This window comes from Onychostoma macrolepis, chromosome 04, assembly GCF_012432095.1.
Source record: "Onychostoma macrolepis isolate SWU-2019 chromosome 04, ASM1243209v1, whole genome shotgun sequence".
Taxonomy (NCBI): domain Eukaryota; kingdom Metazoa; phylum Chordata; class Actinopteri; order Cypriniformes; family Cyprinidae; genus Onychostoma; species Onychostoma macrolepis.
In genome coordinates this window covers 26,662,539-26,806,717 of record NC_081158.1, presented here as the reverse complement: position 1 = coordinate 26,806,717, position 144,179 = coordinate 26,662,539, and the positions used below count along the sequence as shown (strand labels likewise).

General features: G+C 38.3%; 4 protein-coding genes across 11 annotated transcripts in view; 3 read left to right on the top strand and 1 right to left on the bottom strand.

Annotated features, from left to right (window-relative positions):
* The window catches only part of grip1 (glutamate receptor interacting protein 1), a 281,122-nt gene extending 206,007 nt beyond the window's left edge, over nucleotides 1-75,115 (bottom strand). For all 4 annotated transcript variants that reach the window (XM_058773059.1, XM_058773060.1, XM_058773064.1 and 1 more), the window contains exon 1: nucleotides 74,661-75,115. Coding sequence is in view for 2 of the 4 variants with exons in the window: in XM_058773064.1 (XP_058629047.1) it covers nucleotides 74,661-74,715 (55 nt within the window). In the remaining 2 variants the exon portion in view is untranslated. The remainder of the gene's footprint in view (nucleotides 1-74,660) is intronic.
* A 13,401-nt stretch (nucleotides 75,116-88,516) lies between these two features.
* On the top strand, nucleotides 88,517-102,472 carry cand1 (cullin-associated and neddylation-dissociated 1). The gene is made up of 15 exons (XM_058772315.1): nucleotides 88,517-88,855; nucleotides 91,239-91,382; nucleotides 91,886-92,040; nucleotides 92,213-92,336; nucleotides 93,446-93,702; nucleotides 94,908-95,013; nucleotides 95,214-95,359; nucleotides 96,534-96,826; nucleotides 96,956-97,097; nucleotides 98,220-99,713; nucleotides 99,834-99,929; nucleotides 100,046-100,215; nucleotides 100,296-100,460; nucleotides 100,919-101,026; nucleotides 101,328-102,472. The coding sequence occupies exons 1-15, from the start codon at nucleotides 88,788-88,790 to the stop codon at nucleotides 101,550-101,552; spliced, it is 3,693 nt and encodes a 1,230-aa protein (XP_058628298.1). The 5' UTR covers nucleotides 88,517-88,787; the 3' UTR covers nucleotides 101,553-102,472.
* Nucleotides 102,473-102,620: 148 nt separating this feature from the next.
* Nucleotides 102,621-111,099, top strand: si:dkey-39a18.1 (uncharacterized protein LOC557637 homolog). Its single transcript, XM_058772321.1, has 7 exons — nucleotides 102,621-103,125; nucleotides 103,254-104,936; nucleotides 105,623-105,686; nucleotides 105,890-105,992; nucleotides 106,214-106,410; nucleotides 106,597-106,719; nucleotides 109,076-111,099. The coding sequence occupies exons 3-7, from the start codon at nucleotides 105,640-105,642 to the stop codon at nucleotides 109,671-109,673; spliced, it is 1,068 nt and encodes a 355-aa protein (XP_058628304.1). The 5' UTR covers nucleotides 102,621-103,125; nucleotides 103,254-104,936; nucleotides 105,623-105,639; the 3' UTR covers nucleotides 109,674-111,099.
* A 75-nt stretch (nucleotides 111,100-111,174) lies between these two features.
* dyrk2 (dual-specificity tyrosine-(Y)-phosphorylation regulated kinase 2) lies at nucleotides 111,175-139,233 on the top strand. 5 transcript variants are annotated; one of them, XM_058772320.1, is made up of 6 exons: nucleotides 111,175-111,305; nucleotides 120,300-120,432; nucleotides 120,933-121,078; nucleotides 130,690-130,820; nucleotides 131,247-131,300; nucleotides 134,582-139,233. In XM_058772320.1, exon 6 carries the CDS (start codon nucleotides 134,603-134,605, stop codon nucleotides 136,172-136,174), a length of 1,572 nt encoding a protein of 523 aa, XP_058628303.1. In that variant the 5' UTR covers nucleotides 111,175-111,305; nucleotides 120,300-120,432; nucleotides 120,933-121,078; nucleotides 130,690-130,820; nucleotides 131,247-131,300; nucleotides 134,582-134,602; the 3' UTR covers nucleotides 136,175-139,233. The 5 variants fall into 5 exon arrangements, with proteins under 5 accessions (XP_058628303.1, XP_058628301.1, XP_058628302.1 ...); XM_058772318.1 differs by lacking the exon at nucleotides 131,247-131,300; XM_058772319.1 differs by lacking the exons at nucleotides 111,175-111,305; nucleotides 131,247-131,300 and adding an exon at nucleotides 120,179-120,194.
* The last annotated feature ends 4,946 nt before the right edge of the window (nucleotides 139,234-144,179 follow it).

Sequence of the window (144,179 nt, the reverse complement as noted above, 5' to 3'; positions counted from 1 at the left end):
CACTTTCCAATATGCTCTTTCTGTTTCACTCAATGTGTCTGTTGTGCTTTATATTCACCTAATTGCTGTCTGTTGCTATGAGGGTCAGAACAAGAACATGTAGCTGCATGTCTGATTTAAAATCTCACTCAAAATAATTTCTCTTCCTGCCACTGTGTCCAACCCCCCACCCATCTGCTCTATTACACCGTGTGTTCTGATGCCTTTCCATGTCTTTGAGTCAGAGTCAGGGATATAGCAGGATGCAAAATTAATAGACACAGCTGCCAGTGGTAGGAAAACTGGGAATGTATTTGCTGTAAATGATGATGGCCATAAAAATGTAGAATTATTATTAGACGGACAGACAGATAGCTAGAAAGATGTTTTCATTGGACAATTTAGAATTGAGGAACATGCATTCCAAAATTCCTGGGGGGAAAAAAGGAAAAGAATTTTTTTTTATAAAAATACAACCAACAACCATTAAGCAATTTACTCAGCCTAGCCTTTCTACTAAGTATTTTTGAAAAATTTTACTTGCATGTGGTTCTTGTTAAATGTTAGTTTTAGTAATGTTGCTATGATGAAGTATATGATTATGATATGATGACTAGGACTAAAATATTAAAAACCTCCTTTAAATCACAGACAGCCTTTAAATCCTCCCAGAAGGAATCAAATTAAACCACATAACCTGCCTAACTCATACCTGAACCTAAAATGTCAACAGCCACTCCTGGAGTTCAACTAATTTATCCAGCTATACATGTTTGACAGTTAAGGATATCTTAAGAAACTCACTCCAAAACTACACGCCTATCTGCAGGTGGCAGTGTACCAGTCACACAGTAAACCTGTCTCTGGGGGATTCTGGAACATTCTCCCCACTCCAGGCTCTGGGGAGAAGCTACTGCATGCTCAAAATAGTCCTTTTTCAGCTTTGATCGACATTACTGGACTGTACGGCAGGGAAATTAAAATGGATGGAACCATTTTAATGCCAAAACTGGTTCCATCCTTTTCCAGTACCATCCCGCAGGTCCATTTTCCCAATAAAGAGCTTATAATCTTAAATGTTGCTATTTTTTAACAGAAATGTGCCTTAACTGGTGTGATACAACACCTGTCCAGGCTACCAGTTCATTGGGCTTGGTTGAAGCTAAAGAAAAAAAGTCTGCTTGCTTCAAACCAAATCTCATCTTCGCACACACACACGTGCTATCGCTTCCACACGAGCCTCACGTTATCTCTGGGCGTGGAAAGAGCTTAGTCTGCAAAGGAGCGAAGGCGGGAGAGAGAGAAAAATGACAGAAAAAGGTAGAGATGAAGGGGGGTGGATTTAAAGAAAGAAGCAATTTCCTTGCTTTTAATAGAAGGAATTATACCCATGCCCACCATGTGGCAGGAATCCTTGTATGCTTGCCAGCCTATACATACCTGTAGCCACTGCTTGATCCACAGCACCAAATCAAGCATCCTTGCATAAAGCTGATAGCATAGAAGAGCTCATTTTTAGCAGGGGAACAAATGAGCTTGAATATGAACTGAAAAACATGCCCTAACTTCATAGAATCAAGTGCGTGCTTTCCTTTTGTATCTTCAACCAAGCATATACCTGTTCACAAACTCTGCAGCATATGCTTTGATAAAGAAAATTGAACGGATGGTGAAAGCAATTTCAAGGTCACTACTGTTCTTGCCAGGAAAGATAGTATTTACAACTCATTGAATGGCATTCTATCATTTAGAAAACACATCCGTTTGCATATTGTCCACATGTTGTAATCCTGAAGAAAAAAAACATTCAAAGACGTCAGCAAGTGTTAATCTTTGTCATAGTTCTTTACACAGTATATTTAAAATTAAACACCTGACCTTGCCTGTATTAATGAAAACTATATAGATCTTTCATTGACACTAATTGCTTTACAACGTTTTTCTTTTTGCCTACAATGGTTGTCTGATTCATCAAGCATGTAATCTCAAGCATGTAATTGTATTCTTTATGTTGCAATCTGTTACTAGCATACAGTACAGCTGTTAAAAGAAAATTCAAGTAATGTAAACCACAAACTGTATTGTACTAATAAATAATAATAATAAAAACGCTCTCTAAAATCTAAAACGAATTCAGGAGGAATGAATTGGCTCAAACAGCAAGAAGCAGACCTTGGCCAGAGTAGAAACAATATTGAAATTTATATTGATGAAAAAAGCGGCTGTGAGGAATAGACATAAAAGTCCTAGATAATGTTATTTTTTTAAATATCAAAACTTTAAAAGCTGTTCATTGGAGTTAAGATGTTTCGTCAGTTTCAACAATTGTTACACAACAGTACACACTATACTTCTATCCCTTACAGCCTCATTTTCATTCCTGTAAGAAATTAAATATGATGACATTGACTGAAACTAAAAGGAAGAGTAGAGAGAAACCAGGAAATGTTTGAAAGTGAAACAGAACTGGAAATAAATCCAAGCTGTACCGCAGCATGAAATCTTCTACATCTTGCCCCCGAAATAACGAAATCAGCCGGCACCAAACCATAGAAGCTAATAAACACTTTCCTTCCAGAATATTGATGCTTAACACCCTGCAATTGTTGGATTGCTTGGGCAATTTAGCCAGGCTAACTCAAAGTGAGCTAATCAAGATGTGGGCTCAATGTCTGGAACTCCATCTACTAAAATTCCATCTGACGTCTCTCCTGTCTCGCACCTCCTGAAGTCGCAGGGTGACAAAGACAGATGCCCGACTGGACATGGGCTGCCAAGTCTACGCCAACCGCAGACACTTCCCTGGAGAGCTGGAAGGATGGAGGAGGACGAGGGAGATAGGAGAGGACAGGTGGTGCACCTTGGAGGGACAGAGTGGCAGGACGGGAGCAGCCAAGTAGAGAATACAGGATAGATGAGACCCGAACAGAAGCAGTCTGCTGTGACCAGCTCATAATAAACTCCGCCTCCAACAGGAAGCATTCACGTCTTGTAGCCTATTCTGATTTCCTGTCCTTCAACGTCTGATGAAATACCAGGCCGCTTCCATTCATGTTCCGTTCTATAGATTCCATATATTCTCATGTGAATATTATAAACTCTCTTTTTGAAGTCTCAAAGTTCTGCCCTGCAGGATACGGATGTTCTGGCATATATGGGATTGACCACATTTGGTCCACAGGGAGCATGAAACTGATGACATGACTAGCAAGTTAAATTTTAATTATGCACAGGTTTCCTACTCTTTTGACCAATTATTTCATAAGACTTTCTCAGCCACTTGTGATTACAGAACAGATTTTTTAAAAACAATTTATTAAGACCCCTAGAGGGCCAGCTAATTATTGCTTGATCTCATACAATTTTCTGTGAAAAAAATTGGGCCCTGGGCATTCCAACAAGTGCATTTATTAAAATTTAAATGAACTGCAAATACCAATAATGATAATTTTGACAGATTCACAAATGTAAAGGCTATTAATATGTGCATGTTTTTTCCAGGCTTGAAAAATGACCATTTTAAAATGATATTTCAAGATTTTCTGCTAACACCTGAGATTAGGGAACATAATTTTCCCCCAATAAGCTCAATAAGTTTACCCTCAATAAGCTCCTAATTTGATGTTTATTAATAGTTAGTAAGGTAGTTGTAAAGTTAGGCATTGGGTAGGGTTAAGAGATCTAAAATAGGGTCATGCAGAATAAGGCATTAATATGTGCTTTATAAGTACTAATAAACAGCCAATTTGCTAGTAATATGCACGCTAATAAGCAACTAATTAATAGTGAGAATTGGTCTTTAAAATAAAGTATTACTGATTTTCCAGGACACCTGGAACCCCTACATTTGACACAAAAAAGGTAAACAGCTCTAAAATCAAATAAAACACAGTACAATGGGGTATTAGTGATCTCATAATCTTAACTGTAGTATTTCTGTAAGAGACACAGAGTTGAGCGAATCAGTTAATTGTGTAATGCACTGGACCCGGTTGAGGGAGACAGAGCATTCAAGTTGACACAATAGGAAGCAGTCTTAATATTTTATCGCACATTTGCAGCTCCCTTAACTGGCAGCTCCACTCTGATCTCTTTCAGGGATTTAAATTTCTTTAAATCTCCAAATGCAGTAAGCACATGACTTTTCATGGTCAGGCATGAATTCTACTTTTGCCATGCAACCTTTCAGTCAGCTCCCTGAAGGCCTGAACCGTGGAACCATGGACAGAAATTTGAAGCTGAGGGTCCTTTTCTCATAGTGCAAGAATACACGTATACATAGCCTATATATGCACACACACCTGTGCTTTCAAAAGTCAAGTGTCTGTGTTCTGCATACAAAACACCAGAATCCATTTTACACCATGAAGAATATCACATTGTTTCGAGCCATGGATGGCCTAATTTCCAGTGAATGAATGAGGCGAACATGTTTATGATGGCTTGGAAATGACAGGAAGCTATTATCAGCCACAGTCTCAATCCCCTCCTTCTGCGAATCAACAGCCACAATTGCAGATCAGCAATGAACAGATCATTCGGAGCTCCTTTGTCCCGCTGTCTTTCAAAAATCATCATGATGTTCAATTTCTGACTCATCTGTCTTAATTTCCTCTTTCGCCCCAATGTTTTAAAAGGTGACAATAACACTACTTGATTATCCGCCGTATTCAGATTTCTATACATGTCAAGAAGGTAAAGCAAGTGCGTAGCATCATGGCGTGAGGGTGAATGTGAGGTGAAACAGAGAAGTAAGGTAGAGGTGACACTTGAAATGTAAGGAAGATGCTTTCTGGGCATAAATAAATCGCATCTTTTTATGCTACCTGTCAGCGTGTTTAACAGCTGTCGTCTTACAGAGCCACAGCGCATAAATTGCGGCTACAGACACCATCCGTCGCCCCAGGCCCGATAACATACTGTGTGTTCCACACAGCCTGCCAGACACAAGCTGAAGCCTTCTGCTCATCCTCGCACTGCCTCTGACATTAAAACAGACCAATGCAATATAACCCAACTTCACCAGATGTTTGTTGCAGGAACTTCCGAAAAACACAGATGAATCATCCAAGTGTAAAGTTGCAACTTTCCATCAAATTTTAATGCTTGACATTAAAACTTTGAAAACACTGTAAATCTACCTTGAATGTTTGACGATTCTCCTTGCTAACAAAGATTTGATCAAATTTGTCTACTATATCTGGCAGCATGTAAGGTGAATTACAGATGAATTTGGAATAAGAATATCTTTATTCAGCAGAAACAGTATGCTGGTATGCTATTTCCAAGTATGCCAATAATGTGCCAGAACTGTCATTTAAAATGTTCAAACATTTGATAATTGACAATGACAAAGCTGTATTTTACCGATTTAAATTGATTTTCTTATGCAATATCATTCTTAAGACCAACAACACCAGTGTTTACAACCCATTATGGCTCATCAAGAATGCTTTTCCATGTCAGAGCCATGATGTCAAAACAGCAAAGCAAAAAAAAAAAAAAAAAAAAACTCACCTGATTATGAATTCTCAATTTCGATTAACACCAGAAAATTTTACCAGAAACTGCTTTACATATCAAATAACCCACTTAGCTGATTGTATCATATTATAAGCCACAACATACTTAAGAGGGAGTAAATGAGCCCAGGCTGGGCGCCACGGACTAGACAGCCAGTAAATAACAAGGGGATCCTCTTCCCTGTTGACAAGGAAACGCCTCCAATAAGTGAGAGCTGTAGTGAGGTCACGCTGGCAGAATCCAGCCACGTCATGAAGAGGCTGTGCGCTCCGCTCTGCACTCACAAGCATTGAAACCCGATTCTCTGACCACTTCCAACATCTCGGGACTGCACGAAAATAACCCTCTGAGCGGAAATGATGGCAGTGTTGTAGTGCACCAGCCTGTGTTAAACCAGGACCTTACTGCTGAACTCAGTGAGCCATGTAAACAAGCTGCTTTCAGCCTTTTCACATTTACAGTTTGTGCAAACACTTTGAGAAGTATACAGAGTCTCTGACTTTAAAATCGAAATCATTTCAGAAAATCACTGAAAATCTTGTGGCATTGTACAAAATGCCACCAATACAGAAAAATGCAGGAGAAAAAGACTATCTGGGGACTCAATAGAGGTAAAGTCACAACAGATTTTTTCTTCTGATGCATATCTAAGGGAAACGACTCAATAATATAGAATAACAACATAGGGTGGGTCATAGTTCAGTCTGCTGGTTGTTGATTGAATGGAGGAAGATCTGATTGCAAGCTTGCAGTCAACTGTAAGATAGGGGCAGGGTTTATGTGGACTAAATGATCCACTAAATCTTCATAGGTCACCAGTAGGTTTGTCGTTTCACTGGAAGATAAAGTTATGAGACAGATTAAAAATGTATAGACTCAACAAGCAGCATTGGTTGCATGATATCACTTGACACACAAAATAATTGACTTGTTATTTATTCTGTGGCCCAACCAGATCCAAAGTTATCTGTTCCATGATAAACAGTTTTTGTCCTAACCACTTGCAACCACAACAGTGTTTGGTTTCTATTTCTATTGTACATTTCCTAACAACTCAATGGATGGAAGTACTGACCTTCATGTACTGTATTAAAACATCATACTGTACATGGACAGATTTAGCTTGGGACAGCTAACTGTGGACTCTTCTTGTCCTTTCCATAAAGCATTGCAGAGTTCATGTTTGCCTGATAAGAAATACTAAACAATTGCGTTTGTCATAAAAGCAATTATGATAAACACTTCCAAATTAATAAATGCAATAGTTATAACTTATGCCACTATCTATAAAAAAAAAAAAAAAACAACATCCCAGATGAGAAAACGCATTAGTGCAATTACAAAGTGGTACAAAGTTGCCATGAGGCAACTGCCATCAGTTTTCTGTAAAATAGTTAGATAAAGTTGACGAGTCAGTTCATCTTTACAACATCCAATTAATGTAAAGATGCAGCAAATACGTCATGATGTTGAAGTATATGTTAAAAGTCATTTGTGAACTACAGTCTTCCCTGTAACAGTCATTTATTTCTGAAAGGTGATAAAGTCAAGCAAACTGTTAGGTTGCCATATTTTCTGTGGTAATCAAACATGCTGCCACAAATACGGTCGAACCTAACATGCATTGAAGACTAAAAATTACTTGAAGCCTGACTCGGGACAATATCACTGAGGGGTGTCATTCAAAAGGATCAATGAACTGCAATCAAGACCTCCTTCACTTCCTGTGCCAGTTGCACTGAGTTTAGCATTTAATTGCTGCCCCGCTCTACACCAGCTTCCCGCTATCTGATTACTGCAGAGGGAACAGCTGCTCAGGGTATCCTGCAGAGCAACTAAGAGAAAGGGAGAGAAACAGAAAGCTTAGATGGAGAAGGCTGCAATGCTTACCCTGTAACAACCACAGGATCATCTCTCTTTACCAAAACAAGAAACCCTTTAGCTCCACATAAGAGAGCTGGATCAGATGTTCAGGTATCAAAAAGGGAAATAAACATTATGTTGACTGTGTTTAAATGAAAAGCTTGCTGTCATTTAAGTACAAGTGTTTTTCTGACCACACAACATGCCTTCGCCTAACCATAGCTAACCACAGGAGCAATTTCAGGGAGTAAATGATGATTTAAGGGGGTGCGATTAAGAAGATGAGCATTTTTTTCCTCCATTTTACACTCCGTTTTCAGTTTAGATGTGCCAGCTTCCTGTCTGCGCACATAAGATGCGTGAAATGAAATGTTGTGGCATGTGCTGTGATTCAATCTGGAAAAGGCGTCAATAACTCGCTGGGGTATTGTGGAGGCTCTTGGTTGAGCTTGGTTGAATGTGTTCAGTAGTGCATTTTGCTACCGTTCTCAGGGGTGCTACAACAGTCATTGAAGATTTGGTGCATAAACACATCGGTTTTCTCTCCATCTCTGTCTGTAGAAGAGCCATTCATCACCTCAACATGCCTTCCTCTATTTCGACACCGACACTCAACAGTAATGCGTGTTCATTACCCTTTGGTTTTCTGTGACATAGGTGTAAAAACATATTGACTAAGTAACAACGGAAAATGTCATTTCCGTGTGCAAGAGATGTCAAGTTGATCAATAATTTGTGTCGGGAAAAAATGTCAGTGTGATGGGAAAGTGTTGCGATATCTGCCAGTGTGGTCGTCCAAAGGCATTCATCAGTTGAGACAAAAAGCTGGCAAAAAAAGGCCATCCCACCTGATCCCTAGTGCAAATTTATCCTGACACAGGATGAATGCAAACGACCATTGTGGCTTGACAGGCAGTTAAATTTATGCTTGAAGAGTTATACATTTGCACTGGAGACTGCCTAATAGAAAAAATAAAACTGCAGACCTGTTACAAGCTAACGTTGTAAACAACCTCAAAGTTAGACTTTTATGTTGGATTCAATTTGGTTTACAGAGACAGGGAGGTAGAGTGAAAATAAGTCGAAGCTTCCCAGCATGCACAATTTTAACACAATTAGGAAATCAGCACTCTAAGACCTGCATTAGCATCCTGTGCGAGCAAGGCAGATGAAGGATGGTGGCAATAAACAGCATGTTCACATCACTGTTGCTTTCTCGTAATGGGCCAAGCAGTGCTGTATGAAATGATTTAAGCTGCTAAGAGAAGTTATGCTATTGAAAATGAATAGGAACTTGATTCAAACTGGGTGGGATCGTTTAAACCAGTGGCTCTCAACAGGTTTTCCTTCAGAAGTGGTGGTTTTTACATCCAATTCACACTGGATATCAACCTAACAGTAATAAAAGTGTTTGTTGTAAAAAAATTTAACAAAAAAAATACCGTTAAGTTTGATGTTAATGACCTTAAAACAATGGGAACAACAAAAATGGGCTAATACAAAAACACTCCTATATTTAAGAGGTAGACTACATACAGACTGACTCTGAAGTCTCTGGCATCCTCCATGGGTCACAGTTGTAGTATGCAATGGGGCGAGAAGAGTGCAGCAGAAGCCAGGACAGTGACAATCTTGGGGAGGCTTAGTTTAGACAGCTAACTGATAGAGCAATCATAGATTTTCCCAATAGTCAAACTCTCAGTCAAGGCACACAGAAGAAATAAAGTCTTGCTGGGAGGTGTAAATTAGTCTGAAGGATTTGCAGATGATCCAAACTAATTTTCTCTCTTTCACAAAAAAACAAATAATAATCATCTTGTTTCTTCGAAAGGCCAATGGGGCGGGAGAGGCTGAGAACAGCTGGCCAATGTGAAATAACTTTCAATAAGGGCTTAGTCACTCTGTCTCTGCACTCATGAAAAGATGCTGAATGGGAAGCTGATGATTTAGAAGGAGACAATGTGTGTGGGCATTAGCAGACAATCACAAAAAAAAAAAAAAAACAATAATACTTGGAAGAAAAAACAAGGCAGTTTATGGCTCAATGGTGCAACAATGATGGACAGAGAAAGGCCCATGCAAGAACACATGCATGGACCACTCACTTTTTTGTGCATTTCCATTGCTATAAAGAAGATTCCAACTTGAGAAATGGCTTCACACATGCATCTGAGACCAACTTTATTTTCCTTGTTATTCTAAAATATAATAATAAAATAACTTTACAAACATCATGTGAATTGATTGCTATGAATTCTATATAGATTTGATTTATAAAGCAGCTCACAACTGCGAAGAGGCATGGAATCAAATTATTTTCAAATGTGTAAACACAAAATACAAAGTCAAAATTTCCCATCTATCTAAAATATTTGTAATTATGTTAATTAATTGCTATAAATTTTATTTAACTTTTGACTGTTGCATCATGAGCAGATTATAACATCATGAACGCTGTAATAAATTATTTTAGATAGTGTCTTAACTTCTTTTTTTAAAGAAACCATGCAAGAGAAACATTTTGAAACAGTTTTGAATGTTCCAATTAGCTATGCTGTTTGGTTGATTCCTTTTCTCCCATATGGAGCAATTATTTTTACATTTTCTCATTTCATTCAGTTGATTTGAGTCCAGTACTGCAGTGTGTGGCTGTCATATCCTCATTATCTAGGTTTAAACACAATTGATGATATCATTTTGCAGGTGTCTAACAATAGTACAAATGCTTGTTGTAAATACATTTATGGTAATTGTCATGGTAAGTAAGGTACTTAAAATTGTAGTTGTGCCTAATGTTACAACATGACAGGTTCCACCTCATTAACGGGACCAAAAATCAATCCTAGACCAACAGTTCCCACCTCCAACATCATACATTCCAAGAAAATGACAATCCAATTCAGTTTTGTACAAAGCTGAATAGTCCTACAGTCAATAGGCCAGCAGACAAATGGCACTAACTCAATTTAATACAGTAATTCCTCTTCTGCCGGATTTCTAATGAAGCTCAAATGCAAAAATACACTGTGCAACATCATCAAGGCTGTCAAAAACTTATGTTGCATGTGCATTTGCATGCAAATCGACAGCACTTGAAGCAGAAAATTTGGTTTTGATGAAAATGCAAACAAGCCAACAACCACGTAACAAAACAAACACGACAACCTCCCCAGTGAAAAGCAGTCAGGAAGCCACAACCAAGTTGATTGACAAGTCCTGAAAAATAGAAGATTTGCCAGTATCTTTTAAATAGCTAACTTTTACAAATACACCCATGGAAAATATTAACGTAATTAATACAGCACAGCTGCCAGACAGTCCACAATGTTACGTCCCACTCCCCACTCCCCACTCCCCACTCTAGTCTGCTGTGCAAACAATTTATTAGCATTTATATGGACTTTGAAAAGCTGCTGAATCCACTCAGAAAATGTTTCAGTCACTCCTTTGAAGAACATTTATTTAACTTAACTTTCCGCACTCGGCCAGGACATTGTTCATACGGGAGCTGTGATGATGTCACTGACCTCCTGCGGCGATCAAACAGTCATATACCCACCTGAGCTCCTTTTGAAGTGTGAGCTGTGTTGGACTGTTTTCTCTGTGGAGCCCTGATAAGTGCATTAATGCTGATCTGGACTCGCCGCGATAACATGCCCACTGAGAAAGGCACCCATCCAGCAGCCTCTCCCTCCTCTTCTGTATCTGAAGAAAAGTGTCCGTCCCCCGTCTTCACCCACCCTGAGAGAACTGGCTATGTCTCTGTGCTAGTAAGGCCTTCTCATTAGCATTCAGCACTAACGGTCGCCGATGCCCCGCAGTGTAGCGCTCGGGTCTCCTGGTCTGAATTCTGAGTGTCAAATGGGTGTGTAGCGGCAGATGAGATGAATGTGGACCCGGGATGGGTAGACAGAGGTGAAGAGGGAACGTCTGCTCAAACCTGGTGGCGCAGGTTCAGCCACGGCGCTCCTGTCAATCAAGCTTAGAGCCACGTCAGACCAGGCGTCTGCAGTGATGTGACAGCATGCAAACGGAAGCAAGCAAATCAGCCTAGGAAGCAGGAAGGTTGGCACACAATGAGATAATTCTTGTTGTGCTGCGAGAGTGAGTTTTAAAAATGCGTTTAGAAGCCGGCCAAACAAAAGAGCCCTTGGGTTTTGCTCACTTTATCATTTATATGCATTCTGCAAAAATAAATTAGAGTGCCAATTATGGTAAACATGGAGGAATGAGCAAACAAGCAAGCAAACAATGTTGCAATGTCCTGATGATTAACCCTCATGTTCTGTTTGGGGTCAGAGAGATGCTAAAGAGATGCTTTTTCTGGCTGATTTTACTTTTACAGTATGTTCAACACAACATCAGAGTTAAGCATTGAAAAGAATGGCAATGAAAAGAATCATGATTCAGAATGTGTGTCTGCTATGTACATGATAATGGCATGAAGCTTGCTGCTCTACATACAGTCTAGTGTAAGCATAAGCATAATGTTGAGATTACCTTTTTCTCATAGAAGGCGATGAGCGAACTCTTTATCGCGATTTGACAGAGATGGCCTCCCACAAGTGCAGGGCATCAGGATATACGCAGGGCTTAGAGCGCACTCAATCCACAAGGAAGAAAAGTCATGCCGTGCATGGATCTCTCCCATCACAACTTCTTAGCTGGTTGTGTAACCTACTGTGTGGGCTATGCGTATCATCTCTCTCCCAAGTAGTGATTCGTCATGCCAAGTGTGTGAAGCAGAAAGCTAGTGCAAATCCGACAGTCAATGCAGGAGCTCAGAGGGACTGTGTTGACGGTGACATTTCAGTGTTGTGTAACTACATCTCAAAACCACCTTCAGATTGGTGCATTTGGTTTATGATCTCTGCTCTTCTGATATGCTCTTCAGATGTGAAGTATAGCGGCAAACACACTCTTAAAACATATTTGGGTTCTTTGACACACTTCTACACTTTTCTCACACACCAGGAGGAGCGGACAGAGATCAGATTGGCAGAGATCAGATTGGCCTCCAAAGGTTGCTGATTTAAAACCAGGCTCCACTAAAATCAGGAGCTGGGATAATGTCCTCAACAAAGTTTTAAAAACTCTTGAAGACAGCAACGTACTCTTAATAGGCAGGTTATGAAGTAAAAGTTATGCCATAACTCTGCTCTAAAGCAGTGTCAGAATTTTTTTGTACATTTAGGGGTACAATAGTTGTTACTGAGGCAGTACCTTCCAAAGGTTACACATATTCATACCTTCTTACTGCCCCAGTGATAAACTGTTGCACCCCTAAAGGTACTATTTGTTAGTTCCAGCACAAGCATCAGCACCATTCTGAATAAAAGTTCCTGAAAGAAACCAAAGGCTACATATTTAGAGTCACTGAACTTTACTTACAAGAACCTTGACATAAATGACAACATTACATCTCCACAACAAGCTCACAGAGCACTATTTTTCAAAGTGTACTCAAGACCCTACACTAAGGACACAGGCTTCCATCTGTCAGCAAGAATCGCCCTTGAACCACTTTTCTTTGACATCTCTGAGATCTCTGACACATAATAGGCAGGATCCCCATGGAGGGCAACTGGAACATGTACACTTTTGAACCCTCTCAGTGCCTTCTGTACAGGTTCCATACCTGCATAATCCTGCCAGGTGGAGGAACAGCTGATCTAGGCCCAGTGGCGTTGGCTTCACATACTTGGTAATTTTCACCTCTGATGAGCACAGCACTGGAGAGAAGCTATCTGTCCCACTGCAGACTAACATAGGTCATAGGGGCTCAGGACACGTCTTTCAAAGGCAACAAAACTCAGCCCTTATCTTTTTTGCACAAAAGCCTGGCAAGCTTGAAAACTCATTATTGCTGCCTTGTTGCAGAGTCAGGGTATGGTGGGGATAACAAACTTAATGGACAGTTTCCCAACAGATATGTTTAAGGTTTGTTAGGCACTGACACTGAGCCAAACAGAAGCGTCTTAAGGGTTTTCTTGTAACTAAGGCTGATTCGGCCTTGAATAGTATTGGCAGGACACAGTTGGGTGTCTTTTTTGTGGAAAGTGCCAGCACTGCAGTCCCCCACCCCCCTTCATTTATTTTTCTCTCTTTCAGTCTCACTTTTTTTGCCAACTTGTTCGTTCATTTCCTTCCTCATGGGTGCGGATGAGGATGAATTGGGTATTTCCTCACTGAAAAGCTTTGTGGATTCTCCACAGATCATAGGGCTCAATTAAAGGCTTGCTTTTACATGCAAACCACATTACGCTAATACTAGGTACTGTTGAGGATCCGGAACAACTTAATGAGAATTGTCACAAAAGTTACTAAACTACAACTAGTTAGTAAGTCAGCATACATACATTCCGTAAAGCTGAAATGCAGGCAAGAGAACAACAATTGCATGAAAAATCCCATATTCACCGCCATGACTTTTGAAATCGTACATAAAAGCTTTGCCTGGAAAACCCACAGGCTCTTTCAGCAACAATAATTCAGTAGAAGCTTTCCTAAAGCCAAAAGAGAGAGGCGTCCAAACTGAATGAATGGCTGAAGGAGGTGGCATGAATCCTCCTACCCAGCAGTGTGGGTAATTATTTCAAAAAGCTGTTTGTACTGCGGGCGACATCAGCTTAAGACATGGCACAGGAACATGGAACAACACTACCTTAAGGGAAGGCGCCAGAGAAGGGAAGAAAGACACAGGTACTGAACAGTGTACTGTAGGGAAGGATATAATACTTGGAAATTATAGTTATGTCAAAATCAAAAACACACTGTGTGACTTGTTTGATTTCAATACATTCACACTATTTGAAGGACAGTGACAACTATATGCAAAGAACCAAAAAGGGCCTCAATTTTACTTTTTGGGACCAGTTATGACAGATAAATCTTTCAAATCATGTGCACAATGCCGAGTCTGATTAATATGCAAGCTTTATGGACTGAGCCAATCACATTGCAATCACAAGATTCAGGTCTGTTCATCAACTACACAAAAACCATTTTAAAGACAACGAATTACTGCTTTAGTCCAGATGAAACAGAACATTTCACAATGTAAACACTTACTTTCAGTCTAGGGCAGCAACAGTGTTTAATCCTCGGCCATTCACACAAGACATATTCTCACTTGGGTTTTGGCAACTAGGGTACTGAGAAGTGTTTTAAAAAGGTGAACTATATTTAACTTGACACACTGTCTTAAAATATGTGAGTATGGCACTAGAGTAAACATGGCCAGTGACCACAACATCCATTCTTAGTATACAGGTCTGACATAGTGAATGTCCTAATGGAATGTCCTATTAAGGAGAGAGTCTAGTTAAATCGTGTCCCTGTGGACTAAACAAAAGTTCAAGTATTCAATATTTATGAAGTCCACTGTGACAGTTTAGTTCGGGAATAAAGTCAAAATGCCAAAGTTAAATGCTAAAAAAGTGAGAAGTTATTTCAAAAGGGTCAAGGACAACATTCTTTTGATTTTGACAACAACAACTCCCTACCTTTGGGTGCGTTGCACTGGCAAGCGAAGTCTCAGAACTGTTTTCCAAACATACCGAGGAGAGGGACTCTGCCAGACGGATTTGTGTGCACTTCATGGCCCCAATTTCCTTTCGTAACATTCTTCATTAACAGTATGTTAATCTCAAGTTTGTTGATATGACTTTGAGAATCCATTTTGCTCTCTGTCTCCTAGTGCATCTATCTCTCTCATCAACCTTCATTTGCGACCTTCTCATCGACTGCCTCTTGTATAGAGTGCGGCAGTTTCAAAAATGGAGCGTACGGAGGATTCGTTTGTGCCATTTACTCACTTGAAAATCTCATCCGTAGCCCAGAGCTGCACCATTAGCATATGCTACAAGCGCCAAAGGAAGTGTTAGCGCTAATTACTATATACACTCAGAAAAAAGTTCTGAAGAGCTAAATGACTCCAATGACTTCCAGCCACAAAAACAGCGTTGTGCTTCACGTTATAAGATTTTCTTATGTTGATGTTCAGTATTGATGCAATTCAGATGTCTTTCCCTCTTGTACTTCAACACAGCAGGTTCAGCTGACATCCGCAGCTAAAAATCAACAAAGATATGAGCACCAAAAAACACTTTATTCTATAAGAGCATATCATTCCCAAGCAGAACATTGAATGTACCCAAAGCGCTCGTCATGCACACACAAATGGCTTTTGACTAAAATATCTTTTTCTTCTAGAAAGTTCCGCTGTTTATGACTGTAAAAAAGCATTTTATGAAATGCAGAATTGATTACAGCTTTGCAATGATAAAATTGTCACTCAAAATAAGTTGAGAAGCAGACGAAAAAAATGGTATGAAAAGCAGCAGTGCATACAAATGTGACTGCAGCAAATAAAGTAAAGCTTGCCTTTCACTCAATACAGTGACAAGCACAAAAATCTTCAGGCCCAGCACATGAGCATATTAATCAAAATGGGCGGGCTAGAAAAAAAGAGAATTACTTTACATTGTACTTTCTATGGTTACAATTACAGTATTAACACAATGTCTGTGATTTTGTGTTCTCTGGATGTGTGCATCATTAAAATAAAATGCACATTTGATTTTTAGACAATTTAAAGATTAAAAAGAAATTATAAATACAACCCGCATTCCAGAAATGGTTGGACATGTTTTAAATTTGAATAAAATGACAATAGAACATAGATAACATAACAAATGTTTAAACTGAGAAATTTTCAAATTTGATGCCTGCTACAGGTCTCAAAATAGTTGGGACGGGGGCATGTTTACCATGGTGTAGCATCTCCTCTTCTTTTCAAAACAGTTTGAAGACGTCTGGGCATCAAGGTTATGAGTTTCTGGAGTTTTGGCATTGGAATTTGGTCCCTTTCTTACCTGATATGGGTTTCCAGCTGCTGAAGTGTTTACGTATTTTTCGTTTAATGATGTGCCCAATGCTCTATAGGTGAAAGATCTGGACTGCAGGCAGGCCAATTCAGCACCCGGACTCTTCTACTATGAAGCCATGCTGTTGTAATACCTGCAGTATGTGGTTTTGCATTGTCCTGCTGAAACACACAAGGCCTTCCCTGAAATAGACGTCGTCTGGAGAGGAGCATATGTTGTTCTAAAACCTTTATCTCTCTTTCAGCATTCATAGTGCCTTCCAAAACAAGCAAGCTGCCCATACCGTATGCACTTATGCACCCCCATACCATCAGAGATGCTGGCTTTTGAACTGAATGCTGATAACACGCTGGAAGGTCTCCCTCCTCTTCAGCCCGGAGGACACGGCGTCTGTGATTTCCAACAAGAATGTCAAATCTGGACTCGTCTGAAACGGAGAACACTTTTCCACTTTGAAACAGTCCATTTTAAATGAGCCTTGGCCCACAGGACACAACGGCGCTTCTGGACCATATTCACATATGGCTTCCTTTTTGCATGAAAGAGCTTTAGTTAGCATCTGCAGATGGCACGGCAGATTGTGTTTACTGACAGTGGTTTCTGGAAGTATTCCTGGGCCCATTTAGTAATGTCAATGACAGAATCATGACAATGAGTGATGCAGTGTCGTCTGAGGGACCGAAGACCATGGGCATCCAACAAAAGTCTTCGGCCTTGTCCCTTACGCACAGATTTCTCTCCAGTTTCTCCGAATCTTTTGATATTATGCACTGTAGATGATGAGATTCGCAAAGCCTTTCCAATTTGACGTTGAGGAACGTTATTTTTAAAGTATTCCACAATCTTTTTATGCACTCTTTCACAGATTGGAGAGCCTCTGCCCATCTTTACTTCTGAGAGACGCTGCCTCTCTAAAGCCCTATTCGGATGGTAATTGTTTCTCATGGGGATGCAAGTGATTTTCACAATTTACAGGGGGTAGTCTGTGATTTAATTGCCGTCCGAATCCAGGATGTCGGTGTTTATCTCTCACCACCCCCGTAAAAATCCCAGGCCAATTACCTACTGTTTTTTGACAAATACCAAGGTCGTGTGGTAATTTAATTGCTGTCCGAATCCACATCTCTGAGTTTACGAAAAGAAATCGATTCAAAATTCAGTGTTTAAACCCTTTTTGAGCACTCCCGAACACCATACGGTAACTGTTGTACTTTGCATACATATTTATTTCTGAAATGCTGGAAAGCATTTAAAAGAACAATACTTCATAATTGCTCCACCACAGCGGCTGGAAGCAGAAAGAAAGACACATCATCTAAAGACATATCTTTTTCGCCTGCACCTGACCAACTAATACTAATACTTACCTATTATGTCCATCTATATTTAAAAAAAAAAAAATAGCTACGTCTACTGTGCTGGACTAACTGAGACTTGGTCATGGCACTTGTATACTGCTGCACTCTCGATGGTCTGACTGCTTCTATTGTTCTCATTTGTACGTCGCTTTGGATAAAAGTGTCTGCTAAATGATTAAATGTAAATGTAAATGTAAAGAGAAGAAAGCACATAAACATTCGAAATGGGTTTTTATTAGGCAGCAGCAGGTATGCAATACAATTTTTAAAATGTGTATTATAAACAGATACAGTCATGGCCAAAAATATCGGCAGCCTTGGCAAATATGATCAAAGGCGGCTGTGAAAATTAATCTGCATTGTTAATCCTTTTGATCTTTTATTTTTTTTAAAAGTCACAAAAATCTAACCTTTCATTGGATAATAAGAATTTAAAATGGAGGGAAATATCATTATGAAACAAATGTTTTTCTCAAATACACGTTGGACAATTATTGGCACCCCTAGAAATTCTTATGAGTAAAATATCTCAGAAGTATATTCCCATTCATATTCACAATTTTGAGCACTCCAGGGTGATTATGAACATGAAATTATCCAGCCATGGCTTCCCATTTCACAGAAATATAAATAGGAGGGAAAACAAAGCCCAAATTCCCTTAATCATCCATCACAATGAGAAAAACCAAAGAATATATTTCTGATGTGCAGCAAAAAATAATTGAGCCTCACAAATTAGTGAAGTGGCTTTAAGAAAATTCTCATTTCCACCATCAGGGCAATAATTAAGAATTTCCAAATCAACATAAAATGTTACGAAACTGCCTGGAAGAGGACGTGTGTCTATATCGTCCTAATGCACGGTGAGAAGGAGAGTTTGAGTGGCTAAAGACTCTCCAAGGACCACAGCTGGAGAATTGCAGAAAATAGTCGAGTGTCGGGGTCACAGGGTTGCTGCAGGATTTTTAAGCTCAAATTTAAGACTTTAAGACCTTTTTTAAGACCTGCACAAATAAAATTAATACATATAAGCAGGGTAGGGCAATGTCTATGGTAAACTATTAAACTGTAAAATGACTGTAAAAAGCATGATTTACTGTTGAGATAGAAGTTGTCAAAAACAAAAAGTTTTATAAAATGACACACTTCACATTTCAGCCTTTAAACCATTTTTTAAGAAAATGGATGAGTCAAAAGTATTAATTATAATATTAATTTAAGCAATTATCATCAATAAATTATTAATTAAATAACGAACACATTTTACTGTTTAGATTTTTATAATGAATTATCTTCTTATCGATCCACCAGTTCACATTTACAGCTCTGCATGTTTGCAGAGTGAAAACATGGGTCGATTTTCACATTGGTCTGAACAAAAACAACCCAATGTGCCTGCAATACCGGAGGCTGTAGTTCTAGGACTGCATAGGACCCTATTTTTGGGGATAGTGCCATCTAGCCAATTCTGTTCCAACAAAGGAGACCTGATTCAAACATCAAACAAACAGATGCAAAGACTAGATCCATGGAAACTATTCATTTTTTTATCTTTCCATCTTATTTTTAATGTAAGAGCTAGCGTGAACTGTTTGAGGGGGAGTCAGCAATTTCCATTTAGCCTTTTTAGCTGTGCAAAACAGTTCATTGTGCTGTTGAATGTTGTAAATTAGTATTTGTATTTAAATTATTTTACATTTATTAAAGTACTAATAAATCACACTAATTTGAATCGCAATTGTTTTACTGTTTACTGCACTTTAAGTGGATAACACATCAGATGTGAAGCGCTGCGGCTAATGAACTGAAGTCTCGCACAGATACAAGTCTTTCCAAGAAAACTGAATTTAAAACCAGAATATATATAGAATATATTGAAATAAATTAGGTTAAATATTTCAAGAGGGTTACCAACGGGTATGTTTAGGGATAGGAGTTGGTTAGGACAATAATTAAGTATATACAATTAAATAACTACATAATTCCTTAAAAATAATAATATAAAGAACTGAATAGCAAGTGCTATAAAATAGTATGAGCCACTAATATTTAGTCATTTAACAGACGCTTTTATCCAAAGTGACTTATAAATGAGGACAATGGACGCAATCAAAACACAGAACACGTAACAAGATTTTTTTTAATTATATAATAAATAAAAAGAAAACAATAGAAAAAGAATAGAGCAAGCTAGTGTTAGAGGCCTTTTTTGCTTTTGTTAATTGTATAATAAATAAAAAGAAAACAGATAGAATACAAAAAGATTATAAAAGCTAGTGTTAGTTTTTGTTTTTAAAGAAATCAAGCAATAAAAAAATAGAGTGCAAGTCTAAAAAGGACAAGTTTGTTTGTTTGGTTTTTTAAGCATAGAATTAGAATAGAGTGCTGGAGTTAGAGGGTCAAATAAAGATGGAAGAGATGTGTTTTTTGGCCAATTCTTGAAGATGGCTAAGGACTCAGCTGCTCAGATTGAGTTGGGCAGGTCATTCCACCAGGAGGGAACATTTAATGTAAAAGTCCGTGAAAGTGATTTTGTGCCTCTTTAGGATGAATAATAAAGCGACGTTCACTTGCAGAACACAAGCTTCTAGAGGCACATAAATTTGAAGTACTGAATTTAGGTAAAGATGTGCAGAGCCAGTGGTGGTTTTGTAGGCAAACATTAATGCCTTGAATTTTATGCGACCAGCTATTGGTAGCCAGTGCAAATTGATAAAGAGAGGTGTGACGTTCTTCATTCTTTCTTACATTCTTTTTGGCTCATTAAAAATTAATCTTGCTGCCGGCGTTCTGGATTAATTGTAAAGGGTTGATAGAACTGGGTGGAAGACCTGACATAATACATACATACAAAAAAGTAATTAAAAAACAAACAAAAAAAAATATATAGTGTCCTAGAAACCCGGTTCTGAAACTACAGCAGTACAACAACAACTACAGTATTGCAGGAATACCCTGCTCACAACAACAGCCTTATTGAACATGCACATTCATTCTCTGCCAGCAGGAGGCGCTTTTGAAACGGTTTCCGCGGTAACGGCAGAACACAAAGCAGCGCAGCACCGGACTTTGAAACGTGCAGCGCTCATATTTTATTTATAGCCTTTTGAAGTTTAATCGTTACATTAAGCTGTATCGCGATTCTGGTCTGTACCCAAATGTAAGACCTCTTGAAATCATAATTAAGACTTTCTTGTACAATTTAAGACGTATGACCTTAAATTTGATAAAGTAAATTTAAGACTTTAAGGACCCGCGGGAACCCTGGGTCAGAAAACCTTAAAAAAACTTACTAACCTACATCACCTACATTGTTTGGGAGGGTTTCAAGAAAAATTCTCCTAGCTCATTCAAAAACAAACTCCAGCATATTCAGTTATCAGACACGACCGGAACTTCAAATGGGACTGGCTTCTATGGTCAGATGAAACAAAAAAAAAAAGCGCTTTTTAGCAGCAAACACTCAAGATGGGTTTGGTGAACACAGGGATAAAAGTACCCCATGTGTACAATGAAATATACTGCTGTATTTTTGATGATGTGGGCCTATATTTCTGTCCTGGACATCTTGTTTAGACACATGGCATCATGGATTCTATCAAATACCAACAGATAAAAAAAATCAATAAGTGACTGACTTAGAAATGGGCCATGTTTGGATCTTCCAAGCGTACAATAATCCAAACACAAACCTCAAAAACAACAATGGGCCATGGGCCATATTTGGATCTTCCAAGCGTACAATAATCCAAACACAAACCTCAAAAACAACACAAAAATAGGTCACTGAGCACAAAACCAAGCTTCTGCTATGGCCATTCCAGTCCTCTGACCTGAACCCTGTTGAAAATGAGTGGGGTGAACTGAAGAGAAGCACCAACATGGAGCTGAGAATCTAAAGGGTCTGGAGTGATTCTGGATGAAGGAATGGTCTCTGATCTCTTGTCAGGTGTTCTCTAACCTCATCAGGCATTATAGGAGAAAATTTAGAGCTGTTAAACTGGCAAATGAAGGTTTCAAAAAGTATTGAATAAAAGGGTGCCAATAATTGTGGCCAATGTGTATTAGAGAAAAACATTTATTTCATAATGATATTTCCCCCCATTTTAAATTCTTATTATCCAATGAAAGGTTAGATTTTTGTGAATTTTTTTAATAAAAGATCAAAAGGATTAACAATGCAGATTAATTTTCACAGCCGCCTTTGATCATATTTACCAAGAGTGGCGATATTTTTGGCCATGACTGTATATACATAACTATATCACGTATAATTATATACAACTATAGCACGTCTTTTCCTATTTTTGATTTAAATAATCAAATAATAAATAGGATTAGTCTATAGGCTATACTATAAAATATGCTTGGAATAATAAGAATATATTTTTCATAAGTATTTTTAAATACATTTTACACAATAAGAATAAAATTAATTTTATTTACAAATTTATTTACAGCAAACAATCATGTGACTGGCCATGTGAACAATCATGTTCCCGGGTTTGTAGGATCACAGAACTCGCTCCTCCACTGAGAATAAATCACCATCCGAATCCATAAGTTTTATCACTGAGGTGATATGTAAATTGATTTTTATAGACGTCCATATGAGAAACAATTACTGTCCAAATTGGGCTTAAGACATCCCTTTAATAGCTAATCATGTTACAGACCTGATGTCAATTAACTTAATTAGTTGCTAGATGTTCTCCCAGCTGAATCTTTTCAAAATGTCTTGCTTTTTCAGCCCTTTGTTGCCCCCGTGCCAACTTTTTTGAGACCTGTAGCAGGCATAAAATTTTAAATGAGCTCATTTAGTGGATAAAAGTGTAAAATTGATCTGTTTAAACATTTGTTATGTTATCTATGTTCTATTGTGAATAAAATATTGGATCATGTGATTTGAAAGTCTTTTAGTTTTCATTTTATTCAAATAAAAAACAAACGTCCCAACATTTCCAGAATTTGGGTTGTACAATGATTTAAGAGGAGAACCATACCTGATTCTGCTGCTAAAGTGGCTGTCCTGAGCATATTTTAATATATCAATGGGATGCCAGCAGTACTTAAACCACCAATTTTACCCAAAAAGTTGGTCAAAAATCATAATGAAGGCACACATGGCAGCACAACAAAAAGTTTGGCTTTAATTATGGTATTTAACTAAAGGTCAAAATAAATGAGAATAAGAGTTGTTCTATCTTGACAAGATTAGATTTCTCAGACTCTTAAGTAGTCATCAAATCAGACTGCGGAGACCTGCCACAGTCGAATCTGTCCCGCCACAGTTTAATAATAAACTGAAAATATTTTTACACTTCTCATATAAAAAGATCTCTTACATTTTGTTATGCGGTATTGCTTTGGCAAAGCATCAGTTGAACTAAAATAGCATAAATCGCAAAATGGCTTGGTGACGAGCTTAATTTAATAAGTATACAATCTGTCACGCTATGTGTTTCAAAGCAAAATGTGTTCATGAGAGCAGCTTGTGATCCATTGTGAATGTTATGTGGAGACTATCACAACTAAAAAGAGTTTGCTCTCAAAAAGCACCAGGTTGATGCATTTAATTTTAAAATGCACAAAAAAGTCCACTATAAGACCACGGTTCATCCCCATAGTTGCACAAAATCCTTTAGGGAACATTAACAGCTAATTTGGTCTTTTTAAAATCGATGTTTGAGAAAAACACAGCCATGTTTAGTTCTGACGGGTAACAAACTAACGCACCACTGGCTTCTAAACCCCATTAATTAAAGCCAATGCCAAAATACATTCTTTTTCAGACCCATAACACTCCTGATTCAACAGCTACACTCATCAGATACCTGATTTATTGAATCAGGTGTGTTAGTTTGGGCTTTGAATGAAAGCTTTCTGTTATGGAACCCAGCAATCTGGATGGAAAGCAGATTACTGCACCAAATACAAAGTGTACTGTTAAGGTCGAGTTCATCACTTGCAAACCACAAATGTGCATGGTTCTAGACACTACAAATGTCAAAGAACCATAATGACACTAGCTAGGACTAGCCTCAGACACAGTGGGAGACCTTGAGTGCACTTAGCAACAGACTTCTTCACACAGCCTGGGCATGCGCAGTTGGTGCTTTTGCAGCCTACTAACACAAAAAATGAGAGGCACGTGAATGTCCGCGCAGAGCCTCCGCGCACACCCTCCGAATTACGATTTTTACATCACGTGGACCACAGCGGACTTGCGCACACGGAAAGTATAACAGGCTTCAGGGTTACTTAAATTCAACCTTTTTTTCTCCTCAGATTTGTAAACTAAATAGAAACTTTACTGAAGGTAGGCTGTTCTTAAAAAAAAGTAAACAAAACCGCAAAAGGAACTCCAGAGTATATTGCACAAAAAAAAAAAAAACCCTTCAGATCTGATTGGCTGGTTTTGTGCAACTTCTGGGAGTTGTACATTTTTAATCGATCTGCCAAGAAACAAATTAAAGTTATAAAAATGGTTTTATTTGAGACACTTATCAAGTAGATATAAATAATTCATAATGACTTTGCTGTCAGGGTTACACCTAGGCTAGTTTTAGATTTTAAATAGAGGATAAAATAAAACTTAATCAAACAGCCTTTTCCTGTGTAAGAGAACAAGCTGCCATGCAAAACTTAGCATTGATGGAACTCCACACAATGTGATGATTCTGACCAGTGTGCTGAGGCTTTCAATTTTTATTTTTATTTTTTACCAAAATGCTCTTCTCAAGCCCTTCCATCTGAACTACAGTACATCAAAGAGGAAAAGCTTGCCGATTAATCCTCACAAGAATATTCACTCAGATTTTCCTTCGAACAACACATTATTCTCTACTAATTCTCATATGAACAAAGGTTTCATTGTGTAACTCCAGACTAAAATATCTTTTGATCTAGCTGACAGTCAGACAGACAAATACAAAACCAAAAAGGTCATAAAATGTATTATGTTTTCTAACATAGTACAGCAGAAACTGAGGGATGATTTTACATGTAAATGGAATGTTGATATTTTTTTTTCTCTTTGTTTTGTTACTTTTAATTATTAAATGCCATCCTTCAGCTAGAAAACTAGTCCTTGAAAGTGACAGTAAACTGTAAGAAAATGTGCAACAAAGACTACTGAGACTAGTAACTGTTTTTATGAGCTGTCATTTATTGTGTTACTACACAATAAATGGACTCACACACATACATCAGCTTATCTCTCAGCATGAGAGAATGTTCATTTCCACCTTTTAATTTACAACAGACCAGTTTGCAGCGCAGCATGAATCTGCCTGAAGTTCAAATATCTTCATTAAACAGTAACTTGATGAACATACACATGTATAAAGTTAATTATGCTGTAAAACATAATACATGGACAGAATATTGTTAATGTTGCTAAGGAAACTGCGTAGTGATACACAGATTTGTTCATAAAGCGGTCATAGCCATGCTTTATCATGATAAATAAAACAATACTGACCAATTAGCATAAAGGACTATAAAACTTGAGTCATGTGATATGCTGCTTTTATGATATTTAAAATGCTTATAATTTGTTTTTCTGAATTTGACAGACATTAATAGTATGGTAGAGGCTATAAAAATTTTCACTGGTATTTTAATGGAAGTTAAGCATGTCTAAACAGTGTGTTAATTACAGGAGCTTTATAGATATAATGCAATTAAACGTGTTGAACTAGGTGGTCCATCACACTGTGTGGAACATTCTGGAAGAACAACTTAAAAACCCAGTCGATGCATTCAACGGGAAGCGGCTGTAAGCTGTAGCTCAGGCCACAGCAGACTGAGTGATCACTCAGATTTCCTCCCAATTATCTAGTCATCACGTCGATGTGGTAATTGGCCAGAGACCCCACATCAGTCATGTTTCTTTAGCATTTACCCTTTGACTGCAGAAAAGACAACATTATGGCATTATATGCGTTCTACACATGACACAGCTTTAGAGATTGGTCTGCATACATAGTGACTATCCAGTGACTAAAGCACACACCATGCAAAGTGATCAGAGTGGCTAAGACAGCTGAAATGCTCACTCAGAAAAAGGTTTGCGTGATAAAACCCTCTTGGGGATGTTCGGAGTACCACTCTTACAGCCATACTACTGTGCTCCCTGTTGTCGTCTTAATGCAAGTACTGTGCTTTTTGAGTTAAACTAGAGAAACAGGTAATACACTGAGGCACATCAGTCACAAAAGCCTCTAAAACACTGATATATGCAGTACTTTGCAGTAAGTTTGAATGTGCTGGATTTGATAGAATTTAAAGAGATAGTTCACCCAAAAATGAAAATTATGTCATTAATTACTCACCCTCATGTCGTTCCAAACCCATAAGACCTTCATTCATCTTCAGAACACAAATTAAGATATTTTTGTTCAAATCCGACAGCTTTCTGACCCTCAATACACAGCAACCACATTCAAGGCCCAGAAAGGTAGTAAGGACATTGTTAAAATAGTTAATGTGATATCAGTGGTTCATGAATGTTATGAAGCTACGAGAATATTTCTGTTTTCTTTGTGCACAAAAAGTATCAAATTTATTCAAAAATTGCTTAAATTTCTACCTTTCTGGGTCTTGAACTTGGTAGTTGCGGAGGGTCAGAAAGCTCTCGGGTTTCATCAAAATATCTTCATTTGTGTCCCGAAGATTATCAAAAGTCTTACGGGTTTGGAATAACATGAGGGTGATAAATTAAATGACAGAATTTTTGATTAAACTAACCTTTTAACTTAATATATATACACGTACTGTACATATATGCATATACATGTTTTTGATTCTGTTGTGATGCAGTTTATAAATAAATCAGGTCATTTTAAAAGAAATGCATTTAAAATTTCAAAGCATGAATCTTTTCCTGTAAATAATCCTATAATCAGCATCGGTCTGTGCATTGGTCAGCACTTTTACTTTATAAATCACTACAAGGAAGCTGGCCAAAAACTAAACATTCTCCGAAATAAATGGCCCTAATAATAAACTCATTTTTACCACTCCACTCCAGCAAAGCAAATGGCACTGGTGTCACCTCTGCAATGACACCAGTAATGGACTGAGAAAGCTTCTTTCATCACCTGCAACGACACATCTGAACACTCATTGATCATTTGGTTCACTCTGCACCCAAAAAGTATCTGCAGCAATCAATTTGCACACCGTGCTAGCAGGCTTTAATTACAGCGCTTTGTCAAGTAATCACACACATAATTATGGCAGGAGCGCTCCTCGTGATGCTCAATGACAAACCAATTCAAGTCCCTTTGATGCTCTTTTCATTTCAGCAGCTACATCAGGGTGAGCTTTGTGCTGGAGATAAACACACATGCTCCACATGAGCGTAGACTGAGAAAGAGCAAGTCATTTTCAGCTAAAATTGGGATGAGATTGTCGGGCCGCACAAGTGTCCCGCGTCCCCAGCTGTGCTCAATAATCCCAATTGGCTGTTGACGCAGGGAGGCTTTGCTGTTCACGCTAGCGCTCTCCTTTCCTCACAAGCACTAAACTGCTATGATAAAAACACAGTTTTCCCCAAGCCAATTAGCAGTGTGCTTCTATTCCTTCATTGGAAAGGATTTGAAGGGAAGGGAATCTCTCACGCCTACAGCGTCAAAAGGGTATGCTAACAAGCCCCACGTGCCTGACATTAAGCAATGCAAAAAGAAAAACACCTGAGGCTTTGCTAGCATTGTCACTCATTGTGTCAGTACAGTAGCCCCTTTGAACGAACACAAATCATGACTTTCAATTACACAAAATGCATGAGTTTATAGGTTTTAGATTTATACAATATATTCTCACTGTTCAGTCTTCAAATATGAAGCTTTGAAGGGACTTTGAGGAATAAAGGTATCATGATGTGACCACTGAGAACTGCTGAAGCGGGCCGCTGAGACTCACTGAATCCTAGTTAATTGCTCCCTCAGAGCAAAAAAGGGGCACCTGGTGAGGAAAAGGTGGTGAAGGAGTGGTCGACCATGCAGGGTATTGTTGCGTTGGTTTGTCCTGCTTACAAACACCATATATATAACTGCTATTTTTAGATTATCTCAGTAAGATAAGGACTGGAGTCTGTTGTGGTGCTCTCCATCAAATACAAAACACTTTGAAGGGTTTGTTTCAACAAGTCCTTCAAGACTGGGACTTAAATGTGTGTGATATTTCAGTTTAAATAATCAAATTGATCCACTGTACTTTTCTTCAATATGAGGATGTTTACTTGACGATACTTGATACCTGATCATTTCTTTACACTACAACCGGAAATTTGTTGCCTTTTTTAAAAAACTGCTTACTTGAATAATCAAAAGAACTTGAACGCTTGCTTATACTAAAATCACACCACATTGTTTAATTTGAATGTTAATATGTTTATTAATTATGTACACTAAACGGGGTTTCTGCAGGTTTTATGAAGGTAAATTTAAGATTTTTAAAAGACCTTTTTAAGACCAAGTAGAGCTTCATTACATTTATTCATTTTACATTAAAAAAAAAAAAAAAAAGTGATGTTCTTCATTAGTATTTTTGTCTGGTTTTTCAGTACAAATTATTCATAAATCAAGATACATTTACTTGAGAAGCAAAATGACACAAGATAAGCCTTTTTCAGTGAAACTGCTCAAAATGAAGTGTTTATTATTATTATTATTAAAAAAAATATAAAAAAAATAAATAAATAAATAAAATCTGCCAATGGGTTCCAAGTTGTCATTTCCCACTGACAGATATTTGTTCTCATTTTAAACAAACTCAATTTTGTTCAATTTCTCACAAAACAAGATAACACTTAGCATCTCAAGTAAATGTATCTTGATTTAAGGATATGTGTGTTAGAAAACAAGACAAAAAAAAGCAGAGGAAAATATTTATTTTTTTCAGTGCATAAAGCATTTAAATGTCATGACTTTAAGAATTCTGCTCTGCTTTACGACCTTTTTAAGACCTTAATTTCTGGAAGGGCAAATTAAGACTTTTTAAGACCCACAGAGACCCTGTAAAAAATAATAAGTAGGCCTACTCAACAGCCCGTTTTGCCTGTGGTATCAGAATTGGTAACAAGAACCGTGATATCATACTAGCATTGACTTCAAAACGATGGTATCATGAAAGACAGATGACCTTACTCATAATTTTTTAATCACACAAGTTTTTTAAAATGTAATTTCCAGGCACAGTCTGTCAACCCATTGACAAGAAGTGGACAAAATCCTAAGACTCCCAAAGAGTCCTTCATGAATGCTCTGTATCGAGTACACTACCGCTACTGCTCAACATCACATTCAGGAATAAAAAATGTGCAAGGTGCCATTAGGAATGCCCTCACGGTCAGTCTGTCAAAGGGTTTGTGAGTTTCAATGACGGTAATTTAAACGGGCAGTGAAGGAATAAATTAACTCCGTCATTCACCAAGTGGGAATTCATAACTTGTCATGTATAATATTTCACTTTTCCTACAGTGAAGGTGCACCTTGGGTATTTTGTCACCTGTGAATTTGATCCTGAGCAATAATAGAAAGCAATAATAGCAGTTTAAAAACACACCTGACTAAAAAAAAAAAAAAAAAAGCATTAACACACACACGAACACTTAGATTAACAAAAACGTAAAAAGAAACCAGAGCCAGCTACTTAAAATTCAGTGAACAAGATACAGCAGTGAATTAAATCACAAAAACCTCAGAACAATGACTCCATCTGGAAACAAAAGCATACAAATCATACAGAAGTTTGGGAACACCACAGTCCACAAAAACTAACATAGCTGGGAATGTAAACTAAAACACATTTTCAAATGTTCAAAACTACATTGGTACATTATAAAGCTAAAACATTTAGGCTACAAGCCAGCTGCATGAAACACGAAAAATGTCACTAAACAGCAATAATAGTCTGAATTTAACGCAAACATTTTAAACTATATCAGTTGATGGAAACTTTAAATATATATATATATATAAACCTGAAGCTAGAAAACCACAAGTTAAAACAATATGATTAAAAATTAAAATTAAAAATTATAAATAATAATCCCTCCAGAAATCAATCATAGACAAATAAAACAAACACTGATTACCATATGGAATGAGGACAGACAAAGGTTTGCTGCCCAACATTAGAATAATCACAGAAATAAACATATTTAATTACACACTGGAATGGTAGATCAGCTTTATATCAGTTTTCCTGGGACATTTACAGCCTCTAGTGTAAAAGTAATGGCAAAACCCAATGGGACAGGAACCCGATCAATCAAGATGCAATCAACTAAGTGTAAAAAGGTCCTAAATGTTATTTGCAGAACTAGTACCTTGGTTTATACTGAAATCCCTTGTGAAGATCACAAATCTATCACACTTCAACATAAAAGCCATAAACAATCGTGAGTTATGGCATAGCTCCCTCAAAGTAAGGACATTATTCCTAGTCAAATCAAAAATAGACTTGCATTATAGGCACAGTGAGCAAGAGAAGCATGTGTGTGTTTGTGTGTTGTAGAGCGGAACAACCCCCTGTGCCGAGGAACATGAATTCAGTGGAAAGTCGCCAGCCAGGATCCAGCGGGAGAACACAGAGTGGCAGACTACTAGACAACACAGAGAGCATCCCTAGTGAGAGCACTTACACACGCTCACACACACACACACACACGCATTAATGCTAGTGCCATTTTCCCACTCATTCCTAATAGACACGCAGCAATATTTAAAAACACACTCTGAAGAGTACATGGCTCAGCCAATCTAACACTCAAAACCCTTGAAGATCTAACTAGGCCACTATCACTGTATGATACTTTGAGCAGAAAAAGTAAAGATAATATTTGCTTTCTGTATAAGACAAGAAAAAGAAAAATGTCAGCCTTAATGTATTTTGATGCACCCCGAGCTGGTTAAAAATCGATGCAAATATGTGATGATTCAAATCAGTGGAGATATTAAATGATTTGTGATATAACTGGGGGTGGGAGTTTTTATGATTGTATCTCTGAGGGGAATGGACTGTCTTTAGAAAAGTTTAGAGGGTATTTTCTTTTCATCTTGCCTCTGTATAATGCATATTAGAGTTCATAAGTGCAGCACTGATGTGTTTCCAGCGGCAACCAATGAAATGATATACATCTCTGCTGTTCCACAAGCGCCACCTGCTGGCAGAGAGTGAATCTGCATTTTCATTCAGCCCATCTGCTGTTTTTGTTTCATGCAATTGTTTTATGTATTAAACTTTCACAAAACTAAAGTCAGACCATTCTGTTTTTGCTTCAAATTTCGAAATTACACAATCTAATTTGGATTAAAAACTGTTCATGTTCGGATCGTGATTAAACTGCAGTTTTCCCCTCTAATTTTCAATGGAAAGAGCACAGGCAAAGCCTTAGTTTGTTTATATGAAGAGATTTCTTTTATTTGTGTTATTTATTTATTTGATTTGGGGTTTGTTTTAAAATTTCTATTTAGTTTTGTTATTTGGCATACATAAATTTCACAAAGAAATGTTCGGCATTTTGTCCAAGCAATCATAAAAGGACACCTTATTTAGAATTTGTCTTAAATCTCATTTTGTTAAAAAAATATATCTTAAGTAAATCGTATCATGAAATCAGTATCGTGAATCATATCGCTCTGTGAGTTTAATGAATCGTTACATTCAGGGCCTAAAATTAACACTCGCCAAGCACCAAATGAGAGTAAAAATCGACGTTGGTGAGTAAATGTAACAGTCATTCCCGAAATATAACAATGCAATGTAAAACAACAGCCAGGTTTAAAAGGGATTCGCTGTTTCTGATTTAAGCAAATAAAATAATCTTTAGCTGTTCTGTCATAAGCGACAAGAGCGAATCAAATAATAGGATACAAACGGGCTGATAAGGTCAGAGCAATGTGATGGCCAGCTTGTCCCTGGTTCTAATAACTTTTACCTGAGAAGATATTGCTGCTTCATTTCGGAAGATTAACTTTTCTCTTCTTTATTCTTCATAATCCGAGAATGTGGCGACACATACCTGGGGTTTTGCCGGCTAAACGGTGCAGTGAAGTAGTCTACGTTCGTCTGTACCATGGTCTGTACACATACACCGAGCCGCAGTACACAGTGCACCAGTAGTGCTTCAGCGGACGAAAACACACAATTATGTCAATTTACACGGTTTTGGCCAGTTACCTAGTAAACGTAGTCTTAAATGAGTTATAAAGTCTTAAATGACCATAAAGAGTTTGGAGAAAATAGGATGATTGTCAGATCCGCGTCATGTGCATCAGGTTTTAAAGAGAGAGCGCTGCTTTTAAAGTAAAACCTGCTGAAGTCTGTCATTGATGTAAATCAAGGAACAAAAAAAAGAAAAAGAGAAATCACTCGACTGCTCTAGTCGCTGATTAATAAAGATGAATCTGTATAGCTTAAGCATATGCAATTTATAGTTTATGTGAAGATTGTTTATCACTTAATATTTCAGAGCCTATTAAATGTAAAAAATAATGGCTTTCAATTATACTGTAATGTTGAATGGCTGTAATTAATAGGTAAAATTGAGGGAAAAGTATTGGTATCAATACTTCATTAATAATAAGCTACTTAGTAAAAAGATTCCATTAAAAACACATTTAAAATATACTATCTTTATGTTGTTTCTACATTAAATTGGAGGTTCAGTGTGAAATTATGACAATATAAATATGCAATTAATCATGATTAATGTCATTAAATTTTTAATCTATTGACAGACAGTACTAATGTTAACCTTTTATAGATTTTAATTTAATTTCAAATTTTATAGGTCACCCTAGAAAGAGATCGGGATGGCCCCTACCCCCTTGGCCCCCTTGGCCCCCTTTACATTTTCAGTTCAATATGACCCTCAAATGAAGCTAACTGAATAGCCCTGCTCTAATCCGTTAACATGGGTGTAGAAAAAAAAACACACACCGCATTCACACTGCAAACTGAGTATGTGTGAAACAGGCGTAACACGATGGCCTGCTCCGTTTGCCGAACAAGAATCTCAACGTTTTTGAGGGACAAAAAAAAAATAAAATAAAAATTCTGTTTGTTTTTTTCTTTTAAGTAAAGTAAAGGACAAATTGAAAACATTGTAAATATGTTTAGTCATTGTAGTAGTAATGACTGCCTGTTTTTACAAAAAGAGTTTCATGGCTGGTAAAAAAATCTTTTAGCCAGTAAATTTTAATCACGTCACCGGCCATTGGCAGGTGTGGCAAAAAGTTAGTTTTAGGCCCTGGTTACATCCCTATGTTTTTTAACATACCATATGAAGACTTTTCTAAATATTTTTGAAGGATGATACTAAAAAATAAAATCAGTTTTGGACAGTAAATTGACAGTTTAAACTGATTCGCAGAAATTAATGAATCTTTTTGTCTAAAAACAATTGTGATGCTCACAATGTTGCTTAATTTTGTCACCCACAAAAGGAAAGGACGTGATGTGTGGCCAAGTATGGTGACCCATAGTCGGAATTTGTGCTCTGCATTTAACCCATCCAAGTGCACACACACAGCAGTGAGTAGTGAACAAACACACACACACTGTGAACACACACCCGGAGCAGCGGGCAGCCATTTATCTTGCGGCACCCGGGGAGCAGTTAGGGGTTCGGTGCCTTGCTCAAGGGTCTCAACTCAGTCATGGTATTGAAGATGGAAGAAAGCGCTGGACATTTGCTCCCCCCACTTACAATTCCTGCCAGACCTGAGACTCGAACCTGCGACCTTTGGGTTACAAGACCGACTCTCTATCCATTAGGACGACTGCCCTATCATCACAAATATATTGTGAATAATCTACATATCAACCAGCCCTAGTCTACATCTGCCATTTCTATATCCTATCTAGGTCACAAGAAAAGGGGTGGGGGAGAAAAGGGATCGAAAAGAAGAGGTCTGTCACCAGTCATTCTTCATATATTATACTTCACATATAGCTCTACCACCACACTAGAGAGATTAACTCATGGTCTCTGTGCGGTTTTAACTTCCTGATCACTGCCATCACCAACACACAAGTGGAAGAGATACACTCTAGATGCTGATTGAACCTCATCACTGCACAGGAAGTGGAAAAGGAGAGGTGCCAGAGGGGCTGGACATAAATGATTGTGCTGTTTGTGAATCCAAAGTAGACCAACAGGGTTAATTACCAAGCAAGCATCTCAGAGGATGAAAATAAAGTGGATAGAGCGTTACTAAACACTGTCTGCGACACAGAAGTACCCATTAGCCGTATATATGTGGCCTGTGTCTCTGGCCAGAGGTTTAATGGAGATGGAGGGCACATTATGCAGTGTGTAGAGAGTGAATATTACTATTTTCTGTGAAATAGCACTCTGAGCAACCTCTCCACAATAACTGGACAACTTTCACAGCACCCAGAGATAGATGTTGGGTTACGGGGTGATGATGTGCCTGGGGTCGCATGTAGTCTTGCAGAATCATGTCGTGTCAATTTATGGCTATTCTATTTTAACATTCATCAGGACATTAAAATTGCTATACAACAGGTGTGGTGCAATGGCAGGTGATGGACTCAGTTTTTCAATTGCTTTCACATCCTGTGAAGAGGTGGGAAATCAAGGGGGCAGAAATCAATGTCTGCCGTACATTACTTTGAAATGATGCGTGTCTCCAGGCTGATTAGTGTCCCACCCTGGTAGATAAAGTGCCACCTCATGATCAATACTCTAATAAAGACAAGCCACGGCTGTCCTCTCAGGCAAGATTGCCTCCATGACCCGATGAACTCCTTGTGCGACGCATCCTGAACATAAACCGCCAGTTAAGTGTGAGATGAGTGATCAATTAGATGAACCAGGTTCAATTTAACATAGGACTAAACTAAACTCAGAATAAATGGTTAAATGACTGATATTAAATCGGGTTCAATTTAATTTGGGTTGCCTACACTAGCAGACTAATCAATCTAATCTGATCAGCATTCTAATCCGTTAAGAGTGGCCAATATAACAGATAGTTTACCCAAAAACGAAAATTCTGTCATTAATTACTCACCCTTATGTTATTCCAAACCTGTAAGACCTTTGTTCATCTTCGGTACACAAATTAAGATATTTTTAATGAAATCCGAGAGAGCTTTCTGACCCTGCATAGACAGCAACGCAACTGACATATTCAAGTCCCTGAAAGGTAGTAAGGACATCATTAAAATAATCTATGTGACATCAGTGATTCAACCTCAATTTTATGAAGCTAAGAGAATACTTTGTGCACAAAGAGAAAAAAAATAATTTTATTCAACAATTTCTTCTCTTCTGTGTAGGGCTTCGCTCTGCTCACTTTGTCAGAAATTGTATATATTCTGTCAGTAAATTTTGAACCACTCTTTATTCAGCTCACTATGAGTACCCCAGCAGTCAAGGACAGCTGGAAAAGAGAGAGTGGACAATCACCAATAAAGAAAAAATTAAAAGGTTCCACCATCTCCAGAGAGGATCTCGACGCTGCTATAGCTAACGGTATCAAGCTAGCGCTTAAAGAGCAACAAAGTATTCTCGATTCGGTAGTGGCTTCGACTGTAAGAGATGCGATAGAGTCTGTACTGACCCCAGCACTCCGTGATCTACATTTGGATATACAAACGACCAACGATTCTGTAAAAGAGCTAAAAGCAGAAGTTGAAAAGCTAGCCATCGCGGCGAAACAGACACGTGACGGGCCGATTCCGTTCAAGCAGCTACACGTGAGGATAGGAGGACAGTCACAAACTTAAGAAATCAGCTGGAGCAACTCACTGGAAAATTGACGAACATTGAAGATAGGAGCAGGAGAAATAACGTACGACTGGTGGGGTTGCCGGAGGGAGCGGAAGGCTCCGATGCAGCTGGTTTCCTCAGAGCTTGTAAAACCGCAGAGTTTCCCTGAAGGGCTGTGACATCGAAATTGACCGGGCCCATCGCGTGTATGACGGAAGGAAAAACTCCCGATCGGCCGTGTACTCTCATCTTCCGTGTACTAAGATGGCATGACAGATCTGTGATCCTGAAGGGTGCTCGGCAGGCATATCCGGTGAAATATACGCAGGACAATGTCACGCTACTATTTTTTCCCGACTTTAGTCCAGCCACCGGCATCGGCTACCATCTCCATCTTCTCAGCTTAACGAGGGAAAACTAATGAGGTCTGTGGTGATCCTAACTGCCCTGAAGAGGACAATAACAAGGTGGCCATGGACACTTGTTAATTTCTTTTTGGAATCTTGCCCTACCCTGTACGTTTGTCCGCTGATTGGTAAATAATAATGATTTATTTTCTTTATTATTATTATTCTTCTTCGGTCTGATGGAGAGCAGGTTCAATCACTACGCTTTTGGCTCAGTGGGCCTTTGGGGACATGTCTTGTGTTGAAGTGGACTGGTCACGCATCAACATTTGTTTCTGTTGTTTATGCAGACCTACACTCTCGGTAATGTGCGGTCTGCTTTGGTTTTTATACACAGTTGTTTGTCGTTCCTTGTTTTGGCTTTTTTTCTATGCCCTTCAACAGACATCAATACTTTTGTTTATTCTGCTTTTCTTTTAAAAGAACTATGCATCTAGGTGGATTGGTATCCAGGATACATACTAATGTTTACATGTCACTGGCAGTATGGCATTGCTTTTGTTTCTCTTCACTTAGACAGAATCTTGGCATTGCGAGAACACATCTTCTGAATATCTTATCATTGAATGTGAATGGCCTAAATTCTCCTATTAAGCGTACCCAGATATTAGAATATTCACACCGTAAATCGATTTCCTGTGCCCTGATACAAGAGTCTCAGTTAAAACAATGCGATGTGGCACGTTTTCCAAACAAGTATTACAAACTGGCAGTCTTCACTTGTGCTCTTAATAAAACAAAGGGGGTGCTTATCTTTATCTTACATTTAACTATTGAACATACTGATGAAGGTAGATTTGTTTTTATACGCTGTAAAATACATAATGACAGATTAGCACTGGTCTCCATTTATTGCCAAAATGAGGCAGACAGTGCATTTTTCATAAATATTTCCAATATATTACTTGAGCAGATGGATTTTCCTGTAGTGTTGGGTGGTGATTTTAATGCGGTTTTAAATCCTGCACTGGATAAATCTCACCCTGATACTACAGCTAACCCATCCTCTAAGTTACTGAATAAATTTACCACTGAACTTAATGTAATCGATCTTTGGAGAATCCAGAATACTACATCTAAGGAGGACTTTTTTAAGGGTGGAACGTCTGATGGGAGGACCTTTCAAATTTTGTAACAACACACCCTTATGGCACAACTTTAATTATTTATGTTGAAATTGGCCATTTGTCCTGCCCTTTTGGTCTACATTGGACAGAAACACATGCAGTGACTTATATGATAACCAGGGACTCTGCTCACTTGAAGAACTAAGAACTAAGTTTTGTTTACCAGCATCATCATATTTTGTCTTTTTTCAGTTATGTTCTGCTCTCAAGGCCTATGGAGTTCCCTGGGCATCCCTTATTTCCTTCTCATCCTGTATGGGATTGGATCGCACCACCCTCTGGTCGGCCATCTGATTCTTTAATATATAGTAAACTTAATGATCATACTGCAAAGTCTCTATTAAATCTATCTGGAATCGTGAACAGACTTTGATTTATCGGTCGGCTGGGAGAGGGTCAATATAGTCAAGCTATAACTTAGGCTATTTTACATTTATCATGTATGACTATAATCATGCAGGGGTTAAAAACAAATTCTGTGCAAAAATGTTTTTTTTCCTTTCTGGTAGTTCGGAGGTCTCTTTTGGCCCGTTTTTTAAAGAAATAAAAATAACTGCTTCATTTATTTAGAAGCAGGGCTCATTTAAATTTCATTTTTGTATTTAAATTTTTATAATTTTTATTTTATTGATCAAAATACAACGCCCACTATAAATGTTGGGCTGCTGAATCTCCGAACACTTGCATGTTGAGGGGTGAGCTGAGATAGTACAATAATGTCTTAATCCGTTTGCAACAAAACTTTATAGTTCTGTAGCAAATGAATTAAGAATTTATAGTGCTATATCTCAGCCTAATTTAACATAACTATACTGAATACACTGTTTAAAAAAATCTGTAAAAATAGGGTGCATTGTGTGAATTCTGTGAAGGAATTTGCGTAGCCTATTTTAATTATAACTGTCATGTTTGTGGTTTTTCATTATACAGTGTTTAAATAAATATTCAGAAACACATGCAGCGCTACTATTTGTCTTTTTTCTGTTTAACTTTCATTAAACTGCAGATCAAAATAGAATAGCTCTATACCCTAAATAAGGATAAATTATATTGGAATGCATCTCCAAAATAAATCGCATACACAAATGCATGTTGCCATTACAGTAGTCAGTGCAGAACAACAGGTAAATAAAATATAAACTGAGGTTACAAAAGTGATTCAGTCAAAATCAGTGAGGAATTTACTTTTCTTTTGTTCTTTGATTAATATTAATGACTGGAGGCACCAGCAGCTCTCAATGCACGGATCCAATACACCCTTGTTTTCTTTCTCAACACTTTATGTTCACTTAAGACATGACCGATTGTATTTATGTAATATTTTGATATAATTCTGTGTGCATTTGTCCATTCGAATGTGTAAGAATGCGAGAAAGAGGCGGCTAAAGTGTGTGCGCTTTGTGTATGTGAGTGCGCAGCACGGAAAACAGAACGCGAGTGCAGAAGTGAGTTCTATTTCGTCTTCTTGCAGTTGAATCTTTTGAAACCACGATAAATGCGCATAAAGGAATCGAGAAGCAAAATCGAAATTTAATTTTACAACAAGTAATTCGATTTCTGACCTTATGCATCTCATCTGATTTCCAAAATTGGAATAGCTTTTCGATTCCCAACCCTCCTACAAAATTATTTTATTCTTGCATGCAAAAAAGACCTGTATGGTGACTATGGGGCTATGTAAAATATTTTTGCAACTTACTAAGTTTATCATTTGTCTTCTTTTTTCCGATAATGTCGGTAATCGTCTGTTACCTGACTGTTGACATCGACATTGCGATACTTACGAGACATCGTTCATATACGATAATATCGTCATATCGCCCAGCCCTACTTCTGTGTCAGTCTTCGCCATTCATAGTCATTATGAATCATAGTATCATATCATAATTTTTTTGCACAGGAAAAGAAAAAAAAAAAACACAGTGCACATTCTAATCATAGACTGTAACAAAAGATGGACGATGCGTCTCCGCTTCCTTCCACTATAGAAAAGTGAAGCCAAAGGATCTCAATGTGGCAGTTGCCATCTTGAGAAAATTACGTCATTTGGAGCCCGAGTCTGCTTAGTAGAGATTCGTTTGGAGCCTGAGTTTGCGTAGTAGTGTCGTGAGGTGGAGCCGCGGAATCAAACTCCCGCAGACCCAATCAATCATAACGACACGCCCTGTTTTTATAGCATCAAATTACTAGCTAAAATGAAACTTATCACAAAAGTGAACAATTGAACATATATCAGCGTGATAACAACTACCTTAAATGACCAAAACCATATTTCGGAAAATTGTATTGGAAGTGTAATTAATTTTTTTATTTTGACTCAAGTCCCATTTGTTTACATGGAGAGGGCGGGGTTTATGATCTGTACTGCAGCCAGCCACCAGGGGGCGAGGAAAGAGCCCGCAGCTTCACTTTTCAGGACATGTGAGCCACACCCGATTCTAATGAATGGGGGGGTGGGGGAAATCGATGTTAAACTTATGCACAAAAAACCCTTTTTTGTATGTTTGAAACAATCTGTATTGCATAAAGTGCTAGGCTATATAAAATAAAGCTGACTGAGGATGATCAAACAAACAGTCACATTTTCTTGAATGGAAGTTTGCTTTACATTCAAAAACTAGCAGCAGTACCTTAAATACTTGATGAAATGGTATGTCAATCTGTCAGGCTGATTGCACATCACATGGTGAGTTCACAGCTTACATCATACTGCAGCAACCGATCCCACAATTCAATACCTTATTGTAGGTTCACATGGTGACAGTCATTAGCAGGTGCTGCCTTTATGTTTTGGCAGATTTACTGATGGTGAATTTCTTCCAACACCTGTGTTTTTGTCTCATTTTCACATGGAGTTATAAAGCTTAAGCCCTGACTGCAGTTTATAGCATACTATGTTATGTCCAACGAGGTGCACTGCATTATGGGCTGCAAAGACCTGTACTCATAAATAAAAGCAGGAAGCGCAGAATGGAATCCCATCACACTTGCTACATTGCAGCAACACTGCAGGTGCCCCTGTCCACTCAGACCAGCAAATGAAGCATGGAAAAGGTCACTGGGACTACCCATACCAGCAAAAAAGACTAATAAATAACCTTGGCTGAGCATTGGACTAGAATTTCCTCTAAGGGATCAGAGGGGTGGTTTTTATTTCTTCCTTAACCACTTAATGACTTACTACTCATGTAATTCATATACACATATACCTTATTGTTAAAAGTGTCTGAAATGAGTAGCTGCAAAATACTTATTTTGTAGTGTAGATACTGTAGTTATGTTTAAGCAGCACTGAGCATGACTAAGTGACTTTCTCTCCAGTGGGGCTCAATATCTCAAAAAAGATCTCTAAAAAATATGCTAACACACACACACACACACACATAAACACAGGTGGTTGCAGAGCAAAGCAAATTTGTGATTGAAAATTGGTCCAAGCCAGTAAAATCATTTCAAAAAGGTCAGTTCAAAAGCAAAACGGGAAATGAAATGGGTAGTTTTATGGTGTTTTGGGAAGCAAAGTTATGGGACAGCTATGGCTGTGATGGTGACTCTGCAGCACCCACAGGAGCCACTGAGATGGAGAAATATTATATCAGATCATTTTGTTCTAACGTGGCAAGATGGATGACGGCTACGGTCGGTACTAAACTACTGGTGCATGCAAAAGCTCAGAGCAAAGAGAAATTAGTCTAGATTCTCATTGTCTCTTAGGCAAGTCAGGATTAATTCAAAATGCTCTTGACTTTGATAACTAAAAAAAAAAAAAAAAAAAACACTGACCTCGTGGGCTAATGATTTCCCCTGTTGACAAACCAACCCTACTTCATGATGTATGGGCCTGTAATTTAAGACAGTCAATAAAAAAAATGTAAAAAAAGGGCATGTGTGTTCTGCTACAAGTGTCATCCACACTCACAGAAATTGGAAAAACATAAGGTTTTTTTTTTTACTTAAAAAGCAACTTAAATGTCTTGGGGTATTAAAGATGAACTGTTTAATTATTCTAATCTGTTGAGAGTCCTAATATTATTTACTAGAAGTAACAATTTCTGGTTTATAGCAAAGGAAATCTTTCCAAGTACCCTCTGGTTGGGCATTACTGTTCCAGCAGGCTACAGCTCGCCCAAGCAAGGACAATTATAAATGATAAGTCCCATCTGCACGTCAATCCATCATCCCTGAGGCGTTTTGTTCTCTGCTGCTGTAAATTAAAAACTCAGCTTACATTGGTTTATGAGATGTAGTTGGTGGCAAAGTGAGCCTGGAGAGGCACTCCTCGTCATTAAGCATAATTAAGCTGCCAACCTTGTCACCCGTGACTGCGGATGCATGGTCAAACTCCGCCGCAGCATCAATTCAAATCATGGCCCTCATTCGGTTCTGTCACCTGTGCTCGATCAGAACAAGATGCAAATAACCCCTCAATTCCACATCATGTTCATTAAGGTCAGAGGAGGTCTTTGATGCTTAATTACGCTTTTGCAGCTCATCTGTAGAGACGTGCTGTGTCTGCGCTATTTGAATGCAGAAGGAGACCATGTTGTGTGTGACTGTTTTAATAATAACACGATTTTTACATTCTGTCAAGACAAGAGATGGAATATGGAACCTTAATCTCACCACTCAACCCTGAAACAACATTTCAGTAGATGGAAGGTATGAGATGAAGAACTGAGTTTGAGCATGTGAGGTCAAAAAGGACTTGCTCTGTTATTCTGCAAGGTTATGTACCTTTCAGAATTCAGTTTAGCATGCCTTATAGATTCCAATTTAATTCCTGACTTTGAAATTAAAGGATTAGTTCATTTCCAGAAGAAAAAATTCCTGATAATTTACTCACCTCCATTTGTGTTTAAAAAGTATATAATTTTTTATTTTATTTTATTTTAGAAAAATGACCAATCGTTTTGCTAGATAAGACCCTTATTCCTTGGCTGGGATCATGTAGAGCCCTTTGAAGCTGCATTAAAACTGCAGTTCGGATCTTCAGCCTGTTGGTTCCCATTGAAGTCCACTATATGGAGAAAAATCCTGGAATGTTTTCCTCAAAAACCTTTTCTTTTCGACTAAAGAAAGAAAGACATGAACATCTCGGATGACATGGGGGTGAGTAAATTATTAGAAACATTTTATTCTGGAAGTGAAATAATCCTTTAAGTTTCAAACAGGATGCAGAACAACAAACAGAAGTATTTAAAACAAATTAAACGAACAACCAAATGAACAACATACTGACATCAAATAATACTGAGAATAATAGATGGACAATCAAACAAGTAAAAAAAAATAAAAAATAAAAATAAATAAATAAATAAAAATAAAGTGCAACCAAATGCCTTTGTTCCTGATATGCAATTACAGACACATGGTACCATTTTAAACATCCTGTTATTTCCCGATCTCGCTCCCTGTTGTTTGCCATCTCTTCTCTAACTGTGCCCTTTCTATAAAATAGAAAACGGGGTAAAATAAAAAATTTAATACATCCGTGAGGTCAAGGTATCAGTCTGACTAGAGTCTCTGCTAAATCAAGTCAGCCCTTCTGCTCCAGTGCACATTTGAGATTTTGTGCAAATCCAAGCAGAGACCAGTGGAGAGACAGAATAGTCTGACTGCAGTGACCGTCCCAAGACACTTTTCTAGACACGAGCCTGGAGCAGGGATGTCCTTCCCCCTCCCCATCTACCAAACTCTATTTCCGCATCAGTGGAGGAAAGCTTTGAAAATAAACAGATGGTGAGGAGAGAGAGTAAAATAAGAGACACGCCATTACGTTATTCACTCGCTTGCTTCTTCATCTAGAAGGCACCGCTGATTCAGAAAGTATTGGTATTCCCTTAGCAGGCGCCAGCCACCCAGCTGGAACAGGAAGAGTGGAAGGGTAGAAAGGGAACTTAACTTCTGCATGCGAAATTGATGCTGTGCCGGTCATGCAGCTGTTGGACGTGTCCATTCTGACAGTGGGAATGAGGAAAGATTCACTACCCACTGTATCACTGGGCCCGACAAACAACCCAAAATGCATTAGGGGGTCAGACTAAAGCGAGGACGAAAAACATTGGGTACATCGCAAACGAAGCTCGGGCTGACAAACACAAATTGCCTGGCAGCTCAAAGTGATGATGATGTCAGTCAATGAACGATAGAGAGCAATTTGTCGTCGACTGCAAAAATAGCCCCACATGCTGGACGCCATTTTGCCATGTTAACGGTCTAACAGGGAGCTTCTGAACTTGGCCTTCTCCAAAATAACACTCCAAATAAATAACCTTCAAGTTGACACGAGACGCTGCACGAGGAGAACAACAGAACGGCTTTAAATCGCTTAAGTCATGATCTGGCTGATCCCAGGCAAAGCAAATTGAAACGATTTAGCATTGCCTTTGCTGCATTTGCAGGCCGTCTTCTCCTTTTGTGCATAAATGCATAAAATAAAGTGGAAAGCAGGCCAATATGCAACTTTTCATATTTAAGAGACCATCTCTTCCACACATGTGAGGAATAGTGGAATATTAAAGCTAAAAATACTCCGGTTTACAAAGTTAAAAGTGGCACAAAGTCATTTTTTCCCATATTTTACACCTAAACAAATGAATAGTACACATCAAGGTCATAACTACGGTTGGGCAAAACACCAGGAACATCTTGTTTGCTGTGACAAGAGTCTCACTGTAGTGTAATCTTTGGTTCATAGAAATGAACAAGCTACTGAAAAAAACTGTTTTACTTTTAATGTCAACATACAGTCAAGGTTTGCACTTTGCAGTACAGAGGATCTCCATTAAGGTATATTGAGTGATGGCAGAATCCAAACACACATCTGTTCTTCTCTAAACAGTGTAATGTATAAATCTTTCACTTATAGAGACAACATCAGCTGCTAAAACAGCTACAATCTTTCTTGAGTAAAACACAACATTCAATCTTCCAGCTGGCTGTCGGGTTAGTGAAATATGGCCTTCAAGATGAAAAGGTGACAGTCTATTAAAACATCGCCACCAGATTCATCACGTCCAGGGGCATTGACTCGATTTATTCTCTGCTGCTTCATCTAAAACCAATCAGGGGAATTTACCTACAGAGAGTCAATTTACAATGGGATTTCCATGCCTCATCTCACCTTATTCAATGCAATGAAAACATCCAATCATTTCACACCTGACGAGCTGATGCTGGTTTGGCTTTTCCCTGAAGAACATGAATAACTACTGCATTCACACAGCCCATAGCATTCGTAACGATTTTTGTGGCTCAGATCTATAGAAGAAGAGCAAGGAGGTAGCAGTGCATCACATACATTTAGTCAATAAGGAATGATGCTGGTCACACATCCTCAGATCTCAGAACTATATTCAGTAATATACTACTATAGAACAGCAACAGGGAATCGAGCTTTAAAAAAAGCAAATACATATTAGCACCTTAACATAGAATCTGCTAACTTTTTTTCACACATTTACACTAACTGCAGAGGGGAAAAAATGTGTCTCATAAACAGATAAAAAAATAAAGGTAAAATACAGATGAGAGTACTACTTTCTTAGTGGAAAGCATTATTAATTTAGCCAAATACTTAGTCAAAATTGACATTTACTATATATATTCACTTTAAATGCCTGTTTCTGGTGTTATTGTGACTCCTTAAAAGGTATAATTCACCTAAAAACAACAAAAAGAACAAGACATTCTGAAAAAAAATCTTCAAAGAAAGTCAATGATGTCCAATTCATTCTCATTTAATTTAAGTTATTACCAAAAAAAACAAAAAAACATCTTCCTAATATTTCAAAATGTACTTGCTCTTCTTTACATGCTACAGTTGTCCCATGGCTAACCAATAAGCATATTCTAGTTCGATTTAGTATACAATGCAAACTTTTTTTTTCTTTTTTTTTACAATCCAACTGATTCCCGCCATCTTTCTTGTTAATATCCAGAAATGCATCATATTATAGAGTAAAATGAGGTATGAAATGACAATTGATAAATGTGTCATATACTGGTGTTTGAATTCTGTGGAAATCTGCAGAGTTTTCTGTTGAATTCTGGGAGTACAGATTCATGCAGGCCTACATACTGGTATTACAGCATAAGAGTGTGCCTATATTCAGTCCAACGTGCACACTGTCATTTCACAGGGAATTTAAATGTGTGGCTTAGCCAACTTTTCCACCTGAAATTCCTACTGCTCTCTCTTACTCCTTATGGAGGTTTAAACATAATCTGCTCATGATTTTTCTGGATGAGTCGCACTCAAACGAAAGGGAATCTGCAGAGATTTGCAGCTTTGACTCATGGTAGAAGCTGAAGGCTGATAGTTGGCGAGTCAGTGAAGTCAGGAAATGACACACCTCTCCTTTGCTTATGCATTTCCTGTCTGATTTTTCCCAAGCAATGCAATCTACCGACAGGTGTTGTGCTGAGCCTCTGAAATCGTAGTAAATCTCAATGGAGCCCTCAAATTGTAATTAACCACTAAGACACTGAGGCACTACTTGCTTCATAAATAACTGAAACTGCTTCAAAAATTCAGCCACAAATAAATGTATAGCGGGGTTAAAAAATTGGAGATCATTATTTCCAAGTTTATTTACATTAATATACTGTAAATATAAAACTACATTGTAAGAATTCATTAATTTACTTTAGATTTACTAATTTATCTCAGAATTTTTTAACCGATCAGCCAACCTGACAACTGCAGGTTCCAATTCATAGCATTGTATTGCTGAGGTTTATCATTTATGGCTCTGCTACATATTGCATAATATCCCTTTATCATCATAAATTAATGTAGAAATAATAACTGTTCTTCAGAAAAAAATAATTTAAAAAAAATCTGCATGTCTCTATTCTGCTGCAGTCATGTGACTCCTTATCAGCTTTCCCTCACTCACAGGAAGCTCTCGTTACTATTCCAACTCATTCTACTCTAATCTCCCTTTTAAAAAGGCACTAATTAATATGAATAGTAATTAGCAACCTCATTCTTCCACCTCAGTTTTGTCTCTCCTATTCAGCAGTAGAGTCCCACCAGTGGAAAGAGGGAAATAGCTATAAAAGAACTGCTACAAGAGCCATAAATGATAATATCTTCAAAAGTTGGCATTACATAAGCATATTGAGATTGCCTTGTTGCAACATGGCTGTGCCAAAATCTCAGGCACCGACAAACAAGAAAGACGCAAATAATTAGCATGAGTGACATTATCTGAGGTCGTGTGAGCTGCCTTTGTACGTGTGGATTTTTTAAAGTCGAGAGAGTCACTAGAGATTTGAGTATCTGATACTACACTCAGATTTCTGAATTGCCCCCCTAAAATATTTAAAAAATAATGAACACCTCAAAGATGCTATATCCAGCTCGATGGCAGAGAAAAGAGGGGGCTGCGGGATGAGAATAATTGGTGAGTGCTGGCACAATAATGTGAGAAGAGACATCATGATTATTATTGCAACCTGTCCGCAATGATGCAGATCGAAAATTACACGGGATGCCGAGCGCACTCAGAGTGCTGGATGAAGGTGCATCCTGAGGGCCAAAACTGTTCATTGTCGGTGTAGTTTAAGATCATTATTTTGTATCAAGACTGAAGTCAGAGCGGAGCGAATAGCCTAAACCTAACTTCAAAAAATACAAACTGAGCCAGAAGGGAAGACGGGCAGAGACTGGAGAAGTGAAGATGATGTCTGGGGGTTGACAAATATACATCTGTCAGTCATTCTTTCCAAACATTTCTGCGATACGGATGGATGGACAAATTCTTTATTAATCCCATATGGGAAATTTCTGTTTACAGAAAAATCGCAGGCCTTATTTTCAATCCCAAAACAAACATGCAAGATCGAGTCAAAGGGTGATCATGCTTTGGCTCACTACTTCCTATGCCTTAGGAAGCCCTATGCCCTAACAGAGGTGAAAGAAAACTTGCTGTTTTTTGCACAGCCAAAACTATTGGTTTCCTGCTGATCTGGCCCAACAGTTATGTGGCACACTTCTTCACTGGGCCAACTCGCAAAAACACCATACATCATCCATGACAGCAGCATACAACACACACACATACATATTTATGACTAGAAGAAATATCTCCACAGGTTGAAAATGATAATGATACCAGAGAACTGTGCAAAGGTGACTCATCATTCCAATGGTTCATGGAAAGCTTGATTTTTCTCTGGTGCCCTTCATTCTACACGAGCATCATCTTGAAACTAACCGGCAAGTGTCATTTTCCCAGCGTCTGTGGAGTAAGGCAGATCATCATACTATCACATTATCATTATATTCCTTATTATAAAAGCTCCAGCGGGGTCACTAACCTGACCGTTTTCTCATTATCTGGAAACATGCAACGGATGGAAAAGTAGCTAAGGGTCAGCCTCTAGAGACATTTATAAAAAGGAATGATTGCAGCTCACTCTTGTGCTCACAAGACATGAAATATAGACTGAAACGAGTGTATTTAATGCCAGTCAGTTTAGTCAGCAGCCATCTTGGCAATAAAATATGTAATGGCTTTCCTTAACCAATCTATGCTGAATTAAGAAAACAAAACATCCTATAACTGTTCACTAATCTTGAAATGTATTTTTAAAAATGTATCTATATAATGTATTCAAAATAATTTACACATGAATGAATGAATCATAATTTGATCATTTACACAAATGAATGACAGTTTGATCATTTACACGACTGACTGACAATTTGATCATTTACACATGAATGAATTTGATCATTTACACATGAATGACAGTTTGATCATTTACAAACAAATGAGTTTGATCATTTACAAACGAATGACAATCTGATCATTTACACACAAATGAATGAATGACAATTTGATCATTTACACACGAATGAATGACAATCTGATCATTTACACACAAATGAATGAATGACAATCTGATCATTTACACACAAATGAATGAATGACAATCTGATCATTTACACACAAATGAATGAATGACAATCTGATCATTTACACACAAATGAATGAATGAATGACAATCTGATCCTTTACACACAAATGAATGAATGAATGACAATCTGATCCTTTACACACAAATGAATGAATGAATGACAATCTGATCCTTTACACACAAATGAATGAATGAATGACAATCTGATCATTTACACACGAATGAATGAATGACAATCTGATCATTTACACGAATGAATGAATGACAATCTGATCATTTACACACGAATGAATGAATGACAATCTGATCATTTACACACGAATGAATGAATGACAATCTGATCATTTACACGAATGAATGAATGACAATCTGATCATTTACACACGAATGAATGAATGACAATCTGATCATTTACACACGAATGAATGAATGACAATCTGATCATTTACACACGAATGAATGAATGACAATCTGATCATTTACACACGAATGAATGACAATCTGATCATTTACACACAAATGAATGAATGACAATCTGATCACTTACACACAAATGAATGAATGAAATGAATGAAACGAAACTACACTAGTCAACACTTGAAGTGGATCAAATCCTTTCAAAGTTGTCCTAAAACCAAAATGCGTTCTTGTCTTAGGACAACTTTGATGAACTTTTTTTAACAACTTCAAATGCTGACTACTGTACTTCCATCTCCAGTCCTTTAGAATGGTTTAAATGAGTTTTTCATTGAATGGGTGCACATATAAAAAGTTTAGTAAGTTCTTCTGTTCAAAATAATATTTTAAAAACCATTTTTCACAACTACAGCAAAAAACAGCTGTACTGAAAGTCTAGTTTAAACCAACATGAAGTCTAAGGTTTTTATTCTGATTAGCTGGCTGCTGATGTAGCAGATCTACAGTAGCAATCTGCCAAACCGTTCTCCACAAACAGACTGCCCTCAGAAAGAAGAATGACTTCTCTTCTGAAATGACCCTCTGCATAATTCATTGCTCTAAGGCTGATGTACGCCCCTGGAAATGGAGGAAAACACAATGTTCTGCACTAGACTTGTTCTGACCCAGTTCAACACACAGATGACATCCAACTCAAGCTGTTGGTTTAGAGAGCTGCGAGTGCACAGATTGGGCTCTGTGACAGTCAGAAAGTGCTGTTATCCAGCAAGCAGGTATTCCCAGTCCTTCCCCTCTGCCGGAGAGATAGAGCTGTCAAGAGAGGACTGAGCCAGCATCTGCACTTCCTGTCTGAACTGTGCCACATTTAGACAGAACACAAAGCTGGCAATGTTTCAGTTTCCCAGTGTGTAGCACAATATTTAAAAACAGCAAAGGAACCCCTCTCACCCATTATACTGTGATCGGAGAATAAATTAATCTTTCTGTCCTCCACGTTCCTGAAAATATGTTCAGAGATTAATAATCTTCAAATGATTAATTTACACATGAATCATTTACACTTCAGGGACTTAAATGTGCAGATGGGAATCCTATTATGCAGTTACTTTCGAGGTCTGTAACTTTTAAAAAAAAAACTTAATTTGTGTTGTATTTAAAGTATTTGTATAAAGAATAAGCCAGACTTTCCAAAATATTCTCTGGCTGAGCTCACCCACTTAAACTATTCATTACAATTTGATCATTTACACAACAGCAAGAACATTAACAGGATGCCTAACAGGATGGAAGTTGCTTGGTGTGGGATTCAGAGTTAGCTTGCATGAGCGTTAATATGAATTTCATTGATATTTTTTGATAAATTTTTAGTGATAACAGAGATTTTCAGAATTTTAATAAAAAGAAGAGGGAGAAATCAACCATTACCACAAAGCCTTACACAAACTTGACCAAATCCACTTCTAAAATATTTTTTTTCCATTTTCTGATGTCACTTACTGGAAAATAAAGTCACATAAAATGCTAAACACTAAATGCTTTGTAACTTGCTATTAATTTCACCCAAAAAACGAACAGCGCAAATATTTACTCATCTTCAATGAAAATGGATAGGGATTCACAAAGAAAAATAAAATACATGTGATGTGCATGGCTAAAAGTAGCCACATCACAATCTATCTTACATATAAAGAGGAAATTAAAACTTAAAGCGCAATGGATGGAAATCAACTTAAAAAGCTCAAAACAGTCCTCTGTGGTTCATGCTAAAAATGGTGTATTGGGAAAGATTAAGACTATAGCCTCTGATGTGTCTGAACGCAAAAGATCAGAGACTTTAAAACAGGTCTTTGAAACCAACTAATTAAAACAGATAGAGACATGAGCAATCAGCTCTGTGAGGGCTGCAGTCAGACAGGCTATGACCCTCACTCGATATCCTCACATGAACTACCTTTGACAGGAACTTGTCATAACCCATAAGACTAAGAAAACATATTTCCATCCTGGCTGGTTCACGACAATGATTTTAACTCCACATAATCGCACTGCAGTGATCACACATCCATGCTAAATTATATTATAATTTATAATATCATAATAAAACAACAGAGTTGTTTTTTTTTAAAAGTGTAAATATAAACTGGAAGAAAAAGACAAATGCTTAAAGTTAACATTTGCATTCATATTTATATCACTCTGCACCTCTGCAATATAATTATTGATTTAAAAATAAAACTAAATAACTCCAAATTAAAAAAATAAAAAATAAATAAAAAAAACTAGTTACTTGCAAATATTTATGACAATTAATCATAAGCCAAAATTTCATGATCAAGACAGCTCTGTCATAGACAACGTTGTGCATATTTTCTTTGAGACTTCATGATGCGAGCACCTGAAATATAAATTTCATTTAATTTATCTCAAAGTCGTCGGCTGCCATCTACACATAACTGCTATTTCAAGGGCTCTCATCCATCACTTTAGAACCTGCAGGCTTGGAACAGTAAAGCACTCAATACATTTCCAATGCAGGGCACATCAAGATGTCGTCATTGCCAGAGAGAATTTTATGCACCAGTTGGACAGTCATGGGTGTGATTATTAGCCCTAATGAGAGCCATCCAGAGTGGTACATGTGCTCCAGATTGCAACACTGCATTGCGGGATGTAAATTATTCTCTGTGACAAAAAGAGCAAATTGGAATCCATTACCGAGGCCGCAGAATACTGAGCAAAGGAATTACAAATGGCATAGAAGCCTTCATTAATCCCAAGCCTCGTGCTCTATTGTGGAAGTGATTGATTGCTTTATCAACCTCCGTGACCTCCTGTCTGCATGATGATTTTGCTTTCTATATCTGTTACTATTAAACTGTAGAATATATTTCAAAGTTCACAAAGGGGACCACATTAGACATGGGGTGCATCGCAAAGTGGATTTCACAGAGTATTATGCCTTATTAAGTGAAAGTTCATATATAAGGTTAATAAATATATATATATATATATATATATATATATGAGCAAATTCACAGGAAGAGGACAGGGAAAAATCACCCACCAGTCACGGCACACCACCTCAGCACCAGAAAATGAATATTGTCATTTTTATTAATAACAAAATTTGCCTAAATGCAGTTTTTAAATGTGACAAGTGATGAAATCGGATCCATTTATACCATTAAGGCAATAGTGGATCTACATTGGCTGCTATAGTAATGATGTAAGAGTTAGTCGCATGACGGCAAGAAACTCTCAAAGAGTAGCTGTCAGTGTGGAAATTTTACTTCTGCTCACATCCATCATGACATCTGAATCGAATAAGACATGTGAGAGAATGTATGTGACAAAAATATTTAGCATTCATGCATACAGTGTATCCAAACTACATCACATTTTCACTCACTCTTTCCTCATACAGCAAAATAAATGTAGATAGACACATTCCAGGCAAAATTTCACACCCTGTATTTCGAATGACGAAATGCTTGTTGAAATCTAAAATTTATGACTAAGACGCTGACAACCAAATTTCAAACCTCACATGGATGTTTAGATCAGGGTTTGTGGACACTGGGTTTCATGGTGGTTTGTACCGTTCAGATTTAAAAAAAAACTAAATGGATTCGAGTTGGATATTTTTTGGAATGCATTCCTTTTTGACCTTTTTACCCCTTTTTATTGAAAGGAATAGAGTAGTAAGAGGACAGGTAATGACAGGAAAAAGATGAAAGGAGCAGAACCAAAAAAAAAAATAATTGCAAGCCAGACGCAAACTTGCATCACCCACATGAGGACTACATTTGTTGTAGTATGTGCAATAACTGCTAGGCTAGCTCCAACATGGAAGTTAAAGGTTAACTAATTTCTAAACATAGTAATATGTACTTATGATAATAAACACAACAGCTGGTTCGGACTAAAAAAAAAAAAAACGATGTTTGCAAACAAAAAGGCTTTTCCTGGGGTTTCCATCTTTAAAAAAAAAGCACTCTCTGGCATCTCAAAAAGCCCTTCTACACTCTTACAAATAAAAGTGCTTCAAAAGGTTCTTCAAGCGATGCCATAGAAGAACCATTTTTGGTTCCACAAAGAACCATTCAGTAAAAGGTTCTTTAAAAGAACCATCTCTTCCTTTCCCTTTTTATAATCTGAAGAACCTTCTTTCACCACAAAGAACCTTTTGTGAAACAGAAAGGTTCTTCAGATGTTAAAGGTTCTTTATGGAACCATTCAGACAAAAAGGTTCTTCTATGGCATCGTGAAGCACCTTTATTTTTAAGAGTGTAAGTGTCTTTGACAAAATATGAAACGAGTACAGTGATAACAGTGTAACTGTTATTTTGGGTTTGAGTTTCCTTTTTGACATTCGTGTGTCTCTTCACTGTGATTTCAATGAGATTTAAAAATAACTTGTTTTTATTCTAAAAAACAGGAAGATCATAATAGCAATTTAGTTATAATTCAACATCAATAATGTTACCACATAAAACATCTTATTTTTTATTTATATCTTTGCAAACAGTTCAATCACTACTAGTCATTTCTGCTCCATTTTATAAGTTTACATTTATATTTTACATTTTGTTAAAATGTTGTATATTAAATGCCTAATGGTTTAATGCAACAAGGCTGGCAGCAAAACCCAATACTGAGCACAACCCTAAAGCTCTGGATTCCTTCAGCATTGAAACTGCAAATAAAAAGCAAACTTTAAACATGATCTCCAGGGATTATAATTAAAATTCTTAAACAACAAAGTAAAACCACTGACAGAGAGAGTACATAGAACCCTCTCAAAAACTGCTCTTGATAGACCCTTAATATATAATTGTTCTGCCAATAATTCTCTGTAGAAGCACCTTTAAAGATTCCACCTGAGAGACAAATATTGAAATCCTTATTAGGTGCTACACAGAAACTCCTACACACCTGCATTGAAAAGATTAAGTTATGGGTATTTCATCATTATATCACTTTTCGAGCCACTGCTGTTTCATTAAATTACTATGTAATAGTAAAATCCAAACCATCCCTCCCACAAGTGAAAAAAAATTGCCAAATGACTCCCCATATTTCTGCTCACTCTCTGAAACATACTCAGCAAAGCACAGAAACCCATAATATTCAGATATGACAGATACAAAATTGAAGTGAAGTGCAAATCTGACTCAGAGATACATTTAGAGAGTGCCTACCTAGACGGAAATCACTTTAACCACGGCTGACAAACAGAGTTTATATGGTTGTCTTTGAAACGCAGCTAACATGAAGGTTGTTTAAAGGGATAGTTCACCTTAAATTCAAATTGGGTCTTTATTCATTCACTCCAGTTGCATTTTATTTCAATCAGCTTGGTTGCATCCACAAGCTCAAGCTCACGCAGCCGAGCCAGTCAACGTCGTCCATCCGCTCCCAACTGCACTGGTCCATAACTACATAAAATCAACCGGCATTGCATGGGGTCCGTAAACCCTCCATTAAAAACCACTGAGTCCATAATGAGTGCTTCATCTGCAACTCGCAGCCCATGAGGTGATGTTACACGCTTTGTAATGAAGTTAAATACTCTGTAAACTCCGAGAGGCTCCCTCTCTCTCATGGCCAGAAGGCAATCACGAATGGTTTAATGGTAGAAAATAAATCATCTGCGCATAATTCATCACCAGTATGAACAAAATTGAAAATTTTATTTGCTGCTAACTGATTGTATGCAGTGATTATTACTCGTTGGCTCAATGAATAATGAGCATAAGTATTTAATATTGCCCTATAATACAGTAACTGAGGACTTCAGGTCATTCGATTTTTCTTTTAGACAGAGGACTGACTAAAGCTAAACCAAAAGAATTAAAAGAGGCTACATCCACATAGGGAATGTTTGGGATTGACATCCATATTTAGTAACAGATGTGACTCTCAAATTGCCTGAACATCACAGCAGTCAGGTGCAACTCAGATATTGTCTCTGAACGATTAGCTGAAGTCTCACAATAGCCATGATTAATGCCTGTGATCATAATGACAGGGATTAAATATCAAAGATGATGCCTTTCATAACACCATAAAGTCTTGTCACAATTGGCATATTTTAATAAATGATCAAATCAATGTGAAATCTGTAAACTCAGTAAAGCATACTATTTTTTTAAAAATTAAAAAGCACTGCATTTAAGTTGTGCCTCAACCACAAAATTGATCGGAGCAGCTCTGGTGGGAAGACAGTGATTAGATGTAAAACCTTTAGATGAGATCCCTTGTATCCTGTATCTGAGAGTTACTGGAAGATCATAAAGAGGGGAAAAAAAGCACAGGTCACTCGTATTTACTCAAAAATGCAGATGCTACATATTCTGGCGTATAGAGAGTTTCATCTAGGGGTGGACGATATGACCAAAATCTTATCACGATATGAGTAATTTTATTTCATGGTAATGATATACATCTCAATATATTTTTGCTTTAAATAAGGTCTTTATGCTAGCCAAATTTTTGATACCATAAAAAATTAATAATTCTTGCCACCAGCAATTCAGTAAAAATAAGAAACTAATTACAAACAATAGGACGAAAAGAAAAGAAAAACTACAGTGGAACAAATAAATAAGAAATGCTACATACATTGCATAAAGTAATCCCATGTATAAAAACACTGAATATTCTTCACTGTTTAAATGAAATACATATTTCTTCTTAATAAAGTTACAGTGTTAAAGTGTTTTAATCAAGGGAAGGGAGAGATTTTCTCTTTTGTTGTTTGATTAACATGAAAGATAGACAACAGGATTATTAGACTGCTGTCACTTTAAGAGCTGCCAGGATCCAATATATTGCTACACAACATGTTTCTTTCTCAGCTGTTTGCTTACTCTTAAAACCTAAATAACTGTTTACGAGGACGCTTGCAAAGAAAGGCATTTTGACACATACAGGTATGTGTATTTAACCACTCAAGGCCTATAAAGTGGAAAAAATAACTCTTTTCAATACTTCCTCGCTATGAGCAGCATATTCACGTGCACCCGCCTCCCTGACAGTGCTCAGCACACGCATATCAAAATGAATTCTCTTTCGCTGCTGATTGCGTTTCAGCGGTTTAGAATCACTTGTTTTTAAACTGCAATGCTTAAAACGCATGCAAATGGTACATTTTCATGATCACGTAGCATCACATCAGCATGTAACCGCAATGGAGACGATAGTCCAAAATTTCTACTGGTTAATCATGACTACTTGTATTTCGCTCAACCCTTAGTTTCATCCATTTAATTTTAATATTTGTTTGTGTAAGTATTTAACATTATACAAATAGCAAAGGTTTTAGATTTAAACTAAAAAAAAAAAAAAAAAAAAACTTTGAAAACTAAAAAAAAAAGAAATTACATAACAGAGCACATTTAGCTTGTTCTCCGGAGGCTGACAAAAGACTCAACAAATAATTTTCAGGCATTCAGCACATACTATCATTGACCCTTTGAAAAAGAATTTAGTTTCAGCTCCTATCTCAATTGTGGAAAGCGCTATTAGAAATTCTAAAACAGGACTGAAAACCAGATTCTGCTGCTGTGAGAAAGCCAGATCTACCGGCTCTTTAATCATATCTGTGTACATTCTAAAGAGAGGAGGGAGGTGAAGAATGGAGAAAAAGGAGCTGTTCTCTTTCATTACTCCATGGCTCTGTCTGACCCACTGATTATAATGGCAGTGAATGAATGAATGGCCAAGGCTGCATCAAAAGTAACACTGATCCCTTTTGTAATTCCGCTAAAAGAAATTCTCCAACAAATAAACATAATTGCATCTTAGTAAAGCTTAATAAGGTGAAATCTCTTTAGTTTGAACCTACTAAGGGGATATCTGCCCACCAGCATCCTCCTGCTTGGGAATTGTACTGAAGGTACCGTTTCATGCAACATGTTCCTGCGCCCCACAGGTCTCGTTAATGAGCATTAGCAAGAAGTCTAGAATTTTCTGCACAAACATTTATTCAGTTCTGCCTGCTAAATGACCATCTTAATTATGCGGAATTAGAAATTGCATTTTTAAAACTGCCACTAATGATGTAAACACTAGCGGGTTGGAAAAAGTGCACACGGGCAGCTGATATTAGATTTAGTATTTCAATCTCCTCCGGCTCAGAAAAATTAATTGAACAAGCAAAATTATCAGTATAATGATCTCTGGCTGTCATTCTTGTCTATATGAGCTGGGATTAATGAAAAGATATTTGTATAATTCCTAAGTCTAGAAAAATATCTACCGTAACACAGTGAAACCATAACCACAATTGCACAAGTGGAATATTAGTAAAAAAACATTACTCATATTGACATTTCTCATATATAATTAATTGCTATCAGTTTAATTATTGAGCATATCAGAAAAAAAAGTATCAATTGACAGCCTTAGAAAAAAAAAAAACATTTTGCAGTTTAAAAAAAACCCTTATATTATTTTTGTCATCACAAATTATTCCACCTGAGCACCTTCAACCATACAAATCCAACCAAACATTACTTTGAGTTGCAATCCATTAAATGATGAGGGAGGGAATGAAGGTAGCCGGAGAAGTGTGAGCATAAGCATAAAAATTCATATCTAAAAGGAGTATTAAGTCATTTTATCCAGTGTCCTGCAGCTTTAAAGCTTTGATCTCACAAGCCTCTCCTATAATAGACCAAGTGACTTCAGCTGCTTTAAAAGCACACGATTACACCATTACTGTTCAAATCTACGTCAGTCTCTTAATTCCCAAATTGCCTCCACTATACCAGATGAGCCAAACAACTTCAGCGCAGTGTTTTCACATTTCACTATAACCTCGCAATAATTGCCTCAGTCTGCATTAACAACAAGTTACATTCTTGCTTTACTTTAGTCCGAACCTCTGGAATAGAAAGAGTTCGTTACAGGACTATAATTGCTGATTTTCCACCCAAAGCAACTTACCTGTATAACACTTACTTACTAGAGGGAAAGTTTGATGTATTGATAAGGTAACACCGCTATTGGGCTTTTTCCACTTCTATAAAGTCAATTAATTTCTTCTCATGCCATTCTACAGATTTCTTATAGATTTCACAGATAGAAACTAGTTTAATTTCATTCACCACTTTGTCATGCTTAGGAGTGATTCTTCAGTTCAGGGTACCTTTGACTACTTGCAATGTTGAAAAATGAAATTTCTTCTCTAGGTCTTACCTGTTAAAACATTTACCACAAGAGTAAGGATTCTCATTTTTAAACTGTCAAACTGTCACTCTACTCAAAACTATGCTTTCCTGTCATTTCTCAATTACATGGTACCAAATATTAACCTTTCACAAAATCAGTAGTAGTAGTAGTAGTAGATGAATAAATAGTAATAAATCAATTGAAAAAGAAAATAAAAAAGATTAAATGGCTTAAAGCTATTATAATCTATCTTTAAACTAAAATTGCTGATTTCATATTTCTTTTAATCATATTAGAAGACAGAAAATCTCCCCTAACTGAACAATACCTTCATATAAATCAACAAATACTAGAGTTATTTCAAATTATTTCACCTTGTGAACATTTGTGACATAACCGTGCCCTTTAAACCATTATCTTGAAGAGGGGAAGCCAATTCAAGGGGATTGTATTCCCTTCCAAGAGCCCTATGGATTTCAGTGCAAACACTGATCAGAATATGACTTCATCTATATGCCAGCTGTCGTCTGGCTGATGCATTCTTTCCTGTCAGAGACGGGCCTGAGTAGGTTTCTGTCAGCACACCAGAAAAAAAACAAAAAAAAAAAAACCTGTCAAAGCAATGTCTGGAAGAAAACAAAGTTTGGAATAAAAAGCCTGCTTACAGCTGACATTTGCCTCAAAGCTGATATCACACATCAGTGCCTGTACAGGAAAAATATACCCTTTGTTTTTACAAAAAGTGCAATAAAATGTCACTCTGACATACGCTTGGAAGAGCAATCTCCAAATGCTGGCTCAAAAGTGTTTATCTCCAAAGAGCGATATGAAGCCTAAATTCCACTCAGAGTAATCTGCTGTGATTTTTGTGTGGAGAGGCAAAGCCACTGAGGCCCAAATGAGGCTTTGCAGGGGCAAAAAAATTACTTCAAAAGATATAAACAATTTTAAAAGCCTGCATGGAATTTAAACTGATCTTTGAGGCGAACAACCTGCCCCTCACAACTACCAATCTATCAGCGTCTCTTTGACAGTGAATCCAAGGCGCCAACACGATTAGTGCATAATCCCCCCTGCATTCTGTAATGGTACCTCCCACTCAAATCATGATGGAACTACGTGGGTCGTTCCAAAGAACTATAAAAGGGGTCGCTGCACTCCTACAGTCACTGAAGACCCCTCCCAGGGTCAGACTACATTTCATCTTTCCCAGCTTTAATGCCCTCGGGCCAAGTCCTCTGTGGCTGCTTGAGACAGGATTTCACAAGCCACTGTTGGTTTGGGAGTAAAAGTTTCAATTAGGGTGATATTTGTGCAGTGCTGTGGAGGGGCAGAGGGACACTTATAACCTTGGTATTGTCTGCTTTCTTGTGCAAAGCTGCTGGAGGTGGTTGAGCATAAAAGGATCAGAAGGTTTTAGGATGGCCAGCAGCACTGAGAGAAAAACACACACGAGAGATCCAACTCGCTGCACAGTATATAAAGGGACGGAAGATGGAAAAAAACAGCCGTGCAAACAAAGTGGGAGGGATTTCTGTTGAGGAAATCATATATGGAATGAAAACAATTCACAGGCTTCACTTATGTGTTCCAACAAGCTCATGAAGCAGGAGGACATACATCTATTTCTCCAACAGGAAACTGACAGCGACTTACAACGACAAAAATACAATTCAATGAGATGGGGTTTAAAGGTGATAGAGGCTGTTGAGGATGCAACGGATTTACAGTTGCAATGTGATGCGATGAAGCTGTGAAATGACAGTGCAGACAGAGAAGTTCATGTACAGCAATCAAGCAACCAATACCAACAATACCAACCCTAATCTATTTTCTGTCAGAGTCAATGCAAGTATCCATATACTTTGTATTAAGGGTATTTTACAGGATCTCACAGGCTTAAATTGAGAAGTCAGAGGTAGAGGAACACTTGGTTATTCATAAAATAAAATAAATACATACAAAAAAAAAAAAGATACATATACATACAAACAAAAGCTGTACTAGATATATGCATTGAACAAACAAGATAAACAATTCATTTACCTCAACGGAAGCATTATACACCTTGAGGCAGACTGAGCTTCGAGCCAACAGTGTTTCAGCGTACTTCTATGGTTGAAGGAGCAGCAAACAGATTTCTCTGGGTAATTAATCTATGAGTCAGAGACCCGATTCAATCTGCTCCTTTTGCCCGTCCTGTCTTTCAAAGACAAAGTAATTGACACGCTTGCGAGCATCTGAAACAAGTGTGAAGCCTTGGAGGAGACTACACCACTATACCTACTTGTACAAACAGATGAAGGCTGTCGGTGGGTGTCTTGGCCCACACTGATGACAAACTGGCCCCCAGCGACTCCTACACCCTGTGCGACTATTGTCAGCTTCTGAACCTCTGTCAGGCTGCTGGATTTTCGACTTCTAGTAGCAACAGCTCTTATTAAGACTATGTCTCTGACAGTACTCATGTAAAGCATAACACAAGCATTTAATATAATTCAGCAGGATTAGCTAGTGGTATTGGTGACCAGGCTAGAGGAGAAGGTAAAAGAGAGAACAAAAAGAGGGGTAAAGAGAAATTGGGGGAGAAATACAATGAGAGAGTGTGAAAGGGAGAGGAAACGAAGGATTGGGGAAATGTGGGCGTTGAAATATATATTTTAGGCAGGCCCTACAGGCATTCTGACTCTTCCAGTTAGCTTCAAAAGGTTCAAAGGAGTATAAGAACCAGAAATGTAAGTAATCCTCACACTGTATTCCCCCTCAGGCACATTTAACCTCGGAAATGAGGGTGCAATTCCTTTAGACTTTAATCTAACAACCTATTAAATTAACAGGATTTTTTTTTTTTTTTTTTACAAGATGTTTAGTACAAACGTACAGCTGTGGAGACAGTAACCTGAGGTTGTCCACAGGATCCACACACACAGTGCACAATACAATTCTTAGCCTAGCATACTCATCATTTCTGGTGTTATGAACAGCCTACAGTACAATTCTCAAGACTTGTGAGATTCACAAAACACTTCCACTAAAAGACACTCAGTGCTGATTCAAGGGGGGAAAGAATCTGACTCTGCGTAGAAATGAATGTGGAGCAGTTAAGAGTTACACTGAAGATGAGAAAATCAAAAATTATGCAAATTATACAGATTACAATGTGCAATATTTTGTGGCACTTGTTTTACCTCACTATTATTGCTCATACTTAGGGAAGGGGGTTTTACACTTCAGTACTGTTTGTGATATGATCATGGGCACCTTAAACCATGTGGTTTGTTGAGAAGATGCTAAAAATGTGTGAAAATAAAATCTCCCATAGACAAAGTTGAAGACACCCAAGTCATTTCTGAAATTTTATCTTTAAATTACCATGTGTCCATTTTCTTAAGAATATTATATTATTCATTTTACATATGATTAAATATTACATACATACATACATGATGTTCCCGTGACAACGCAGACGGTCTTGGCGTCAGCTGATTCGCTGACGGACAACAGCATTAAAAAAATATATACATTTTTAAAAGTTATATATATATATATTTTTTTTTTATTATATAGCATATTTTAAAAACTTTTTAAAATATAAAATGTATGTTTATTTGCAACAGTTATGCTAACAACAATAAAAAGACTATTGACATTTAAACAGCGACATCTGCTGACGCACACTTTGCTGCGTTGTCACGGGAACACCCCAGCTGAAGATAATGAGGAAATTACGCTCCCTTCACCAAGTGCATTCCAAACGACTACATAATGACACGCACGTGCCCTGCTCACTCCAAAGACCCCACTATAAAAACCCTGTATTGCCACAACTGACACAGCAATATTACTACTGGCTCAAGTGTGGAGTCTGATCAATAAACTTCAATGGATATCGGTCACCTTGACAAATACAGAACATGGTACACCGCTTGGGTTGATGCATTGATCAATATTTCTAAATACTGGCATGTACCATTATTTTATTAGGCTTTTGCATCAGAGAGCTCAGATTTCATAGTGTATGCATATCTGCATACATTCAAAGAAACAAACAGGTCTTATGGGGTGAAGATTATGCTAGTGCCAATATATGTGTTACTGGGTCACTTTTCCATTCCAGCTTATCTGTAGGCTTATCCAACAAGTTTTACAGCGTATACATGTCTATGTTATGAAGTGAGGCATGGAATGGTCAATTAAAGAGGATTTAAATCTCTTAAATCTATTGAAAAAAAGGACTCAAAACTGATCCTGGTTCTATTGTGCCTTTGTGACCAATGAGCATAAGCCATACAAATGGAGTGACAATTCTCCAATCAGGAGTCGTCTCACTGGGAAGTGTGCGCATATTTAAATGATCCTTTTATCCCAGTCCCATCATACCACACAGGCCCTGATTTCACTACAGATGGTGGATTGCCTTTCCCACTTAGCCCAACCATAAATATTAGATATGATTATGAACTGAGATAGCCTATGATTTGCTTTCATGAGACAGAGTAAGCAGCACAAAGGTAACCTTTTAGCCTTTCTGGAGGGGAATTAATAATCCTGTTCTGAGATCTGCATTCGCTTTGCATTTTTTTTGTAAATTAAAAAATAAATAAAATCTCTTAAGCAATTTGCATTTAGGTCATAATATTCTTTTATGCAAAATATTTAGGCCATATATCATGACCCTTCCTTTATGCCTCTCTTGTCAGAGATAAAACAGAACGAGGAGGAAATCTGACAGACAGCACCATACTTTCCCTGAGGTGAAAAGATGGCTGACCAGACATCAGAGAGCCTGTCAACAGTAAACCCTGCCAAAGTCACCCTACATGAACAGTAAAAGACATTTAGACACTACAAATGCAGAGCACCCATCAACTATGAGATGTGAGTGTTAAAGGGATAGTTCACCCAAAAATGAAAATCTGTCATTAATAACTCACCCCCATGTCGTTCCAAACCCGTAAGACCTTTGTTGTTGATATTTCTGATGATATTAGAACGCTTTCTGACCCTGCATAGACAGCAACAATGTCCTTACTACATTTCTGGGCCTTGTTGCATTGCTGTCTATGTATTGTCAGAAAGCTCTTGGATTTCATAAAAAATAACTTAATATGAATTTTCATTTTTGGGTGAACCATCCCGTTAAAAACATTTCTAAAACTAAAATAATTTATCATTATTTGTGTCTTATATTGAACAACGAAACATCATCATCAAGAATTCAGGAAACAAAACTACATAAAATGTTTTTAGACTGCACTAAACTGCACTTCAGATTGCTGAGGAAACAAAATGCAAATAGACTAAGAAAATTAGTCAAGATATATTTTCCAAAACCCAAGTCTTAATATCTTACATTATTTTGTTTCAAGGCTGTTTAGTTATCGACTGCAAAACAAAGCAGAAATACTGACTAACAAATGTGTTGGAAAGAAAGTGATACGAAATGCATCTGGGGAGAGGAAAAAAAATTGTTTAAACAGGCACTTTATTTCCATTAGGCGTCTTTACAAGTTCCTTTTCTTGCTTGAGCATTTGTCAATTTGCGGCAGGGCAACAGAGGCTTCTGTCAGCGTTTTCTCTCCTGATGAATAATTAGACACAAAGTACTGTGGTCCTGAAATCCCCCGTCAGCTGTCAGACATCACTCATTCTCCCTGGGCAATAAGCAAGCCACCGTAAACAGTCTTTAGCAGGAGAATCTGTCATTTGCGGAGAAGGCATGGAGCGACGTAAATGTATGTGAATCCATGCAGCGAGTGCTGTAATTAAATATGGATGTATTCATGCATGCGGTCTTGAGTAACCACGAACACAGCCATATGATGGGGCAACAGTGTAATTATAAGCACAAAGGTCCACATATAATGGTGGATGCTCACACACAGATATACACACACACTCAAAAGGAGATGCGCAGAGCAAAGTCTGAGTCTTAGTAATCCGGTGGCAGGAACGTGCTAAATCCTGACATCAGCATATCTCAAAGGACTGCACGCTAGCGTACAGAACAGCGCAGGGGGAGGGGGTGGAAGAGCCCAGCGCAGAGAGTTAGCAGAGGTCAGCTGACATTGCAGTGTGCAGATGAGGAGGAGACGGCTTTGTTAACGTTCCAGAATACCGTGTGCATCTCATGCGGAAACGTAAAGTGTCGCCAGGCTCGAAAGCACGCAGCATGGTTTGGTTAATGAGCTATCAAAGCATCTGCCAGAGACCGCTAACTACTAAGCTAATTCCAAATGCAAAGCTACGCAAGACGTTTTTTTTTTCCCCAAAGTGTAGTATGAGGTTAGCATGCTACTTAAGCACCAATGCTAAAATATCAAAAACTAGTCAACACTTGACATGATGCATCGACCATTGCAGCACATCCCCAGTGTCTCTGTGCAACACGAATTGTCTATCGCCCACAGAAGACATAATGACTCATATTCTGAGGCCACAGGAACCTCAATGTCACATTAACACGGCAAATGCATACAGCCCCCTACAATCTCAGTGGACCATTACTGTTTCGACTTAGCCATGTAAACCTTGAGTCATCACCTGGGAGAGGCAACATTATTGCAAGCTGAGTTGCTTTTAGTGCTTCTGCGTGCATGACACACAGCTGGTGTACTATGCAAACTCTTTGTCCTGTAGCTGTATTTGCATACTTACAAAAGAAAACAGGTGAATGTTAGTAGGCTGAGTTTGAAATCTACCTAATAAAAATGGGTTAAAAGGTGGAATGTGCTACTGCACCGTACAGAATTACACAAATAATGACTTTTCAAACACAATCTTTCAATTGGAAAGACAAAGCTTTCCTATAGCTCAAACAGCACAGAAAATGCCAAGGTCATGGATTCAATTCCCAAGAAAAGCAAGAACTGATAAAATGTAAATGTGTAGCTTGAATGCAATGTAATTCAGTGTCTGCCAGATGCAAAAATGTAAATGAATAACCACACTGGGTGTCATTTTTGATGATGGTTTAAAATTTGACAGACAGATAAATACAGTGGTTAAGTCCTGCTTTTTTCAGCTTCGACTTCTAGTAAAAGTAAAACCTATACTGTCTAGTAAAAATTTTGAAAAATTAGTTCACGCCTTTATTACTTCTAGATTAGACTACTGCAACTCGCTGTATTTCGGGATTGGTCAGTCAGCCCTATCCCGTCTGCAGTTAGTTCAAAATGCAGCCGCTAGGCTTTTAACGAGTACCAAAAAATGGGATCATGTTACACCAGTTTTACGCTCTCTGCACTGGTTGCCTGTGCGCTATAGAGTCAATTTTAAAATTCTTCTTTTAGTGTTTAAATCACTAAACGGTTCGGCCCCTGCCTATCTATCAGAATTATTGATTGTACATCGGCCCCTTTTGTCTCTCCGGTCGTCCAACCAGAGATTATTATGCGTCCCAAAGTCGAAGTTGAAATGCAGGGGTGACCGCGCTTTCTCAGTTGCTGCACCTAGATTGTGGAATGCTCTGCCCCTCTGTATTAGATCTGCACCTTCACTATCTGTTTTTAAATCCATGTTAGCATTTTATCAATAAGTACTTTGAATTTCAATTTTTTTTTTAGAAATTGTTTTGTATTGTCTTATTTGAATTGCTTTTGTTGTGCAGCACATTGGTCAACCTATGCTTGTTTTTAATAGTGCTATATAAATAAAATTGACATTGACAATGTCACAAAACTGTTCTTTGCAACTTGATTATGATACATTTCAAAACATTTGAGCATTTAAAATTGTCCACGATTCCTCTGTCAGCTGCTGTCCACTGCAATTTTTAAAACTGAAGCAGTGCTGTTGCACTGGAAGAAAAACTAAGATCAGCTATCGCAGTACCAAGTGGATGTCCGCAATATCTGGTGATCAATATTGAGCAGTCTGTTCTTGGCAGGCCAGCAAGCGTCACAAGGCTCTTCATCTCTCTCATGCCCTGCTGACAGCATCTCCTGGCATCCTTACACTTCCAGCACCGGGGCCAGTGCGCACTAACACTACGATGCTCTGCGCCTCATAAGCATCCATCATAATAAATACAAGACTGATCCCACGAGTGTGGTTAATGCACGAGGAGGAGGGAAAAAACAGGAAGCTACAGCAGCAAAACAACAGGCCAATGCTGATTGACCCCAACCTTACAACGTGATGTCAAATCTATTATATGGTTGTTATAAGGGCAGTGACCACCAATCAAAAGCCATCATAATTATGCTGCTTATCAAACTGCACCAAGCGCAACATGCATGTTACTAGCAGACACAAGAGTGGATGCACTGATTTATTTTGAAAAACTGGGTAATTCAGTAGCCATGGGGCTTGTTTAAGTGCAAAGTGATTTGGGTACATTTGCATGCAAGGTGTGTGCTTATGAAATGGAAGTGATTTTGTTAAATGCATGCATATGGGAAAGCCTGCGAGAAAAACAAATATGCACACATTTTTTAATGCTCGAAATGCTTTAAAATGGGATACAACTTGAGGATATTTAAATCTTCACACCAAAAACCATCAATGCATGAAAATGCACAAACTGGACTCGTCCTCCTCTCCTTTCTGATCTACATTTGTTTCCTCTAAAAGACAGCTGCAACCTCTGGGTCACAAGCTGTCCCCTCATGTTACCATCTCGGTTGGCTTCAAGAGACAACTGCCTGTGTTCAGCTGCGTGCAGAGTCACCTTCTAGACATAAAAAGATGCAGGTTGAAAAGCCATTATACTCTGGAATAAATGAGAATTCATGACAATTGAGAACAAAAACTAGTTGTACATGTATAAGGGAAATAAAATGAGATGAAGAGTGACTGATATATTAGGTGCATTTGACACAGACTGCTATCAGTGTGCAAACACAGATTTTTTTCTTCAAGAGTAGGTATTCCAAAGGCTTGTTAAGAGTTAAGACCTTCAGTCACTTATCACTTCTTCCTTTCCCACAGTAATTTCCTTCCCTTCTAGTTAGCGGACATGTCAATATGTATTACTACTTAGAAGTACATGACAGCTTTATCTGCTTCACTTAGCAAGGACCTTCCACACTCTGACTCTGAATGTAGAGAAAAAGGGAAAAAAAGGAGAGGGAAGAAACCAAATACCAGAGACAAAGCCAACACGAAACACATTACCTGGGATTTGCTTTGCCATCAAGGAAAATTCTAGGACATGCGTTGTGATTTCAATGGAACGGAGAGTGTTCGGATGAGAAATGGAGGGCGGAGTGAGAGGAACAGCTTCCATGCCAAACACTACCACCCTATGTAGTTTGTGTCGTATCCTGCTAGAGAGGAGGGTAATAGTTTATATAACAAGGTCGGTAAGGATAGGATTCAGAATGAACCTCAGACAGCTAATGCAGCCACTGTTTTCAGCAAACTTGAAGAGATGTCAATTACCAACTTTTAAGAGGGCTTATACCCCTCAGTCCAGCTGAGATTTTGAGGGGGACTAAGATGAAAGTCTAGCAATAGCTGTGTGCACCATTCAGGGGATGAAAATGCATACTTGTATTTCAAATGTTTGGTTCAACAACTACCACTGATAATAATAAACTCTTGAAAAGGGACATAATTTTTTTCCATTCTCCCGGGCAAGTGTGAAAATGAATCTCAGTCTGGAGGACTCCAAATCACCCTTCATTTTGTCACACTCTCCTGACGGTTCAAAGAGCCCCCGGTTTCTAAGATGCCACTTCTGTATTGTCAAAAATGAAAGCCCCTTCCATCTGGAGAAAATCATTCAGATTTGATGACAATACACATAACAGCGACCGTCACATTTGAGTTCAACCTGTAATTAGCAGTACCCACGCAAGGATCTATGTGTGTCTCCGTGCTCCGGCTGAATCATCACCGTCTGATAACCTCAAAAGCTCAGGATGTAATTCTACCACATCCGACATGCTGTAGAGGTGCGGTTGCCAAAGGCGGAGAAAATAACAGAGCTGCTCGATATGAACTACGCAGTGGGGCGCAGCGGTATGATTTGAGCCTCCTGTTGGGCCTTCGCTCTCCTTCGGTTTTCTATTGTCTCACAAGTCAGCGTGGTAAAAATGGATTGAAGAGAAAGGATGGTGACATGAGAGAATAGAGCTAGTAACGAGTGATGGACAAGCAGCATCCTGCTTCAGTGCACTTTGATGCAGAACGCTCTTTCAGAAATCGGCAGTCTGCGTAGAAAACTAGTCCTTGAGTGGGAACAGGTCAGATTCTCTTTTTGCACTCGAATGAATGAATTGACTCAGGGGAGCTTGACTTCATAAGTATAATTCAGGTTCCTTGGAGGCATGCAAATGCACAATATTAAAGCGAGAAATCCAATGAGATTTCAGAATATTAGCACATATAATCGTATGTATTTTTTCATCCATATTTAAAATTCTGCCTTTATAAATCAAATTAAGGGATACGCTTGTGGAAACCCATCTAGCCTTCCAGATTTGGAAAAACTTGCAAATTTGGTAGGGATTTCTCTTTTTGACCCATCTCAAGACAATGATTGATCTCCATCCATTTGTTCTGGGTGGTAAGGCACCACATGTGAAAGGCTTTTCACTGCAAGCAATTACTTGCGTCTCCTCAGTACTTGAGAGCGATGGACTTGGTACACACAGAAAAGGACAAGACGACAAACCCCTCCCATCGCAACACTCAGAAGTCCAGTACGAAATCAATAGCCGTTTGAACTGACAATTGTGACAGTACAAAAGAGCTTCTACTCGCTGTTCTGACACTGAGGGAAGTAAAAGAGGAGAGAGACTCTACCTTTGTGCGCCACTCCTCCCACCTACATACAGGGTCAGATTAGTAAAATTAAACCACTTCTGAGGAGTAAAGCAGAGTTGCATGTAGTTACAAGAGGCTGATGTGAGGGCATAAAACTCCCAGTGAGCTCTCAACCCAAAGTGCGGGATTCATTTGAAGGTGAAGTGTGTAATTTTTTCTATGTTAAAATACTTCTATGCCAACGCATAGTGCACTGGGTGGGATATTCAAGAAGTAGATAGTTCACCCAAAAATGAAAATTCTGTCATTAATTACTCACCCCTCATGTAGTTTCAAACCCACAAGACCTTCATTCATCTTCGGAACACAAAAGATATTTTGGATGAAATTCGAGAGCTTTCTGACCCTGCAATGTTCAATGTTGACATGTTCAAGGCCCAGAAAGATAGTAAGGACATTGTTAAAATAGTCCATGTGACATCAACGTCAATGACAGAATTTTCAATTTTGGGTTAACTAACCCTTTAAGGATACAAAATAAAAAATAAAAGCTTGCACATGATTGGGTTTAAGTGGACTAATTGACCGGAGAAGTCATTTCACCGGAAGTTATGATATCTCCATTAATAATTATTGCAAGAAAAAAACAAAAAAAAAATGGGATGAACCATTCCCAGTAAGATAACATGCATTTAAAAAATAGGGTGAATTTTCCTTTTTATGCCAACTTCACAGTAAGTGACCCTTTGTTCCAGCTCTCTCTGACAAGACAAATTATTATTTATGCTTATTTATTAGCGATTTGTGCAAAGGCCACCAAGGTTTCATTGCATTTTAACAAGCTTTACCCAGTCAAACACACAAGAACTCAGGTTGAGTTCATCTTTAATAAGACGGTGAAGAAGAAAACAATCAGCCAGTCACCTTCCTTTGCCTCTTCCTCTCTTGATGATTTGATATTGAGATAAATAGCTTACCCTGGGGTGCAACACCTGATTGCAGCATCCAGCTCTGTCATTCTGTACGCTCACAATCACAACGAAGGGAACAACTCATTATCTCACCTACACTGATAAATCAAATCGGTTATCTAATGCTGCAAAAGTGTGCCGAACAACATTTCATGCTAATCAAATCAAAAGGTCATCAGAAAAACTTGCTCATCCATGCTGCAAGACTTAAGACTAATGCTAGAATAAATCACACAATCAAAGGCTATTTTTATTATATATTTATAAAAGGGCAGTATTTTCTGTACAAATTTATACAAAAAAGACAAGAAATCATTGATATAAAAGTAAGTAACACATTTATCCAAGTAGACTGGATCACGAAAGGTGTTTTCAATGTTATTACATTGCATAATGAGAATAAAATCCCACCAATGTTCCTCATCGATATGATTAGAAAGGAAAAAAATTTAAAATCAAGTCTGTGTGTTGATCTATTCACTGCAGCCTCTTTTTGCAGTGCTGTAGAGTTTACAGGATCCTTCTGTTTATTCCATGTTGCATGCTGACACATCACACCATTAATCTCCAACTATTGATCCAACATTGGGGAGGAAAGCTGGGGTCCAATTAGTATCGGTTGATTGTGCTTTTGCATATTCCTCATGATGGCAACCTTTTCAAACTACCTTAATGAATAGAGGGGAGAGTTTGTTTTAAAGGGTAGTGGTCAATGAAAAATTGACAGTTGCCATATTGATGGCTAGACCCTTTCAGTGTAAAGCCAAACACCTGAAAACCAAGACGTCTCACACACAAATAAAATGTACACATAAAACTTGACCTCATATTGTCACAGAAATACAATCCCCACAGGAACAATGTTAGCACCATCCTAATCAGGAAACTCGCCATGACCTCAACAGGATCAGAGGTCGAGTGCATGTTCCACAGCCTCCAGTTGAATCACGCTCCAGCTGATCACTGCTGAATGTCGAAGCACAGTTATGTGCAGTTATGTTCTCAAGGTTACTTGGTCTCATGTTTCTGGACACAGCTAGACAGAGATAGTAGCTAAATGAACTGAGAATAATCAGGGCTTAATAAAAACAATTTGTTCTGCTGTCACAGCTGGGCCAGTAGTTCAGATTTTATTTGCCTTCCAATATTAGCACTGATCTCAAACACACACAAAACATGTATTTGAATGCAGCACTGATCCAATGCAGCTAGTGCGCCCTTAAAGCTCTTACACTGGCTTGGGGCCATCCTTACTGTCGAGCCCTAAAAATGTTTGCAGTGGCCTCTGTGAGTGAAAAATCCACTTGACATTGTTTCAATAGAATCTCCAAGTTTTATAGAGTCTGCAGCAGTTTTTCCAACTAAGTCTATATGAAACTCGCACACCTTTTTCGCCCAGAGCCATAGGGATCTTACAACCCACACGCCATATTATCTTTGTGAATTGAGACATGTTTGTACTTGCTGCTACCAGAAATGACACCTGAGTTGAACGGCAGTTCTAGAGGAAAAAATAAAAACAAAAAGCAATTTCATTTTTTCTGAAAGCAATCATTCAAAAACTTGACTTGGCCATGTTATGTTTCCATCATGACCTGAGAGGCTATTACCCCATACTGCTGACACTGACAAACCTCTGGGAAACTTCTGCTTTTGAAAAAATACAATAAGCACAAAAGGAATGGGCCGCCTTAGCTGTATTAGCCTGAAGCTGTATTTTTTATGCAAGTAAACAGAAATAAGGAGAGGTTATCTAAAAGTTGTGGGTAATATCTCCACTAGTGTTGCCAATTATTAAAATTATCACTATTTTATTTAGGTTTCCCGAATGTTCACCGCACCTGCCGTTGGATAGACCCGCCCTAAACTCAAACCATTGGTCAATGTTGCCATATTAGGCTGGTCAGGAAGGCAAGGCAAAAAACAGAGCAACAGAGCAAAACAGAGTCAGTATTTACACTTTTCAAAAGGCATCCAACCTATAATTATTAACTTACAGTTGTCTCTAGATATGAAGCTGGAACGGTATTATTTTAATATCAAAACAAATGACAAAAATCATATTTAAAGCAATTTAAAGTCTATAAAACCTCAAAAACAAATACTTAAGTTTCTGTCAAAGTACTACCTGAATATAATAGTAAAACGTCCATATCAAAGCTCATTTCGGTTGACCAGCATACATCTGATTGCAGCAAGATGTGGGCACTGAATCACCCCATTTCAATTCCAATTCCACTCTCTCATTTTGCTTTCTCATTCTAGCCAGAGGAAATCACAAGTACGGAATAATGGTGAGGCAGCGATAAGCACGTATGAATGCACAAATGTGATGCCTCCACTCCTCCCCACACACTTCTATAAAAATCCACAATTACCGATTTCAAGAGGCAAATATCATCATTCGGCTTTAGGTGCGGAACTGACATTAATCTGTTGTTCTAGCGGTTCAGCTGCTTCAAAACAGATCAGATAGCAAAACAAGTCTGTGCTTTTGCGAATGACTACAGGTCATTCCCCATTCATAACTAAGAGAGATACCGAGACGATGTAACACGTCACCATCCTGGTTTTGCTTTGTGTTTGTGCGATCTTGATTACTGACTCATTGTTTAATGCAACACATATGGACATTCAGCTCCAATAGCTAAAAGGCAAGCAGAATTTTATCATGGCATATTGCAAATAACGGCCCTGAAGTCTTTCAAGTGGTAGCAAAAAAATAAAAGCACAGAAGCATTTTCCAAATAACAAAAACACAATACGAGATAAATAAATGAATAAATAAATCAGGTGCAAAAGAGACAAATCAAATGGTCTAATTATGAAACCAATCTTCAGAGAGAATATCTTTTCTACACTGACAAAGACACAGTGCTGATGTTCAATTCAAATATGCAATAAATGGTTACATAAATATATATGACAGAATTTGCTAAAGCTAACAAGGTAATTACATTTTGAAACACGATCAATTATGAAGTCTTCCTGTGAATCAAAATTATCTCTCGAGTTTGCAACAAGTAGACACCTTTAGCAAAATCTTGATAACCTGAATGTAGTATAAAATGCTTAATAAATGTCCTCCTTTATGTAAACTACAGTATCTCTGTAAAACGATAAGCATATAATCAATATGTTGAGGCAGACACTGCAAGAAGATCTGACTCGTGTCGCATCATTCAAACCTGCTCATACATCATATTTTAGGTACTTCTTGACTGCTATTATAAATTGAATACTCTCATTCTATCCATCACCAAGTCCTAAAATCTTATTACATGATCTTATTAGTTCAGATGATGAATTGCATCTTTACCTAATGTTAGAATGGATGCATTGCCTAGGTACACGGACAAGCACACCTGTATGCTCAAGAACCAAGCATTAAATACAACCAGATATCCTTAAATTCAATTACAAAAAGAATGATAAAAACGTAAACCTATTTGTTCCAACAACTGCAGTCCTGCAGCGCACAAGAGAAGCAGCATCTAGACATACAAAGCTTTACCCTCCATGCCCTAGATCTCTCTACCCGTTCAATACAAAGACACAGAGGAGGAGGTGGAGGAGGCTTGCAAGCCACAGCAATTCTGCAATGATCCAAGGACACAGCATCATCCACAGCTTCCTGCAATATCCCCGTTTTGTATGAGGGGGCTCATTCGGCCCCCACTAGTTCCCCTCAAACCCAATTATATGCCACATTGCCAGGCAGCAGGGCACCAGATCACAAGCGCCAGCATGCCGAAGATGGCACTAATGCCACGCAAAATTTCCTTTTGCATGTGGACCAGCAGCATTCAACAGCATTCCAATAAAGTATACATACTTGGCATTAAAAGTGAATATACACCATATACTGACTCACACTGTGGCAGCTACATGCATGTCTCGTTGTTTGACTGCGAGTGGCTTAAAATAACCTTGTCTAATAAAATAAGCCTTTAAGTTTGCATTCTAAACAGACTCTATAAAAAGGATGTAAATGCTTTTACAGAGTCTCAAGGAAGCATAGCTCATGCACTAGCAACTGCGCTGAAATCATCCGTGACACAATGGTGAAATGCAATCAGTCCTAAGTCATGATGACAATGGCCAAACGTTCACATTCAACACCTGAGAGAGATGTTTAAGCCATCTAAGAAACGCAGATGTGATCTTAAACACTTTTCTCCACACAAGGTTTATTTATAGGTCTCCAAGAACCACATGTGTGTAGTATGTGTCAATGCAAATGTACAGAATATGAATATCGGTTAATCAGCCCATTCACAATGACACAAAGAGACAACCCATCCAGAACTCATGGATTTTCTGATTAATGTGCATATTCTGGCTAAGCCTGTAATTTGCTTTTTTTTTTTTTTTTTAAACATCCATGGCTTGCCAGGCTTGTCATTTCCATTTATATATTCATTTTTCCAAGTTAATTTACTCAACCCATTACTGTTGCAACTATTGCGATGAACTGCAATTTCTTTTCATGTTTGGAGGAAATTCTCCTTGCTCCAAAACAGGTTTCTTAGACTTTTTAGAGAACTCAACCCTTTCCAAAGATCTACCTATGATCTAAAAAAAAAAAAAAAAAAAAAAAAAAAACAAACACACACACAACACTACATCAATACTTTCCATAAGTATGAAACATGATGATTCCACGCTGTTTTGATTTGATTCATTATAAGCTCATACTCTGTGTAGGCTACTATGCGTGTTTGCTGTGGGCAAGTGCATCTGACTTCTTCCCCCGACCATTCAGACCCGTTTCACTCGACATGCATGGCTGTGATGGATAAGATTTCATTAGGTGCTGAATAGTGAAATCCTGTCGCCGAATTCTAAAGCAAAATCACCTGGGCGTGAGGAAACGTAGCGAACGTTACTATATACACACCTTGAACGTTGAATAACAACGACTACAGGCAGCTACAATTCATGTCCTACGGCTATAGAGACTTTTAAAGCGAAAGGATAAGCCCATATGATAGACATACATTTACAGCAATAGTACAAATCACACGATTGCATTGGAGTGTATTATACATTCGGTTTACGAATAGAAAAAGAACTGTCACATACTGCATACACATGGTTATCAGCCAAGCCAAGTGGAAGCGACAGAAATGTCATGACTGTAGGCAACATTTTTAACACTGAGTACTATGAACATCAAATATACTATCTATACTATCAATATGGGCGGTGCATTGGCAACAACAGAGGTCCAAATTCATTCTACCAAAATTAAGGGAGCAATAAAAGAGTAAAGTAAACGTAAACACCCTTTAAAATGTCGATTTACGGAAAGCAACCGGCCGAACAAGTGCATTACTACGGAATTCCTCGCGGCGGGCGCGGTATTATCTCTCAATTCACTGATCACCGGGAAAAAGTTGATACAACGTAGCGCCGAACGTTCCAAACATTTCGCGCCAAACATCAACAGTTATAGTGTAACAAACAAACCGCGAGACCATAACAATAAAGAGAACGCGCCCCTGAAACAACGCTCGTGCAAAAGCAAAACTATTAAAGCACTGCTTTTCATACCTCCTTCTTGGTCGGCTTGCAGGCAAGCGGGGATATTTTTCTTCCAGCCCGGCATTTCGGTGGCGTCGTGTGCATTCAGGGGCTAAATCTCAGGCGCATTTCACTGACGGCACAGGCGTGCATTTCCCCGCGCCTCGTTCCTTCTATTCACTGGCAGCCGGTGTAATTGAACGCCGTGTCTCCCTCAGCCTCGTTGTGGAGCTGAGCTGGGGGTGTGAGCAGACACACGAACGTGAAGGTGCCCACTACAATAAAGTCTTTCCCTTACCTTCCCCAAGCCTCGAATTTTCTCATTATTTTGTCACGTTGAAGCTTCACACTGCAGCCCTAGTAGGGTACAAATGTAAACGTCTCCCCGCGACACGTTTCTGTTGGTCTGTAGTCTAAGTGTAATTGTGTACACTGGGGCTGATGGTCTATTCCAGTCTTGAAAGTGTGTTCGTTTGTGTGTGTGTGTGGTAGCACTCATTCACATCTTAATGGGGTGGGTTGCTTGTGTGTGTGTGTGTGTGGCAGTCAGAAATTAACTTTTTTATATTTAGAGGCAATATTTGCCCCCTGGAATTAATTTTCTTTGCCTTCTTTAAGATTTATTACTTTTCTAGCCATGTAAAACATAGAGTGCTGTTCATTTAGCTCAAATACTTCAACAGAATCAATTTTATGCAATACATTTTCCGTCTGGACCATAATGGCTGTTAATTATAAAATCAAATCAACAACAAATGGGTCAATAACATTAAATTAACTTTTTGTCTGGATGTATAAGGCAATGTAATTTTATTATTTTTTTTAAATGCATTAAAATGCAATTCATAAAATGACTTGATCTACTATGATGAAGTCATTTTAATATGTAGGCTAATGTAACTTAAAAAGAAAAAAATGTCATTGGATACTCTTTTTTGAAATTCTTGAAAAAAAAATGTTGGTTTGAAAAAGAAATTGTATAATATTTTATTATTACGAAAAACATAAATTTTGTTTTAAAATATGATTAATATTTGAAAAACATCTGTCAGCCATTTCAGTCTAAATATCCCTTTTTGACACTTAAGTATTCAGGATTCAAAGAAAAGTATAGTACTTCTGTACTTGATGGTTACACCATTGATATTTAAATCAAAGTGTTTGTAGAAAATGGCACAACAGTTATTAAAAAGTGCTTTCCTATATCCCTCTGTAACTGTAAATTGTTCTGAAGGACTGTTCGTTATTACAAAGCATTACATTCTCTTGCAGAAGTGTAATACCTTTAATGGACTGCTTGATTTTCAATGCATGTTTACTTTAACCTTACTTAAGTGTGTTTCATTCTAGACCCATGGCCAGATAGGTGAATACCACCACTAACATATTAATTCTATAATTATAGCACTTGGCCTTTTTACACATTTTGAATATCTTTTTCCACCACTCTTTTTCCACCTGTATAAATTAAAAAAGGGAACATGATCCATATCTTCCAGCCTCAATTTGTAATTTATGAAAGCTGCATTAATCTTTTTACCTAACTGTTGTCCGCTGCATGCAGTAAGCATCAGCCCACCTACAGTAATTGTGCAGCAGTTTACCGTTTCAACCTTTAACTATCTCCTGGTGAGTGGGTTTCGAGGGCCTAGTGTGCTGAACTCAAACTTTAATTAACCGTTTATTTCAGCAAGCTGGTAATTTAATTATATCTGCTTATGTAACATTTTCAGTCTCATAGAAGTTTTCCATAGTTGTTACTAGATTAGAGACCAAATATATGCGCAATAAAAAGAAAAAGAAATACTTCAGCAATGTAATCAGATACATGTTTAGTATTACATTAATAAATATTCACATCTGATCCCAATCACATCTGCTGTTATATTTAATTAAGTTCAACAGCACTAGAGAAGCAAACACTGAAAAAACAATTATTAGATTTTTACACAAAAACAGTTGTATATGAAAAACAATTTCTGGCATATTGTGCTTTTTTTTAGTTCTCTATAGGGAGCACTCCTTGTATTTAACCCTACTGCCCTAAACAGCTGGTTGCTGTCTATGTTGGTGGTCTCCATTACCGCTGGCATAAAGCAACATGGCACTCCATGCTTCTTCCAGTATGTACAGACAGACACTGAGAAAAAAGCATCCAGATAAATGTAGGTTAGGTGACGCAGCTTCTTAGTAGGCATTGTGACACACCATCACCGGCCTACTTTTTTCGACCCCTGCTGTTTTTTTATTCCTTATGTGTTCCCTCCCCCTTCTCATTCCCTGTCCATCCATCCACTGGGGTGCCCTGGCGGCTTCACGCTCGCTGGAGCGTAGACTACGGGGCAAGGCCAGTCTGTAATGAGTCGGGTCGGGCAGAGCTCATCCTCATTCTGATGCCTTTCTTCCATCCTTCCATTTTGCCATCCATCCATCCATTCGTCCCTCGGGCTGCATACCGAGTAGCACATCATCCTCTGAGATGATACAGCAGACAGGAAGTGGAAAGGGGAAGGGGGGTTAGCATGAGGGAATGCAATGCCCTTACTTAGTGGCTCCCAAGGCCTAATGGTTTTTACTGGTCGGTGTAGAGGTGAGGATGTTGAGAGGCAGAAGTGTGGATGGTATTATATTACACTTGGGAGGGATTCTACTTGGAGATTCAGGTGCAGGCCAAGCTTCCTTATAGCTCCTAATACGTGTAAGTTTCTATTGTTGTTAAGCATATTGCGCCAGAGATTGTTGACTTAAGGCTGCATACACTCTAAAAAATGCTGGGTTAAATACAACCCGGCACTGGGTAAAATATGGACAAACCCAGCGATTGGGTTGTTTTCAACCAACAGTTTGGTTAAATGTTTAACCCTGCCATCTGGGCAGTAACCCAACTGATGGGTCAAAACAACACAATCGCTGGGTTTGTCCATATTTTTCCCAGCACTGGGTTGTATTTAAGCCAGCATTTTTTAGAGTGTATTAAATGCTGTTTTGTGACCTCAATCTTTAAGGGGTGGTGAGGGGAGTCCACAAAATTACATTTAGAGGTCTCCTCAAGGCCATTCTTGTTTTCAGCACCTGTTTTTGCACTATATTTTCCAATACAGGACTTGTGCAAAAATGTAAGATTTTTTTAGACTACACTATAGGTTGCTGTTTGAACAAATGCCTCCTTATGACAATATAGAGAGTTAAGAAATGTCTGGATAAAATGGATGGTTTGTTTCCATGTGCATCCAATGTTTAGATTGGTCAGTGACTCCAAATCTGTTCTGTTAATGAAGCATGATGCTAAAATGGCACTTTGTGGGCCTTCATATGGTGGCTATATAAAATTGCTGAGGCGTAGCAGTTATTTGTCCCATCTTATATCTCTCATTACAAACCAGTTTTCATTATAGTATTGTATTGGACAAAACCCCAAAATTATTATCAAGGAATAGCAGTTCAATAACACAGCAGTTCATAACAAGATACAGTTTTATGCACTGAATCTTAAAAGTCTTTCAATTGCCATTTTATATTAGAATAGTAATAATGAGAAAGTTATGACTGCAAAGGGAATAGATGTTGTCGTTAGAAATAGCTTCATAATTGAACAGCATTTCACAGTGCTGATGACACGTCCTGAAAAATGATTTCCAAAAAGTTGCAAACATTTCACAGTTTTTCCATCATGGTCCAAACATTCAAGCTTTTACCTTCCAGGCAATTGAACTTTTCATCTACCTTGTCCATAATACACTTTCATTTAACAGCAAAGGAAGACGTTTGATGCTGAAGGAAGCTTGATGCTTCTGCAAGTGTGTATTTTAAATAAACTTTCTACATTCAACCTGTCCACTGTGGTTGTACATAATTGACCATAATTGAACACTCTGTAATTACCATGCAGTTGTTATGAAATAACAATCAGCAGGCATTGATCTTGATGTCTCGTCTAAGTATTGGCATGCTTGCATGCCGAATGATGGACTGCCTCATATGAAGGTGTAATCAAAAGACAAGCAAGCCGCTATTACTGCTCTTAACTGTCAATGCTAATAACAGTCATTCACCCAACTGTGATTCATGAGATGACCTTTCAGGCAGGACACACGGTTATACCCAACTCTAAATACACACCCAGCATGCATTGAGCTGAATTCCCATTCACTCTCAGCAGTGCTGGAGATAGCAGTTGGCACCACCTGGGTGCAAGGCCAGTGAAGCTCTCTGTACTGTACGTCTGTAGAGTTGAGCAGATGGAGTCTAAAGAGAGGGAGCATAAATAAAGAATACAGGAGAGATGGTGAATGTACAGTTGGAAAAAAGTGAATTTCTTTGCTCCGTAGGAGCTACCCGAGGGTCTGTCGAGGGAGCTAAAATCACAAATTTGCATGCAGGTCTTGCAGTAGAGACCGGCTCCCACTGCTGCTGAGAAAGGCCAGGCTTCGCACCACGTCTGCCTGAGCACAATGTAATTCACGGCCCTGTGGCAGCGCTTCAAGTCTCACAGGGCAATCAAAGGCAATATGATTTCTGCTTCAATCAGAGAGCTTTAGTGCCCATTACACTTCTTGTATGCATGGCCAAATAAAAATCTAGTGGCGGGGTACTTCCTCTTAGCAGCCAATAAGCTGCTGAGGGACAGATACTGAAAAGCCAAAGAGAAAATCAAGAGAAAGTGAAAAACAACAAAAGGGATATGTGTGCAACTACTCAGGGAGAAATGAAGAACAAAATATTCAAAAGAATTTCAGGATCACCATGACTAGAAGAGGCTATTGGCTTTGTGTGACAGTCCTTGGAGTTTTTTATGAACAATATTGCAGCTCCTGGAAGACATCCCTGCCTCTTACGCCATTTCTGCCTTAGTAGGAACAAAAGCAAAGACGCTCAAGGACGTCCTCTGTCCTACAAACAGATTAATTCCTGTGGTTTCTGAAGCACTTTCCAACAAGGTGAAGGTTTATTTACTGTATGTTGGGATTGTATAGCGTAGACCCTTTCTAGTGGGAAAGCAAGAAGCTGATAATTGTAAATTATGACATGATACTTTTTTCTTTCTTATAAGGCATTCAAATACTGTCCGATTTTGTAATGAAAGGAGTTCTCTCAACAGTGACATGTTCACAAAATATAAATAAAATAGTCAGTACTATTTTCACTCTTGTTTGGCACTGCTGGAGTGTAGAGAACAGTCCCTGTGAGACCCACCGCTCTAGACAGTGTAGTCACGCATCCTCTGCTGTGTCAGAAATGGCCGGCAATAATTTTGTCTTTATTTGGCTTCCCTGTCTAAGGCTTGTCAAGTACCCTGATGTTCAATGAATCAAAATGACAACTAGCGGCAACTGTGAAACGTGGAGGCACAGCAGGGTTTTGTGCTGTGTTCCGCTGTTAGGCCTAGAAACATCCACTGCAGAGTCAGCCACTAACCCAAATGCATCATGACAACTCATGACATCACTGTGCTTCTCTGTACCTTTTAACCTCTGAAAGTTTTAAATGTACTGTGTGCGATGACTCAAAGTAATCTCCCCAAGGCCTTAAATCCATTAATGAACGCTCCATTATGAATCATGTTTGGATGAAATCACCTGAAAATGAAATTCTGTCATCATTTACTCACCCTATTTTCTTTCCAAACCTGTATGGCTTCTTTTGTAAAACACAAAAGGAGAAATTTGAGGTCTTTTCCATGCAATTGTTGTGAAATGGGACTAAAGTTTTGAAAACCTTAAAATGGGATGTAAAGACCCATAAAAGTATAATAATATTCATATGACTCATTAGTCTTGTGATAGTAGCTTTGTGTGAAGAACAGATCAAAATCACAGAGTCACTGAGTTGAGAATGAAAAGTGGATCAGTTCTGAAAAAAAATTAAAAATATCTGAAATAATCTAATGATTCATACATTATTCTCATGAATTTGGGTTTGAAATGCAAGAATGGATTTTCAGATTTTTAGTTAATGACTGAAACTTAAGTCTGAAACTTTAATAACACTGATGTGATGGGAGTTTTTTTCTGTTTTTGAAAGCCCCAGTCCACATACACTTATTTTAAAAAAAGAGAGACCAGGATGTTCAATAACTCACCTCAAGTTATCATAAGAATCATAAGTTCAGAAACAGGACTCCTTGCGATGTTTGCTTCTGTGCTGAAATGGACAATGAAGTAAAGAACACAAAGGCCCCAAGCATCTGAATCACTAGACTGGGAGATCAATAAATGTACCAGCGCAACCTCTGAAAGAGACAAGACAAAGGCCTGATGTTACGCAAGAACAGTGCAGCATTTCGTTCACTGAATAAGCAATTGTTGAGAAACAAAATTATAATTTAGAAAGTTAAAAATACAAAAAACAAACATACTACCTGTCCTCAGAAAATCACTTTCATACATGGTCTTAAATTATACTTTATATTAATTAACCCGTTGGCTTTTGATTTTCGTGGCTTCTTGTTGCAAAAAAATATAAAAATCTGATCTTTCAAATAAACTCATTTATAAATACCAGAGAATTCAATAGCCTTCATTTTGCTCACACAAAAACCCACATCTCTCTTTGATATTCTTTACAGATGAATCCTTTGTGGATCCTTTACATGCTCTGTGTGACTTTGTCTGAGTATGTGATTGTTTTAGCAAACAAGTGATGCAGAGAGAGCACTTTTTAATAAGACACAGTTGTTATGCAAGCACCACAAACATCAATTCTCAGAAGACCACCTGAATACAAAATGGTTGTTTGTGCCCCTGTGACAAACAGAGAACAGTATTGTTCTTTAAAATAAGAAAAGTGTTAAACAGTAAGTCTCATATTGCTTTGATTCTTACATATTTTATTGATAATTTGTCTGCATTTCCATGTTCATCTTTCTACAGAGAGTCTTTCTGCCTCACATACAGAATAAATATCCACTTCAACATATATTTCCAACTCAAATAGCTGTTAGCCAACAGAGACATCGCTATCGGTTTTGGAGACATTGAAGACCAAATTATGAAATAAAATATGATCACACATGGCCTGCGGTCCTTAAATTTCAAACCCAATTAAATCACCAGCTTTGGAAAACAGCTTTCTCCGAGGTCTTGCTGTCAAAATTAAGGCTTCATTGGGTGCTTGGTTAATCAAATGTGAATTAAATTAAGCTCTTTAATTAGCTAAATGTGTTGAGAATAAGAGTGGGTTGGCCAAGAATGAGTCTAATTAGGCAAGGCCAAAATCTACTAGAAAGGACATGACAATGTCAAGTGATGAATTAGAGAGAAAATGATTTTCTACCACCTCTGTTTATTGCGTGACACTAAATTTGTGGCGGTATCTTAAATCTGGAAACATAAATTATTAAATGAGATGTTTTGTTCACTTCTCAATTATGATTAAATTAGTGGTCTCTATTTAGCCACAGACCATTCAATTGCCTCTTAGGTTATTGTAGACTCTAATGTATTACTTCCTGTTACAATATCCCTTAATATAAAGTTGCTGTGAAACAATGTGCAACACAAATACATTAAATATGACTTGATGTATTAGAGCTGCATTAGGTAAAAATAAACAACTTCCTAATAAATATCACCTTCATATGTTAAAGCGATATCACATGGGCAAGTTGTGGCCGTATATATAATCATGATACTGCTTTTATTCTACAGTTCAACAGACAAGGAACCGTTCAGGATTTGCCTTTGATGGTTCAAGACATGTGTCCAAGCCTTCGTTATAAATTGAAACAGTCACGTTAGATCTAACAACAACAGCTTGCACTGCACTGTTTCAGATAAGTTTTTGGAGTAAATGAGGCAGATTCTTTTCAGCAGTTCAATAAACAAGTTAATACTGAGGAACATTTTAAACACAGTATTGCGAGTTGCTTGTGCTGCCATTTTGCTGCAGTTTTGTGCTGCCAACTAAACTAGTTCCAAACAAAGCCACAAAGAAGAAATTGGTTGAGTGAATGATACAATGACTCCATCATAAGGACAATCACTTGACTTGTTCCTGAATGAATTAACGTTTTTGGACAAATAGTTTGAATGAATGACTCAATGTCTCACTCATAAAAACAGTCACTTGCTGTCACCTATTAGCATAGCGATGTAACCTGCAGAAACCTGCAAAAACAAGAAAGTCCTAATGCTGTTGATCTGTTATATGACCACTCTAGGAACTCTGCTTGACCAATCATATCCAAGGACAAGAAATAGCTGTTGCATGATTGTATTTATCACACATAATAAATTGAGGAAGGCCAATAAATCAGTATCATTATTATTTTTAGCCTTGGCTTATTTTTGGCCCTGTTTCTTCCACACATGTCTATGTCCATATCCATGTCTGTGGTGGTCTTGTCCCTGCACTGACCACTAAGCCACTGCTCCAAGGAAAGTCACGTAACTGATATATCATATGTTAAATCCTTTCAGAATAATTGTTAATCAGTGACATGTATATGTTCTCCATCAACTTGAGGTCTCGGAGCAGGTGGTGAGGTCAAAGAGGTTGTGCTGGAAGGTGCTTTATACCTTGCATTACATACCCTTTGGGAGCCTTTGGGCTATTCCGCTGTGCTCTGTGTTTACGGCATTGATTAATCAGAGAGCACGCCTGCAATGAGGCCACACACTCATACACCTATACACTCGCACTCGCTCCTCTGGGCAACATCCCTTGAGGGCTCTGAGCTATTTCTCACTGTGAATCAGGAGGCAGAGAGAGATGCCCTAAAGAGAGCACTGGTGATGAAGAGCTAGATCAGACATTGTGATAGACAGACTCAAGGAGGATGATGGAGGAGTGAAGAGACACTGTTTAAGAATACATGACCTTGTATAAATGCCCTTTGCATTTAATTTAGCAGCTGTTGACCAATCAGAAACTGAGAGGCTCTTGACAAGTACGTGGTGATGGGTCAAACATTGAGGACATACGGCACATGTAGCGTCTGTAAAGGCCTTGTAAATACTTTCAAATGAACATTTTAGGTCAGTGCCATGTATCAGTTTGATTAATGCTGCTGTAACAATGGCTCTAATAATGATAGTAATTCAGATGTGGATATAAAATACTTTGACTAAGCAGCTGTCAGAAGCAACATGGTGTCCATATTAAAAAGCAGAATTTGAAGCTGTGGGTATAATTTGACTTGAAAATGTGGAGGAAATATGAAGACAAACACTTCTGTTGAGTCTATGTCTGTCTGTCTGTCTATCCTTCATAAAAAAGTTCTAAAACAGTTTGATAAAGGTGAAGTGTGTAGTAATGTGGATGTTATGTATTCTCTTTAGTCCAGCTTAAAGGAATAGTTAAACAAAAATGATGAAAATGAAATCTTACATTTCAGTTTCTTTCTCAGTGTGAAATCACACACTTTGCATTTAATAAAACAGAATAAGGGTGATGAAATGAGCCATGTTGCTATTTCACAGTCATCTGTGTGCTTGTTAAGTAGACGTTAATGTCTATAGGAGCCTGTAGTAATGAAGTGCTCTCTTGAGACTTTGCCTTGAGGCTCTTTGTATTGAGTAAAGAACATCTTTACTATTGCAATGTATTCACGGCTGACATCCAACGTGGCCCATAAATTCCAATGTTTTTTTTTTTTGTTTTGTTTTTTTCAGGTAATGCATCTGTTACTTGACTACCAATTGATGTTGAGTGTTGGGCCAGGAAATTACATTTAATTTTAATGTTAAGTGCAACAAGAGGTGGCCACTGCTTGAATAGAATGCAATTACCTCAATTCAATAAGTCATTAATGGTCCATAGATTGCAGCCCTTTCAAAACAAGAGGTCATTTGTAATTTCCTGATTGCATGTAGCAGAAAATTGGGGGAAAAGTTTGAGAAAGCAATTGAGAGCAGAAAAGGGGAGAGAGTTTATGTTGTAGGACAGAATGCTGGCTGACGTTTTAATGCTGAAAATAAAAAGCAAGGACAATTACAATTTGATAATCGATTATGGCTCCCAGGGGTTCATTGTAAACAGAAGGTTCGTCATTAAATTCCATTTATGCCTATTCAACCTTGTTGTCATTCAACTCCACAGAGTCATTGCTGTCTGTGTAATTAAATGATTTTTGAGCCTCAAATTGCAATTAACCCAATTTTAGGGCCATATTTATCTAACCTTCAATTTTATTTAAATTCACATTAAATCATACTAGGAGTTTTTGTGGTTTTTATGTGTTAGCTTTGATTACATTTATTTTGTGGACACAAAAGCATTGCTAGCAAATACAATTTTTTACAATGTACAGTTTTTATTATATGAGAAATCAGATTAAAAAAAATATTGATGACTCTTCTGTTCTCAGACTAACCACCAGTGTTGAGGAAAGTTACTTTTAAAAGTAATGTATTACAATATTGAAACATTCATTTTGCGTTGCTTTTTTTCACCTGGACTGGGCTTCCTTATTTGTTTTTTAATTAAAAAAAGTTATGTTTTTGGTAACTGCAAAGGCCCTTTTTACACCAAAAGTGAAATGAAGGTTGAAGCAAATGCCTCTTCCTCTGCACCTCACTCCCAATTTCTCTCAACACAGGGACAGGAGAGGAGTCGGAGAATAACTGGAAAAAAGCATTATTTATTTGGAAAAGTAACTATTTTTATAACTTTATAAGTCAAGTCACCTTTATTTATATAGCGCTCGCTTTATACAATAGAGATTGTTTCAAAGCAACTTTACAGTGAAAAATAGTGTGTCAATAACGTGAACAAAATTCAATTCTGCTGTACAGCAACTCTAAAAACAGACAATAGCAAACAGTCAGTATTTCAAGTTAAAGTCAGTTCATTGTTGATTCAGTGATGTCTTCATCCAGCTCAGTTCAGTTCTCTTCCAAAGTGTCTGTGCAATCAAGTTGATAGTATTGCCAAAAATTAAGTTTAATGCGTTAAGTGAAATCTGCTAGCAACAGAAAATATCATGGTGGCTGTGCCTTGGCTATTTATCAAAAAAAAAAAAAAAAAATTTGCTGACTTGCTATCTAGTGCCTACATAAGCAGCTGCATTCACAGACAGAATCACAGACAGAGTGGATATTCCCTGTCCCAACTTCCTGTTTGAATAGCAAATATATCAACACATATCTTGCTTGTCAAGATATTTTATACAGTGTTTAGCATGCATGAAAAAGTCAACCTATTTGCTTTATGTAATCCATTATATGCCACAATAGAAACTTTTTACCCACAGACTGGAAAATGAGGCCACAACAGTCTTTTCTTCCCTTTGCCCCTATTTTGCTTTAGGCATCTGAACGTTAATGCCTACAGAAGGAGGCATGCCATTATGGGATGGCTATGGGCATGCTTTTCTGCTTCCATCACACATCAATGCCTCCATGAGGTAACATAATTGGGACATCATTTCCTGAAAAAGCCTTGGATAATCTTAGGCAATAGCATCAAGATTTATTTCAGTGCAAGGAGATGTTTCTCCACAATGACAGGGGGTCTCTCTGTATCATTTCAGTTCAATGTCTTTCCAAAACACACACAAACATACATGCTCATGCTCCCGCTCTCATGACACCTACTGGAGCCTTGTCCCACTGCAACAAGTGACAGTCTGAACCCTATACATACTCCAAAAAATTATATCTAACAATTCTTAAAGAAAACTAACATCAAATTCAACTTCTCGACATGACAGTTTTCTCATAGAATTTAGTTTTCTGCATAGCAATCACTGACATGTTTAAAATCCCAATCTAGTGGGCTATTTAAAAGAAATGAAAAAGAAATTCACTCACTTAATGAGTCTTGAATGAAATTGCTTTATTTGTCCTCTCATCTCTGATTTTGCATGCAGACACACACTCGCTATCTTCTTTTTATTTCCTTTCTATGCCTCTGCCACCTGGTGCCCATCCAAGAGCCATTTTCCACACAGCTGTTGAGGGTATTCTGAGAAATCATAACTGATTTCATAGTGAATTGATTTGTTGTTGTGCTTCAAAATAAACTGACAGATTGACAAGCATGAAATCGAAGCCAGATATTTATATATAATTTACCATTATTCAGTGAAAATGTAAACATATTTTATTTATACAATTACACTTACATTACGCACAGTGACTATTTCTGCTGCTTTTTATCTTCAGTTATTCTGTGATTCATATATTTGCATGTTTGTAGAGGCGCAAAGGTGCATTTCACTGCATGACCCTGCTCTGCACCGCCAACAGTGCGATGATTGTAATCCTAATTATATTTGACCTCCTGTCTACTACTGAGTCAAAAACAATGTGCAGTGCATCTAACCATAACATACTCGATCTCAGAGAAAAAGACAAGAGACACTGCAATGCTGAATGCAGATTTTGGGGTTGTGAGAGTGGGTCAGACAATGCTGGAAGGCAGTCTTCTGCAAAGACGTCATCCAAATACGTCTAAGGCAAAAGTCATTTTGGCATAACAAAATATACTGCATTAGTCTGCATATACTGCATGGGACAAAATGATGACAATTGCATAAATCTCTCTTTCTATTCATTCCTATTTCATGGTCTTACTAAGAGCATATCAGAGCAGAAAATGAGAGAGGTATGCTGCACTCCTCTTTGGGAACATGGCAGGCTTTAAATGTAGACACACTGAAGGACAGGATGAATGTATCATAGAGGGTTCATCTAACTGAGGGCCCAGAAGTCAAACCTGTCTTATAGGGAGTACAGAGTAAGGTATAATTGCTAGTGTTTTCTCTCTATTTCTCTTTCTCTCACTCATTTATGTACCAGGTCATTTCAGTGATTTAAATGAAATAATAGACACCCATATATTTAATGTGTCACTAGAGGTTCTAGACAATATATCATTTGCAATATATCATTGCTTTTTGGAGTACATAGTCATCAGGCGACCTCTCATTACTGATTCAGATAGCCAGGATGGATCTGATCTCAATTGTTTCTGTGAAGAAGAAAAAAAAGATTGCTTAATAAAAAGATACCGTAAAGTTAGAAAAAACTACTGTATAGGTAATATATCACACATCTACAAGTAGTCTGGTTATATTACCTAAAATAAGTAATATAATGGATCACGTTACTGACTACAATTTTCATCATGTAATTTGGAATCTCTCTCTCTGTGTGTGTGTGTGTGTGTGTGTGTGTGTGTGTACTTGTTTATGCTAGATTGAGGAGACCAAATGTCCCCACAAGGATAATAAAACCTGAACAGGGAAAAAAAAAATTATAAAAAATTGTAAATGGTGTTTATCTGAAAGTGTAACAATGCAAACAGGTTTTCTGTAAAGGGTAGGTTTAGGGGATAGAAAAGTTTGGTCAGTATAAAAACAATAGAAGTCTATGGAAAGTCCCCACAATTCACAGAAACAAATGTGTGTGTGTGTGTCTGTGCACTTGTACAGCTATCTTTGTGAGGGCCGGTTTGAGTTTTAGACCATCGGAGTGAGGACAATCTTGTAAAGTGAGGACATTTTGGCCGGTCCTCACTTTCTGGGACCCATTTAAAGGCCTGTTTGAGGGTCAAGACTTGGTTTTAGGGGTCAGGTTATAATTGGGTAAAGGTTAGGTTTAGGGTAAGGGTTTGGGTGAGACACTTAGTTCTGATGGGTAGGGTTAGGGTAAGGAGCTAGAGATTGCTCATTGTGTCAATGTCCTCACAAAGATAGCTATACAGAGTTGGGGTGTGTGTGTGTGTGTGTGTGTTCAGAGAGAGAGAGAGACACACAGAAAGATAGCAGCACATGTGATTAAATTTGAGCACAAAACAATAAAGAATCATGCTAAATTATTTGAGTACAATCAAATAATATTCATGAGAACACCTTTACCACACCACAAAAAATGATGGCCAAAAGATGGGAGTTCTCATGCAGTCCAAGTAAGCAGCTCACTATGTTTTGCAACAGAGCCCCACTCTCACTCTGTCTTCTCTCATAGACAGCAGTGTCTGTTTAGTCTGAGCTCCTCCCTCCTGCAGAAGCGAGCAGCACCTCCATTCAAACCCATCCAAACTCAAGGCATGAGCGTCTGCTCTTCCCCGCACAACTGCTGCTGATCACCTACCTGCACAACAAACTCTGGATATTCGTCTTGTACTTTACAACCCCTTCAGACCTCCAGAAAGAGGCGAACTGAATCATTCTGGCCCTAAACGTACACACAAGTGGTTTTCCAGACTGCAAACATGGCGAGTGCCTCGTACCACATCTCTAATCTTTTGGAGAAAATGACATCCAGCGACAAGGATTTCAGGTCAGTCATAGTGCAGATATCTTGAATGGGTGTTTAACAGTATGCATGTGTATTTCTAGCGGTTGTGATGGCGTTTACGTGTCTTAATGGATAACGAAACGATCGCAGAAAGTTTTAGGCCGCGAATAGCGCGACTGTTGTTGTTTAGGGAGCTGCTTAGCTTAGCATGTCAAACTCACATTGCATGGGCCTTCATTTTGATTTTTGCTGTTTAAAATTGTGTATGGGTCATATATTCAAGGCTGTAATTAACAAATTGAATTGTATATTTGACATCGCTTGCTGGAATTGAAGCTGTCAAAAAGTGTTGGTTTTAGTATGGATGTTAGCTAGCTAGCCGCTAGAATTAGCGGATTAGCTTTAGCATATCTTTTTGGTGGCACTGCACGCGAACTGTCATATCATTTGCAAGGACTACAATCATTTTGAACAAAACATGGGCGGAATGTGCAGAAAGTTGATGAGTCAGTGCAATATCTCGTATTTGAGAGAATTTATTCCCCTAGGGTTCATATAAGTTGGCTAATGTTAGCATAAGTGCACGTCTATGATATGTGCATAGATTTAGAGAAGTTTGTATAATGTAAAGTGCATCTTGAATTCAAGATTTATCTCTGCATTTAACGTTTCAGAAAACCTCTTGTCATTTTTAAATGTGCGTACTGACAGGTTTGACAGGTCATGCATTTATTATTTTCTTCTTTTATTCACTTGCTAACGTGCAGATTGACACTTATTTATAAAGGCAGTGGTTGATTCTTGTAATTTATAAGTTACAGGCCGTGTTAAATTACTTAAAATGATTACAACATTTGAATAATAAAAAAAAAATATATATATATATTTTAAATAATAGTAGTGATAGATATTTACATCAGTGTTATACCTGTAAGCAAAGATTGTATGATAGTTCCTTATCGACTTTGGTCTGAGAATACTTGCCTGATCAGAACCCAGATAGCACACTTATGTCTGCAAGATGTCTGTTAAAGATCTCTTGATCTGGAAAGCATCTGCTGTCTACAAACATCTGACAGACGTCTTTCAGATGTCAGTTTTACATACATTCAAAATTATAGACATCTAATAGACGTCTGTTTGATTTCTAAAAGGAGACGTCCTATAGACGTATTGCAGATGAGCAAGCACTTGCAGATGTAAATGCAGATGTCAAATAGACGTCTCTGAGATGTACGTGCGCTGTCAGCGAAATGCTGTCAAGGCCAGAAACCTGTAAATTTAGTGATAATAACAGTTGAAAAGCATAATCATGAAGTAGTAGCTAGTCTATATATTTATTCCAATCTGTATTTTGGGCTGTCATGCTGTTCGGGGATTCCCTTTTAATGATGTCACTATATTCAGCAGTGACCACCAGGCGGTTAATGGTTTGTGAGTTTTATACATATCCGACAGGAGTTCTCAAATGAATGCTAATGCAGTCATCGGATCATATTCCCAGAGTCTTTCCTGCCTGTCATCTCCGTCAATGCGTTTGCTGTTCTCATTCCAGCTCTTTTTGAATTTCACAAGATTTCACCCCCTGGGAACATTTTGCTTACACACCATTCTAGGTCTCCTCTGTTGGCGTGTGCTGGCGTTCCCTCTCTCGCCCTGCTGTTGGAGCATGTGCGTCTCATGCATTATTCATTCTTACTTAGGCTCTCGCTGGAATAAGAGATTCCTTGCCTTCAAATATATGCCAAAGCAGATGCACTTAGGTCTGTGTGTGTGTGTGTGTGTGTGTGAGAGAGAGAGAAAGAGAGATGGCACATAATAGGGTTATGCAGAAGGTTTTCGCTCATATCACATATGAGGTTCTGTGCTGAGGCTTTGATGTTGGCACCCAAAGACAAGATTTCATTTTAATCCACTCCAGTTTCAGCTCAGAAGTGGATTATGAATTATCAAACCATGACAAGTGAGAGGAAAAGGTGAAAATGCTTCCTTCAGCCCATTTGCTTTGACATAATGCCAGCAGCCTCGCCATACAGGTGACTCTCACGTTACATGTGGGTGACTTTACATTAACCATTCTGTTAGTGCTGAAGTCATATGAAACCCTCTTTAAGTGTGTCGGTGTGTCTGGACCATTGGGAGCACCTCTGGAAAAAAAAAACCTTGCAACTGGTAGTCATTGCTTATGTAAAATGTTGGATTTTATGAGTGAAACAGGAAATGCAATGGAAGAAAATGTGGTTGGTTTTTTATTCATTGGGAATTGGTTGGATAGTGAAAAGTGGTCTTTATATGACGACATTGGATGGTAGGGCATTACTAACGTGGGCTGCACGAGTTATTAAATTTTGGTGGAAGAAACATCTTTTTCTTGAGAATAAAGTGAATGAAGTCATTCATAATAAGTTCTTGTTTATTCCCTCAGATTCATGGCCACCAATGATTTGATGTCCGAACTGCAGAAGGATTCGATAAAGCTGGATGACGATAGTGAACGGAAGGTAGTTAAAATGATCTTAAAGCTCCTGGAGGACAAGAACGGAGAAGTTCAGAATCTGGCTGTAAAATGGTAAGAATTTTGCCATTATTCATTTGTTCCAGTCCTTCTGCGCTTGCATGAACTTGAAAGCTTCTCTTAGTTGGGTATTTTCAGTGTGTCCTTCATGAATTGGCTTCGGTTTATCCTCTGAAAATGTTTTACTGTGAAATTGATTTGTGCCAGAGTGATTTAGTAAGAGGTATTGCTGTTTTTCACGTTGATTTTTCTCGGTTATTAGCCTCTTAAGATTCGCCTTTATTTTTTTTTTCCCCTAGATATTTTTGAAGTTATTGCATGAATAAGTCAGTAATCTCTCTTCATTTTATTTTGGTCTTGGTGTTGTTAAATACAAGTTTGCTTACAGAGATGTTTTTTAAACCTTATGAAAGATAAAGCCATCTTGCGAATGGATTAACACTTGATTTGAATGTTAAACAGAAATATGTACCATTTTGCAGCATGGACATTTTTGCATGCAGTAGACAAATAGGAAGCATTTCAGAGGTTGCACTAAAAGTCCTTCTTTCTTGCAGTTTGGGCCCACTTGTCAGCAAAGTGAAGGAGTACCAGGTCGAAACCATTGTTGATACATTGTGTACAAACATGTTATCAGATAAGGAGCAGCTTCGAGATATTTCCAGCATCGGCCTCAAGACGGTGATTGGAGAGCTCCCGCCAGCATCCAGTGGTAAAACAACGTGCTTTCCCTGTGTAACGTTATTAATGCAAGTGTTTCCAGAGTATTCGACAATTGTATTTTTTTCCCTTTATCGTGCTAAAAGGACAGAGAATGTATTCAGCTATATTTAGTTGTTTTCCTGCACTGTCTTTCCTGCTAAGTCCGTTTCTCTTTGCTTTAGGCTCTGCTCTTGCTGCTAGCGTTTGCAAAAAGATTACAGGCCGCCTCACAAGTGCCATTGCCAAGCAGGAGGACGTCTCAGTTCAGCTGGAAGCGTTGGACATCATGGCAGACATGCTGTGCAGGTATGTCAGATGAACCATGTGATGACTGCTGCTTTTGTTTAGACCACTTGCGCTTTTGAGTGCACATGGGTTCCTGCCAGGTAATTTCTGGAAGTGTTTGTGCACATGCATCTCCCCTCTGTGGCAGTTCTCCGTTATCTTTTTCCTCAGTTCACTGAGCTGAATATACTTTTAGATCTTTCAGTTTAGAGGCTGACTCTCAGCTCTGTGTGGTAACTAATGGCAGACTTTGAATTTGTCTTGGGTGATTGCATTTTGCATTTATATTTACATTCATGCATTAGGCAGAAGCTTTTATCCTGCTTGTGTGATTCTTGGGAATTTGAATCCACAAGCGTGCTATTGCTAAGATCATGCACTACCAGTTGAGGTGCATGGAATTATTTATACGCAAAACATGTATTTTCCCACGATTAGGATTTAAAGCCTGTTCACACTAAAATGCAAACTGTAATAACTATATTAATATCAACATCAATGGACAGTAACATTGGTTTGACCTTACAGTTATCATTTTTGATGTGAATAGGTCTTAAACGTTAGATTTAATCCACAGTAAAACATGCTGTTTTCAGAGAAATGGAGCAGCAGTTAGCCGACACACTTCACACACAAAAAGCCATGGTTCTCATGTGGCTGACACAGGTTTGAATTCGGTCTGCAACATATTCTGATCCTCCTTATTTCCTGGTAATTTTCTGTTATTGTCCATTATCTGACTATTTTAGAATAGAGTACTAACATGGAATACCACTATGCAGCACAGTATATGTTCAGTGCACTATTTTTTTTAAACAGGAAATTTTTGTAACATTTATCAATTACAGGTTTAATTCAGTAAGTGCTCTTCAGTTATCTTGAACATAAAAATTATTTGGAATTTTTAATCCCGTTATGGTTAAACTGCATAGTGGGATACAGTATGCCCTTTTTTATAGTGCACATTTTGGTAAATTAAAGGAATTGGCTATATAGTTTAGAAATAAAGTATTATGTTAGTATTCGGTATTTCCTATCGAATAAAGCAGCAATCTTATGTGGTCGTTATGTGGCCTTTGCAACAAATTCTTATTTTGAATGTCTTACATTTTTTGTGTTCATTCATCCAGACAAGGAGGCCTCTTAGTGAATTTCCATCCTTCCATTCTGAGCTGTCTGCTGCCTCAATTGACAAGCCCTCGCCTGGCAGTGAGAAAGAGGACCATCATCGCCCTGGGACATCTGGTTATGAGCTGTGGAAACCTGGTCTTTGTGGATCTCATCGAGCACTTATTATCCGAGCTCTCACGCAACGAGTCCATGTCAACCACACGCACTTACATCCAGTGTATTGCTGCCATCAGCAGACAAGCTGGCCACAGAATCGGTGAGGCTTCCCCGTTGTTACAGACCTCAGTTAACTTAATGTCTTCGGGGTTCAAGACCTCATCTCAGTTACTCTTTAAGTGCTGAAAGCAATTTTGTGTGCACTTATTGAAGCCATCATCTGTGATCTTCTCATACAACTATTAGTTTCACCACTGATGCCGTAATTTAGCCTTCGCTGGAATGAGCTAAAGCAAACCAAAGCTGTCCTCAAAGATCTTTAAATGGTCTAATTATTGCAATAGCTGTTTTTTTGCAGAAAGCATGGTGTAAATACATTTGTGTAATGATATCCTCCCCTCCTAGGTATTGCCTTTTTTACCGCAGTTCTCCATGGCTTGATCTTTAAGTCCAGAGTCCTTTCTTATGATAGAAAATGTTTCACTGAAGATTGAGGTCACCAGCGTTGACACTGAATCCTGATTACATTTCACTTTATGATTGCTCAGGTTGATGAGCAGTAGAAGTCATTCAGGCCGATGTGCGCCATCTTTCCTCTATCAGTTTTGCATTGACAAGGATTTTGACGTCATTCAAAGATAATTTGCTAATTTTTCTATTCCACAATTTTTAAAAATGATACAATAATGGAACACGTTAAAGTTCTCCTTAATTATTCAGAACTTTGACACTTTTGTACAATTCACCCCCAAAGCACAATTATAAATAGAGGGTATGAGCTTGAAGGCAACTCTCCTTGGAATTTGACCGAACAAATTGCCAGAATGTTATTTTGTGACAAGAGGTGGAACAATCTCCAGTACGGTCGTTATTACCCGTCACCTTGTCATCAACATTGTTCCATTGGTGTGCTGTTAAGGCAGTCCATTTGCCACAAATGAAATGAAGTGAAAAGTCATTTAGGTTTGCTGCTGTGGTGCGCCATTCCCCCATCAGCCAATTACCGCCTACGTTTGATGAAACAAAGACAGCTGCGATTAAGATGTGCAAGATTACTTCAGTGGAAAGAACCGAGTTGTTTTGTAGCTATCTCTTGCGCTACTGTTTTAATTAAGTCTTTTTGTCATCTTGAGATTGTTTCTTTGATTGTGCTGAACACAGCAAGCCTTTATCTTGCAGCTCTCCAAACTCATTTATATTTCTCAATGAATTATTGCAGTGTGATGTTAAGTTTTGTAACCCAACCAATCTGTCTGATGTGTGTGTAATGATGGTAAATGACAACATGTTGGTTTTATCTTGAAGGTGAGTACTTAGAGAAGATCATCCCGTTGGTGGTGAAGTTCTGCAATGTTGATGATGATGAACTGAGGGAATATTGCATACAAGCTTTTGAGTCTTTCGTAAGGAGGTTAGTCTAACCGCTGATGGATTTATTTTTTATTTTTTTGTGACTATGCTATTCTGTTACTTCTTGTGAGAAGTAGTAATTTAGATTATAAGATTTCAAAAAAAAAAAAAAAAAAGCTAATGATAAAACAAGCTTCACTTCTGCATTAATGTGAACTGATTATTTGTGTAATTAAAAAACTTAATGTCTTTGATTCCCAGGTGTCCGAAGGAAGTCTACCCACATGTCCCAACAGTCATTAGCATCTGTCTTAAGTATCTGACTTATGACCCCAACTACAACTATGACGACGAGGATGAAGATGAGAATGCAATGGATGCCGACGGTGTAGATGAAGATTATCAAGGTACGAGGCGGGTCTCATTTCTCCTCTCTGTCTGAGGGAAGAAGGATTTATTCTCTCTCCTGAACCAAAAGTCTGTTTAGCTGTAAGTTACCAGCTCAGTTTGTTAGTTCTGGTGTGTGTTAGCCTCTGCTAGTCGCATAACAATAATAAAAACCCTAGGAATTATTTTTCCACTTTTTTTAGGCGTCTTTGAAAGCAGTGTCTTGATAATACAGCAGTCGGAGAAGCAGTCTGTCCATGTATGGGACTGAAAAGTTGGCCATCTGCAGAGACTGTTTGCCAGACCAACAGAAATTAGCTTGTTATTGGAATGAATGGACGATGGAGACTTGTCCGGTCTAGCAGCTTTGAATAATGCTTAAGCCTTTACAGCTGAAGAAATTGGCTCTGAGATTGGTTTAGGGGTACTGATTGTCCTGTAATGTCCAGACAGGCTTAAACGTTTGCCACCATTCCTCGTGTTACCTTAGAGATTGTCGAGCAGGCTCCTTTTTACTCTACTAAATGCATGTGCTGAGAATGTCATGCCACTTTCTCTGACAGAGGATGTGCATTCTGCTTTTTTAACCATTAGTGCTCTGAAGCACAACTGAGTTTGGATGTGCTCAGCGTTGCATGTTGGAATGAAGTGTTTCATGTGGATGTACGGTGGTTGAAATGTGGTTTGCTGCACTTCAGAATTTGACAGGAGTAGCCCCTGTCCAAAAGCTTGATTTAGACATTCATAAATGCCTTTGGTCTACTTGATCTTTTCTGGCATCAAGTATTTTTTATTCTCAGCCCCTACTGGAGTGTTGTTTTCATCCATAAATCATATTCCTAACTATTTGTTGTTTTCTTTTCAATAATTGATTGTGCTGACTGCGCACTAGCTTGTAAGCAGCCTTAGGAGGCTTGTACACTTTGGCAGTAGATTTGAGGGTGCTTTTGTTTTCCTCTCAGAAGCCCATGCTTCAGAAGTCCACACTCTTTGTGTTGCTGAAGCAGAGGGTACAGGGGACAAGCTTGTCTGAGTATTAAAGAAATTCTTTTTGGGGCTGCTAGCTTGGAACTAAAGTACCCAGGCACATCTACATGCATCATATTCAGTTGTTGTGAACAGTATGGATTGTAGCCTGGGATTATTCAAAGAAGAGACTCTGATTATATTATCTAATTCATGTGATCCAAACAGGAAGTGATGATGAGTACAGTGATGACGACGACATGAGTTGGAAAGTGAGGAGAGCGGCAGCAAAGTGCTTGGATGCCGTGGTGAGCACACGACATGAGATGTTACCAGAGTTCTACCGCACGGTTTCTCCAGCACTCATTGCCCGTTTTAAAGAGCGGGAAGAAAACGTCAAGGCAGATGTGTTCCATGCCTACCTGTCCTTACTCAAGCAAACACGCCCTGCCCAGAGCTGGCTCTGTGACCCGGATGCCATGGAACAGGGAGAAACTCCTCTTACAATGCTTCAAAGTCAGGTAGGGAAAGTTTTTTTTTAATCTAGTACATTACAGTATACTGTGAAGAGTACAATATTACTTCATACTCTTGGGCTTTCTAATTATGTAAGTTTATTTCTAAGAGTGATATATTGTGTGCTTTTACAGGTGTCCATGATAGTAAAAGCACTGCACAAACAGATGAAGGAGAAAAGTGTTAAGACCCGGCAGTGCTGCTTCAACATGCTGACAGAACTAGTAAACGTGCTGCCAGGGGCCCTGACGCAGCATATTCCTGTTCTCATCCCAGGTATGTGCCGCTGGCAAGCTACGACACGTTAAAGAGAGAAAAGTCATTCCTTCCATGATCATATGCTTAATTCTTGAGAAGTCTGATCAGCATTTATAAAAGCTCTATAATGCCGAGTTCACACTGCACGATTTTCAAAGTCATCAGATCACCGTTGTTTTCACACTGCACGATTATCTGGGGTAGCATTCAGTCGCTGCTGTGTTCACATTGCACGATGGATTGTCGACAGGAGGTTACACACTGCATGACTTTACAATAGGAAGAATCACGGCAGCTTTGTCTGGTCCGCAAACTACAGCCAAACGTACACGAGAAGTGACAAGGTAATAACGCAAGATCACGCTGATATTACGGTCTATAAGTCCTCCCCGAACACACAATAATTAACAAAGATGACTTCTTAACAAACATACTTCTGCTGGGAAATTGTTATATACACACATCTAAGTAGCCTACTTGAAAATGAAACCAACGTGTTGTGCATTTTATAATGAGTGTATTTCTTATAGCCTATAAAAGCCCTCAAAGTGATAAAAGAAAAATTGCAATAAATCTCTTGTCCTTTATAGAAGAATATTATTTACAGGAAAAACCCTAGCCCCTTCTTCATCTTCATATAGCTTACCTGTTCTGTATATTCTAATGCAAAAATGTAGGCACGTTGTTTGTAAATGGCTGGCTTTGTTAAAAAAAAAAAGAAGAAAAAAAAGTCCTCCCCGAACCAAACTTCCCGCTGCCCTGTATCTTGCTCTCTCATTGGCTGTAGGTCATCGCCGATGTATTTTTGAGTCAGAACTCATTCACACAGCAGGATTGTGAATCGCCGACAGCTCCAGATACTTAGCATGCCAAATATTTCACGGGCGTCGGCGACGCATCGGCGATTCCCTCAGATCGCGTCTTTGATAATTCACACTACGCGATTGTCACTCGTGAACGAGCACCGATTTGCCTCAGATTTCGGCCATTTGTCGGCGATTTATCAAAACCTGTCGGCGAGTGAAAAATCGGGCTGAAATCGTGGATTGTGAACTTGGCATAAGGTAAACCTTGAAATGTTTCTCAGCAATTCCTTTATTTAGTATTTGGAGTGACGTTTATTAATTTTGTTCCTTGTAGGTATCATATTTTCTCTCAACGATAAGTCGAGCTCTTCAAATCTGAAGATAGATGCCCTGTCTTGCTTGTATGTGATCCTGTGCAACCATCAGCCTCAAGTCTTCCACCCCCATGTTCAGGCGATAGTGCCTCCTGTAGTTGCTTGTGTGGGTGATCCCTTTTATAAGATCACATCTGAAGCACTGCTGGTCACCCAGCAGTTGGTCAAAGTCATTAGGCCCCTCGATCAAACCGATGCTTTTGATGCTTCGCCCTACATCGCTGACCTTTTTGCTTGCACCATTAAAAGGCTGAAGGCAGCAGATATCGACCAGGAAGTCAAAGAGCGAGCTATTTCTTGTATGGGGCAAATTATCTGCAACCTTGGTGATAGCCTTGGTGCGGACCTACCAGGCACTCTCCATATCTTCCTAGAGCGACTGAAGAATGAGATAACAAGGCTGACCACTGTCAAAGCTCTCACACTCATCGCCGGTTCGCCGCTAAAGATCAACCTGAGGCCCATCTTGGGTGAGGCTGTTCCCATTCTTGCCTCCTTCCTACGTAAGAACCAGCGAGCGTTGAAACTAAGCACACTGGCTGCATTGGACATTCTGGTTAAGAACTACAACGATAGTGTAACACCGGCCATGATTGATGCTGTACTGGCTGAGCTGCCACCTCTTATCAATGAAAGCGATATGCATGTCTCCCAGATGGCTATCAGTTTCCTCACCACCCTTGCACGAGTCCACCCTGACTCGCTGTCTAAGATAAGTGGCTCCATTTTGGCTGAACTCATAGCTTTGGTTCGTTCGCCGTTGCTGCAAGGTGGTGCTCTTAGCGCCATGCTGGAATTCTTCCAGGCTCTTGTAGCTACGGGAACTGCCAGCTTGGGCTACATGGATCTGCTACGTATGCTAACAGGTCCTGTGTATGCCCAGAGTGCAGCGCTCACCCATAAGCAATCCTACTACTCCATTGCGAAGTGTGTGGCCGCTCTCACCCGAGCTTGTCCTAAAGAGGGCCCTGCAGTGGTGGGACAGTTCATTCAAGATGTGAAGAACTCGCGCTCCACTGACTCCATCCGATTGCTGGCTCTGCTGTCCCTTGGAGAGGTCGGCCATCATGTTGATCTGAGCGGTCAGCCTGAGCTGAAAACGGTCATTCTGGATGCCTTCTCCTCAGCCAGTGAAGAGGTCAAATCGGCAGCTTCATACGCGTTAGGCAGCATCAGCGTGGGGAATCTCCCAGAGTACCTGCCCTTTGTCCTTCAAGAGATCTCTGGCCAACCCAAGCGACAGTACCTGCTGTTGCACTCTCTCAAGGAAATCATCAGCTCTGCCTCGGTGGCAGGGCTTAAACCGTATGTTGAAAATGTGTGGGCTCTGTTGCTCAAACACTGCGAGTGTACAGAAGAGGGCACAAGGAACGTGGTAGCTGAATGTCTGGGAAAGTTAACACTCATCGACCCAGAGACTCTTCTGCCCAGGCTAAAAGGCTATCTCTTATCAGGTGATTGTCAGACTCTGCCTGATAAAAAATGTATCAAAATACTTTAAATTAAGTTTTATACTATGTCAATGTTTTTATGTCATAAATTGTTGATAAAAGTGTTCTTCTCTTTCTCCGCAGGATCATCTTATGCCAGGAGCTCTGTAGTCACAGCTGTTAAATTTACGATTTCTGATCACCCACAGACAATTGACCCCCTTCTTAAAAACTGCATAGGCAAGTGCTATTATCAGTTGGTTTTCTCCATGGGAAATACATATTTTTTAATTTTACTCTTTAAGTACAAACTTGCACCATTTTGAATTTTTTGAATTTATTTTTTTAATGTCTAGGTGATTTCTTGAAAACATTGGAAGATCCAGACCTCAATGTACGAAGAGTGGCTCTAGTTACCTTCAACTCTGCAGCTCATAACAAACCTTCTCTAATTCGAGACCTGTTGGACACAGTTCTCCCTCATTTGTACAATGAGACCAAAGTGCGCAAGGATTTAATCAGAGAGGTAATCTCCCCATTGTCCACAGTCTTTTACATTAGTGTCTTTTAAAACTTCAAAGCTCAATGACACCTGGCTCTTTCTAGGTTGAGATGGGTCCGTTCAAGCACACAGTGGACGATGGTCTGGACATCCGGAAGGCTGCATTTGAATGCATGTACACTCTATTAGACAGTTGCCTTGATAGACTTGACATCTTTGAATTCTTAAACCATGTTGAAGACGGACTTAAGGACCATTACGATATCAAGGTAAGCCATCAGACTCAACTCCATGAATCTTTCATGAGAGACCGGCTTTTTGCCATGCGGATCATTTAGCGACCACAGAAGATGAAAGAGTGAATTGATTAACAAAGATTCAGTGTGCAGTCATCAAAGGCCTAAATGCATAATGCATTCACAACAGACGTGTTCCAACTTTTTTTTTTTAACTACTTATTGCCAGGTGTACTTGCATCATAATGAAGCAGGAACATTAACTACTGTTTTAATATAATTGAGTGCTTTGTACTAGAAAATATGTGGATTTAAATGTTTCAGTTGTTTACCTACACACTTTTAACAGGAATTATCATATATAGTATTTTTCTAGCAAGCCCATGGGTATTTTATAGTTACAAGGAACTTCATTGGGACCAAAAGTATGTGCATAGACTCATGAATCACAAAGGCTTATAGTTCTTTTTGCTCTATTAATGTGTTTACAGATGCTGACGTTCCTCATGCTGGCCAGGTTATCTAGTCTGTGTCCCAGTGCAGTGTTACAGAGGTTGGACAGACTTGTAGAGCCGCTTAGGGCAACATGCACCACAAAGGTAAGCAAAATATTCAGCAAACACCAAAATCAGACACATCGCAATTTCTTTGTATATTGAGTAGTGGAAATCTTAAGATTTGAGAATCTTGAGCTGCATATAGCAGTTAACACATAAGATCAGACATTTGTGTTTTCCATAGGGGGCGAAAGTTTGAATGTAGTTTGCAATATTTACCAGTCCTGTTCCCCCCCTTTTCTCACCAGTTCCTCTCTTTCCGAGTAATCGCAAACTACTGGAAAGGTCATGAAATGGTCAAAAATTGAAAGTCCTTTGATTTCTAATTATGTTCTTTACTCAGGTAAAAGCCAACTCTGTGAAGCAGGAGTTTGAGAAGCAGGACGAGCTCAAACGATCTGCCATGCGGGCCGTAGTGGCCTTGCTAACCATCCCAGAGGCCGAGAAGAGCCCCCTAATGAGCGAGTTCCAATCTCAGATCAGCTCCAACCCTGAGCTGGCCGCCATATTTGACAGCATCCAGAGGGACTCCTCCAGCGCCAATATGGAATCCATGGACACCAGTTAAACGTCTAATAAAGCATACCCGTTACCATCGCTCCCAAGAAAATCCACAAAGAAAACCATCCCTGGGGGACCCTTGTATTGTTCCATGCATTGCACTGAATCAAAAAATAGGAGGAAAACAAAATCTAAAGTTAAGAAAAGAAAAAAAAAAAACTAATGAAAAGACAGACATTCGTTCTCGTAAGCTTCAAAGCTTATTACCACATTCTTTGTTTTTCTATAAACAACAGGAAATCGCTTCAGTTGTTCATTGTTCTCCATTCTTCTTCATTTTTATTTTTTCTTGTTCATTTTCATAATTCCTGAGGTTCTGTAGGTTCCTCCACTTACAGAGGTGCAGAGGGACTTACTAGGTTACCTGAAAATGAATTGACCACAGTATTTGTGTTATCATGGGAGAGTCGTTCTTTACATTCTAGGCTGCTGATGACTTAAATCGGGATCTACAGGGGTAAACGATAGCACTCAGTGAGTTTGAATCATTTCAGGACCATGTTTTTTTTTTCTGTCATGTTTCTTATCAAACAGGTTTTATTAGGTTTTTGTACGATTTGAATGTCATGTCTCCTCTTTTTACTTTTGACAACTTAAGTACAGAGCGAGATAAGTCTTAGAACTATTATCCTGAAGAGGTGTGGCATAGTTAGGGTATTTCATTGGATGAGTGACTGCTTAATTTTCCTTCACTGCATTTCATTACATTCCCACTGTCCGCAGAATTGCGAGTCATCAGCATGTGTCACACATCCAGAGAAATGAGCATTCGGCTGCACACGTTTTGCATAATATTTTTCTTTTTCTATTTGATGACAGTTTTGTTTGGCTCCAGCATATAGAGGTGAAATATGACATCAAACATTGTTATGAGAAAATATTGCCCTGTATGGAACGCACATATGTGAATAAAATGAGTGGAGAATATTCTCTCAGGTGCTCGACTGTATTATAAAATCATAAGGGTGTTGTTCTTGCTGTTTAGATCCACTATTATGCTGCTTCGTCTGCTCACCTGTAAAATTGGTTGGGAATATGATTTTTTTTTTTTCTTCAACAGAGCTAGTTTAATTTACATTAATTACATTAATAATGTGCTTAGTGTACAGATCTCTTTTTAGGGATAACTGTATTTTGGGGAAAGGTACACCATCATAGATCTCACCATATATCTGACCAATGGGTGACTGAAGTTTAATCTGATGCCCTGCAATCCACAGTGCGTAGAATATACCATCTAGGTTTATTTGTGTAGTCATGTATGCACCGCATTCGACATCCGTTGAAGTATGACAGTATGGCAATGTTCGTCCGTAAGAAATCAATAAAAGGTCCATTGCAGCCTGCATCCACATGTCATTTTATGGTCCTTTAAGTTCAGTTAGAACCATCATAATGGCTGATGCATATTGTGCAGAAAAATGACAAGAGCTGCCTGAAATTGCCAGTTCCAATTTGCTTTGCTGACTTTATATCTCTTCTGCAAGTGAGGCTGTACTGGTTCTTCTATCAGTCCACCTGGAACCAAAGGTTATTACAGTGAACACCTTTGAAGAAGATCTACTCTGAATTTGACAAAGGTTAGTACCACTGTTTTGTTTGAGGCTCTTTGTACCTCATCTGTGTTTCGTTTAAGTTGTCTCTGAGATAATACATTTGGACACAGATTCTGATACATAGTCCATACACGTTTCCCATTATCTTTCAGTGTTTTCTATACAGCTGTTCTTGTAGACTGCTGCACCGTTATCTGAATTCATTGGCAAGAATAATCTGCAGTATGGAGCAGATTGTTCTGCAAGACTGTCTGCACTGCAACACCATCAAATTGAGCGCATCTTGGAAACGGTTCTGCACGACTCACAGAGTTTATCTTACATCAATCAGCTAAGAATTTTTGTTTTGTTTTCAGGAACGAATAGTTGTAAAGTTAACATGACATTTATTTAGTTTAATGTGTTCCTGGTTGTGGTTGATTCATCAGCACTAGTTAGGGTAACTTTGTTTTCATTACTTGAGGCATTCAAAGCATAACTTAGAAATTATTTTATGATTAACGACAATGTGAGGACCTGGTCAGCTCTGACATCTGTCCATGCTCAGTCCGTATTGTTCATTAGAAAAAACAAAGCAGCAATGCAAAGTTCATCGACTCTACCCATGCATGTTGAACAATTAGTTTTTATAAGCTCACAAAAACTTTTAAATATCAGCATTTCAACATGCCATGGTGGACAAACAGGCTAATTGAGAGTAGAAGAGATTTGAACAGGGTTTTGATTTGCTTCTAGGCTGCTGGAAGCATGAAAGTACATTAGCAGTTTGTCGGCACTTAAGTGAACCCACTCCCAATTTGCACGCTAATGAGTCACGCAAATGCTATTAAAGGCCAATTTACAGTGGCCCGATTTGCATCAGAGGTGTGATGGCTAGCCGTGATCATTCGTTCAGTAGGACAGATGTAGGCCATAATTGTCACTTCACAATATGTCCTCCATATTAATGCTAATTTTAGATATTTCCACAAGTATCCCATGAAATTCTACTACAAAGTTAAGCTTTCTTTCTAAAAAAGACTATAAGAAGCCTATGGCAGGCAGCCTCCTTCTTCCAAACTGTGATGATATTATTGTGAGCAAGCCAAAAAAAAAAAAAAAAGGCTAATCAACATTATAGATGAAATGTGTTTTGTAATGATGACGAAGTGTTTGACTGCACTGCCCTATGGGAGATCGCAGCAGGAGGCCGTAAAAAGCACACTGCAGATTAATGCTTCCCTACTGCTGACAGATCCTCCATGGCCTGCTGAGCAGCTGCTTGTAGCTGCTTTAAAGCCTGAAGCTTAATGTTTCACCTCTAAGCCGGATTTAAACAATGCAAGGAGACCTCACCCCCAAAAGGGGAATATAACTCATATTATCTCACTAATGACACTTACACTAGCTACGTGCCAGAGTAAAGTCTCTGCACTGACAAATGTCTGTATTTTGAGGCAGTTTTTCAGAACTGGAGTGCTTGTTGATTTTAAGGTGGATGAAAGGTTTTTAGGGCATGTCATGAGCTCATTCTGTTGCCAGGTAACCAACTGTGTAGTATAATATTATGCAAATAACATCTGTTTTATTTTGAGTCAAGGTTTGTTTTGCTTCTGTTCTGATATTAATAACCCTTTGCAAATCATTTCACAAAAAAGGGTTGTTCTCAACTCTCTGTGGGGTCCCGGGACACAACTACCCAATCAGCAGCTGAGAGCTTTGTTGTCTTGGATTTTGACTGGTCTGTTAAGGTGGTCATGGTAATGTCCTGATTTCAGTAGTTTGGATTGTCCTCAGTATGAAGCGGCAGCTAGCCTTTCCACTGAGAGGTCTTGTTGATATTCTGCATGCCGGTGGTAAGTTTTACAAGGTTTATCTTTATCAGATATTTTTCCAAATTATCCTGACATCAAAACAGGATATTTGGCTTACTCTAAAGTTCTTTTGTTGCATTTCAAGAACTTATGTTCAATTGAGAACTGAAAGGTGTGCAGTAAACAGTGTGCATTTTATTACAATATTATATTGTTTTTTTATGTTGTTGGCTGCAAGGCCAGAATACACTAATTTCTTTAGTTTCCATGCTAAATCTTCTTTAATCTGGCACTGACAAATTTCAAATGGAGAAAAAGGAAATTTGAGGTTTATGTGGAGGGAAACGGGCAGGCAACACGCTTTATATTTCATGGTAGATTGTGTGTCTGATTAATATCTGAAAGCATGAGATTGATTTAAAACAATCCTGATGTATCAGTAGATGAATTATCTCCACTGTGGCTGAAAATATATTTTCAGTGCTCATGCATTGGATTTATGCAACGAAACACCTATTTATATGTTAATGGACTTCTTGAAGACTAATGGAATTCTTGGAATCCTGTTGGTAAAGATAAGAGCGGAATTATTGCTCAAGAATATCTTTAATTAAACTCTTATTTATAGGAGCGAGAGGTTTAATGATATTAATTTGATAATTATGAACCTTTTTTGGATCTTTATTTTTTTTTTGTGTTCGGGGTTCTAACATTTTGTCCTCTTTAAGGATGAATAAGAATCAAGATGGGCTTTTCTGGCAAAGGCTTTCCAATGGATGGGAATGGAGACTGGTAATATTTTCTGTGCTGTTAATATGAAACAGTAATGCAAATATTCTAAAATAATATTTATGTTGGGATACATTCCGTATTTGGTTATAGAAGCCTTTAGTATGGCAAGAACAAACAATAAAATAAACAATTATAGCTAACATCACAGTTGAGGATACTTGCAATGCAAATGTATCAAATCTTATCACTTGCTCTGTCAACAGGCCCTCCAAAAAAATCAGGAAACACAGAAGTCAGTCCCCTTTTCGTGATGTTTCACCTGTACCATCGCATTTCTCAGAACCGGCCTCATTCCTGCAACACAGGGTAAATCTGCAGAATCAACAAGACTATTGACCATTAAACTGTATATAACTAGTTATATAATAGGTGGGATAATGTCGCAAAATAACTGCCTTGGTACATAATGAACCTATTCACCCTGTCATGATTTATTTTGCAGTAATGACTGGCTAACAACATTATCACACATGTGGCAGCTAGAACATCCCATGGATGCATGTGCCAACTCTGCTTGTTTTGCACAGGATGTAATTGCCAGCCTTCCGTGTCTCCCTGGCGTAAAGGGGCCACTCAGGGATGAAGATGATGACGATGATGTTCGGAGTCATAAGAGCTTGCCAGCGGTAATGACTGGACTAACCCTCCAACCCAGAGACAAGAGGTCATACAGACATTCTAAGAATCACAACATATCCGGTTTACCCCCTCTCATAAGTGCCAGGTACTAAATACAAATTTATAACTGGTTCCCTTCATAAGCAATGTTTTATCGGAATAATTCACCCAATATATTGTCATTTAATCATCCTCAAGTTCTAAATCTGAACTATTCCTGTAATGCAAACACCACTAATTGATTCAATGATATAATATGCTCAGTGCTGGTATAAACATATATGATTACCAGGTGCAGTTTGATTGTAAAAGGCACTGGATTCAAAACTGTCCCCAAACTCCCACCAATCACCAAATCCAGGAGTACTTGGAAGGAAACAGACCCCCCAAGACCACCTTGTAGGTCTGGATGCAGGTAATGCCACCTTTGTTCCTTAAAAAGTTAGCCTATGCAAGTACATTTTATAAAAATTAAAGTCACACCACTGTGGACTTAAAACCGTGAGCTCATAGATCAAATCAACCATCTACTGACTGGCCAGGCAGAATTCAGTGCCCTTAGCTTTTTGGCTGAAGGAATGTTAAGTTCTTTCATACTTGTCACTGAGTAGGCAGGAGGCTCTTTTTTTTTGCATGGTTTGACTTCGTTCTGCATTTAGGGCGCTGTTAAATTCACAGAACAAAAATGAAAAGGCTCAGTCGATATCTTGCCCGGCAGATATGTGCAGAGTCATTTTCTGCTTATTAATGATTTAAAGCCTGGTTAGTCTCGGCGTCACATGGGCAAGTATTTTTCTGCTTTCCTCATTTATTTGAGGCTGTGAGGTGTGAGGGAGAGAGAACAGAGTTCAGCGCTGAGAACTGAGAGGGAGAGAGAGGGCATGTAGATTTCTATTCACTTACTATCAGCCCCCACAGCTGGGCTAATAAACAGAAATTAAAGTGTCACAATAAAGTGGAATTACGCAGTGCAACCAACAGCACAGTCAGGTCTGCTTGTAAAGTGCAGAGAGCATGTTTAAATGCCTGACTTTGGTAGATACATAACTTTAAGAGCAATGAGGTTCAGATGTCTCCGCTTGCCAGGACCATCGCTATTGAATACAGTTTGTAACAGAAATGGTAATTGGATCTTAATGTGATTGAAAACCTGATAACCTTTGCTGTACTGGAACATTCTGTGGCCAACTATGCAGACAAGGCTTTGAAAAAAAGAAAGTAAGAAAGAAAGTTTTAGCTAAATAAATTTGTAATGAATAATTCTGGACCATTTTTATTGATTTCCTTTTGAAGCTATAGACTTGTTTGTTTGGACTTGTTTGTGTTTATAGATTTGTGTTGCATGCATCTGACCCAAGTTTCTCACATTCATACTAAAAAGGCAAACTCTGCCGCTAAACCTTTCTCTCTTTAATCTGTAAATCTTCCAGTTTTTAGAGCATTACGATGATGTTGCTAAAGTGTTCTGGTTAGTTAACTAACAACAATTGTTAGAGTGTTTCTACACAGCTAATAGGGAACGTTCCCATAACTTTCACTAATGTTCTTTATAAGTTGTTATTAAAATAATAGGACAAAAACATCCTTAAGATAATGTTTGTCAAATCTTCTTATGTTACTGATGTTCCTGTAATGTTGTGAGAAAATGTTTTTAGAGCAACATCCTTGGAACATCCTTATGACGTTATTTGTACTTAATGAATGTTCTCATAATGTTGAGAGAAAACATTCTTAAAATGTTATTTTTATTTGCTGCAACCTTGCGACCATAGAGAGCATAGGTGGCGTGGAGGATAGATGGATGAGTAGAAGCAATGTTCCCAGGAGAATATTTAAAGGATTTTTGCATAACCAAGAAAAAGTTCTTAAAACATTTAGAAAACTGGACATTTTGAACGTCAAGAAAACATTCAGAAATAACGTTTTCATTACATTTTCAAAATGACAGAATGGAATGTTCCTCTAACATTTGCATAAACCTAGAAAAAAAGGCTCTTAATACATTAAAAAACTGGACATGTTAAAAAAACATGAAGAAACAACATTTAAATAGCTTAATGGGAAATTTAGCAAAACATTCACTGGGTAAGCACTTACTAGAGTCTTCTGAATCATTATCAGGCACTTTTAGGTGGTCTGTCATTAGATATAAGACATTAGATGACATTATAAGACATTAGTCTCTTTGCTTACAAAAGTAATAGCACAACTGAGCCACTCAATTTGACGTATCATTCTTTTTTTGTAGAACAACGTAAACAATGAACACATGAAACATACTTAAAGTTTTGCAAGAAACTAAGTAAGCATCACTAATTACATCAAAGTGCGCCTGCTTGTTAGTTTGGTCCCACTTTATATTAGGTGGCCTTAACTACAATGTACTTACATTTAAATTAATCATTTGATACAATGCATTTATTGTGTACATGTTTTTACATTGTGCTTATATTTTTAAAAATACCTGTATGTAGTTACATCTGTAATTAATTTCTGTAATTACATTTATAATTACTCTGTTGACCCATCCCTTAGATCTTAACCCACCCTTAAACCTACCCATACCACCAAACCTGTCCCTAACCTTACCCATATCCCACCTCAATAGCAGTAAAAGTGTTTTGCAATACAATAAGTACATTGTACTTATTTTTTTGATGTAAGTACATAGTAGTTAAGGCCCCCTAATATAAAGTGTGACCGTTAGTTTTAAGCAAATAAAAGATTGTGGTATTTAAATGCCTAATGATTCTTATTCTCTTATGAAAAAGGCCGGACAAAATGGAATTCAGTTCAGCTAAACCTGTTCATGCATTGATGCATCCAAAAATTGTACCTGTCGGGCAGACGTCTCTCTCTTTCAAGGTGCATAGCGTTCAAGGAAATGGGCCCTGCTTGCTTCCTGCCAAAGCCTCTGGAGTGTCCCCGAGATCTCGACTCACTTTCCAAAGTCCTGTAGTGCAGGCAGTGTACCCTATCAGTCCTGACACCATGCAACAGATGAGGCAGACTGACAGAGCGTGCCAGCCCCTGAGGTCTGTGCTGAAAAAAGCACCAAACGGAGGAGTATTTGACTGCCCACTGGCAGCCCACCTGCTGGAGCCATTTTCTGGGTTCCAGGAGCATCTGTGCCGCCAGATCCTACACTCTCCACTGCCTTATCGTGCAGCTCTGCCACAGGTCCACTTTCCTTGTCTCCAGGACCAGGTTGTTCTGTTGCCTGCACACAGGGCCTTGTACGATTCCCTGATGGAACGCACCGTGGAGCTGTGCAACTCCCAAGGACAGAAGCTTCCCAAAATCACCATGACTTGCCCGACGCCTTCTCCAAAACACCTGTGCCGCACAGAATTTCGGCATGCGGCTTAAAGGAACAACCAAGATGGCTGCCGAGTAATCTAACATGATTAATTGGACTTTAGTGCTGCGCGGTGCAGTTCAAAGTTAATATTGATCTGTGCACAAAGGATTACAAAACGATCACCAAGACCACCAATTCATTTTGTTCAGAGAAAATAAAGCCAAAACAGACATTTGTGCAATCACTTGGCACTTTTCCTGATTGCTCCGCGATTATTGGACTCACGGTCATAATGTTCTCCTGTGCACGACTCAAGTTATTGCTGTATAACCATTCATCTTTCATCTGGTTGCCATGGAAGCCCTAAGGATCATTAAACTGTCAGAATTGGACCCTGGGGGCTGCACTGTTCCACAGGTACAGGAAGTGCCTCTGAGGAGCATTATAAAGTCATGCCGTACAATTTCCTGGGTGTTAAGCTCCCGGGGTAGGAATCATAAGTCTGTCTTACTGAGGAGGAATGCAATAATGGCCTTTCTTTTTAAAATCAATACAATTTTCTCAGTTGAGAAGAATCTAAGGTGTAATAGGGGCCAAGGGCAATTTTTAAAGTTTCCATCATAGCCTACTACAGATGTATCCCCCATCTTTTGGTATAAGAATGTGTATTTGTGTGCATATGTGCATGTGTATTTGCTAGAAGTAACTGTACCATTAATAGACCTATGATAGAGTAATATTGACTTATTCGAAGAAGTCACCCTCATTACATCACCTATTGTAGCAGTGGTTGGGGATTATTGCAGCATTTGAAAATGAACAACCTCCAGTACTGGTTCCTAATTTTTAAGGTAATCTTTTAGGAGCAGAATGTGTTTAAAGCAATATAATACATTACAGTTACATTATAAAATGAATTATTTTACATTGATTAGTTGATTTTCAGGTGATTCATGTTCATTGCACATTTGATCTGAATTTTAATTCAGTTATTTTTATGTTAAAACCGTTACTATTGCTCCCAACCTCGTGGCCATGAGGAAATCTTCTAGAGATAGAAAGCAATCAGTTTGTTTTGAAGATTTCTTGGCAGTGAATTGATTTGACTCTTTCTAAGGCTTGAAGAGAATTTAACTGAGGATATGCTGAATATGTGTCACTGCTTCAGTGAATTTAGGATCTAAAGACATTTTGTGTTTTACAATTGCTCTTGCCCCAAACCTTCAATTATTTAGCATGTAAAGCTGCCATGTCATTTAAAAGCCAGTTATAACCAGAACGCTTTATAATATTATATTTTTCATGTTTTACCTTTATTTAAACTAATACTGTTGAGGAGGAGAGTGTTATTGATTTCTAATGATTAAAGGGATATGGGAACTTGTTCACATTATTGCTAAACTTAAAACAATGGTCCAATGACCAGCTTCAGTTTCTGACCCAGCACTGTGTTGTCATGCAGAAATAAAGCACATATTTAAGTTCATTTAAAAAGGTCATTAATAATGCTGTTGTAAATTTGAATTAGGTTAAATTCAAATACGTTTGCATTCCCCCATCCTTGTGGTCATCCCAGGGTGGACCAAGATCAGGATTGGGTGGACCAGCCCCCCCCCCGTGGAGCCGAGTCTGTCTCACAGCGCTGTCAGGAAGAATTCCAAGTGCACAGTCTGGAACGGAGAGGCAAAAATGTCACAACGGTAAATTGCAATGCATGTCTATGATCTCCACTGCTACTTCAGCAATGAGGTCGGAGCAGAATTTTCACATTTTTTTAATTCTTTAGTCAAAGCGCATGAAATACAGTGGCACAGAGGCGTCACAAGGTGAGGAAAGGGACCTTGATATTGAAAAGGATAGAAGTGCTTTTTCCAACTTTGCTTACAGTGATTAAGGCAGGAACATGTGTAACAACCTTAGCATGCTCTTTTTCCAGTAGTAAGCAAACATGTCACAACCTAGGTCTTCAGCGGCCCAGGCTTAGCTTCATTGCTGAGTCGGTGTGTGTGTCTGTGTGTGTAAGTGAGCGAGCATGTGGCCTGTTTCTCAAGTCCTGTTTCTCCTGCTGTGCTTGTGTATGGGAGTAACAGCTCCCTGGTTTCACGCTCCGATTATCTGGTCAGATATTACCCATGGCTCCGTCCCCCCAACAGCCTTGTCCCAGTGCTGCCTGACCTTTTTCTCTCCAACTGACAGGCATTCCTCTCATTCCTAAAGGGAATAATGGCGAATGGGCCCCACACTGATCCAACTGCCAAATGAGCATAGAAAAATTTTCAGATTATTTTAAATTGGTACAATAATCACACTTTCTCAGGAAATCTCTAAGCAAATATAGTAGTGGGAAAGTCTCACTAGGGGAAAATATGAGTACCAGTAAATATTAAACCAGTTAGTGACCATGCACTGGATTAGATTTGCCACTAGAGGGCATAACAAGCCTTTTTCCTGGCAAACCTCAAGGGTAATATTGTGCAATGTTACTTGTTAACCACATGATGACAGCATAATTCCTGTAATGAGTTAGCAGATGAAAAATCAATAGCATCAGAACAACTCCTTTGCATAATTACTAATAAAATATACTGTATGATTAAAAATCAGGAGTGCTGTTGTGCCTGAGACAAATTCTTACATTTCAAGTTGAAGGGTTTGTGTCTCAGTATTTTAACTTCAGCTGTAAGAAAAACTGCTTCTGCACCCTTAGATGAGCATTAAACAACCCTGATAAATAAGCCCTTATTTAGGACACAACCCTAGAGACGATTATCCATGCTTGTTACTTCTGACGCAAATGACAGCTTGCCTCAGTAGTTTCAGAAAAGCTACTTGAAAGTTCACTCGAAACATAAAAGGGAAGGAGAAACAAAAGTCATCAGATAGCGTTAAATGGTGTTGTAAATATAATGCTTATGGAGGAAGTACAAAAGAGTAGGAGGAGGAGGAACTTAAACCAAACAGACTAGTGGTAATTTAATGATAATTTATGAATGTGTATTTCTTATGAAAAACAGTTCTATCTCAAATTTATGACTGTGTGATCTGCGTTTTAAAGTTCCTGGGAAAATGCTGCATTGCTGCAACATTGCCACAAACACTCTACATTACTTTTTTGTGAATTTAATGTTTTCCTCTGTTGTCTTGATTGATCTTTATTGTATTTTATATAATTGCTATTGGGATTCATGAAGCCAAAAATCCACTCCGGTCAAGTGCATGTGAAACCTGTTTACCCATGGTAAAATCACTGTAAGTGGCTTATTTTTGTGTTTAATGGACGATGTGAGCATTTGATGAGTAAAATTCCTCTGGTTTGATTGTTACTGTGAGAAACCTATATGGGCAACAGCTGCAGTGCATTTACAGATGGCTCTCTTATGTGGAGGTCATTCATCTGCCTCCATTTGCTACTTCAGCATCAGACCCCCCTCCAAAACTGGAAGGCCACCAGTATAGTGACTAGGGCACACGCTCCAGTTCACTTACAATGAGGTGTCAATCCTGTGCGTATGTACGCTGTACACTCAATGTCATATGATCTCAACTAAAGCATGTGCGTATGTGTTTATACACTAACTCCTACAGATTATTGCCTGTCTAAGATTATCTAAGGCCATAGTGAAGCTTTCACCACTCGTCTGTTTTTGCTTTGCTGTTTGTAATCTATAGTTTGAGCTCCTCCTCAGTTCCATCCGAAAGGGACATGCAACCAGTGCAGGAACACCTGTTCACGAAATACTGCATCATGCGATCTTTATCTCTCAGAGGGACCAGCACGCTCTTTTTGTGCATAGTGAGATTTTGCACTGTGCCGATGTGTTCACGTAACTTTCTATATTTGACTGCAAGCACAGCAGTGCCACAAATTACCACCTCAGCAGTCGGTATCAATTTGTGAAGATTACGACAGTGTCAAATCTGTAACCAGAAGACCTCTCATCAGCAATAACCAGAGAAAGGGTTACCGATGTTTCTAAAAGTAGCTGTCCTTCTTTCAATTAATTTTATTTGATTAACATCAGATAAAGCACAAGGTATCAAGACATGCATGTAATTGTATTTAATGTCCGTCAATGGCCCTTTCTACTGAACATAGCCTGACTTGAATGTGGCAAATACTTTACGTCAGTCCAAACCTGTAAATGACAGTACGAATGTGCTTTGAATATTTTATGGACCACAGAACAAATGCATGGAACCAGAGAACCTCTGGCATCAATAGGCTACTCATCACTACTTGTAGTAATGTGGATGCATTTGTAGTTACTTAGCAAACATGTACTGTATTGTAGTAAAACCATAAACCCCAAGCTCATCAAAGCTTGGCACGGGAAACCTTATTCCCATCAAGAATAAAGCCATTATACAATAACAGAAAGTGTTGTCTATGCAAATCTGCTCATTGCTGATAAGGTTTGTTTGCATCATAAAAATTCATGGATCATAAATTGAGGTCATAAATGTATATAGTTGGTTCACCTTTCCTGTTTTGAAAGCACAGGATCACTTTGGTGGCTTAGAGAGTGCGGGTCTAGGTGAATGGGTTCATTTGGATCGCTCTGTGGCCTGTTTTTGGAGCTGCATCATTCAGTAAGTTTCATAAAAGCTTTTGCCAAGACTGCCAGAGCAGATCCCCCCGTGTCTGTCAGCACATGCCAGGCGCTTGTCTTTAAACGGCTGCGTCCTCTGTGACTTCCGCAGGGGCCCGATGCACCCCAGGCCAGAGAGAGCTGACTAAGCCATTTATTTAAGGACTCTGTTTAAACGCATCTCCAAGCGTGCTAGTTAATTTCCACTATATGAATTTAACTTAGCACTTTGGGGGTTCACTGGGCAGTGGTGGTCTAATCAGTGGCAGTGTAAGGTGAGAAATCACATGGACTTGGCAAGACAATAGCAATAATGTAGAACAGATGTCCTTTACGACCTCTCTTAAACAAAGGACTTGATTTTATGTACATTACTGACAATAAAATCTATTTTGACTGTAGTATGCTAATAAAGACATCACCTCAAGTGAGGTCTAGACTAGTACCCCCAGTAAATTCTTTATGGACGAATCACTCGTCTCATAATATTGATTAGTACATAATAGAATCATCCACAATGTTCACTTTCAGTTTAGCTTAATGGCATGGGTTCCTTTCGTTCTTGATATCCATGGCAGATGAAAATTGTTGATGACTTCCTTATTATATCTATTTGATCCTGCCCCCAAAAAAACAGTGTTAGAGTCTTTTAAAGTTGCTGTGTAATGTTACAAGACAAATTCTTCTAATCCACTGTAATGTGCAGCTAATGTGTATAGGTTGATAGCCATAACAACTGTGGTGAACACCATGGCCCTTTCAATATTTCTGTGTTTGTTCCAGCAGCCTGACATTGTCTTAACCAGTGGCTTGAATTTGAAGCCAGACATTTGTTTGGACTCAACAACAGGGAGAGTATTTATGAAACACTTTAAAAGTCATTATTTTCGCAATTCCATTTGGCATCTACTGGTACAAAAGTGACACTGCTGCTTTATAGCGCATATTACCAGAAAAACATCTTGTACAAATCATAAGATCTGTTGAATCTATCTGCAGAACTTCTTTCTGACATGGTTTGATTGCAACAGATTTTGTCTTTGACAATTAATTGGACTATATTGAGAACACAGCTATTCATCTGTCAAGGACTTAAGGCCACGTGTGACGGGATTGTAACATCAGCTCACGTATGAAGTCATTGCACTGCAGACTCAAAGCCCCTTGAGAGTCAGTGTAACTAATGGAATTATTCTCCAAGCCTCAGGATAAACAAACATTAAAGAACAGTGATAGAATGAGCAGGAAAGAGAGTGGAATACAGATTAGCCTCCTACTGGGAAAAGCCTGCTGCTTTAAAGAAGGCGCAAGAGGTCTTGTCACCACTCCATGAACGTCATGACAAGAAACTTTATGTAACTAATTACCTGATATTTGCATGAGATACTTAACACTATCAAGACATTATCAGTGCAGAGTGATTAGGCTCTACAAATTCTGTGGTCCAAAGATGGCAAATATCTGTTCAAGCAGAGAGCTTACTGATTGGATAAAAGCTGTGGCCTATCCAACTATCTTTTTTTCATGTTAAAAAAAAAAACTGATATCAGTTAGGGAGTAGGGACAAGTGTGTATTTCCATTAAAAATGTTTACAATGCTTTCAAATTATTTCCATCATAGAAAATCATGATAATTCATGCTAGTTTAAGTCCAACTGAAACATTTGGTAACTCAAACCTGCCTATTTTGTGGGTCAGTCAGTTCTTTAAGCAATTCAAAGAGTCGTAAACGACCACGGGACTGTTGCTCAACAACAAAAGGTGTTTGCCCTAAAGGGCTATTTCAGGACAGGCAGTATTCAGAGAATGGCTGCACTGTTGATTCACCTGCATCTACTGTGAGTCAGCTTTATAAAGGCCAGTGAGGAGTCCCGTACAGCCTTTAAACCTGTCACTCTCCTTGAGTGTGTGTATGTGTGTGAGAGATCACTCCTGCAGAGGTAAACTAATCCTGCCCTAAAGAAAGCCTTGCACCCAGAGTAAAGAGCAGAGGGGACAGCTGGACAGGGTTAGCGAGTGTCTCGCCATGCCATGAAATGACTGCCAAAAATAAAATAATTTGTTTCTGGAGGTTAAGTTAGCTAGCTTGCTCCTTTAAGGCTGTTAATAGACGTGCAGTTGAACAGAAGGATAGTTTGTCGGCTAAAAAGGCAGGTGAAAAATTGTCTTCTTTTTAAATTCTCCCTCTAACTTTCCAAAACAGCTCAGGGTGACAAAGATAAAAGGTTTCAGGGAATTGCATGGTATTTCTGGGGCGACACGGGGCAGGGCAAGGGAGGGGACAGTATACAATGTAGCTGGAGGTATTTCTCAGCTGATCTGTACTCTCCGGGAAATAGGTCACGGTTACAACCTCTGACCTCATGAGGGTGGACACACCCAACCGTCAATCAAAGGAGCAACACCACTCCACGGAGTCCTAAAGCACATTAGCCTTAAATAAATAAACAAAACACAATGAACAAACTAAGAAGGCAGACCATTAGCTAAGCGACAAAACAGTGGGTGCTCATGGGAGAACATGTCACATGGGAGCCACTTCTCATTTGACTACATTGTGCAGTTTGTGATCAGTGTAATGAGGGTAACCATATAATTTCTCTTTGTGACTGTTATATTAAGCCTAGGGACACACCTGAGGTTAGTGTGACAGCTTGTATGTCAGTAAGGGTACTTCATGATACTGTGAGGTCAACACATGGTTGGGCACAGAGAGTAAAGGATTAGTTAAAGGTGGATTAGTTTTAAGCTGAATTGGACTCCTCGCTGTGCAGGGCATATACTTGGGTCCATCAGGAAAACTTTGGCCTGAGGTTCACGGTGGGTATCCATCTGTGTCGTGAGAATGAAGTGCTGCTATATACGCAACCATTTTACAGACACCATGCCCCCATAATCACACTGTGCCATCAAGCTAGAGACCATCAACCTTTATGATTTCATAGTAACGACAGCACAGATGGTCACAGATGGCAGGGTGGCATGGAAAGATGCAGACCCTACTAACTTTCAGATAATTTTTTGCTTTGGACATCACACACTGAACATATGCACTCATATTCTCTTGGTTTTCTTTTGTAGTTTTGAGTTTTGTTGTAAAGGAAATTAATTTTGAATGTCAGACAATTTGAAGATTATGTTAGTAACCAGTATTGTTTTTAGTGGTGCTTGTTACGTCCCCAGACTGTGCTGTGGATATCAGTGAAACCTTCAATTGTGTGGCTTTTATTTTTTTCTGGCAAGCAGGTGAACATCCCAAAGACTTTGGGCCATATTTACTAAACAGGGCAAAGTAGCATTAGAGCGCAATTCCATAGAAGCGCCAATAGGAGGGGAAAATTCTGCAGGTGATTTACTGACAATGCACACATTAAAGAACATTTCCATAATGACCAGTGCAATCTACCAAAAGCAGCGCAAATTTCCGCCTGCTTTAAGAAATGCTTTTCTATTTTTGATTCCAAAAGACGATTTGCGCTGGCTCAAGCTGTTAGTAAATCTGGGCCTTGGATTGAATGAAAGGCCTAAGCCATATCTAGGTAACAAAATATCATAGAGACTTAGAAGTGGGCTCATTTGAAAGTAAGCAACCACCCACAACACCCTAGCAACCACAGTTTTAATGTAAATGCAATAAAGTCAACTCAACAGTCAAAATTGTTTGGACATTAACGTTCTTCAAAATCCTTTCCACAGAAGAGAGAAATGCATACAGTTGTGTTTGAAATATTCTGTACACATTTTTTTTAAGATAAATATATTTTGGGATGAGCTATCCTCTTAGAATATAGTCTCACGTAGCCAGACCTTAAGAAACTTGGCTGCTTTGAACTACCAAGGCTTGCCTAAGAGGCCACATGACTGACAGGTAAAGCAACCAATCACGTTTCGTATTGTGCCGTGTCATGTTTAGGGGCGTGGAAATGTCCTCACAATAACAGACTGGTGTGTAAAACTCTTGGACATATTTTAAAGTTTCTATACCGCAAACGTTAAATATTGCACATACTTTTGAACATCCAGTGTTTAGTTGATCCTGATAATCCTGATCCTGATAGATCCTGGTTTTCGTCTTCCATAAGGGGGTTTGGCATCACAGCTTTTTTTTTTTTCAGGCAGAACGTTAAAGAACATGACACACCCGTTTCCCAGAAATTCTGTAGAATTCAACCAGTCAGATGACAACTTCGACATTCCTGAAGTGTTTCCAATTTTGTGCGCGATATGTATCAGACGTTCAGCCAATGATCCATGGGTGTGAAGTCTGAGGAAGAGACTACTTAGATTAATACTGCACATACATTGTATGTGTTTTTTTTTCTGTTTGTTTTGTATAGTATTGTCATGTGACATTCTTGTAAGTTAAGACACAGTTTGTGCACTTCTGTGAACTTTACAAAAAAATGTCTTGGGTTTGAATTACAGTGCTCTTATATGTGCAACCCTCCAGCATTTAGAGGTGTAACTTGAGAAGCAGAGAGCAGCTCGGGTGGCATGCATGAAAACTGTCCATTCCTCTCATGGGATTTCTGTAGTCACTAAATTTGCTGCGGTGAATAAAGTGTCCACAGTGTAAGTGATTAGTTTTCCACCACAAAATGCCACCAGCCTGGCTAGACCACCTGATTATAGATTTATGTCCTTTTAGTGTGAAGGAGCATCAGTACCACACACAACTGGCCTTGAGGAGCTCTCATAATTTCTGTAAATCACATTTCTCCCAAACATTTGATATTTCTTTTGGTTGACATGTCAGAGAAAGTCAAGAGGGCGCTAAAGCTCTGCTTATTTTTTATTTTAGCTCAAAGCTGCTCCATGACCAGTCTGTATAGGCCCAGATGTATTAAAACCCTGCCATGCATAATTAAGCCTCTGGTCTGTCCGGCAGTTCTGCTGTCTATTTGGTGTAGCCTGAAAATAATGAAAAGAAAATAATCTAAGGGGCTAGAAAACCCTTAACCATGTTATTTTAAACTGATCCAGTGTTTGTTTTATGGGGCAGTGAGAGGAATATTAGGTTATACATTTAACAAAGTTGTTTGGGTTTCATTTTTGTCTCTGACTGCAACACCATTTTTAATTATGTCTGGTTGTTTATATAAGCTAGTGTGAACCTATTCCTGTGGCGATGTGAGAAAGTCTGATTGAGCATAAAAATTATCAGATCTGTATAAAATGATAACGAATAAGATGATAAACAGAAACTGAAAAACGTCATGGGAGGCACTGATTGCTGCTAGCCAAGGGTCATAATGAAAAGGAATGACCGGCAGCAGTGACTTAAGACTGACATCAGTGTCTGGAGATTGAGGTAAAGTAGTGGCAATAACTCTTAGCTATTTGTATGGCTCTTTTATATATGATTTTGCTTGTAACAGTCATTAGGTTTTATGTTTCAGTGTTACACAAAATTAAAATTCTATCATGTGTATCAAGTGTTTGGTTGAACTCTTCCTTTAAGAACACTTCTACTGTCACGTGGCAGTCAATGAACAAGTGTTCCCCACCCCCATGCTGACAGATAGGACCATAACCTGTCCCTTTGACCATTACAAAATTGATATTGACATCGTAATAGGTTGCACATACTAGTATTTGTATGGTATATTTCCTTTCCCATGTTAACCTAAATAACCCTTTTTTTTCTGCAGAAGCTTTGCTATCATTTATAAGTAAACAGATATGTTTCTATTGACTGAATGAGCGCTGATGGACAGACTGTTAATCCTGTTGTTTAACTAGTGTGACACAAAGTAGGTTTCTTCATGCACTGTGAAAATATAACTGTTGAGTTGAGTAGTAGAAGATCAAACCCAGAAAAGGGTGGTCTGTAAAGTTTGGAAGGAAGCATCTTTCTCTTTCTTGCACACACACACATTTTCGTTTTCAACCCCATCAATTATTAAGCAGTGTAATTTTACTTTGTCACACATCTACTCTGTACTCATGCCCTGGCCTTTTGAGCTTGGCTAACAGAAGGCTTCGGTGATCATATGTGAGGTAACAAGTCTCTAGCTCCTCAGAAAGCCAATGGGTCCAAACTGCATCAGCTGCTGTATATGTGTCTTTTTTGTTTTCTCTTCAATGACACATTTTAACCAACAGAATTGAAGAATGAACAGGGAACTGGTTGGATTGTTAGCCTGCTGGAGACAGTCGATGTCCATCAGTGAAGAATGTGACGAGCTGTATTTAAAGCCTTCACTAATGATACTTCATCTAAGGCACATCTTTTAAGGTAAGCAAAGGACAGCTATAAACAGAATCGGAGCGTAACAGAAGTGGTTTTAATAAATGGACTTGGTGTCAATTTGTGAATTCCAAATTAGGCAGCACTGAATAAGAAATCAATATGACTCTCTTGGGAAAATGCAGGAGCAGAAGATTAGAAATGCTCTTTTATTACAAGCACTGAGATTAAGATCGAGGGCTCTGTCAAACTGTTTTAACAATTTACCTTTACTGGCAATGAGAGAGACACAAAGTATTTCCCCTAATAGAGATAAAAATAATAAATGTTTTATTACTGAACAGTGGGATTAGCTCTAATTCTAATTCCAGCTGGCATCCTGGTTGGTTCGGAATAGGGTACATAGGCAACAACTACAGTAATCATACAAATAGTTGTAATAATAAATATACAATATATAATAAACATAAATGAACTTGAATACACTTTAGTATTGAATTAATTTAATTAATTATTGCACTTGCTTTGTTCTCTATATTTTTGTCCAGTGCATTTTGGGAGGACGCATGTGATGCTGCCTTAGAATCCAGTGAAAACAAGGCATAATTGACTTGCTTCAGCCTTCGTGGACCAGGAGTACAGCTACTGTTTAATGACAGCAAATGCTAGCTAAGGGGGCATCTCAAAGGTTTAGGTGAGTCATTGTATTTCAATATGGAATTTTCTTCCGTTCGATGTTAAATAGTGTTCTAGTGTTAAATATTTGCCTGCATTTTTGTTTGCTAAAAAAATGAGCATCAGATAAGACTCAGACTGAAAGGAAAATAATGAGATAACCAAAGAGCAAAAGGGCGCCACACCTCATGCTTATCTCAGTTGATTATACTGTGATCACATCATCATTGTGACCAAAACTGCACATTATACTCCATTATGGTTACTCTGGTGGAATGAATGTGAGTGTAAACACAGCTGAAGGAAATTCAAAACTCTTTTTTACCCCAGCAGGAATGGCTGTGGTAGTTCATAACCTTGCTGTGTCAATTCATTAGCTTCACTGAAGCATTTCATTGGCTTCCCACCTGACACCAAAGTACTGAGTTTGTAGTCAGCTAGGTTGTTCTTTTGTATTGGTGCCAAGGGAAGTTAGTTTCTGCTTTTCCTCAGGCTAGAGGAATTTGGCTTATTTTTTTATGAATGGTTGGATTTATACACTGAATGTCAATTTCGATGTGTACTGTTACCTCAGCATATAAGCTGGTGCCTCTCTGGGTTATAAATATTTAAACACCTTAATCATTTTGTTAATACAGACATTAATTCACATTACACTGAAAACAATTAGACTTTCTATTGGACTTTTTTGTTTGTTTGCCGTTCCCAATAGCCACTCACAGTCAACATGACTGAAGAATGACAGTTAATCAGCAGTGGGGGATATTTAAAATGTGATGCTGTGTCTCAGGTTGGGGGTCTGGTGTCTCTTTTCAATTGTGCAGATGGTACTTTCATGTTAGCTCCACCCGCGCAGTGAGAGATCATGCGATTGGATGTTATAGTCTATTCATCACTTTTCTAATGAGCTGATTGGTCCACAGGTCTTTAGTTAACCTTGTTTGTATGACAACATTTTGGGTAATTGAGCCTTCAGTTTCATCAATCAAATGGATGTGCCAAGAGACATTTCAAGCTTGGGCTTCTTTTGTGTTAGCTTTGCCGCTGTAGCTATGCCAAAGAAGGTGGCATGTTACCAACCACCGGCATAACTACAATAGGCCGGAATGTAAATATCAAAAAAGAATTGTAATTTGAACTAGACCTGATCCTGTCTTCTAAACTCTTGCTGCTGTGGGATGTAAACAAGGCCTGTGCTATTCAGGCTGATAATCGAGATTCAATGTTGCCAGGCAACACATTATTTGCACAGTCCTGGACTGGTCTCTGTAGTTTGTGTAGCTGGTGTAAACAATACTACAGATGGATGATGGCTCAATGATGGCTCTTTCAACATGCACAATGCTATCGTGTGCCCAGTGAACATATGTGCAGCGTGTTGCGCTGAAATCCATCGTTCTTTATATGGTCTCTAAAGTGGCTCACACTGGATTACTGCAACAGATTTTAGACAAATGCATGCTTTGTTAGTTAGTTTCCTCTGTAATCAATCCGTTTGGACACATTATACAGGCCAGATGTTGCACTAGCAGCCAAGGTGACAATGGAGGCAGAGTTTGACTGAATTTAGGGACGAGAGAAGACTTTGAATGTATCCAAGGTTTCCAATGTGGCAACAAGTACAATAATAAACACCCCCTTCTTCAGCACTGTGCTGTTAATAGCCTTGCATCTGCATGCAAAACCATGTAGAAGGTGTTCTAGCCAGAAGGGTTTCCCAGAGGCAGGAAATACTGGGAATGTGGGGGTCAGAGGCAAGGAATACTAGGAATGAGAGATGCTTCCACCTTTAGCTCAAGGCACTGAACCATTCAAGCGTGGTTAATGTTGCCTGTGAGCTTTGAATCCAATGCACAAATGAAGATACATGAAACCCTTCACCCGAACAGTGACAAACACAAAAGCCTTATGTTTGAAATGTCTTATTTCAAACGATTTAGATTCTTCCGGCCATTAATACATTTATGCAATCCTCTGACATATATGTGAGTGAATGAGAAAACATTGTAAAGTAGCATGTGAAAAAATAGTGATTTATAGCATGGTTAGATTTTGTTTCGTGAAACTGTTTGAGTCACTGCCTCTCATCTTATATATGTATCATATTTGATTCACTGCTACTGTGAATAACCAGTGCTGATGATTTTTCAAAGGTGTTTCCAAGCTTTTCTACAAGAATCCACCAGATGGCCTTAAAAATAAACCTTGCTAAATATGTGCAGTGTGGGTGAATGTATGACAGCGGAGCTGACAAAAATATGCTCCATTGCCTCAGGGAACTTTCTTTAGGAGACGGATCTGTAATGTATACAGAGAGAGAAAGACAATGTGAACAAGTACAGAAAGTGAACGTGTGTTTGTACATGTCAGTGTTGAGATTTTATCCTGAAAATTGCAATTATCTGGTCATGACATATTTTTCATATTTCAGCCACTGACATTTTTTTTCTTTATATTGTCTTGCAAGCCATGCTCAGTTACACTCTGTGTGCCAATATAAACAGCTTACAAGAATACTTCCTAATGTGTTATATTTCATAGTAAATTCATGTGAACAAGGAAACAGGTTGAGGTAATTCCCTACAAACAGTACTTAAGTCACTGTCTATTTTCATAGGTATATATACTTCCTGTCTTTTTGTGTGATTGCAAGTTTATATTTGCTCAGACAGTCTGCGTGGGCAGGGAGTGTGCATGCAAATATAGTCTAACGTGTGAACATGACTCATTTATTATGTAACCAGCCACCATTTTGTTGAGTCTCTCATCAGTCAAGCTGTGTGTCCGGAGTGTTAATTTGCAAGACAGCTCTCCAGCCCTGTATCTATTGATTTTTTTGCCATTGATGTGAGGGGATGACAACAGATCGAATCACTAAACAGCACACAGGCTCATTTCATAAACCTGACTGTATTATTAACCAGATGGAAATGGTACTTCAGCCATCTGTGCTTTTGTTTTGGCCCAAAATCCTAATTGGCCAAAAGGAGTCTGTAGGCTCTGAGATACACCTGCCACCTGTTTTGAGCTTTATGCAAATATTTCTATAAATATTATAGTTTTATTAAACGTTTCTGCACTGGTACCTGACTGAAATGGTTTAAGTGTTGGTGGATTATTTAATGTATGTATATATCTAATAGGAAGGAGTACTGGGTTTTAACTGCTGTACATCTGTTGAGTCTTTTAATGACTGGTGAGAGGTTTTTGTCTATTGTCAACACAAGGAAATTATATATCTGTTCCTAAATCTAGTTAAATGACTTGATGTCTACCGTCTACATAGACAGCTGGCTTCAAAAGCAGCTTCCTAAATGTCAAGTAACCTAATAAGTGACCATTTTAATGCTTTGGGCACCAAACATTTGCCACAAAAATAAAAACACAACAAAATGTGCACAACTCCTGACAATTGATAATAGAGTTTGATGTTAGCATGCTGCTAAGCTAATGGTGTGATACTCCAATAAATACACAGCTCAAAAATACTTTTACTTTTTTTTTTTTAAATGTTGATATTAGTCAGCATTCCTTATTCCTCATCTGCCTCATCTCTTGTATTTCTTTTTTTCACTACGCTTTCACTAGGTTTTGGAATAAAGCATGTGTGTACAGAACTGGCAACATGCTTTTTATAGTCTATTGTTGAGTTATGGAACATAATGGAAACAGTAAAAACTTTCAGGTGTGTGTGGGTGCTTTTGAAAAGCTCTCATGTGTATACTACCCCTATCTGTCCCCAGGACTGGATATGATTATGAAGTGTTTTGTCTGTAGGGTTCATTATTGTTACAGCAGAGCAGGTGAGGTTATACATGCTTTAATTAGTCACCAGGGGGAATCTTTGTTTCACTGGGATCTTTGGTTCATTCAGGCTTTTAACAGACCACTTTTTTGTTTCTTTTGTCATTTTAGCAAGATGAGTAGTAAAGAAAAATGCTTTATATGGTATCTCTATCAGCCAGAAACTTATAGCAGCATGTAAAGAACAAGCCGCTGACAGGAAAAGGTTAAAAACAGGTTATATGCGCAATGCAAATCGAACCTGACATAAATTAAACTTTGATACTACAATCTGGCATAAACTGTATTATGTGATGTTGTATGAACCATCTATCTGTGTTAGCTGCATATTTATCCCCATATTCCGAAGGATCTCACTGCATCCATGTGCCTCGGTGAGCATGTTGCCAAGCGGAGAAAGCTCAGTCTGGAATCACCACACATTCCCAGAGCACCGTTCTGATGCCTGGATGCTCCAGCAGTTCTAAAAGCAAAGCAACTAAATATAGACCAAGGCTTGCATGTTGCATCCTCCCCCTAAGCTGATGGCGTAAGTACAACAAGACATCATTGTACAAAGAAGGGACTACCATTTTATTAGTCTATTATCATAGCCATAGTCTGTGCCTCAGACAGCCCTCCCACAATCTGTTTGCTAATCATCTGATGCATATTGCTTACAAAACTAGGAAGTACTTTCTCAATCTTGAGAGTTCCAATCTAATTGGCTGGCTTTACACAACTTCCTGGAGTAAGGGGTCACAGCATTTTTTTAATCAGTCCACCAGGAAAAAAAAGTCATGTTTACAAGGTACTGGACTGACACCTGGAGTGTTTTTAATGATGAAATAATCACTGGATTTGCCAAACGTTTGCCAGGTTAGTGGCTTAAAATATCTGAACAATTTAGATTTATTTATTTTTTATTTTTTTGTCTTATGGGAGCTTATAGTAATAAGTTATGTAGATATCTATGAACTATAAACTATGTCTATTTTTTCTTTTTACTTTTGCATGGGTCAATACACATTTTCCCACAATTTTCTGGTGTTTTGTATAGAACCATTTATGGACTGTTGCACCTTCATTCACCCATCCATCCATTCATTCTTTTTTTTCCCCCATATTTGTTTGTTATTGTATTATTGTATCGTATATATCGTATTTCAGGTAAAATTGTAAGGAATTATGGTTTATCTTGTCAAGATTTTAATATGCAAACATCATGGATTGTGAAAAAACGTGGAAAACAACAACCTGCTGTTGTGGTGTTTCTCAGGAAATCACTCATGCCTTAAAGATCAGGGAAAAAAGTTGTTGAAGAGGTGAACTTAAATAAGAAATATCTTTATTTTTAGTTGACAGCTTATTTTAATGCATGCTTTGTCTTATCAAGTCTTTGTCTTATAAATCATTTTACAGAAACCAAAATTAATGTTTTCATTTAGCTAAACCTGAAAATAATGTTTATTTAATAATCAGTTAACAAATTAACTGTATTTAATCATTAACACTTAAAACAAAATTGAATTATATACAAATGTTTAAATTCCACATTAGTACGTTTTCATATCCACTTTTTGATGATACAATGACGTTACCCAGGTTAAGTACAAATATAAAAAATAATATAAATACGTAATACAGTGCATATATTTAGCAAAATGCTTCTTAGTTATTTTTTTTCTAATTAATGAGTTATGGACATTGAATGGCTTATTTGAGGTAAATTAGAGGGACATTGTTTGTACATTGTTTACATTATGTGACATTGTTTACAAGCTGTTTTATTGATGTCTTTCTGCGGTTGAAACTAGTGCCATAGTTATATTGTGCCAAAATTACATTTATGGTTTGAATTTAAATAAACTTTGTTTCAAATCAAATGTAACTTATTCCAATTATTGCATGGCAGGTGCACTACAAATTATGTTTAGTAATGTTTCGTTATTGCATCAGCATAGACTAAGACTGATTTTGGGACTTAAGTATCAATATCAGTTTTTGATATAAGTATTTTTTAAACTGAGAAACGAATATTGTCAACCCAGCCCTAGTGTAGCTTATCCACATTGTGTACACGAAAAATAGATGCTGACAAGTCAAAACACACCTTTGGAAAAGTGTTAACAGAATATTTTGCTAAAAGGTTTCAACCCTCCAAAACCATTTTGGCAAAACAGAAACTACTATTTTTGAGACTCCCTGCCATAAGAAATTTGGTACAAATATTATAGTAGATTTGGCCTAGTAAAGGTGGTATCTGAGAATGAGGTTTAAAATCCCTCTGTTAATAGAAAGGAAAGGTATATCAGTATTTACATAAGCAGCGGAGGAACTCAACTGCAAATAACACCAATGATACCATTGCTATCACACTTCTGCAGGTCTTTTCACTGCTTTTGGCCTTGAGTGCCATGCCTCAGTGATTGGGTTCTATGGCTATGCCTCAGCAAATGGGTTCTGTCAGCCCTTTGCTATCACACTATCAGAAACTACAAGGCAATATTGTGAGAATTAACATGACCCCTAGATCAGCCCTTCTTACACTCCCTGTTTAAAATGACCCAATCCTGTTATCAGAGCCCCAATTCTTAGTGCCTCCTGATGTTTCCCAGTAACCGCAGTGACAAATGCCATGACAGCCATCCCAGCATACCCTGCTCCCTTCTGACCACAGCCTGACATGTGACACTACATTAGTTCGCTTCCTGGGGGGATGGATGGGGGAGATGATTGTGACTTATTTTTATTTTGCATTTTACTTTTTTAGAGTGTCTACATTTTGTTTGCTGAACCTTGCTTTTTTTGTTTGATTTAGAGACTGAAAGTTAAGCCAGATTCGATAGTAAATTCTCTAAAACAACGGCCTCATATTCAGTGCTGTGCAAGAAGTTTTTAGTTTTTTTTCTCTCTGTCATAACTAGCAGCTTGAAACTGAGATAATATTTGTATGTTTAAATGCTGAGCCTGAAACTGCTGATACTCACAGATATAGGAGTACATGATCATTATCGAGAATCACATAGTTTGGGATATACCAGTTTTCAAAGACTGAAATAGGATTATCACAGGAGTTGATGAAACTCAAAACCACAGCATACTCAGAGGAATAAGATCAATCATTGTTATTGTACTTGATGTCTCTTAGATAACACACAGATTCAATCACATCACATATAACCTAATCACCGTACAATGTGCTTTGAAATGTAGGCTGGATGTATCTGTCTTTTTTTTATCTGCAATGATGCATTTATACAAATTTACCAGCAGCTGCGACATTTGAACAGTGTGATATCAGAGGAATCTGGGACATGATTTTTGTGTAGTGTTGTGTTTGATGCAACTGTACTAAAATTAAATTTAGCAATCAAATTAAGCAACATAATCCAATATGTACATACATGGCTCTTGTTTGGGAACTAAATGTACAGTACATGTGGAGGCAGTAATGTTATGCTGCACTCACTCCACCCTCTAGTGGACAGTAATTTCAACTGTCATGCCAAAATAACACGTGCTGAAAGTGTAAAACTAAATTAATAATTTAAAATGTTAATTTGTAAGCAGTGGTAAAAAAAAATAAAAAGTCAGTTGGTCGATAAAACACAGCTCAAAGTTACAAAACACAAGGCAACAGTATGTAATATTATTTAAGGCAACCTGGATGTTACCATTTATAAAGCTTTTACACAGACATCATCTTTCAACTAGAAATAAACAGATCTGTTCATGTGATTAATTACCACACATTTTTAGTTATTTCTCTCTGACTCTCTGAAATACCAACTCTTTTCTTAGACCCTTCAAACTCAAAGGTAAATTTTAATCGCAAATGTTACCAGTGAAAGAAGACGGGGTTCAAAATTGCATGCTATTATTGTGTGTGATCGAAACAGGACTGAAAGCATGAAAAAAATGCTTTCTCGTAAGTATGCACACATAAACAAACTGTGGCATCAGGTGTGACCTAAAGTGAATTTGTGCTCTGTTTGGGACTGTGATTGGAGGACTTTGGGAGTATGGCAAGCCATTTTAACATGACGACTTCTGTTTTTATTTTAGTAGTAGACTTACTTTTTGTATCATTCATGAATTCATTCATTCATTCGTTTACTAAGGTGAGCAGGAAATAGGCAACTATAAAATCTTTGAGTAATTACAACTAACTAAATATAAGTACTGCTATGACTAAGGAATAATGTAACCGTAAATAGACAATAGTCTCGTCTGGAGTAAATACCAGTACCAAATTAATGGTTATTAGTGCCTTTGTAAAAGATAAGTGTAACTGTTGCATTAAAGGTGGGGCAAGTGATTTCTGGTAGCCAATGCTGATATTTGAAATCGCCAAAACAAACGCGCCCCTACCCCAAACGGATCTCGCCCCCTCGCTGGAAAGCTGATCCGATATTTACATGGGTTCTACTTCTTGCCTTATCGTAACACCGTGTCTACCCCAGATGCGAGCGGCGCGGCTATATATATGTCGTTATAATCAGTGATGTTGTCTACACTGGATGGGACACGACAAATCCCGACACAAATTTCAAATGATTTTCAATGGTCGCTTTGTCGCATCCAGTGTAGACAGACTTTAGCTGTTGCGGCATGGCGTCCGGTGTAAGCCTTCTTTTGTTCCGCAGATGTTTGTTTTTAATCCACCATCTCTATCTTTCTGTCGCTTGGCTCGGCTAATGTCCCTCATGTGCACTGAGCGCTCTCTCCTTGCATCATGAGTAGACACGCCCCTTACTGCTGATTGGCTACAAGTTTGTTTTGGTACTGGGCCAGACTCAGCTTTCTAAAGAGTTTTTAAAAAAATACATACTCCACCTTTACTACTATTCATACATAAATGTGAACAGGGCTTGCCACAAAGGGAGGGGAGAGTAAAGAAGGTGGAGGCGAACTAGGCTGATAGATAAGTCCAGGCAACACCCTAAACCGGTTTAAAGTATATTCCGGTTAGTGTATGTGTGTGAGAGAATGCCACGGGCTGTGCAGAATTCCCAAGGCCCAAAAGTGCGGGGCAGTACAGAGTCATGCGTGCGTCTTTGTTTGTTTTGCACGTTTCCAAGCGATGATAACGCGAAATCGGTTAGCGTTTGAGGAAGCAGCCCCTAGAGTTTGCTCGCTCAGGTCTGGATGTAGCTGATTGGAGTAACAGCAGTCAGAGTGGGTGATCACAGGGAGGAGGGGAGAGACTCAGAAGTGGCTTTTCTGCGTGTGTGTGTGTGTGTGATTCTCCAGCGGCCATGTTAACCAAGAAACCCTGCGCTGCTGCTGCTGCTGTCTACCCGACTGGTAAGGAACCCAATGCCCGGATCTAAGAGGGCGACGCCGGTCTCGTTTATTCTCCGGATTGGATTGAGGAGATGGATTATTTAACCGATTTAAATGCTCCATAACGCTTGTAAGGCACGCAGCTTTTCGTTTCATTGCTCGCCGTTGACTGTATGGTCGAGTACAGTAGCTATAAGCCCCGGAAACAGCATTGAAAAAGCGGCCGTTTTTGTATTTATTAGTTAATTATTACTGTTGCTATAGAGACTAGATATAGAAACCAGGCGCTTTGGTTTAATCCACTTGAAATGTAATAGTCGTTTTATTGCTCGTGTGGCAGTATTACAGGTTTTCGTTGTGCTAATGTTGGTTTTCGTTTGTTGTGTGGTTGTTAAATGGTTTCATTTCGGTCCTCTTTCAATTTCGTAATCGATTTATACATCTTGTGTATCAATGCATGTAACGTCACGGGGCTATAGTTTTATTTTGCCTTTTAAAAATACTGACAGGCAATTGTGTAAACATTTTACCAAATACATTTTTACTGACTTTCAACAGGCAAAGGGGGTGAGATTTGCCAGCTACAGTCTTCCCCAGGACTGGGCATCGGGGGTCCCCGAGCTGGAGCAGGGACTGAAGCCACATCACCCGTCACATTACCACCACTCAGGAACAGCAACTCTCTCACGGTAAAATTAACCTTCTTGCTTGCAGTTTCCACCATTCATGTCCCTTTCTTTGTTTTCAAAATTAATTAATCATGGGGCTTTTTTTTATCGTCACGTGTACGGAGTTCAAAACGATTTAAAATATGCAGCAAATATTTACTTTGTATTTAGTTTACTGTATGTGTTTTTCCTACACTTTTAGATTAATGTCTGAGGTATATGTACCTTAAGAAAACCATTTTCAGTTCGATTTGAGTTTATTTATACAGTGCTTTTCTCAATAAGTTTGTGTTTGACGGCAGTTTTAGAAAGGATAGTTACTTACAAGTCACAGTGAGCAAGATAGGTTATTGTTACAAGACAGATTATTGTTATAACATATTAACATTGACAGCCCTAAAAATATATATTTATTAAAGTCTTTTTTTCTCTTTCAAATTTTCTTAGGACCCCTAGCACCCACTTCAGTGCTTCATAACATGTGTTGTTCAGAGCTTTGAAGTAATGGTCCATATTGTGTCAATATTGTGAGATATTACACTGGCAATGCATGACAAAGTTTCTGACGTGTGTATATATACTTAAAAATGAAATTTGTTGATGGTGAAGACTGTGGAATATTGGATGTGGTTGGACAAAATCAGCACTTTATTTGTAAGGTATGCATTTTTAAGAGACGGTAGTAAGAAGACCTTGACAATAGATTCAAAATTTTGCAATCCAAAATGCATGCTTTACCCCTTGTTTTGGTAAATAAAACATTCTTTTTGAGGAAAGGAGTATGAGCAGTACTAATGATCAGTAGCTCTCTCTCAGAGTCATTGGCTGATGTATTGTGTGTTGCCATTAGTGGGGGATGGGAAAAGCTCAGGCCATCAGTGTGACGCCAACAGGCACAGCTGAAATCTGTCATCTAGTGAATTTCCTTATGTAAATCTATACATCCAAAATTGTAATCCATTGAGTCTGCATGGCAAGGATATTTTGCATGGTATTAGAATAATAACTATGATATTCTAAGATATAAGCTCATAATAAGCTCAAAATGCATGATAGTCAAGTAATTAGTTTATTAGTAAAGTGTAAAGAGTCGCAGTTCATATAAGTGTATTTGACATGTTATTCTGAATTAAATGCAAGAATTGGATCAATGCCATTTATGACTACTTACCCCGGAGTTCTTTATTTAGCTGTCATTCTGATAGGGGTAAATATAGACACAGGCTCGCATGGTAGGTGCATATGTATGTCTGCATTCTCTTACAAGACAGAAATCCTGCGATACGTTATTATCAAATTACATCAAATTACATTTTAGCATTGTATTTGCAAATCTAGCTCTTAAACCAACATGTATATTTAATGATATTTAACTGATAAGCTACAAATACATTAATGTCTATATGTATGCCCCGTTTCAACGAATAAGTGAAGACCGCGAGGACCTTGCTTTGCTTCCAATTAGGATTTTTTTCAGGTTTCTGAAGATGCAAAATAAGCTTCACATCTTACTGGGAATTATAATTTGTACCTTGCCCTTGCTTATTACTTACATGGTAATTAGGTGTGATTATGAGCTATAATGTGATGATGCTTAAGTTAACAGTAATTTTGAAGGGCTTGTTCCTATACTTGGTTATGTAACAGATTACATCAACAAATTAAAGCTGATTTTGTATATGGTATATAGAGCTGATTATGTATAAGATCTTAAAATTAATTTCTGATGCTTTTCTATTGTCTACCAAATCAAATTATGTATGGCATTTAGTAGGAAACTTGAGGACATAGGGACTTGTTCTGTCTGTATTTGTCTAAAATCTTTTGTCCTGTTAAATTCGAGTGTCATACCTTTCAAAGTCCAGTTAATCTCATTAAGGGCAGTTGAATCACAGCTTTTTTATCACTTCTATCATGCAGTATATGTATTTTGCAGAGTAAGTGAATATTAGAATGATCTCTCAGACCAAATGTGTCTTTTGTTCAGCTCCAGTTGTGTCCTCTACAGCTGTCAGCAAGCATGCCCTTTCCATGACCCCCCACCTGTCCAGATCATGTTAGAATTAACCGACAGGGCAGCCAAGTACAACAAAAGAATTAAATTGAAGCTTTATTCGGATTCACTCTTAGTTCCTACACAAGATGGGAGAGTATCTTGTGTATGATGCATAATCTCTGAAAATGGTTCCTTTAGAAATAGTGTTTTTTTTTGGATGGCTGGTAAATTATTTAGACTACCCTGCTTTAACTAATCCATAAATCAGTGCTTTATATCATTTGCTCATTTGAACTGGTGTGATTTATTGTGTGACACCTAACGATTGGTTTATTGATGTAGGATTAGCTATTGGTTGCATTTATATTTGAATGATACAGTTTTCTAAACCAGAGCCTTGTTGTTCAACAGTACATCATTGTCACTGCTCTTGTCTTGTGTGAGGCAGGGAAAAAGAAATATGGCTGTATATTGAGTGTTTTAAGAGCAGATTGTATCAGAGCCCTTGGATTTAGAGTTCAAGCTGGGTATTACTCTTTATCTTCAGTCAGAGGTGTAGAAACATCAGCACGGACCATCTGGGGGATTAGAGAGAGGTTGAAATGAAAAGGATCTGTAAAAGTCTTGTATTGCCCTGATATGTTGTTTAGTTAGAGATTATGACTCTTTCTGCATGTGAATACGGCATGGCTGAGATTAGACAATAAAGCACAATTAAGTGGATTATGAGCATTACCATTCAAAACACAAAAATAAACACTAATCCATTAAAACTATCAGTCTGAAATAACAGGACAGCAGCCATGTCAAGGGGAGTCATGTTCAAAGGTGTAAGCGTTTTTCTTTTTGTGTAGAAGGAGAAGATTGCCACAAAGGTCTTACTGAAGCAACAGGATGTCTTTGTAAAAACAAGATGCAGAGGTAATCACATTATCAAGGAAGCAAGCATCTTGCCTGGCAGGAGATTCAGGAAAGCAGGAAATTCATGTCTAATGTCCTTGAATAAACAAAAAACTCGCCTTCCATAGCTTTGTGCACAAGTCTGATTTCCCCACCCTAAAAACAAGGTATAACAACAAATAGCATTTAAACTGAAAGGTTAAGAAATTGCATTCTACACCTCAGACACCAATCTTTTAGACCAGTTATATAACATTTTGAAGTAAATTATGCAAACCATGCAGTCATGAACACATTGATTCGTTTGCAATAGTCAAATATTTTATATGATTATGTGAGAAGGATCCATCATGTTTAGTCCAAAGTCAGTGCATAGCAAGGGATACCATTTAGGATAATACATAAGTGCCTCATCTATTTTTATTCTGTACATTTTGTCTTTCAAGCCTTTCTTTTAATTCTGTAGATTATGTGCTGATCTCTGGTCTTTAGGTTAGGAACCTTCATTCCTCTTGATCCAATAAGAATAGACAAGGAGCATTTAGTTGTACCTTGTCCAGGCTTTGCTAAGCACAAGAATCTATTGTCTTGTCTGTTTTTTTTTTTCTTCTTTTTTATTAGTGTATGCAAATACACATGCAATGAAATTTATGCAAGCCTATTGTAGAGAATCATGGAAAAATTGTTAGTCATTCTTACAACAATTGTGTTATCTGACCCCTTGGGTTGAAATGACTTGAATTTTCAATACCTTCAAAAGATTCAATAGCTCTAGTCTGTTTTGTGTCAAATTTAAATTTGGTTTGTTATATCAGCTGTGTTCTCTTAATTTATTTTGTAATCAATCCTTAAATGATGCATGTTGTTTTTGTTTTACCTTATCCAGGCTGGAGGCAGTAAGCACACAATGAATGACCATCTGCACGCCGGGAATCACCAGCAGATCCATGTTCAACAGCTGTTCGAGGAGAACAGCAACAAACGGACAGTGTTGACTGCACAACCCAATGGGTTGACACCCGTAGGTAGAGCAGGTCTGGCCATGCCGGAGAAGCAGCAAGAAAGCAGCCAGTGTCGACAAGGCAGCTCAACTTCCATCAAATCAACTGAAAGCAAACCCAAGCCAGCACCTTTGACTCCTGAGCAGGCCATGAAGCAGTACATGTCTAAGCTTTCAGTTTTTGAACACCAAGAGATCTTCAGCTACCCTGAGATCTATTTTATAGGTCCAAATGCAAAGAAAAGACCAGGTGTAGTTGGGGGTTCAAACAATGGAGGTTATGATGATGATCAGGGCTCCTACATTCACGTGCCCCATGACCATATAGCATATAGGTATGAGGTACTAAAGGTTATTGGTAAAGGCAGTTTTGGCCAGGTGGTGAAGGCCTACGACCACAAGAACCACCAGCAAGTGGCCCTGAAAATGGTACGGAACGAAAAGCGATTCCATCGCCAAGCAGCTGAGGAAATTCGCATTCTGGAACACTTGCGCAAACAGGATAAGGACTCCACCATGAATGTCATCCACATGCTGGAGAACTTCACATTCCGCAACCATATCTGCATGACGTTTGAGTTGCTCAGCATGAACCTTTATGAGCTTATCAAGAAAAACAAGTTTCAGGGCTTTAGTTTGCCACTAGTGCGCAAGTTTGCACACTCCATCTTGCAGTGTCTCGACTCCTTGCACAAGAACAGAATCATTCACTGCGACCTCAAACCTGAGAATATCCTTTTGAAGCAGCAGGGGCGCAGTGGGATAAAAGTTATCGACTTTGGCTCCAGCTGCTACGAGCATCAACGGGTCTACACTTACATCCAGTCACGCTTCTACAGGGCCCCAGAGGTCATTCTGGGTGCTCGATACGGGATGCCAATTGATATGTGGAGCTTAGGTTGTATCTTAGCGGAATTACTTACAGGGTACCCTCTCTTGCCTGGAGAAGATGAAGGGGACCAACTAGCATGTGTCATAGAGCTGCTGGGTATGCCCTCCCAGAAGCTACTGGATTCATCTAAGAGAGCCAAAAATTTTGTCAGTTCAAAGGGATACCCCCGTTACTGCACAGTCACAACCTTACCCGATGGCTCAGTGGTGTTGAATGGGGGAAGGTCACGTAGGGGCAAGCTCAGAGGTCCACCAGGCAGCAGGGACTGGGTGACAGCACTTAAGGGCTGTGACGACCCCCTCTTCTTGGACTTTCTCAAACAGTGTCTAGAGTGGGACCCATCCCTGCGCATGACCCCTAGTCAGGCCCTCCGCCACCCATGGCTCAGAAGACGCTTGCCAAAACCTCCCACTGGGGAGAAAACCACCGTAAAGAGGATCACTGAGGGTACTGGTGCTATAACTTCAATCTCCAAATTACCTCCACCTTCTGGCTCAGCCACAAAGTTAAGGACTAACCTGGCACAAATGACTGATGCCAATGGGAATATACAACAAAGGACAGTGTTGCCAAAATTAGTCAGCTGAACACTAATTTCTTTTTTTTCTTTGAAATTATAATATTGGAAATTGTGCAAAGCTGAGCATTCAGAAGTGTGGCATTTTTAGGAATAACAGTCGTTAATGCATATCCACCATTTATGAACTGCTTCGTAGCACCTTTAGTTGGATTTTTTTTTGGCCAAGAAAGGGGGAACAACACTTTTAAGTTTTTATCTCAGGGCTGTGTTGAGTGCTGCTTTGAAGGAGCATTCATACAATCTGGTCTATAATAACAAAAAGTCCCACTTGGTTTAATACCTAAATCTTGTAGCATAGAAAGTAAATGGCCTCGCCACAATGAAGTAATGGTAGGATACATTGTTTTGTGTGCTTCTGAAATTTTAATCACCTCCCTCAGATCCTGTCAGATAAATAGTGCATTAATGGGCGAGGATTAAAAATGCATTTTACTAAAAGCTATGTGATCTGAGGCTTGTTGCATTTCCCAGCATCATTGTTGTCAATATCAAGAATAGAGAACATACTATGGTAAGAGAAACCGGTCATAATGGAGAGTGGATGTTGCAGACTGTTATGAGGTAGCAGAAAGAAACAATGTTTACATGATAGATTTGGTATGTGCCTATAAATCTCTTGACATTCCTTAAAGAAATTAAATGAGGAAAAGAGAGAGTGTCTAGAGTGGTCTACACTACAGTAGATTGATGGCAAATTTAAAGGAATTGATTTAGTTTGATAGAAACAATACAGTTCTCAGTAGTACTTGACAGGTGTACGTTAATGTAATTATAAGCTGTTCGCTGGAAGAGTTGCTTTTGAACAAGTACTGTCCTGGATGGAAAAAAATGGTGCTTTACCTTTTTTATTTATGATTTTTTTATAGCTTGAAACTTAATGCTCATGGATCAAAACAGTGTTGTGTAATCACAATGAGCGAAGATTGGTTAGTTTGCAAGTTAGGGTCTAGATTTTTTTCGTCTCTAAAGTGAATGCTTTTTTGCAGTGACTAGGACTAAGAACTGAAGAATAGGAAGGCAGGACATTGCATTTACCTGAATGCAAGCAAGTAACGATGTTAATGAAGATCATAATTTTAGGTGGACAATGTTATGGTAGAGCATGACATGTGATTCAAGTCTTGAATCAAATTTATAACCACTAAGACAATACAGATGGCTACATTGCATACCCTCATATTGTTACATAATCATTGTGTGGACTTGCTAATATCAGGCCAGAGTTAAAATTCTAAAAGGTTGTTCCCTTTTTTTATATAATAATAAATAATGTTACAAATAAGTTATTAATAACACTTTTTCCCCAAATCCAGAACAGTTGGATTTGAAAAAAGGCTGGCCATTTTTGTAGCATTTATAACATGGAAAGAATAATTTGATTGACATGGGTGTAAAAGTTTAATAAGTTTATTTATTTCATTTTATTGTCAATGAAGAGCTAACATAGGTGGAACCAGTGGCCTGAATGTGGCTTGTATATCAATCGAGAGATTTATGGTGTAATGCACAAAGAAATATATCTGCCACTACTTTGAGATCATACTCTAGCAGGAGGTAGTCCTGCTTACTTTCAAGCAGCCACAGATTGTGGGGGTGTGGATGGGGGTCAAACTACGGGCTGTCAGGGAGACCAGCATAGCTGTAATGCTCGTGTTGATCCCTCACCCCCCACTGGAGACTGACACAGTGCCCTCCAGGCCTACTGCACAGGGGCTCAGGGCCCTTTGGACACCCATAGTGCTTTATAGATACAGAAGTTACCTGCTAACATCAGCAGGCATTTCACAATGTACTTTACACTTTTTTTATTGTTCTGTGAATTGACAGCAGTGTGGAATAATTGTGCCCTTAGGTTTAATACAATGTGCCTTTGGTTATCAATGCCATTCAGTTGATTTCAAACAACGATTCTCCCCTCCATTTACTTTGAAAGACTCATGGTGATTCTCTTGCACATGTTTGAGCATCGCCCCAAAGATACTTCCCAAACCTCATTAAATGGGACATGGGAATAAGTGGCCGCACAGTTGAGGTTGTACATGCAGTTTGGACACTCAATGTGATTTGAGAGGAGAAATAGCATTTGGGCCCTTTTCCAACAGGGATGTCTTAGTAAGAGACAACAGTTACTACAGTGACATAGAACAAGTGTCTTCAGCACTGCATTCATGTTGTCTTAACATCAAAGTATTTGAGGAGATATATTTGGTTAATTTTATTACAATAGAAATAAGAACACATTTTAATATTTTACCTCAGACTGTTGTAATATTCTTGTACTTTATTAATCCAGGGCATTTGGTACATACCAAAGTGCATTCCTTTCTGTGTTAGTGGCTATGAGGGAAAGAAGCCAGAATTTCTCTTTTTACCTGATCAAGAGGCCATCAAGCCACTCAAGGGCATGTCTTGAAATTGATAATCCTCTGTGGAGAGGCAATGATAGGGGAAGGATGCTTGAGCTCTATTAGACAGTCACATCACCTGTTAAAATGTCTGACAGATGTAGCATACCTCCAAACCTCTGTTACTTCACATGGTTGGATGTATCTCTAGAGCAGTGAAAACTGCAACCCCAAGAAATCCACAGCGAGTCAGTTGTCATCCAAGTGTAGCATTGTTGAGGAAAATCAAACTACATGGCTGAAAGTTACATTTGAAAACAATGTGCTTTTTACGATTTTTAAATGTATGCCCTAACTCTTGAATCTAGCTACCCACTGTCAACTTCGGTCAGTTCTTTTTTTAAAACGAATCTTTAAACGGAGGAACAAAGTTGACGTTGTTTATATTCAGCCACAGAAACGTACTGTACATATGTGAATTTGTTGAGAATTTGATGTGGATGTGTACATATGTATAATGTTTTAATTTTGTGAAATGCTGCTGAAAACACTACATATATTGCTGTAGTGGGGTTTTATTGTTGGCGGCCAGTTTAATGATACTGTATGTATTGTACAGCTGACAAAAGAAGAGTTTTTTTTCTAGTGATCATTTGTTAAATTTTATTGTTGTGGCTGGAATATATTAATAATAAAAGTTTTAATGTCCATCTTTACTAAATGCTTTTGTTGTGACTTTATTAAGCAATCTGAAAAACCTCAAATCTAAGCCAGAAACTAATGGCTTGTTCTGTATGTCAGTTCAGATCATCTGTGTGACAGAATGCTTTGACCACACGTTAGCAAGGGGTGGTGTGGTATAGTGGATACTGCTTAAGATAAAGAAACCAGAGGGTTGATGGTTCAGTTCACAAAGAACTAACACTATTGAGGCTTTAAGTCACTTTAGAATAATCAAGTAAGATAACTATAACCATAAAGTTTTAAAAATCTTTCTAACTTTCATACCATAACTATAAAGATAACACAAAGGAACAATATTGTTGGAATCATTTTCAGACTATTTTCCCAGCTGATGAATGATAAAAACATTGGGAAATAATCCAAATCTGCCTGACTTTAAAGAGTGCCTCTGCACTGTGCTCACATAATAGTGTAAGTGTGCATGTTGAATAAACGGTCAAAAAAAATTATTATAGTTATCATTCTTGGTGTGAACAGTCTTAACCCCAAGGAGGTTTGATAACTACAGAGAAAAGAGTACATTTCTACAATAATCAAGTCATTGGAACCAGGTGGTCAAATCAAGGTGCAGGTTTGACCAGCTTTGCCATGGAAAAAGATGCATGCAATTTTAGCTCTTGTCAAAAGAAGATCTGTTTAAAGGGCTGCAAAAGGATTTCTAAGGATCTGGGTATTCAGTACTAGTCCACATTCAGGTACACAGTTAACAAACTAAGGGAATTCTGCAATGGTACTCTTCTAGGAACCTCCGATTGACAGTTGGCCTGTAAGCAACATTTGAGTTTGATATTTCAATATAATACTGTTCATCCATTTTGATAAATACTACAGTAGCTTGGGCTAATAAAACTGGGGGAGGAGAACTTAAAAGCATGTCAGCATTATTCATAAAAGTACTGTCTAGTGAGCCCTTTTCATCTTTTATCATGTTGTATCAATGCAGAATTCTGTGTGCACTGTTGTGGTTTTCCTTAAAGCAGCTTTAACTTTCCTTAAAGGAACTTTGTGCTATTAATAAAGTATAGAGAGACTACAAAGTTGTTTTACCTGTAACAAGCAGCACAAAACCACTAATGAGCAGCAGCCTGTTGTAAATTTTAGAGATTCTGAGAGTGTGGATTTATTTTGGCGGTTGTTTTTTGTGCACAGCATGGCTGCATTTATTATTTACAGGAAGTTTAGAAACTCCCACTTATAAATGGTAATGGACCACCCATTGACTATGTGTTTATGCTACTTTTCTTGAGTCATATCCTTAGGCAATAAAAAACAGAGTGGGCAAAATCGATGCCAACAGTACTCTAGCTAGTGCAAATAAATGAGTCATTGGCAGAAATCTGAAAGCTGCTTCACTCCTATTTCAAGTGCACCAAAAGGTGGGAGAATGTCTGTGATTCCTCAGCTGATGTCTAATGTACCAATTTGTGGGATGTGTTTTAATAAAAAGTCCCCTCTCTTTTGATAATTACCAGCAACCAATCATAAATATTGCATTGTGGTAGCTTTCTAAAGCAGAGAAATTCTCAACTACTCTCATTGACTTTAATAAAGGTGTTCCTCGGTAGAAAGTCTTGGCATCAGTGTAAATGTGTTTTCTGTAGTGCTAATTAATTCAGGGTTGACATGAATGGAAAGCGCTGAGAATTTGTGGTGTGCTGGTTCTTTTATAAGACTTGAACAGGAAGTTGTGTTGCTGTCTATGCCAATTATGGTTTAAAGGAAGACTATTAATAGGCTTTCCAAATGCTTTGCGGTAATGATTGGGATTTGATTGGGCTTCTAACATGTCAATTCTTTGATCAGTTCCAACCACAGGCTACCTTTTCTTCTTCTAGGCCATAATTACTGTCCAATCGTGCATATTTTTGTTATCAGTGTATGATATCAGAAATTAGTCTTGCTCCAACATCTAAGTCATTCATGAAGGCAATACCATTCAACTGAGAGATGGAAAATATCTTGGTGTCTTGAATATATTCCTTGTAGAGTACCAAAAAAAATTGCACCAATCCTGGGTTTTAGGTACCATGAAAGTGTTTTGGCTTTTAGCTGCATTCATTGGCATAGTAACTTACACTGCACAGCTAACCTGCTCCGGGGCTCTGCTCTCAAACTGAAATTGGACCAGTCAGATGTGAGCAAAGTGACACATGTCTGACACAAAAAAGTCACTCCCCCAGTTTATTTTGCTCCAAATTAAAGGTCACTAGTACAAAAAAAAAAATTGGCTGGCTTTAATGATAATTATATTATAATTAATCCATTACACACAATACATTTTAGTTTAACAGTTATTATAAATCATTTATTTTAAATGAATGTTAATATACACAGATCGTATGTAATATAAATAAGCTGTAGAATCAATAGATATTGCTTTAAAAATGACTATGTGACCTTACATGTTCGAGTCTCTTTTGCTGTATATTTCCAACTATATAAACTAACTTAAGTTTTACTTGTGACTGCACTGATAAAGCAAGATAATTTCTTTTAGTTGTCCTCTTTCATGAACAAGTATGTTTTTTTTCTTTCATTGTAAATGCATTTAAATTCATCATATACTTCAATCTCCTAACCTTTAGCAAAACCTTTAACCTTTAACCAAGGCTCGTGATTGGCTGGCTGTTCGCCAGTGATTCATGTGCATGTGCTCCACAAACTCAGGATCAAAGCCTGAGTTGACAAAGAAAGTTGATGATCAGCATCATGGTACCAACAAAGCCGGACTGGAGTGGTTTGGTTTTGTCAACTCGAAACTAATCCTGTAACTCTGAGTTTGTTCATCTACCATCATGGTACAGGCCCCAGCTATGAATCTTTCTTGATCCTTCCAATTCTTTGCAATGCTAAGTAACATATTAAGCCGACAACGTTGATTTCAGAATATGAGCTCAGCTGAACAATAACAACTACAAGATGACTGTTAACTAAAGCAAACTTTCCAGTTTATTTTATGTCAGTTAAATGACTCATGAAATAAAGCAGTCAAATTAGCATAACTCAGAGACAGGAGGCAGAAGGGATTTTTCTGTTGTTTTGGCTGATTGGCCTTTCTTCATTTTTGCTGGGCAAGCGAGTGTGGGAAGAATGCCCATGTGATAGGCCTCTGTAAACAAACAGAGCTGGTGATGTCATACCACTGGAATGCAGAGGAATGCATTTTACAGACTGAGGTTGCCGTGTATAGGGGTATTCCCCCAGAGAGTAAGATAAACCATCAATGTTGACTCCTCTGTTTAATCATATCCCTTTAAATTTCTTTAAAATAAATTAGTTTTAAGTATATAAATGCCGTTAGATGTTTTTGAGACTGATATATTAAAGAATTTTTCATTTAAAACAAAGAGTGGTTGTCCATTCAGATTACTCTAGTTGACAAGAAAATAAATAAATAAATAAAAGCTCAGTTGCAGAAATATGACTCCTGACAGTATTTTCAGCTTTATGTTCTAGTTCATAACCTGGTGGTCTTGTCTAGACTGCCATCTCATCCATGGACATTTATGCATAGGTAATTATTATGCTGTTCATGCTGCCAGCCAAATAGCTCTTTGGCCTATTGGGGCACGAGGAACAGGCTTTCTAAGAAGTAGAGTAAATGAGGATTCTGTGGGACAGTCTCGCCGACCTTTGAGCTGGAGGGAGTGCAGCTCCTCTTCTTTAAAGTTAGCTCGTCAGCTAGAATAGGTCTCTAGGTCTCTCGTGGTCAGACAGCACCTGATACCACCCTTGGTCCTCACATCAACTGAATGATATGACAATGATCAGTGTCTACAAGCCAAACATTGTTGAGAGGAGCAGGATTCTCTGTCCTAAAGCCTTAGAGTGCCATTCAAAACACCACCCGCATTCTACATCTCTTGTAAACTTACACATGGTATGTTTTCATCATGCATCATTACACAGCTCTTGCACCGAGAAATAATCTAGTTATGAACTCAAATCTTCCATAAAAAAAGTGATTGTAATTTTCACTCATTTTAATATACAAACCCGCTCCCCCCACTTTTTGTTGGTTTTGATTTGTTTTGCATTTGACTGCTTTTTTACTGCATTTTCTTAAATGAATTTCCTAGTACAAAGATATGCTAAACTTGTCTGTTTAATATCTGGCAGTGGGCCAGTAAATGCAGCTAATCTTCCTCAGCAGGCGCTGTCGTCAGTAATGATGTCAGCTGATTTGAGGGTCAGGGGAGGGCCTGAGACCCTTAGTGAAAGAACTTAATTTCTCTTTGCCTCTGTATTTATGTAAGTGTTAAATACTAAGCTGTTTTCTCTCCCATTTACAAAGATCTGAATTAGCTGTATATTTTTATATTAGTTTATAATCCTTAGATTAAACAGATTAAACAATTAAACAGGTTTTGTATTTGTAAATTGCACTTAAGCACTATTTAAATACATCTGAATATCCGTTGCAACACAGATAAAATTATTTTATAGATCACAACTCTATACAGGTGCTGGTCATATAATTAGAATATCATCAAAAAGTTGATTTATTTCACTAATTCCATTCAAAAAGTGAAACTTGTATATTATATTCATTCATTACACACAGACTGATATATTTCAAATGTTTATTTCTTTTAATTTTGATGATTAGAGCTTACAGCTCATGAAAGTCAAAAATCAGTATCTCAAAATATTAGAATATTACTTAAGACCAATACAAAGAAAGGATTTTTTGGAAATCTTGGTCAACTGAAAAGTATGAAAATGAAAAGTATGAGCATGTACAGCACTCAATACTTAGTTGGGGCTCCTTTTGCCTGAATTACTGCAGCAATGCGGCGTGGCATGGAGTCGATCAGTCTGTGGCACTGCTCAGGTGTTATGAGAGCCCAGGTTGCTCTGATAGTGGCCTTCAGGTCATCTGCATTGTTGGGTCTGGTGTCTCTCATCTTCCTCTTGACAATA

Bases quoted from the DNA above. Each gene is read 5' to 3' on its own strand.
- cand1 (XM_058772315.1), top strand. From the start codon at position 88,788: ATGGCGAGTGCCTCGTACCACATCTCTAATCTTTTGGAGAAAATGACA. The intron at 91,383-91,885 runs GTAAGAATTTTG...TCTTTCTTGCAG, and splicing joins CAGAATCTGGCTGTAAAATG to TTTGGGCCCACTTGTCAGCA. The intron at 93,703-94,907 runs GTGAGGCTTCCC...TTTATCTTGAAG, and splicing joins ACAAGCTGGCCACAGAATCG to GTGAGTACTTAGAGAAGATC.
- si:dkey-39a18.1 (XM_058772321.1), top strand. From the start codon at position 105,640: ATGGGCTTTTCTGGCAAAGGCTTTCCAATGGATGGGAATGGAGACTG. The intron at 105,687-105,889 runs GTAATATTTTCT...CTCTGTCAACAG, and splicing joins ATGGATGGGAATGGAGACTG to GCCCTCCAAAAAAATCAGGA. The intron at 106,720-109,075 runs GTAATGCCACCT...CTTATGAAAAAG, and splicing joins CCTTGTAGGTCTGGATGCAG to GCCGGACAAAATGGAATTCA.
- dyrk2 (XM_058772316.1), top strand. From the start codon at position 130,104: ATGTTAACCAAGAAACCCTGCGCTGCTGCTGCTGCTGTCTACCCGACT. The intron at 130,153-130,689 runs GTAAGGAACCCA...GACTTTCAACAG, and splicing joins TGCTGCTGTCTACCCGACTG to GCAAAGGGGGTGAGATTTGC. The intron at 130,821-134,581 runs GTAAAATTAACC...TACCTTATCCAG, and splicing joins GGAACAGCAACTCTCTCACG to GCTGGAGGCAGTAAGCACAC.